This window comes from Hippoglossus hippoglossus, chromosome 12 (genome assembly GCF_009819705.1).
Source record: "Hippoglossus hippoglossus isolate fHipHip1 chromosome 12, fHipHip1.pri, whole genome shotgun sequence".
Taxonomy (NCBI): domain Eukaryota; kingdom Metazoa; phylum Chordata; class Actinopteri; order Pleuronectiformes; family Pleuronectidae; genus Hippoglossus; species Hippoglossus hippoglossus.
In genome coordinates, this window is record NC_047162.1 from 213,527 (window position 1) to 336,472 (window position 122,946).

Here is a 122,946-nt window from a genome sequence, read left to right on the forward strand (position 1 = left end):
TTTACTGGTGTCAGGGTGACTGATGGGTGGAACAGTCAAAGGAACAGATGGTTGCCCCATCGGTACAGTACTGGGGACCCCCAAGGGACCTGGCACAGTGAGGACCAAGTCGAATTGCAGGAGCAGCAACCCAGGAGTGGTCTGGGTCACTGCAGCTGGTCTGGCTGACATCAAAGTAGGCTTCATCTGAGGAGTTCCGGGCCTCAGGAGCATCAGGTCACCATAACGTGACAACTCATCCTCGGAGAGTGGCTTGTGCACAGAATGTGGGTTACTAGCAGAGGCACAACCAGGGGGGTCTACTCCAACCACAGCCTTCAACAGGGTATGATGAGCTGGACATCCAAGGGTGCAATGGTTTATACTGAGCCACCCTCTTTAGGTGCTACCCAACAGGAAGTCAACTGGCTGAACATAAGGAAAACGGGAGACTCACTAGTTGCCTGGTGGGGAGTAGAGTGAGAGCAGTAGAGTACACGCAGCAGACAGGAATTCGAGTCTCCTTTTCTTTCAGGGCAGCAGGCAACAATAGCTGGAAGACTGCCTCAGCACCATCAGGGCAAAACACCTTGTGGTACAGGACTCCACTCCTCTTGAGCAGGCAGTCCCATTGTCAGATAGTAGGGCCAAAGTGGGCTGAGACAAGCCATTCCACTCCTTGGGGTGTTGCTTCCATCTCCAGAAAACCAAGAGTTCCCGGATAAGGGGATCAGCCTGCTGGAGAGAACAAATATCAGACAGTGAGGGATGAGGCAGGAATGTGACAACAGCTTGGGTTGCTACAGCCTTTGATGACTGCAAAGCTCGCTGCAAGGGCTTGGGGAGCAAAGTGCAAGGGACCATGGCTTCCTTCTCCTGAACACCAGGAGGGTGCTAACGTGATAGGGCGTCCGCATTCCTATTACGTGGGCCTCAGACCTCGACATAGGCTATTGGCCTGGTCTTTCCTGAGAGATCACTGCACCTTGTCCACCATGGCTTGCATCCAGCTCCAAGATAAAAGGCAGGGAGAAATCTGCAGCGAGCACCGGTGCAGAGATTAGCTTGGCCTTCAGTGCCTTGAAAATTCTATGGCACTCCTCTGTCCTTTACCTGATGATGCTGTGCTCTGCCCTGTTCTTAGATCTTGTGCCTGCCAGCTCTGCCCCCAGCCTATGAAGGGGGCTTCCAACTTGGTGAACCTTCCACTAAATGGCAATAGTACCCGGTGAACCCCAGGAAAGACCACAGCTTTGATGTCTTGGTTGGAGACTTCCAGTTAGCTACCACCTCTACCTTGCTTGGATCTGTGGAGACACCTTTGTCAGAGATCACATGGCCTCAGTAGTGGACCTCTCGCTGGATAAATGCACACTTGGTGAGCTTTGCTTTCAAGCCTCTTGTTGAAGCCAACCCAGCACCACCTCCAACCTCTCCAGATGTGTTCTATTGAGGAGAGAAAACCACAATGTCATCAAGATAGAGAAGCAATGATTGGCATTGCTGGTCACCAAACTAATCTCTGTAAGGTGCTGGGAGCATTACACAGTCCAAAGGGCATGCGGTTCGACTTAAATGAACAAAATGGAGTGAAGAATGCAATCTTGGGCTGGTCTCCCTCGGTGACAGGAACCTGGTTGTACCCACTGGCCAGGTCCATAGTGGAAAAGCAGCACGCACCTGTCAGTGCATCTAGGGATTCCTTGATGCGTGGCAGAGGAAACACGTCCTTCCTGGTCTTGTTGTTAAGTTGTCTGTAATCGACGCCCATGCGCAGACTACCATCCTTCTTTTTGACCAGAACAATGGTGGTAGCGTAGGGGATGCTACTCTCTTAGATTACCTGTGCTTGAAGCAGTTGATTGATATGTTCTTTTACGCCCTAATACTCTGACTGGGGAATGCGTCTGTAACCCTGCCTAACAGTGACATCATCTAAGAGAGGGATATCGTGGGATATCAGGTTGCTGCAACCCAAATCCCCATTATGTGCAGAAAAGAAAGTGATATATTCCTGGAGAAGGGACCTCACCTGACCCTGTGCTTGTCAAGCAATGTAAACCATGGCCTCTATCTGATCCGACGTTGCACTTGAAACAGATTGAGATGCCATGGTGGATACACTGGAGGGCACCTCAGTGATTCCTGTGGGCAGGCTGACAACACTAACAGTGTCCAAGGTGCCTACAGCAGTGCGGGGGTGGAGCAAAACATCAGTGGAACCCACATTAACAATTGGTATGTGGGCTGTGCCCCCAACCCCCCGAACTACGGCAGGAGAAGCAAGCAGTCTGGCAGGTAAACCAGAGTCCAGGGGTTCGCACAACACAGTGGTACCTGCATGTTGCTGCGACCATCTTCTTTACACCACCTGGGATATGCCGCGCCTTCCTACCCCTAACTTTTACCTTGCCTAAAGCGTCCTGAGGGGCCTGCTCACTAGCGTGATAGCACTCGTCTCTGGAACTGCAGATACTGAGGGCAGATCAAGCAAAGCCAAGCCATGCTGCCCAAAGAGCTCTCTGTAGCACCTGCGGATCACATTCATCCCCAAAACACCAGGGACATGAAAAGATGAATTGCTAGGGGGATCCTTGACCAACACACCACACCGTGGCATTAACTTACCGCAGAGCTAAATGTTTCGTTCGAGGTTACCAATGTAAGGTATGGCCAACCCATTCCACTCTAACGCCGGGTTTACACCAGACGAGGAAGCGCCAAGAAAAGCTGTCCGCCTCCTTTCCGCCCCCATGTTACTCAATTGTGCTGTTCACATCGGCTGCGATGTGCCGCGCAGTGCCGAGGGCGCCTCGCTCTCTGCACCAATGGTTTCAGCGTCTGGTCTACTTTTTTCGCTCACCGCGAGCGTATTGCACCAGAAAACACACTGAAAATCGATTTTGAACAGCCAGGCGGCTGCGCGAGGGAGAATTGGCGCTGCGCGGCGCGGTGCTTCCGCATCCGGTGTGAACCCGGCGTAAGTTCTAACCACAGACAAGATCAGAGAATCTCTTAACCCAATGGCTCGAAATGCTGGAGGAAGCAACTCTCTGTGATTGTACACCATGGTGACATGATGACATCAGTTTACACGTATCCCCAAAAACACTTAAAACAACCCCTGAGTCAGTAGATGCCCCACCCAAACTTTGGCTCTACAATCAGTGAGCGCATGTTTTTCAAAAGGCTGAGCAAGGCAAGACTGCCTACCAGATGGAGGGAAGTATGCAAGGAGGGTTGAGTACAGGGAGGAACACCCTCAAGGAATTGCTCCACAAACTGATCTCAAAGCAGAACCTCTGCATTTTGCATATCACTGGGCACACCCGTTTTACTGCCTCCATCAGGCTCATCAAAGCAAGGGAAAACTTGAGGGGGAGACAAGAGTCTCCCCTCTTTGTTGCTTTCTGGAAAAGAAAGCTTCCTGTAAGGCTACATAAGACTCAGAACATCCATATAGCTCCTGTAACACTGCAATTATCCTGGCTGGATCCCTTCAATCTGCACTAGAGCGATATTTTATTTCATCACGAGCTTCAACCTCCAAGTCGTCAAATAAAAAAAATCCCTGATCAGATGTAGATAAGTGCCTGACCCTCATGCAAACCTGTACCTCCTCAATCCACTCAGACAACCCTATGCCTGACTTTCCTCTAAAAACAGGGCATTTCCTATCGCGGGGAAGTGGTCATAGATGGCGCGGGGAGGTAGGAGGTGCAGAACTAGGACCAGTTATGGCAGAAGCCTACTCTTGACGCAGCCGATCGTTATCTGCTCTTGGTGGCGCAACTAAGTCCTTCAGTTCTTGTAACTCTTCTGCCATAATTACAACCTGATTGATGGAGGGTCACTCTATGACTGGAGTCATGGCACAGGATAAAGAAAACAGAAAAGTCCAAAAAACGGATCTGGGGACCGGACAGGACTGCAGAGCAGGAACAAGAGGTGGAGGCGTCAGCTTCACTGCCGATCGGGGAGCAAGAACAGGAGAAGGGGCTTAAACTTCACCGTCCAGAGCAGGAACAGGAGTGTGATCAAACATAAATTATACGAAACATAAATCGTCCAACACATAACCTTTTCAGGTCTCTTGGACAGAACTGATTCTGTCTCTGTGCTCTCCAGTCCTCCGTGTGTGTCTTTGTGTCTCTTCTCCTGCGTCTCCTTCCTGGCAGCTCTGCTGTTGCCTTTTGATCCAGAGGATCAATCAGCTAACAGCCCTCAGCTGCACTGATTAATCCTCTGGTGCAGGTGGAGGTGCTCTCTGAGCCACCTCCATGCCCACGATGGGCTATACAAATAAAATTTGATTGATTGATTGATTAATTGTCGAATATAACTGGAATAAATCATTTTCCTTATTCCTGTGCTTTCTAAAAACCTTTAAACAGCCCTGTAACCTAAATCCGGAACTTCTCTGATAGGGACTTGAAATGCCAATCCCTGTTGATGGTATCTGGGTCAGTGTAACAACACATGCTCCACTGTTTCTTATTCACTGTAGTTTTCAGTTACCTGTCGCATGATATACAGTGAACTGTTTAGACCAGTGTTCCCAAATATCATTGTAGATATATTATCATCCTTACTTATTCTGTTGCTTTCTCTCACTATGTCAAACACTATGTCCTGTCTTGAGTCTGACTGCATGTGTTTGATGCATGTTAGTGTGCTTCTGGAATCAGATCATATCAACACTTTTTTGACTTCCTCTGCAGCTTCAAGTGAGTAAAGTGGCCCATTAGTTTTGTCCTAAATGATTAATCTTATGCTCTACTGTCCTACCAAAGCTTTTTGTCTATCTTTTTTTCTTTCGTTTGACTTTTGTTTGACGCTGGGTCCTTCTTATATCCATTATTTGACCCATTTGTGTTCTTCTTATATCCAATATTTGACCCATTTTCACCTGTAATGCCACTGATGGAGTAGTTTTTTTGGCCCCACAACCAACATCAGAACTTTATACTGGATTTTGTTCAATTTCTTTAATAATTTCTTTCCCGCTGATTCATAAATAATAAACCCATAAATAAGAACTGACCTGATAAACTCAATATACATTGCTCAAAAAAAATTAAGGCTACCATGTCAGTAAACTTCAGGGATATGAATCTGTCCATTTAGGAAGCACAAGTGATTGTGTATTAATTTCACCTGCTTTGGTGCAAATGAAAATGACAGATGCAATGGTGAGGCAAAAGCAAGAAAGCCCCCAAAAACGGAATGGGCATCAACCCGGCACAAGTATCTGCTCCTTTGTGTGAATATAACAGGAGGAGTACTGCCAGAGCCCTACAAAATGACCTCTAATAAATGACCAAACTTCAGAAACAGACTCCATGAGGGTGGCATGAGGGCCCGACGTCCTCTAGTGGGACCTGTGCTCACAGCCCTGCACCATGCAGCTTGATTGGCATACGCCAGAGAACACCAGAATTGGCAGGTCCGCCACTAGTGCCCTGTTCTCTTCACAGATGAGAGCAGGTTCTCACTGAGCACATGTGACAGGTGTGTAAGAGTCTGGAGACGCCACAGTGAAAGTTATGCAGCCAGTAAAATTATCCAGCATGAGCGGCGTTGTGTCAGTGATGGTCTGGGGAGGCATATCCTAGGAAAATTGCACAGACCTCCATGTCATAGCCAACGGTACCCTGACTGCTGTTAGGTACCGGGATGAAATCCTGAGAGCTATTATCAAACCTTATGCTGATGCAGCAGGCCCTGGGTTTCTCCTGGTGCAGGACAATACCCGGCCTCATGTGTATAGGCAGTTCCTGGATGATGAAGGCCTTGATGCTATTGACTGGCCCTCACGTTCCCCTGACCTAAATCCAATTAAGCACCTATGGGACATTATGTATAAGTGTATCCGATGTCGCCAAGTACCACCACAGACTGTCCAGGAGCTCACTGATGCCCTGATACAGGTCTGGGAAGAGATCCCACAGGACACCATCCACATACTCATAAGGAGCATGCCCAGAGAAAGATTTTAAACTTTGTAATTTGTTCATCAAAATCTGTGTGATTTAAGTGTTCCCTTAATTTTTTTGAGCAGTGTATATCAATTTCATGATAGCAGCTTCAGGTTCCTCTGGGTTCACATCAGTGATGAAGTGACCTGGACTCACCACACAGACACCATCAGGAAGACTGCCAGACAGCTGCTCTTCTTCCTCCGCAGGCTGAGGAGGCTCAACATGGATGCCAGGATTCTCTGCAACTTCTACAGGTGCACCATAGAGAGTATCCTGACTGGCTGCATCACCGCCTGGTATGGTAGCTGCACCGCCCTGAACCGTAAGGCTTCACAGAGGGTGGTGAAGTCTGCTCAGCACATCACCAGGACGGAGCTGCCATCCATGGAGGACCTCTACACCCGGCGGTGTAGAAAAAGGCCAACCGGATCATTAAAGATCCCTATCACCCCAGCCATAAACTGCCTGCTGCCATCTGGCCGACGGTACCGCAGCATCCGGGCCCGCACCACCAGGCTCAGAGACAGTTTCATCCCCCAGGCCATAAGACTTTTAAACTCCTCCAATCTGCCATAAATTCCTCTAAACTCTGCACCTTACCCTATTTGCCTTATGATATTGCACAATTTTTTTTAGGTGTATATTTTTTTAACATATATTTTTACTACATTTTTTTATTTTTGGATATTCTAGTTCTACTTTTAAGACAATTTATCCAGACCTTTTGGTTAAAAAATTAGTTCAGTTCACTGTTAATCCTTTTATAGTTAAACGGTATCACTCTTTTGTATCAAACCGGCCACAACAAATGATATTCAACTCATACATGAGTACCCCAAGGATGTGTCAGTTCACCCTTTTTGTTTACTTTGTATACAAATGATTGTGTCAGCTCCTAACCTCAGGTTTGTGGTGAAATTGTCAGAGTAACTTGAGCAAAGCTGAAGTTTGCAGGTTAGTGGACTGGTGTGGTAAGCATCACCTGCCCATTAATGTAAGGTAAACTAAAGAAATAATGCTAGATCCCAATGAATGGTCACGAATGATAACAAGTGAGTCTCTTCTTACAAATACTCACATTGACAATGAGCTTAGCTGGTGGACACATCTCATGGCAAATTTTTGTGAGAGACTATATCAGCACCGCCATTTTCATCGAAGACGAAGAGTTGTTGGTGTTGGGTTAGGGCAAAAATGTAAATCTTTTACAGAGCAACCATGGAGTCAATCCTTCATCACGGTATCACTTGTCAAGTGTAGACCTCAAATTCTCAGTCTGGTTAAAACAGCAGGTAAAATAATGGGAGCGACCATTCCCCTCTATCCAAGACAATTTTGAGCTGTCCACTATTTAGCAGGCCAATAGGATTTTATCAGACCCCGTCATGTGTTTTATTCTGAGTACCTGGGGTGGTGCTGGTAATGGCGACAGGCAGCAGCAGTTGTGTGGTGCGCTGTAATGTGTTGTGGTTTTAAATTGTTTGTCTTGTTTTAACTAACCTATTTAAGCAACACATTTTTATTTTTTTTATGCTTTCTTGACACTTTTTGCTTGGACTTAATGAGAACCGTGATAATTTTCATTTGCCCTAATAAACCATGGCTTTCCAAATCAGTCACAAACACAATTAACCAGCGAAATATCAGTTTTAATCAGGGGGAATACAAAAACAAGCTAAAAGGGAACTTAAGCTTGCTAAACGTAGCTATAAGGACAAAGTTGAGAATTTGCTTAGTACCAATAACTCACACCTTGCATGGGATGGGGTAAAGTCCATGATGGGAATACAGCCCAGGAAGTATCCAATTTCCCTCAATAATGAGTCCGACTATGATCTTTCTAATGAACTGAACACTTTTTATAATCGCTTTAATGTCCACGATTTTAGTAAGGAGCAGTCCATCTTCATCCATTCATTTCCAGAGGCTGAAGTCCCAGCCCTGATGGCTTTGGTGGTCGCATTCTTACGAACTGTGTTGAACAACTGACTGACTCTAAAGATTGTGAAGGATGCACTCCTGAACATTGTTCAAAGCAAATTTATACCCGCTCCAATTTGCCTGTAGGTCACACAGGGGTGTTGACGAAACCGCCTGCACCTTATTGAACATGATTCTGACACACTTACAGGGCACATAAACTTTTCTGCTGCTTGTTTTTATTTATTTTTCCTATGCTTTTAACTGTATCTAGCTGCACATTTTATCAAAAAGGTTAAAAAGCACCCACAACATTGACTGTCAGGACTCAATGTGTTAAGGTTAATATTGTTTTATCTGATGGTCTTCTGTTGGTTCACTACAAGGGTGCATCCTCTAACCTCTTTTATTTGTTTTATATACCATTTTATGTCAAAGCCAGCATAAGGGGTGGCATATTTTAAAGTTTGCTGATGATTCGGTCATTGTGTCACTTTTAAGCTCTGATGACCATGATCACCCTGTGGTAACAGATTTTATTAAATGGTGTAAGTCGTCCTTTTTAGATTAATGTTGTCAAAACCAAGGGAGTTATCGTAGATTTTAGGAAAAATCTAAACATCATCTCTCCTGTGGGAATCCTTCAGGCTGTAGAAGTTGTACAGCAGTACAAATATATTGGGACATTTATTGATGACAAGCTGACCTCTGAGCACCACGTGGACGCTGTGTGTAGGAAAGCTCATTTGAGCATGTATTTTTATCGAAACCTTCATAGTTTTAATGACAGCACTTTTATGAAAATGTTTTCTTGTTGTTTTATGGAATCTGTTCTTAACTTTTTTTTTATTTGTTGGTATGGGTTAATAAGAACTAATTGTCTGCAGCAAGATAGCAGGCACCACCTTAAGTGACCTCCCTAATTTGGACAAGGGCAGGTCCTTCATGAAGGCCAAGTCGATTCTGGCAGACCCCTGTTTTTTGAGTTCATGATGCTTGGATAATAGGCCGCAGATATATTTTCCCTAGATCCAGGACAAACAGACACGATAACTAATTTGTCCCTGCAGTCATTAACATTTTTAATACCTTCACGTCAGACCTCAACATTAAGTAAATATTGTGTTTTTTGTCTATGTTTTTTTTTATATACACTGCGCAAAACAATTAAGGGAACACAGCAGCAGGGGAAGGAACAGGAGGAGGACTGCCAGAGGCCTACAAAATGAACTCTAGCAGGCTACTGGTGTGCATGTTTCTGACCAAACGGTCTGTGATGGAAATCTGGAAATACAAGAGGCTGGAAACACCAAAGTTATCCACGTGTATTTTAATAGGGGCTTTCTGCAGAAAGGATCAACACAGAGAGTCACAAGGATCTCAGAGTGAAGATGCAGGACACTCAAATGCAAGCATCTTATATAGGAGGACTAAGGCTGTCTCTCAGAACCAGTTCAGACTGGTTCTGTAGGTGCAGGAGAGAGAGGAATCTAAACACAAACAACTGATTTACATTTGTTTCCTAAGGAGATAAGCAGACATACATTCCGTTCTTTGGAGGGTAAATAAGTGGCAAAAGGGTCTGGCAGTTTTCAGGTCATAAACAGTTCAGACCATAAAACAGCTCAGGTCATAAAAGTCTTTAGACAGGGCTGCAAAAGTTACTCTTCAACTATAAAATAGGTTTCAACCACACTTAGTTAATTTTTCCAGTACAGGTCAAAAACAGATGCCATGAGGGTGGCATGAGGGCCTGATGTCCTCTAGTAGGACCTGTGCTCACAGCCCATCACTTTGCAGCTCGATTGTCATTCGCCAGAGAACACCAGAATTGGCAGGTTCACCACTGGCACCCTGTTCTCGACACAGATGAGAGCAGGTTCACACTGAGCACATGTACAGGCGTGAAGAGTGTGGAGATGCGGTGCTGACTGTTACGATGGTCAGTGATGGTTTGGTTAGGCATATCTTTGGAGGGTTGCACAGACCTCCATGTCATACCCAACGGTACCCTGAGTGCTGTTAGGTACCGGGATGAATTCCTCAGAGCTATTGTCAGACATTACACTGGTGCAGTGGCCCCTGGGTTCTTCATGGTGCAGGATAATGCCCGGCTAAATGTGGCCAGAGTGTGTAGGCAGTTCCTCGATGACAAGGGCATCGAGGCCATTGACTGGCACCTCACATTCCCCTGACCTAAATCCAATTGAGCACCTATGGGACATTATGTATCGGTGCATCCGACACCGCCAAGTACCACTACAGACTGCCCAGGCACTCACTGATACCCTGATCCAGGTCTAGGAGGAGATCCCCAGGACATCATCCGCCGACTCATCAGGAGCATGCCCAGACAATTGTGGGGAGTGCAAACAGGCACATAATAATACATAATACTGATGAAATTTACGCAAGTTGGATCAACATGTGATTAAAACAAATTATTTTGATTTTAAGTATGGTTTTGAATTCAATCCTTTTCGTTTCCATTGCCCGTTGTTACAGTATTTTGTTCTCAACAAACTATACAATGTACATCAGTAAATATTTTCAACTAGAAAAATTCTGATGTGATCTGATTTGTGATTCTAGTCTTCCCTTAATTTTTTTGAGCAGTGTTTATGTCTTTCTTGGTTGTGTGATTGTTCTGCTGGCTATACAACAAATTGCCCCTTGGGGACAATAAATATACTTTGACTTTGACTTGACTTATCTAATGAACTCTGGAAAGAGATACAGGATCCCTCTGTATGAACATTACATTAATTTGTACCGCTGTCAGTTAAATTAACGGGCAGGTCAACCAGACATAACAGCAGGGAAAGCAGACTGAGGAATAGCGCAGGAGAGTCTTGCATGGATTTGACGAAGAACAATCTGGCAATGAGTGAGTGTGTTTATATTGTGGCTTCACTGATGAGGTGGGGGGTTACTGACAGGCTGAGTGAGAGGAAGGCAGGGTGGGTGACAGATGAACTGAGAGCTGAATGGTGCTGAATGAAACTGTGACAATGGGATTCAAGACTATCATGAGGGGTAATATTATTGCATGTCCAGCCCGTTAAATTATCAGTTTAAATAATAAAAATATACAACCAGATGGCGCTCTCTACAAAAACAAAACTGAGAATAAGGAAAGAAACAAGAGAGGATTTAACGGTAGGATTCTACCAAAAACTACACGCTCATCAATTTTAAAATGACTGACAGTGGTTTTACATTTGCTCCATTTTACAGGATTGAAGGCAAGAAGCTCTCCTGGTTCAGATGGCTTCAACTTAGTGTTATTTTGTTAAGCAATCAACACAATCTTCAGACCCTTGTTCAAACTTTTCAAAATCTCTGTACGTGTATTTGTGTGTATGTGTATGAATGTTTGAATGAGCATTGATTGGTGTGGCATGCCTGGGCATGGGCCTGTGTAACTTCAGGTTTTACTCAGTCCTGCGAAGCTCGTTCACTTCTTATCAAGGCAAATCAACATGGTAACTTCTGAACGGCTTACCTGCTCTGGAGCAGGTTAAGTTTGAGATAAGAGATTAACCTGTGTAAAAGCTCTGCCCACTGACCAATTGATTACTTTGAAACATGACATCACTATCTTCTTTAAGGATTCCATGGAGCTTGGTGCATTGATTGTTAGAGGGTCTCTGAGGAGGACAAGGTTCTTCAATCAATCCTGTTGAGGACCCCGATGTGTATCTTTATGAAAGATATAGATTCTCATCGGAGGGAATGATTCAGTTGAATTGAATTTTATTTGTAAAGCGCCAAATCATAATATATTCAATTAATTATCTCAAGGCACTTTACATTTTTCTCTCTGTAACAGGCTAATAATACATGTCAAGGGGAAAAAATTCTGTTCTTTTTTTTGTCTGAAAAATCACTTCAAAGTAGATCTTCTCAGCCCGCTGTGGCTGTGGGGTAGATTGGTCGTCCTTCAACCAGAAGGTGGTTCGATCCCAGCCTTCCCCATCTGCATGCCGAAGTGTCCTTGGGCAAGATGCTGAACCCCGAATGGCCCCTCATAGAAAAGGTGCCGCACATAGATGCACTGTATGAATGTGTTTATGAATGTTTCAATAGCAAACTGTACTGTAAAGCTCTTGGAGTAGTCATCAAGACTCGAAAATACAGACCATTTACCACCAGACTTTTTTTGGAGGCATTCCACAATGTTATCCTACATTTGCCTCAAAGGATGTCATCTTCCCTTTCATTGGAATGCTTTGCACGTAAGATATTTATAATGTATTGGATAGTTAATGTCATTTTAAGAGCGACATGTATTTAACTTTAAGTGCCTCATCCCAATGATTCACCTCAGCCGCCAAATCAAACTGTTCTGACCAATCAGACCACTCGCGGCCTACTCCTATAAATGTCTTCGGAATGAAGACTGAGCAGGGAGTCGGACCACCAACTGAATGCATTTGATGGGTTACGAAGTGCCAAACACTAGTAGAAGGGGCGTCCTCATTCTGCACCTGCGGCAACTGATTACCTTCTGCCTCTGACATTTTTTTTTTAAAGGGCAACACTCTACCATGTTTAAAATTTTGAGAGATACAAGATCCCACTGCTGCCACCATTGTAATAAACCTTGTCTCGGATGTGAAACGCTAGAGAGCCTGCACACAGTATAGTTCTACTGCGCACACAATGAAAGGAGGAGGAAACCCAGATTAACAGAAAATGTTAACCTTCATTATTACTATTAGTAAATTCATAAAGCCACAGCTTTGCACACAGGGTTAATTGATCACAGTCTGGGTCCTAAACTCCCCCCCCAGTGCCACACGCATGGGCAGAAAAGTTTAAGGGCACTGCCAATCTAAATCACACCACACGGGAGCTACACACTCTTAGGACACTGCAACTTAATACAACACTGCAACCCAAACAGGAATTACACCCCCTCAGGGCAGAACACACAATATTGCACTACAGTAAAATCATGGAGGGTGTGTGGAGGGCGGACTTGGAGGCAGATCCATGTACGAACGTTTCCAGGTGGACTGTGATTTATAAAGTGAACATTGCGTTCAGGTGTGCGTGCACACGGTTTTATAAATCAGGATTTTCTTTTGCGTATGCCATTTCCGGCTTTTGTACGCAAGTACACTTTTAGTATGAATCCCACGCACTGTTATATAAAATTCTGATTTATAAAACAATGCGCACGCACACCTGAACGCAATGTTCGCTTAATAAATCACAGACCACCTGGAAACGTTCGTACTTGGATCTGCCTCATACTCCGCCCTCTACACGCCCCCTTTCAACCATAAATGGTCAATGCAAAGCACCTCATGAATATTAAATTATGCTGCTGACCAATGGGTTTCCACGGTGAGTCATGACAGAGTCACGGCATCAAGCGATGAGAAGAGGAAATTGACATCGAGGTGTTTGTTAGTGAGGTGGAGGTGAAGAGCGATTTTATGGGACAGCAGTGATGTCACTAATAAAGATAATCACTAACACTGATACTCTGCTGCTGCTGTGGATAATACAGTGAGTGAGAGTGAGTATGATAGAAAGAACGGAGCCTGAAAAAGATCCAATTCAAAGGTGGAGGCAAAAAAAACACTCAGAATTTGAGGGAACTTTTTGTATCTCATGTTCATATTTTAATCATCCAAAACTGCAGGATTATTTAATTCAGAGACAGCTGTGATTTCCTCAGTCTATAGAATTTAACAGAATTATTATTATCGTCTCCAAAATGTTCGTACGCATGGGTCAGAGTTTGCGTGGAAATACGCAAATTTTCCCGTCAAGTTTGTTTTTATAAATCCCAACATTTGCGTCAGAAGTGGCAAAGGTATGTTTCAGGCCCCGTTTTGCGCTTACGCAACGGTTATAAATGAGACCCCAGGACCGGCGCATGCACTTCTGCCGCTCTGGGCGAAAAATGATTGGTTTGGCAGGTCTGAGCAGAGGCGTGGTTTCCGGGGTTAAGTTGGCACAACTGCAGCTGATCACAACAAATCATCCCTCTGCAGTATAAATACTCTGGTCGTCACTCCACTCATCGAATGATCATACAGTCTGACTATGTGGTAGTATCAACGAGTTTTGGCTAAATTTTTAATTCTGTCTTCATGCTTTATTAGCCTACTTATACCTTGTGATTTTGCTTGCCTGTCCTTTTTGCCTGAATCCTGCTGTTTCCATGCTGATTGCTCTGTGGAAGCCATCAGGCTTCTACTACTGCCAACTCTGAGCACTGCCACACCAAACAACACGCCACGCCATGCCAAACACTACATCCACGTTTCAAGTCATAACATATAAAGCTTTACAGTAGCAAAATGAATGTTATGCCTTTACTTTAAAGACAATTTGCTAAAGAGGAAGGGATTCTATGAAAGTTGCTGCCATGATGGAGGTCAGCCCCCACGACATAAAATGGTGACATAAAAATGATGAAATTATCAAAAAGCGCTACAGATATTGTTTGACACGGGCTTCCAGTTGCCAACCACTGCTACAGTTTATCCACAGTCAGTCCAAAGCACGTGAACTGACTGTTAGCATGTTTCTCCTAGACCTAGTTCATCAAATGTTTATAATGTAGGAGTTGACATACTCCCTCAGAGTGCATCAAAATAAATTTACTAGTAAATGGTCAAGGTGGTTTGACTCTATCCGGCCCCTATGATACAATTTGACATTAGAGATAAGTGCATAACTTTGTCCCAGCTGTGTTGTTTTATTTTATTAGTTTAGGTTAGTTTCAGAAAATGGTCCCTATGAAATATTCAACTGTTTTTGTTGTGATTTAGAACTGTAAAATCGACACATGAAAAAAAATGGTGACTTTCTTTTCGAAAATATCTGGCTGCAAGTAAAAGGCAAAATGAAAATAAATGTTACATAGTTTTTCACAATGTAAAATAAACCCACCTGAATTCATTAGATGGGCTAACACCATCCACACTTCGTCATAGGTCCTCTATTGTGTGTGGAGAGAAATTACAATACACTGTAAATTTCTACCTCAACTCTCTAGTGAACAAAGTTCGTTTGCCACAAATTACTAGACAATAAGCTCTTTGTATTTTGTGGCATTTTCCAACAATAGCAAGCCATTACCTCTGCTAGGTCTTCAAATCTGTTTCAAATGCTTTGCTAGACCAAATATCCAATAGCCTTGCATAATGACCTTTAAGATATATGCAACTATTTGCAACTCCAATCGTACAAGTACCTTGTGTGCAACTCGATAAAAAGCAGTGCGTGGTTCCCCAACACCGAGGCCGCTTACAAGAAGGACATGAGGTGGCTCTACTTCCTGAGGAGGCACAGGTCCTTCTATGTCTGCAATAAGATGCTTCAGATGTTTTACGAGTCTGTATTGTTGCAAGCACCATCTTCTATGCTGTGGTGTGCTGGGGGTGCAGACATCATTCAAAAGGACACCAACAGACTCAATAAACGCATCAGAAAGGCAGAGTCTGTTGTTGACTCTAAGCTTGTCACCCTGGAGGAGGTGGCCCAGAACAGAAAGCTGCAAAGCTGCTACCAATCATGGAGAATGCTGCTGACTCCCTTCACAAAACAGTGGACAAACTTAAGAGCAACTTCTGCAACACACTCATTCAACCAAACTGTTCAAAGGAACAATACAGGAAAACATTCCTGCCTGCGGCTATTAGGGTATATAATTCATCTGCCTCTGCTAGATCTGTGGTCACTGAACTGGACTAAACAGAATTGTTCAACCACTTATAACCTGAACTAGACAGTCTGCTCGTCTGCAATTTCTACATCCTCTGCACTAAACACTCAAGAATACTTGAATATATCTAGAACAGCAACACTCTCTGGACTCACAGGCTGCGATTGCGCCGAAGATCAGCTGTGTGTCCGATCAAAACAAGTTTGATTATGTACTAAACTAAATGTCAGGACTCTACGGTATGAAGACACACATCTTCTAGTCCGTCGATAACAATCAAAGCCCCGTTAGAACAAATGAATGGATTCAGAAAGTGAAACTCTGGAGTGCTTTTACTTTGAAACTGGTTCGGGAAGTGTTGTAAATATATTTGTGACATAGACAGATAAACATTGTGGTTCACAGTGGAATAAAAAGAGAAAATTATCTTTCACCTTAGTTTTAATGTTTATCTGTTGAATTTATGTCACAAACATAAATGGTTGCAACACTTTCTGTAGGCGTTTCAAAATAAAAGCACTCCAGCGTTCTGTTGACCGAATCCATTATTTTGTTTAAAAAAAGCTTTTTTATTGTGAAATATTTGCAGGAGCGGAAGATGCATGGCTTCATACTGTGTAATACTGGTATATATTTGAGTACACAGGAATATTTTCATACAAGGAAATTGTCATATTTATGGCCATATTCAAGGTAGAAACATTGTGCTGCAGTAGCAGAACTCTGCAGAACATATTGTTGAACTGATAAGCTAAATATTCTGTATTGAACAGATGCTGTAAATATGAATTGATATCAGTGTGAATATTGTGCATTGAACAGATAAAGTTGCATAACTGCCTTTCTTTGTGTATATTTATGCTTGTACATTGAGCCTTTAACAGAAATTGCCAAAATAATAAATATGACCCTCCTGAGTGGGTTTTTTGGAAGATATCAGGGTGCTAGATCTCGGCTTACATTTGGAATTAAAAAGTGATCCTGGAATCGAAAAGGTTGGTAACAACTAATCTTGAATATCATATGTGATATGTGATCTGATAGTGTACATTTTTCTGGTAGGATACACCATACTGATATAATATATCATATCCATATATTATGTCTGTGTGTATGTATGTATATTAGTCCTAAATACATATTTTATCACTATATTACTGCTACTGTATTACTGCTATTACAATTATTATTAAATTATGCTGTTTTATTATTATTATTACTATGCTATCACTGCACATTATTAGTATGCAGCCTGTAAACTATTATAATTAATATTATTACTATTGGAATTGTTACTATTATTATTATTATAGCACTGTGCATCATTATTATTAGTATACAGCAAATACACTAGTATTATTATGAACTTTATTATTATTACTATAAACAATCATTTCATCAGTATGCTACCACCACCATTCTTTGAACACCATGGTATCATGACTTCCATTGCAACTTATTTCTGTCGTATTGTGTATATTTTTTTCCTTTTTGCGTATTTTTACCTTGTATTTTATTGTATTTTGATATACATGCTGTGACAATTCAATTTACATTTGGGGATCAATTAAGTATCCATCTATCTAACTATTATTTGGAATAGTTCAAACTGAATTACAGATATCTACAATGGTCATTTAAGACTTGTGACTTGTCGAGTTTCGCTTTCAGTGACATCCCTGCTGGAACCCAATTTTGAGTTACATACATGTTTAACGTAGTTTTTACTTTAATAAGGACTTTTCAAAATAACATTAGTCAAACTAGGCAAATACATGTTAAAATTAGGTGCTATTACAAACCTCCTTTCCAGAACCAGACCAGGAAGGTGACAAAGATGACACAGAGCTGCATTGATGAATTTATTTATGAAGTGAGATTAAATAATATCAGGTATTTAAACGAGAGTGTTTAAACCCTTAGGGCCTAGATGACTTGGACAAGACTGAAGTTAGTGTATTTGGACCTAAACACCTCAGAAAAACATTATCTGATCATATAGTTACTTCGAATACCTTGGCCTTAAGTTCTACCCTAAGGAAAAATTGGAGTTGTTTTGTGTCTTTTGATACGCACAAAATATAAGTTCCTTTGACAGCCTTCTTCCACCTGCTATATTAATTTGAAACACTTTAAAGGGGGTGCACAAAACTGGAAATTGCATGTGTTGTGTTATTCTTGCACCGTTTTGCCTTTTTTTATACACTGAACATCTCCTATACCACAATTACATACCATTACAGGCTGTTAGTCTAATGCACAACGATTGTATTGTTTCATTTTTTATCTTTAACTCTGTATTCATATTTGGTTTCAGTACTCAGGCTCAGTTACTTTTGACTGTCTGTCTGTCTCTCTGGTCACAATAGGTGTGTGAAGAGCCTTCAGTTGATCCAAAATGCTGCATCATGAGAACTGACAGGAACTAGAAAAAGAGATCATATTACTCATGTGTTAGATTATCTGCATTTTCTACCTGTAAATTCCATAATATAATTAATATAAGGTACCTCATTATATTAATGGGCCGCTTTGCTCTCAAAATGCAGACTAACTTGTCTGAGTCTCTACGAGTAGAATGGGAGGTAAAGCGTTCTACTAAAAGGTTCTTCATTTGGAATTATTTTATTTTGAAAATGATGACCTGGAAGTAGCTAGCCTGTCGTATTGGATAGAAGCTTCCCACCCATTCACAAGTCGTCTGTCACGGAACAGGAATCCTTTATACGGAGTAGCATTTAGACTTGAAGAGACAACAGTTCTGTCCGTGCTGCAGAGTGGTGCGGCTCTTTAAGCAGCGGTTAACTGCCAGGAGATGTTAAGAACGTCGCGCTTCACCAATAGAGCTCGTCAAGGCTTTTGCACTGATTTGTGAGTAGCATCTCTGTGGTGCTCCTGTTCATCGACGCTAGGTGAGAAGGAATGTGGGTTAAAGCCACTTCAGCCATGTCTTAATTACTTTACTCAGGATAGCTACCATTGGTTATCTTTGTTATCCAGGCATGTGTCTCCAGATGTTACTTTCGTTGTGATGTTGATAAAGGGGTGTCCTGACTTCACTTTGCCCATATTGGGGATCATAGAAAGCTGATATGACGTTTATAAAGAGCCATAGCTATTTTACGGCCCAACTAAGGTCGGTCCGTTGCTAGTCAGCTAGATCAGCCGAATTCATTACGTTACATTATAGGCGAGTCGCTGAGTTAATATTGAATATGAAAATTGTTTCTCAAACAAAACTTCAATTATGACCGAGTCCTCGTGGCTTTATGCGTATTTGCCGTGACATATTTTTCTTCTAACCTCCTGCTGTCATGTCTCCATGTATTTTGTCTTTCTCTGTCGTTAACATAAAATGATTTGTCATGAATCATCACGTCCTAAAATTTAATTAAGAAACAAGTAAAATACTCAATGTCATTAATATGTAAATGTTGAAATAGATTTTAAATAAATATTGTATAACATAAATAGCCAAAACGTTTTTTATTTTCATTTATTTATGTATTTTAAATATTTATATATTTATCTATCTGTCCATTTATTTCAACATACATTTATTTATCTATTCATGTATTTCTACATTTATTTATCAACTTATAATAATCCTTCATTTAGTTGCAAGTCCTTAAGCATCTCATGTCTTGTCATTTTGCATTCTGCAGCTGATGCACCAGTAGATAGTGCCGCATACAGATTATTATCCTACACAAAAAATAACGTTACGACTGATAAAACTGTAAAAGGGCGAAGTATTATTGAGATCATGTTTCAAATTTTTATGAAGGGCATCCACAGTTATTATACAAATTTTTTTAAATAAGAGAAGATATCCACCTTGAGGTATGCCATGTATTTCTTTCTGCATGTGTTGTTTTACTAAAATGTACACCTTGCTTAAAAACATTGATAAAGAGAAGCAACCTAGTAAATTTAAGAAACATCAAGACATCATAAACAAAATATAGATGTAATGCAAACATCATGTCCTATAAAGGCTTGCTCTTGCATTCTAATACAACATTGACGGCTGTTAACTTTGATCAATTAAAACCTCTCATTCAGACACACAAACAGCAGCAGTATTATGTAACGTTAAGTAATAAGTGGTAACATAATTATTGAAATGTAATGTACTGCATCAAAATTCCACATGCCACCATGGACAAAATCACAATTTCCCCAAAAAGTATTGATTGATGTCTGAAGTATTTCCTGAGCAAGTTTGATGTAAAGGTGGTCAGCCTGCTCTGATATATAAAAAAAGTGAGTAAACATGTATTTTCCTTTTGCCAGTAGGTGGCAGTACAACTTTTACTATAAGTATTGCCATTGGGATGTCTTCAGGCTACCCGGGTTGTGACTATGGATACACGATATGGATTTTCCCGTCCTATACAGATAACCGATAATTACATGCTTCACATGGACGACACCTATACTGATAATAGTTTCACGTTTCTTAAAAATACGTTTTAAGCCTATAGTTTATGCACACCTGAGGGTAAAATTGCAAAATATAGTAAGCAAATATTGATGAATTAATATTCAATTGTTATTATCGGACGTTCTATCAGCTATAATTACCTTTTCCGATAAATAAATAATAATATAAAATTCCCATTATCAAGCTGATATTATATTGGACCGATATATATCTTGCATCCCTAGTTGTGACGTTAACCGCATAACCGTAATACTGTGGTCATGTGATGCCTATCGTTGGATTGAGCTCATTACCGTCAAAACCACAATATTTTTTTTATTTGCTGGTGAAAGTTACAGGACTGCATATGGTATGTGATGCAGTGTTCTTCTATAAGCATATGTGAATGCTGCTGCTGAGCTGACTTTTTTTTAAAAATCCACCTTGATAAAAAGACGATGGTCAAGCCAGCCATCGTTTATAGCTCTGCGGTTAAACCAATAGCAGAAGAAAGACTGTATCGGTCATTTTTCTCACTCTGTAAGGTAGTGTTACAATATCAGAGATCTGCCTGAAAAGAGGATTTTGAAATTTGAAAAAACACAAACAATTGGATTTTAATGAATTATTTGTTGGATTAAGCATGAGGATAAGCAACTGCCAATTTCCAGTTTTCAAAATAATATAAAATAAAACAATATATTCATATTGTTAATTATTTCTAGGCTTGAGTATGGTAGTTCAACTTAATATATACACACACATATTTACACACACAATACACGGACAGCATAAGTGCCAACATAAATTGAAGGCTGGCAAGTAGATGTCTTTAGGCCAGGAATCAAGCATGCAACATTTGGGGAAGATTAGACCATATATATGACAGTTACAAACATTCCTTTTTAATGGTGATATATCGAAATTTGACATGCCGCCCAAAATACGCACAATGATAAAAACCCACTCATATTTGCAATGGGTGATCAACAACATCCCTCAAAATCGCTTTCTTCTAGCAGATTGATAATATGATGATGATAATAATAATTGCTCCAAAAACAATTGGCCTCTCGCGCCATTTGCGAAATTACATTTCAAAGATAATTTCTAACACTAAATATAGGCCTATTGTAATCATTTTGGGTATGTGCAAGACAGCCAGAAGGCTATCGAGACCAGATTGTGTGGGATAAGATAACTTGGATATAGTTGATGATGATAATAATAAATATTTAGTTCATTAGCTATATTATTAGCTATATATTAGCGATATATTGCTTGTTGTGTGTCTTTTTACTTCTATAGTATTGGTAATCGTGAAAACTGTGAAACCGTGATATTTCCTCTGACAATAAACGTGGCACCAAAATTTTGTATCATGGCATCCATTTTTACCACTATGCCGATGGAAGGGGTAGGTGAAGTGTTTGAGTCCACAAAACACTTTTGGAGTTTCAGGGTGTTTCAGGGAAACAGAAAAAATATACAAAATATACCCCCATATTGCTCCTTTGATGACACTTTTCCATAAGTACCAACATTCAAATTTGACTCGAAACGAGTACATTTACACCATGTTTTTAGCCGAAATGTAATTTAGGACATTTCGGCTAAAAACATGGTGGTAAATGACACCACACTGTTTACCCCTGAAACTGCAAAAGTGTTTTGTGGACTCAAACACTTCACCCACCCCTACATTGGCATAGTGGTGAGTAGATAATGAGTGATAATGAGTGAAACTAAATATGGCTGTTAGGAATTGACTGTTTTCTTAGTCTGCTGTAATGCTCTGGATCCTACTTCAGAATTATTTCTTGTTATCTCAAACAGGCCTATAATATATTGTAATTGTTTTTATTGTTTGCGTGATGCATGTTGTTTGCAAACTTTTCTAGATGCAGTCTATGGTGCAGAGTGTTATCCTACTTGATTTATCTGCAGTGAAGATTTTAAAGTCAGTGTTTTTCATAAAATGTATTACTGTTCTTGTGTCTGGTATATGTTTGAATTATTTACTGAACTGGTTTCATACTGTACATTACATGTTGGTTATTTCAGAGGTCTGTTAAACAATCAATACAATCTTCAGACCCAAGCTCACAACTTAAAAAAAAAAAGCTTTGTAATTCAGCTCGCTATAGGTGTGCTTTTACTTTGAAGACGAATTGCTAAAGTGGAAGTGATTCTATGAATGTCGCTGCCGACTATGTGTTGTTTGGTTCATTTAAACACCAGTATTTTCAAGGAAAAAAGTTTCAACATTGCCTCTATCTCAATTACTACTAATTTACACAGTTGGGTTAAAGACATTGAGTCAGATAACGCTCCGAGATGAGTTGTGTGGGTTTTTGTTTTGTAATGTTGCCTGTGTACCACAAGGCGTTACTACTGCTGCCCCGGTGTAACATGAAGCACAGCAACTGTGCATCGGTCCAGTCCAATAAATATATTTAGGTTATCTAAACATTAGACCTCTTTTTTTTTTTTTTTACCATTTTGGAATCAAAATGGAGAATCGATGAGAACCGGAATCGATAAGCAGAATCGAAATTGGAATTAGAATCGATAAAATTCAAAAAATACCAAACCCTAGCCTTTGGCCTCAGTTAATGCTCCACCCTGCCATTAGTGCTATTTATTTCTCTCCTGTTTTCTGCGAATTACTTTCTTTTCTCTTTTAACTCCCCACTGACACATGTAAAGCGTCCTTGGATCACTTGAAAGGCTCCTTATTATTTGACACTCAGACATCTTCAACCAGCAACATGATATATATCACTAGTTCTGTAATGTATTTCTCATCATTTAAGAGTAACAAATTAAAAGATCACACAAGTACAAATGGTACCTGGTAAAGTATTTTAAATCAGTATTAATCAATCAGTATCAATATTGTTACTTCTGCACTGTCTTTATATTGTTTTTTTTGTGTAATTAGGTGTGAAAAGTCAGTGTCATGACTGGAACTGAGACTGAGGATGATATTCCATTAGGTGAAAGGAAGACTGTCACAGATTTCTGCTACCTCCTGGACAAGTCCAAACAACTCTTCAATGGGCTACGGTTAGTTTTTACTTTTTCAGTTTTTTCGCAGTAGATGGGCTGTATTTTGTGATCAAGCATTGACTTCCAGGGACTACTTAAGGGGAAATACTATACATGCAGTGCCCACGAATAGGGCTGAAACTATCGATTATTTTTTATCGATTTAATCTAACAATCATTTTTTTATTATTCGATTAATTTAATAATTTATCAATAATAACATTTGAAAAACTTGTCATTTATATTTATTTTATCATCTTTAAATGCAAACAAATCTGACAAAATAACAAAGTATGTCTACATTAATCTGTCCAACAAGAAAATAAACGAAAACCAAAGTTTTGGGGAAAATATCAAAACTGTAAATTCAAGTTTAGCAGTCTAGACTTATAAAAAAAATTTCTTAAAGTAGCCTAGTAGTTGTATCGATGTCTGTATGAAGACAAAAACTGACTGTCAGATAAAATAAAGTCCAATTCAATAGTATTTCAATAATGTTTATTAGTAATTTTCACACTGGACTTCAGGGTACTTTAATAATTGTTTAAAGTAAAATAAAGAGCTTTTGAAAATGGCATCTTAAAATAAAATAAAGTGCCTAATTTCAGAAAAAAAATATCTAAAGATGTAGTTTGAGAATTACCTTGTTCTTAACTACATTACACATACAAACGATCTCAACAAATATTTACAACTAAACAGCTGTAACACTTTTCTCTTTGTTCCCACTTTCTCTTGTTCAGTTAGAGAAGTAAACTCTACCATGTGCTGCCAGAATTTACTACCGTAAAGACGGAAAAAGCAGTGCAGGTTAAAAGTAGTAAGATTTTTTGTTGAACCAAAAGTCTCTACTAGTTGGCTTTTTTCCGCACTAGTGGCCCTCTGGACCGAATTGGCAACGCTGAAAGTCTTACTAGTTAACTAGTGAGCTGCAAAAGCTCTAACATGTTAACTAGTCAAACATGAATTCAGCTCACTAGTTAACTAGTGGCCTTCAATTTTCTGCACTAGTTGAACTAGTGGGAGCCAAAATGCACACTAGTTCAACTAGTGCAGGCCAAAATACCCACTAGTTTACTAGTTAAAGCCTATTTTGACCTTACTAGTTCAACTAGTAAGGCTAAAAATGTTAACTAGTAAACTAGTGGGGTCAAAATAATTAAATAATTTTTTATTTTGAATAGATTTCTAATAGATGTACAGAACAAGTCATACCTCAGCTCTATATGAACATTATTAACAACTTAATCTAAATATCCAATAAATCATGGTACTTTACAGAAAACACTTCAAGTCATAATCTATGTTCAATCTATGAGGTGACAGGGTTTTCAGTCCATGAATCCAATCGTGTGCCCTCCTTTCCCTGGAAAGGAAAACATCCAAGCTACCTCCTCTTGAGGGGAGTGATACCGTCTCAATCCCGATATGAATTACTGGCATTGCAGCAGCACAAACTGCATTGTGTAAACATTGGTTAGCTATCAGAAATGATCATGCATTATTTTATCACTAAACACAGTACAGGTCAACAATATAGCTCCCTCCTCCATTAATGTTTTGATAGTCCCAGGACTCGGGAGCCTCAGGAGTTGCCAGAGGTCAAAACCTGCCTCTTTGACAAGCCCACATCAGTAAAGTTCATTTCAATTCTATTCTGCTGGCATTACAGGCTTCTTTCTCTTTTCTTTAACTGTTGATACAAAAAGATTGATCCGAAGGTGCAGAAATGATCCAAATACATGAATATTCCATTGTAGGCCCACTGAAGGTATTATGCTATTATATTATGAACAACTGATCTGATTTATGTTTGGAGGTCAGTGTATGTGGGCTGCTGCTGCATTTACTATCGCCAGTAGGTGGCAGTACTAAATTACCTTTTGAGTAGCTTTTCTTTACTTTTTTTCATTTGAAAACTTGTCATATACAAACAAATAAGGCAATGACTATTAGTGATAACATACTGTGCTCACTAATTTATTCATTGCCATAGTGCAGAAAATTGAAGGCCACTAGTTAACTAGTGAGCTGAATCCATGTTTGACTAGTTAACATGTTTACTAGTAACACTTTCAGCATTACTTGTTCGGTCCAGAGGGCCACTAGTGCGGCAAAAAGCCAACTAGTGGGACTTTGGTGCTACTAGTGCTTTTCTGTTGTAACTAGTTGAACAAAAGTGCCACTAGTTGCTGAAAAAGAGTGACTAGAGTTCATGATTAACTAGTACAATAAAATGCCGAACTAGTGCGACCAATTGTCCAACTAGTGTTGACAAAGATTGAACCAGTGGAGGGGACTGACATGTAATATCAAGGATATGGGATAAATTCTCAAACGGCTTGCCATAGCGGTCCACCTATTAGGGACCTATGCTAGGTGATCGTGGGCCATTTTCTTTTGCTTCAGCTTTACTCTTCAGGTGAGTCCGTGCTCTGACTGTGCGAAGCCACCTTTCTTATGAAAATACGTCGATTTGCGCAAGATCGACGCATTTTCGTAATCGATGACATCGATTACCTCGACACGTTGCCCCAGCCATACACAGGAATTACATTTATAAAGAATTCAGGCCAGTGTCCATCGAGAGTATGTTGATATTGGGCTGGTCAGGTATTCGAGTTTTAGATGACGTGTAGTCCATTCATTCAGTATGAAATGTGAGGTATGCAGAGGTGCCTTGATATAAAGTAGGGCTGGCCGACTAATTGAATTTCAATTACGATTATGACTTCCAACAATTATGAAAACAAAGTAATCATTTTGCAATGAAACTCTCTGTTGTTCACACAGGTAGTGTTTCTGCTGCATATCTGCAGCACAGCTGCATGTATTTAGGCCCCAAACCATTTAGTGCTTTCTAGGTCATTACTGTTTTTTGAAATCAATTCTTTGTTTCATTGGAAGTAGGGCTGCACGATATTAGGAAGACATGCGATAACGTTTTTGAATGTTGCGATGATGGTATGACTTGCGTTGAATAAACAAATGCGGAAGTATATTGTGTCTCTCTGCTTTCGGTTCACTGTTAACATAGACCCCACACAGTAAGCAGCCTTTGCAGACACTGACAATGAAATGAATTTCATTTCTAGCGCCACCAATTTCTGGGAGGACACCCAGGGAGCCATGCACAGCTCCACTAAGTCTGATTGCAGTGATTATTTGAAGGTCTTTTTATATAGGTTTGGACTGTAAAAAAGTTATGTTTTACAGTTTTTACCGGCTCTGTCGGTAATTTACTGCTCCACTCTGTGTCTGCATCATTCACGCTGCACACTGTGTGAATGCCTGGTACATGGAATACCATTTATCATGGATCAAGCAGTCTAATCAAGTCTGTTAAAAAGGCACGGACAGGTCCAGGGCCTGCTGAGACATGAATCCTCTGAGCCTTGCTATATTCTTTAGGTGGTATGAGGTGGATTTTGTAATTCTGTTGATGTGGGTATTAAATTTTGGATTCCTGATTCCTGACCTTGTTTGAGGTCATAAGCTGTAGGGTTTCAAGATGAGCACTGACAATTTTTGGCACCAAAAACAATTGTTTCCGTTTTGTCCTTATTTAACTAGATAAAATTCTCACTCATTAATGTTTTCACTGCATTTATTTAGTGACTGTATTGGTCCATAATCATCAGTTGTTACTGTTATACAAACTTGTGTGTCATCTGCATAGTTATGGTAGGATATTTCATTGTCTTGAAAGATACAAGCTAGTGGGAGCATGTAAATCAGAGCTGGGCCCCTGGGGAACTCCATGTCCTTGCCGTTTGTTCAGATCTGTAATGGTGTGTTCACACCGAACGCAATGCCGTAAATGCGTCGCAGAATCATTTTAATTTATTCGGGTTCATCACGCCTAACGCACAGCAACATTCAAATATACGCAACCAGGGAGTATTTGCCTGTTCTCCTCCTGAACAGAGGAAGACTACTGGCTGAAGCGATCAAGTTGCTGGGTTGTACAAAGTGTGGGAACACCGGAGGAAGCCAGCGGAAGAGAGGCTGAAGTAACTATAACTGCTGTGGTGTACGTGTTGTGGAAGGGCCGGAGAAGCTTGTTGTGTGTGGGTCCACAAACCCACTCAGAAGAGCACACAGCTTGCGGATTCCAGGAGCTTTATCTGTCGGTTCCAGCACTACCAGAGGCTAAGCAATGATTTAACAGCTGGGTATCATGATAACTTTCTAGTATTGGTATACCATGCAACACTAATATGGATCCATCCCCCATAGTCTGATCAATGACACAATGAACCACCACCACATCTCAAATCATACCTAGTAAATTTTGATTTCTCCAGGTTCATAACAAAGTTTCAGCCTCTCAAGAACGGTATCATCAGATGGTGCATGTGCACCATCTTCCACATCTTGTTTGTCAAGGGAATGAACCTGATCATTGCAGCCAGGACAGAGTCAAGAGGACTGAAGACTGCTGCGGGAAGTCATCTGACGGCAATCAGGGGATTCATGGATGACCTGACTGTAACAACACAAACCCATGTGCAGGCAAGATGGTCCTAGCAGAGCAACACCGGATGGCCCAAGCCATGACTCAAAGGGGGATAACCAATGAAAAGTTCAAGCTATTGTTCCAAAATGAAGTGATCCCAAGCATAAAAGGAAACCCAAGCAAATGCCTTGTGCAACACAGAGCAATGTCAGGCTCTCGTCAAACACACAATTTATAACTTTAAAACACTGTCCGGAGACGGCAGGCTGTCCAGAACTCCCATTTTCGTGGCAGACAGCTGCTCTACCATAGACTGAAGCTGACTTTTAGGGCTCAGTCTTGGGCATTTTCAGGTATCAATCAATCAAATTTAATTTGTATAGCCCATATTCACAAATCACAATTTGTCTCATAGGGCTTTAACAGGGTGTGACATCCTCTGCCTTTAACCCTCAACAAGAGTAAGGAAAAACTACAAAACAATAACCTTTTAACAGGGTAAAAAGAACGTAGAAACCTTAGAGAGAGCCACATGTGAGGGATCCCTCACCCAGGATGGACAGAAGTGCAATAGATGACATGTGTAATGTAATGGAGAACATCAGAAAGATAAGGGTATTTGCAGCATTGATTAGAATAAACAGTTTGTAGCATAATGGAAGGTACATGAATTGATGGATTATTGTCAGTAATGGTCGAGTATCTGAGTAGACATATTGCATATTAAGCAGTCTTGTTGTAATCATAGTCCACGGTCAGCAGCCACCAAGATCAGGATCCAGCATCACGATCGGATGCCCCCATAGTCCAAAATAATGATCCACTGCCGCCATCAGGATCCACCAGAAGCTGCCACCTTGATCGTGGTCCACCACCACTATCAGATGCCAACACGATACAGGATCCGCCATTATTATCACGATCTCTGATTCGCATTATAATCCACGATGTGGCCGCAGCCGTGGCCCTGTATCTGCGGACGATAAGGCAGAGGGACTCTGGGGAAGAAGTCAAGTCAGTAACATGTATTGATGAGATATTATTTTCTTTGATGTGATGAGGATGGAGAAGAGGAAGGAGAAGCTGGGAAGAGAAGCTCCATGTGTCATGTGTCCCCCGACCTTCTAGACCTATAACAGCATAACTAAGAGCAGGTCCAAGACAAGCGTGGACCGGCTCTAACTATAAGCTTTATCGTAAAGGAAGGTTTTAAGCCTACTCTTAAACGTACAGAGGGGGTCTCTGCCTCCCGAAATGAAACTGGGAGATGATCCCCCATCCATGCCATTGGGGTCCCTAGAAGCCTCCTGCCCAAATAAACTTGATCAGAGCAGGTTTTGCATCTGACTTTTTACATTTTTACTTTGTAAACATTTTTAAAATGTCCACGCTAAAGTGGACTCTATTCACCAGCAACTTCACATGCATCATTGTTTGCACCTGTGGATACCCTGCGGAGTAAGTCACCAAGGCCAAGGCTGCCACTTGTTCCCTGGATCTCATACTCTGGGCTCTCTGTGGCTGAGGGCATGTCTAACCTCCCTTTCCTCAGCGAAACTCTAGAAAGAGAAGCGATCACCAAACTCCACCAGCACATTTCCAACCATGAGCTCTATGAACCCCACCAGACCCCAACATAGCAGGGAGACTGCCCTCATTAAAATCTCCAACGACCTCCTCATCATTGCCGACTCAGGCCACATTAGTATCCTCATCTCCCATACCATCCTCCTCAACTGCCTATCTGAACACCTCTGCCTTACTGGTACAGCTCTCTCCTCGTTCCAGTCATACCTCTCTAACAGGAAACAGTTCATCACCATCTACATGCTCCCGCTTTTCCTGGTCAAACATAACTCCAAGGCTCCTCACAATGGAGTTGGGGTCCAAACTAATATCATCCAACATGACTATCTGGTCAGACTGTGTTTCTCAGATGTTTAGGGCCAGTTGAACTAAGTGAAAAGATTCATCAGGCTTCATAGATATGTAAAGCTGGGTACCATCAGTGTAACAATGGAAGTGTACGTGGTGCTTTCTGATGATGTTGCCTAAAGGGACCATATATAAGGTGAGCAGTATCGGTCCAAGGACAGAACCTTGTCGAACTCCATGACTAACTTGTGTGTGCATGGAGGAGTCATTGTTAACATTAACAAATTGAAATCTATTAGATAAATATGACTTTAACCAGCCTAATGCCGTTCCTTTAATCCCTACATGTTATTCTAGTCTCTATAACAGAATCTTATGATCTATGGTGTCAAGTGCGGCACTAATATACAGCAGGACAAGTAGAGAGACGTCCATTATGTGATGCCATGAAAAGGTAAGTTAGTAAGTTAGGTAGTTAGATTATTGCAATCTTGTCCTGTCCGGTGTACCAGACAATGTCCTGAACAAGCTCCAGAATGTGCAGAACTCTGCTGCCAGGGTTCTCACCCGCACAAAGCCCTGGCGGCACATCACCCCGACCCTCATCCACCTCCACTGGCTCCAGATCAAGGCCTGCATTAACTACAAACTCCTCCTTCTCACCTATAAATCCCTCCATGCCCTAGCCAAACCATATCGCGGGAATCTGCAATGCTGCATCTCTGGACAGATTAAAAAAACTACTCAAACACCACCTGTTCACTAAGGCCTTTGGCATCTGTTAATGCTCCACCCTGCCATTAGTGCTCAGTCTATTTCTGTCCTGTTTTGTGCATTTACTTAATTCTTTTGTTTTGCTTTGCTTTGTTCTTACTGACATCCTTGGGTCTCTTGAAGGGCGCTATATAAATTAAAGTTATTATTCAATGAATTGGTGATAAGGAATCATGAGTCTGAATTTCTCAATCAATGAGGGTTTATTTGCTATTGTACAGTTGGACAAATGTAACACTTAAGATTTCTATATAAAGCTTGATCATGAGCTACCATTAGACAGCAGCTAACATTTGCATTCAATCACTTTCTATGTGATGTTTTTATGTTGACATGTCAGTGCACATCTCAGACAATGTAACAAATAATTTTCATTGTTTCTTTTCACCTGACCTGATTATTACTTTAGACAGTAATGTTATGTCACAATATGCTCACTGGAGCATATTTCTGTGTCATGTAAGTACAGTTTATGTGAATACACAAGTTTGTTTTAAGCACTTAAACATTGTATTGAGCATTAAGCATTAGATTGGAAGCTTGATTCCAGTGCATTTATTTGTAAGCTTAAATAATTGTGTGTCAGAGGTACATTGGCATTCTCTGGATTAAAACGCCTTTACCATTGTGACCCTAATGGAACGTTCCAGATTTTAACTATCCATTATCTTTACAGTTGTAAAGTTTGGCAGATTCTTTGTCTCTTGGACTCTTAATCCTGGATCACAGCAGTACATTGTCTTTTGTGCTCTTTTCTGTAGAGACCTTCCTCAGTATGGACACAAGCAGTGGCAATCCTACTTTGGACGGACTTTTGATGTCTACACTAAACTATGGAAATTTCAACAGCAGCACAGGTTTTTTCCAGCTTCCATTTCTCTATATATATTATGCATTACATATGATCCAAATAATCTAAATGTGGTCAAACTGTTTGTTTGTTTTCAGGCAGATTCTGGACAGTCGGTATGGCTTGAAGAGATGGCAAATTGGGGAAGTTGCATCCAAAATTGGACAGCTTTACTACCATTACTAGTAAGTGGAACTGTGTGATAATAGATGATTGATAATAGATGAAAGTGGAAATTAATACCTCATATAGTCCTGGCCTATACCATGAGTCATGCTACAACATTTGGTCAAAATATAATTTTATAGGATTGTGGCAAAGTCCCCTGTGACTATGGGTTTCCAAACATAAGCCAGATGATGTACATAAGGCGGTTTCACTATTTTTATTTGGAAAAATCCCATTATACAATGCTGGAGGGCTGACCAGGTGGGCGCCACCGCATGACAGGTCTCTCTGAAGGCCGATTAGGCGGGTGCCACCGCACGTCGGGCCTCTCCAGAGGCACAGCAAGTGGGCGTTGCCATATGTGGGGTCTCTCCCGAGGCCCAACAGGAGGGCCCCACCATATGCCGGTTCTCTCCCGAAGCCCAGCAGGGGGGCTCCAGACCGGTAGCCAGGGACGGGAAGAGTCAGCAGCTGCACCGCCTACTGGGGACCAGGGAAAGGAAGAGGCACCGGCTGCACCGCTGACTGGGGATCAGGAACAGGCAGAGCTGTTAGCCTCACCGCTGTCTATAGACAAGGTGCAGGCGTCGTCCTCACTGCCGACTTTAGGCAAGGTGCATGCGTCAGCATCACTGCTGACTTCAGAAGAGGCACCCTTTGTGTCACTTAAAACAATTCCACCATTTGAATCAGCACAGTCAATGATTCAAGCTGCTTTGAATCTGTCCAATTACTGGCTGTGTAGGGCCCCACGTTGAGCGCCACTGTGGCAAAGTCCCGTGCCACTATGAGTCTCCCAACATCAGCCAGACAACGGCTGCTCACCAATTTCATCATTTTTAAAGTAACATAAATCGCCCGGCGCATAACCTTTTCCATTGAGAGCTCAGCTCACCTCTCTGGCTCTGTTTGTGTGTCTCACGTGTGTCTCTCCCAGTGTATAACAGCTCTCTGCCACATTTAAACAGGTGAGTGATTTGCCAACCGGACTCAGCTGTGCCAATCACCCCTCTGGTACAGCTGGAGGTGCTCTGATGAGCGACCTCCACAGCAGCTGAGGGTGCTCTTCTTAGCCACCTCCACAAAGATAAAAGAGCTAACCCCTCCTTCTGACTAGCAGAAATTAGATTGATAAAGAATAATTAATTCATAAAGTCAATTATCAAATCATCCTGAACAGCTTGCTATTTAAGATCAGGCAGTTAAAGATGCCAGAAGAGCAAACATCTCGAAATTCATAAATGAAAACCAGAATAACCCTAAAATCTTCTACTTCTCATCTTCCTCTGTCAACTATTGACCCTTTAATTAACCCTATTTTATGTAAATGGAATTTGGATCATTATCTTGTGAAAAATAGTAGTTGTCCGACACTTGCAGGCTACAGCTTTTGTTTGTGTGTCTGTCAGATACATATTTAACTACGAAATTGAGCTTGTATTTGTCAGAGCTTATTTTTGTGTCTGAACAGCTCTGATAAATGTAAATGTAACAAGTCAGCAGCTCCTGCTACATATTGTAAATTGCTCAATAAGGTCACGACGAGTGTCTCAGTAGAAGAGATTCAGCGACTTGGGATGCAGCGCCAAAGAAGGCAGAGACCTCAACCACGTCTGTATTAACAGCCAGAGTGAGGCAGTGGCATAAGTGGTGTGAAAGCGCAGGGAAGCACGGTAAGTGTGGTGGTATTCAGGCTCGTCTAAAAGCTGGCCCACATTGACTGGCCGTACCATGCATATTAATGGAAAATGTTCGCTATTTGGACAACAAAAGATCCTGAGACTACAGAGGACAACCCGGCTTGAGATAAAAGACTGCTGCCTGCTTGTTTACACAGAGACACGTCTGAATGAAAATATCCACGAGTTGGCCATTCAGCTGGATGAACTCTCTTCACAGTGCTGACAGCATAGCATCACTCTCTTGTAGGACACATAGTGGGGGGCTCTGTGTCTATACTGACAAAGAATGGTGCCAGGATACTGTTGTCATTTCCAGAGCACTTGAGTTTTTGATCAAGGCATTTCAACCATGCCAACTACAATGTAGTCCTGCCAAAGTTTTGTCAGCACATAAACTTTGCGACCAGAGGGAATAATACAAAAAAAGCCTGCGCCATTGCATAGAGGGCTTTTTAGTAGGATTGGGAGCAGAAATCTGGTGCCAATCAAACACCAGTTCCTACACAGCGGTACATACTGGACCGAATCATAACGCAAAATATTGGTGCCTCATTTCAGTGCCTGAGCTTTGTACTGAAATAGTTGCCCTGCTTACAGGACAAAAACATCACCGCATGTACCTAGTTGATATTAAATTGACTCAGACTTTAACTCGACCATCTCCATGTAGAGAGTGTGTAGACATACTCTGGCAGCACGTAATGTTAGCCTAGTTGCTACCTCAAACCTAAGTCTATATGACAATAAAATGCCTAAAGCTAAAGGTTCGAAAGTGTGGCTATATTTCTCGTGAAATTTTTCTGATACTGGGACTTTCAGCAAATGGAAGAGCAAAGTATTTTGTTATATTAAGCACTGAAACTGTTATTTAGACTAACCACCGACATCCCTAACTAAATGATATTCTAACTGACTGATTCTAACTGACACCTCTACACCAGCCTTTGGTTCCAATGTTCCTCAAATCAGCCACCATCATACCGCTGTCTTTTGCCCAAATCACTACTGTCCCATGGAACTGACACCAACAGTAATGAAATAGAGCCTGGTCATGCTGCACATCAGAAACATTCTACAGCATCCATTGACCGACATCAGTATGCATACTGGGCCAACAGGTCTATAGAGGATGCAGTGTCTGCCGCCCTTTATCTGGGCATTGACAGCAAAGACACCCAAATCAAAATTTGATTCATAGGGCTTAACAAGGTGCAACATCCTCTGTCACGACCCACGATCCTTTGACATATTTGATTTGTCTTTTGTAAGTAACTTAATTAAGTTGCGTCCTCTCTAAACATGTTTGTGTTTAGAGTTTTGTTCAGTTTTTTCACGCTGGAACTACTCCTTTTGTTCTGCCACTCGACCGTCGCTCAGCAACACCACATTGTTTACTCCAGCAATCAGCGGATGGCTTGATCGGCTTGGCGAATGGGAAAGCGGACATTCCCGCTGAACTTTGGAGAAAAACACACCGGGGTTGCAGAGATAATAGGATCGGTGAGGAGGAGGAAAAGAGCCAGGTCCTCTAAACGACAGGGAATTGTGGAGAAGAGGAGATATAAGCCATATCTCCCCTCTCTCATCATGGGCAACGTGAGATCACAGGGGAACAAGATGGACGAGCTGACAGCGATAGCCCTGAGCCAAAGGGAGTACTGGGAGTGTAGTCTGATGATTTTTGAGTCATGGCTACACAGGGACGTTCCCGACCAAAATGTTATAATCGAGGGATTTCAGACGGTTCGGGCCGACAGGGATTGCACCGAGAGCAGTAAGCGCAAAGGAGGGGGGCTTGCTGTTTTGATGGTGCAGATGGTGCAATCCTGGTCATATTACAATCAAGGAACGTATTTGTCGCCCAGACATTGAACTGTTGGCTGTGGGACTAGGTCCATACTATTTGCTCAGGGAAATCTCGCATGCTATTGTGGTGGCTGTGTACATTCCTCCGTCCGCCAACCCGATGTCGGCATGTGAGGTCATCCACACCGCCATAGCTGGACTGCAAACTGAACACCTGAATGCCCTCATCATAATCTCGGGTGACTTCAATCATGTTTGCATGGATAAAACCCTCACAAAATTCACCCAGTACGTCACCTGCAAAACCATAGGGGAAAGGACCCTGGACCTGCTGTATGCTAACGTTAAGAATGCATACAGCTCTTCCCCCCTCCCTCCTCTGGGGAGATCAGATCACAACTTCGTGCATTTCACCCCCTGCTATGTGCCTCTGGTGAAAAGGCAGCCTGTGATCACAAATACAGTGAGGAGATGGTCAGAGGAGGCCTATGAGGCACTGCAGGCCTGTTTTGAGGTGACTGACTGGGATGCACTATGTGAGCCGCACGAGCAGGACATGGATTGGCTTACAGAGTGCATCACGAATTATATAAACATCTGTGTGGACTGCACTGTCCCAACAAGGATTGTTTGCTGTTACTGTTAGGACATCAAAACCATCCTTCATGAGAAGAAGAGGACTTTCAGAGGTGACAACAGGGAGGAGCTGAGGACTTTTCAGAGGGACCTAAAAATCAAGATCAAGGAGGCAAAGGACAGCTACAGGAGGAAGCTGGAGGAGAAACTCCCGCAGAACATGAGGTAGGTCTGGTGTGGAATGAAGACCATCACTGGCTTCAGACCAGCTAGCGGCAGAGGAGCTGAGGGCAGCTTGGACATGGCCAATGAATTTAAACTATTTTTTAACAGATTTGATACAGCGTCCCCTGCCACCCTAACTCTTCTGCGGTCTGTCTCCAAACACCACTCCTCCCCCCTCCCCCTGACTGTCCCTCAAATTGCTGTGTCTTCTTCTTGACGACTCCAAAAGTGTGGGCCGTGAAGCCACTGCAGGTGGGCCATGAGAGGTCATCAGAAAATAAATTTAAAAAAAAGTTTCCGATTTGTAAGTAAGCGTTGATTACCACCAAAAATGTATGATTGATTTTTAAAAAAAAGGAATCATCACAGGTAATGAAACAAAGACATGAGATTTAAATTCCACGTTCTTATTTTATCTGACCTATATAGCAGGTGTCATTGTTTTCGCTGACCGTCACATTAACACTTGAACGCATCATTAGCGGGGGAATCATAGGTGAGGGAGAACTTTGTTGTGTGCTGGGTCAAGCAAGATGGAGCAGAGGAAAGCTGTTAATGACGAAGGGGAATCAGAAAGTCAAACTGAATCATTCAAAACTAAAAAGAGGACTCGCAGAAAGGACTCAAGTGAGTACCTGTCGCTGGCCCAGAGGACAACCCCCAAGCCTGTGTGTGTGCTGTGCGCTGAGATGCTAGCTAACAAGACCCTGGGACCATGTAAAGTGCGCCGCCATTTAGAAACTAAACATGGACAACTCTGAATCAACCGACTGGACTCATTACAATGCCAGCAATATCTACTCTATACATGTCCATGCTTGCACTAAATACTTAATGTACAGAACCCACATATTGTACATATTTCATGTTTTATTTTATATATTTTTAAAATCTTTATAAACTTATATTTCTAATCTTGCATGGAGCTATTGTAACAAACACAATTTTCCCCCTGGGATCAATAAAGTATTTCTGATTCTGAATGTGTCATGCGTCCCCTGACATTCTAGACCTATTGATGTTTATAACTAAGAGCTGGTCCAAGACAGACCTGAACCAACTCTTACTATAAGCTTTATCAAAAAGCAAGGTTTTAAGCCTACTCTTAGACATAGCAAGGTTGTCTGACTCCCGAATTGAAACTGGGAGATGATTCCACAGGAGAGGAGCTTGATAGCTGAAAGCTCTGGCTCCTACTCTACTTTTAGAGACTTTAGGGACGACAAGTAAGCCTGAATTCTGGGAATGCAGTGCTCTAGTGGGGTGATGTGGTACTATGATCTCTAAGGTTTGGCCGTTTGTGTGGTCTGTCAAAACATGGTAGGGATGAGTTATATCGATGTTGTATCGCCCCATATCTTATGTTTTTATCGTTTCATCACCCAGCCCTACATGGACATTGTAAGCACTTCTTTTTTTCAGGCGAATCAAAATTTGGACGCATATTCCCAAGCACAAACAAATATGTATATTTTCACCAGACCCGATGCCCCTGCAAAATATGGTGAGTTTTTCAGTATGTTGAGTTCCCCAAAAAGACATACATTTATAAGAAGAAGCAAAACAATAATTAGATCATATACAATAGGGTCCTTGCACTGTCAATGCTCAGGCCGTAATAATAATCGGAGCAAAAACAATAGGGTCCTTGCACCGTCAGTGCTCGGGCCCTAATAATGGTAGTATATGTGAATAGGCATATTGTATATCTAAGCATTCTAGTTGTAATTCTGGACCATGTCCTTTCTTTTAGCCCCAATTTCAATAATAACTTGTTTTTTGCCTTTTTTCACTTGCCCAATATTTCCAGACCTCCTTCCTAAGTGAGCACAGCACAAAAGTTCAAATTCATGCCCTGGGGCCTGTACTACGAAGCCGGTTCAACCTATTCTGATTAAACTCAGGGTTAACAAAGAAAGTCAGGGTTGACAAACCCTGGGTCAGTGACTTGGTGTTAAACAGTACGTGTAGGTACAGCTGAGATTAGTTGGCCAATTAACTCTCCCAGGATTCAAAAGGCAGCAGCAGAGCTGCCACACAGAGGGAGAGACACACATGATAGAGACATGAGAAAACACAGAGAAACTTGACAGAGCTAAGCTGCCAATCCTAGATGCCGGCAGAAAATGCTGGCAACTTTATGTTAAGTTTAATTTGTGCCGCACGGGCAGCATGTCTACAATTTATTTGTAATATGATTGACATGTAACTGAATGTTAACTATGTGAAAACACTGAGGATACTTGAATTATAGTCGACGCATGCACTCAGTTTCTGAAATTGACTTGTTACTGATAATGAATTCAGATATTCTCTCTAAAGCATTGAGGTACTTCAATCCCATTTCACTCCTTGGCCCTACCCCTTAGCCTATCCTCTTCGTTTCGCACATTTACTTGTAGGGGTAAGCTGTCCCAATATATGTTGGGACGGAGGGGTAGGGCCAAGGGTTAGTGCTTTATAGCCCTGGAAAATGAGATTCACTTCGAAACTAGGGGTACCCAGAATGCCTTGCGAATCACCAGCAAGCTGGGAGAGAGACCCACAAATGGGGTATTTTCTCCATTAATAAGGATTTAAAAATTACGATAATGATTTTAATAACTTAGTTAAATATAATTTAAATGAAGTGTGGTCGTTTTTTGACAACCTTAAAAAATTTCAACTTTCCATGATAGTCCGGTATTTTTGCACATTATTTCATGTCCCATCCCCCCTCTTTGAAGACACACGATGCACTTGATTGAACCCGCGTATAGCAGCGATGTTACTGAACTGAACTGCTCCTCTAATAATAAAGCATCCTGGCAGATTTGCCAACAGACCACTGCTAGCAGCCTGTGTGCTATTGATTCATATGTGAAATAATGCAGAGCACTCAAGCTTTTCAATTGAAATTGCATTTATTCACCTGCATTCCCATAGATGTTATTTGGATATCATAGGTTTGTCACTTTAGTAACTGCAAACAATAGCATTGGTTTATTAAAGATCCCAACAATGTTATTACAATGACATCCCCGGCAAGACTTTTGTCTTGTCTGTTTTCATCGATGATTACTGATGACGTGTCAGGTTTTCGTGAAGACTACTGATGATGTAACGGCTTCTTGTAGGGCTGTCCCAATTCGTAGGGGAAGATTTAAACCACTACCCCTTGTAACTCCGTTTTAAGGGGCAAGATAACCCTCGAAAACATGGGGTAGGGCCAAGAGGTGAAATGGGATTTTGCCTTAGACTGTCTGTATATGACGCTGTTGTATAAAGTACTTCACAATTATTAATCCACTTGATCTTCATCATCACCTTCATCACACCTTTTTATTGGGTTCTCACTTTTTACATTAACACATTTTTCATAACAATTAACACAGATCTTATACAGAGACCCACAGCTGTGTTGATTTAAATGTGCTTAACAAAAGGAAAATATCTAAGGTACATATTTATATAATGTATAATTCATAAGTATGAATCTCTAATGCACATGTATGAAGCTCCTTTTTCAGTAATCGGTCTTGACCCACCGATAAAAACTGTCACCTCTATTTTGATCTTTGCAAATTTTGAATTAACGATGTCAAAGGTTATATACATAGAACAAAAAGTAGAAAATTCACTAATGCAGTCCAAAACTTACCACAAGTGTCCAGTCTGAATGTTTACTATAGGTCTCAAATGTCAAGAGAGTTCATGGAAATAAACACCTGCACACAAGAATCAAATGAATTAAGCTTTATTAGAAATATCTATTTTTCACTGTTTTTCAACAGAGCATCTAAAACACTGTTAAAAGTGCAGGTGCAGCTGGGTAATATCTCTAATAAAATCATCTAAGCAGTAAAAAATACAGTCCATGCTGTGATATGTTTGTTTGCCCTTTTTGGCACAAACTATTATGATGTAACAAATGTTACAGGCAGAATTGACGGTAGGGCTGCACGATATTTGGAAAACATGCGATAGCCTTGTTTAATATCACGATGAGGATATGATTTGCGATAAATAAACAAACAGTTTTTTTTACAGTTTTTAGCGCTGTTACTTCCCTCAGGTTCTGGGATCATAAAGATGCTTCATAATTCTTTTATACAATCAACCGCTCACATTGATGAATCTGACCCGGGACAAACGTGATCACTGGAAGTTTACACAGTAGAATTTAGTCGAGGAGGCGGATTGAGATTTGATGGACCCGCGTCGCTCTGTCAAAATTCTGTTTTCAAGTTCTCTGTTTTCTCTTCTTTTTCTCTTCTTCCGACAATGATTCATTGACGGAAAACCCTGCCAATGATCTGAATGTCTTTCATTTGTCATCTAGGGCAGCAGGGCTCCATCTGATCGGCTAAATGTATTGACATGCAGAGCGTAAATGTGTGGCGCATGGATCATCATTTGTCGCAGTTTTTGCCGTCTTTTGCGATACGTCTATCGCGCACATTGATATCCTAATTGACAGTAAGTCTGACTGATAGCTGTATTTTGTAGTTTAAAATAATTGTATGTATCATTTTTTGTCATTCAGATGTCTGTACAGTTCAGGGAGAAACTATTAAGTTTTTTCATCAAACCAAACATCTCGTAATAATTAGAAATGAATTATAGAATAGAATAGGACGAAATAAAGTAATTGTGCTAAAATATAATATGATCAAATACCTGAACAATGATGCTGTGAAATGATTGATGATAATGATGATCATATAATCCCCCTCATGTTCTCATGGGGCTTTAATGCATCAATCATATAGAAGAATATGTTCTGTATGTAGACCTGCCATTACACATTAAAATATATCTGCGATCTCATGAAAAGCCTCCATCTATCTTCAGAACACTTAAAATGCTAAGCTAACTTATGCATCAAGTCGTTTAGTTATAGTACACCATATGTAAACTGCATAGATACAGTATTATTTATCATGATGATATTGATCTGATAGTGATCACATGTTCTGCATTGCAGATTAAATACATAAAGTGTCCGGTGAGAAAATAGCAAGAAACACAGTTTGACAGAGAGGAAATTACGAATTTACTATTGTGCGAAGTTGTCAAAGACAGCGGGTTCACTCAGATGAGAATCTATGTGTTTCATATAGAACATAATTAAAATCAATGCTTAATAAAAAACATAATAAAATCTATATTTTTCATAAAAAACATGAGCCGGGAGATCAGTAAATTCTGACAATCTTTAGATATACTCTTACAACGTCTCCAAACCACCCAAAACTCTGCAGCTAGGATCTTCATCTGCACCAAATCCATGGACTACATTAAACCACTCCTCATTCAGCTTCACTGGCTTCCAGTCCAACAAAGGATACACTACAATCCAACTGCTTACCTTTAAATCCCTCCAAAATACCTTCTGCTGCTCTGCACCATGACTGTGGAACTCTCTGCCATCTAACATCCATCAGCTGGACTCTAACACTCTTAAAATCACTACTCAAAGAACATCTATCTATCCCTCACTAATCACATTTTTAACTTTGGTTTCACGTGTAGTCACTTACATGTACAGTATGTGCTCACATATGGTATACTGTTAGGTGTCTATGCCTCTTAACCTGATTTTAACCTTGCTTTTAAATATTCGTTTGTGAAATATGTTTTATTGATTGGTGTTTGTGTCTCCTAATATGATTCTAATATTTTGTTGTACTTTAATTAGTCATGTAATTATTTATGACATATTGTATTGTGTTCTTGGATGTTTATACATCTACTGTGAAATAAATTCTATTTAGGCTCCAGAGCATTTTATGATGTTTTTAAGCCAGGGCGCTCGTGTCAGCCTTGTCTAAAAGCAATATGAATTCGGGTTATTTGTCAAACTTTGTGGCTATCCTGCAATAACCCTTGCCTTCAAATTTGTTCAAGGAAACACTGATTAGATTTTGAATATCTATTACAAATTACATGTCATCTCTTTTTATTAAATTCCTTCAAAGTCTTAACTACATGCTTCACATCCTTCATGAACATAAACTGCAAATTGACTTGTTAAACCTTGAGGTTGTAACTTTAATTACTTTTTTTCTACTAATAAACTGAGAATTTTTTTTTTCCTTTAAACCAAAATTTTGTTTTGTATACAATCACTTTGTAGTATCAAATTTATAGAATTGGTCAAATTTAATTAAATGTTATTTGTAATTTGTTCCACTCCAGATGTTACCCATTTTCTAATCTTATCTTAATTCTGATTGGCAGCCTTCGTACCTCAGAAACAAGTTACCTGAATGAGGCGTTTTCATTCTACTCAGCCATCCGTCAGCGATCCTACTATTTTCAGGTCAATAAAGAGGACAGGTAAGTTACTGTAAGTGTTTTTTTGGAAATGCAGACCCAATGCTTTTTAGTAGGAGATATTCATTATTGGTTTGGGTCTCCACATGGGATTTGGTGACTGTCAGAAAAATATCAAATCAAAGTAACTTTTTAAATTTCTCAAACATGGACAGTAGCAAGAAAAACAAGTAAAAATGTATAGATGTTTCTATCCTGAGATTAAAAAGTGAACCATAAAGTGTCATCAGTGGCCTTCATTGAAATGGCTTGAAATGTGCTCTACCTTTAAGGTGGATTTGTTTGACTTGACAAATCTTTTTTCTCTCTTGTCTTTTATCAGGCCAGAATTAGTAGTGAAGAAGCTTCGATATTATGCTCGCTACATAGTTGTCTGTTTACTGCTGAACAAGATGGACCTTGTCAAAGTTTTGGTTAAGGTATGGAAGCAACATCTTTTTCAGTAGAGCATGCCATGTGACCAAAAATTTTACTTTTACTAATCGTGGAATTTGAGAACCCTTCCCTAAGTACATCTTGTCATTCCTAGCTTCATTTCAGTGTCTCAATATGGGATATTGATACACATTTACAGCAGTTAGGCTACGCTGGACAGGCCATCTCTAACTTAATGTAAAAGGTAGAGTGTAGGATTCCAGTAGGAAGTATCATGCATCAGGATGCCATTAAGCTTACCAGTCTTCAAACACACATAACTTACTCATACAGATAACTAGTGGTGGCTGCTTTCTCTCTGTGACAACCATAGTACTTAAAAGATTTGATAGACCAAGTCAGCAGGATAAACTACTCCATATGATTGAAGAAAGAAAGTCATTGCATGGTGAGAGAGGTCATGAACAGCCACAGTGGAGCTGCTTCCCTCTTGTGAGAGATTCAATTCATGTTGACTTGATTTAGCCGCTTGAACACTTGAACTACTGTTAAAGAGAGCATCTTGTCCACCTGTAATGTTAACAGGCATAAAGAAGGGGCGAGGTGTTTTGCTTCTGTGGAATGCATTGCAATTAAGGAATGCTCGTCAGGTACTATACCACTGGGAAACTTTGCTTGATATGAAGCTTGTTATATGATGCAGGATTTGTGGATATTGAGGTAACTTCAAGTTGAACTCACTCCTACAAAGCTGGTTCATGGGGTAAATCACCATGGTAACCTATGGTAACCTGTGCTAACCATAGTGCTAAACCACTGACCTGCTCCGAAGCAAGTTAAGTTTGTGATGACTTTACATGTTTCCACTTGTTTTTTTTAAACAAAGCTCTTAATAAAAGAGGTAGTTTATCAAACTTACTAAATTCATATGCTTATAAATAGCACTGCTTAATTTTTATTCGACAAAAAATATTTTGTTCCCGAAAGGATTCCTGACAGTGTTGATGATTTTATTGTCTTATTCTATCAGTGCGGATCGGGAATGGGTGAGGCTGTCACAATGAATACAAAATTTTAATAAACCACCTGCTGTCTTTTATTAGAAGAATTATCCATATACTGTTAGATATTTACCCTAATTATGAATGAACAAATCAGATTGGCCTCATAAGACTACTTCTCTCTTCTTTTTGTGGTGAAGCTGCGATTCTTTTGCGCATGATAGTATTTTCATTGTTTTTTTTAAGGTTCACAACTTGTTATGTTAAGTCTAGACGTCGACCCCAAATTTCATAGTCAGGACAAAATATCAGCGTTTCTTAAAAAAAACGCAATTTGGCAACAGTTGATGTTTGCATTTGTAAGCTATGGCCAGAGATTGCGAACAGTTCTCCTGCTGTTACAGCCCCCACCTGCCATCTGTTCCTTCCCCCATGTTTTTACACAACAAATGCTGCGCTAGCTACGCCTACATCTTTGAGGCTTGATCACTTTGGTTGATGCTGGACAGTATCAACCAAATCATCATGGTACAGTGTTTACTCTAGGATTTTTAAAGCAGCCCCCCCAAAAAATAAATGAGTAAAAGATATATTCAATGGTCATGGAATTATTCTTAAATATTATTTTGATGCTCTCGACATCAATAGCCTTTACAGTGTCCGGGTGGCCCTGCTGGCATTGACGCACATTACTTTGTGCCGGTCAACAAGAGACTCTGGTCCTCCGCTCTTTTCTAGTCACCCACACGTAGAACAGATCTTTCTAATAACTTACTGAATTTATATTTATGTTTTCATGGATAAACCGGGCTTTACTGCATCAATGAAGTTGAAACAGTGTTGCTTCATAATCGAGTGGAAGAACGTCTCTCCTGTCCACAGGAGTTTGTGTGTTTTTGTGTGTGCTCGTCTATGTCTCTCTTCACACAAACTGACAATTAGATTTATTTTGTTATAATTGATGATGTCAGGTCATGAATCTAGATTGTTCTGGTCACCTAACTCTGACATCCTGGCTGTGTGCGTCACGTCTCATCTCATTTTGTTTGTGGCAGGTAAACTGCATGTGTGCCAGCACGCCTGTGTGAAGGACACCGTTGCTCCCTGTGGTTGATGCAGGACAGTTTTTACCATGAACTTTACACAATCTCAATGATAATTTAAGTACATGGTAATACTAACCATCTGGAATTTTACCATGGTTAGTTGTGAAACCGGTAACCATTTCATCTCTTATCACCATTATCCTTTTTCACGATACATAACGGCAATTAAAATAGAAGACAATGTTAAGTAAGTATGGTCATATTTGACACAGCTGCACCAAACTCTATTCACAGTCCTTCACTGAAATACATCACTCCAGCCAAGCAGACGAAAAGATATCAAATTTTCTGGTCATCATCTACCTCTGCATATTGAATATTGATTACCCACTTCATATAGCAATTACCCACAGCTACTGAAGAATTAAAAAAAAAAACGGTTAAGGTTATTTCATAAATTTGTTAGATTGTGACCCTTTGTGCGACATTGGAACTAATGCATTGGCTTTAAAAAACTAAAATAAAACTATGATTATTGCTTCCACTTCCAATCAGAATACTGCGACAAGTTGATTTCCTACATGAAATAACTAATGCTAGTTATGGGGAAAAAAAGTCTTCTTATTTGTAAATATACCTAATTGCAGCTAGAGTCTCCTCTGTTTGTTACCTGCAGGAGTTATCTGAGGAAATTGAAGATTACACACAGCGATTCAACACAGAAGATCAGTTGGAGTGGAATCTAGTTCTACAGGAAGTGGCAGCTTTTGTGGAGGTAATCAACTCTCCAAATGTTGATCAACACAGTACTTAATCTTTTGGCTTATTCCTTATCCAGCTTGCGTGATACAAATAGCAATTTTCTGGATAGAATCCGTCTCACTTGTGCTTCTCTCTATGTGTTTGTGCAAAACAGGCAGATCCAGTGGTAGTACTGAATGACAACAATTCTGTCGTCGTCTTCAGCAATCGGATGCTGGAAGGAAGTGCACCTCCATTGGAACAAGGCATGGTGGTTGGCCAGCTCATCCTTGCAGATGCGTTGATCATCGGCAACTGTAACAACCAGGTTTTAACCCACTAATTAAAAGTTTAATCACAGTTCCTAATGCTTAATGTACATCAACACACTTGTGTTGTTGCACATAAGGACGGTGTGAGTTTTTAAGATTGCTTACAAACAAACAATATGAAATTCTATGTCAGGGTTTCATTTTATATTGCCCCTAGTTTTACAACTGCACTACAGTATGAAGTATATCAGTTGTTTCTTTTTATTATTGAAATTGATGTCCTCATAGATTAATGTTGCATACAATGGACTGCTCCTGTTCTAACACACGTTTTCTAACCACAATCAATAGTGGAGATGAAACGGTGTGAACATTTTATTTCACCATTACAGTGACCAAAATGTTAACGGTTATTAGTATTATTTATCATTTGTTTTTGGTAGCCTCATGAAGTGGTGTTATATTTTTCTTGGAACAGGGTATCTTAAGATCAGTTTGAGGAAATGTCTTAAAATTTGGTACAAACGTTCACTTGGAGTCAAAGATGAACTAATTAGATTTTGGTGCCTGAAGGACAAAGGTCAAGGTCACACGAGGATGAGGCCAAGGTGACCTCACACTCCTGTGAATGTAATATATCAGTACAGCCCGTACAGAATTTCAAGACTGTACATTGTTTTGAATGCATTATATCAGGAATTCCCAAAGGGAATTTCATTAAATGTGGCACAAATATTCACTTGGACTCAAGGATTACATAGAATTTGGTGGTGAAAGGTAAAGGTCACTGTGACCTTACAGAGCAATTTTTTTGCCTTGTGAATGCAATATCTCCAGAATACCGTGAGGGAATCCTTTCAAATTTGGCATGAACATTCAACAGGTGGACCCAAGTTGCAGAGACAGAAATGTTTTAACAAAAAGTGTCCTTTAATGGAAAAATCCACAAACAACTACAAAAGGATATCAAAAGCCTAAACTGAAAAACAGATCACACTGAGGAAAAACTAGGAACTCACGAGTAAAGGAGAGAGGGTGATGACGATGAACCGACAAGGACAAAGGGAAGCACAGAGATTTATATACACAGGGAAGGCAGGGGTAATTGAACACAGGTGGAAAACATGAGGACTAGTGCAGACAATCACAAGGGCGGGAAACAGGACAAAGACAGGAAGTCCAGATGGAAAACACACAAGGAGCAGAAACTACAAAATAAAACAGGAAACAGAGTACAGGGAGAAAACATAAATCTAAACACAGAACGAAACACAGAAAGAAACACAAGGAGGTCATAGTCAAACTAAAAACACTCTTCATAAAGAGGCAACAAGTGGAGAGAATAAATAGTCCAGTGTCATAATCGTGACACAATCTACTCACCACTATGCCGATGGAGGGGTGAGTGAAGTGTTTAAATCCACAAAATACTTTTGGAGTCTCAAGGGTAAACAATGTTGCAGCAAAATCCAATACAATTGAAGTAACTGGTGACTTATTTTTCAGACATAATAAACAGAAAAAAAACATAACATGACATACTGCTTGTGTGTATCCGAAGTGTCCCGTAGCCCCGACATTCAAATTCGACTTAACACGTTTTACCCCTGAAAGTCACACCTTACCCATCCTCCATCGACATAGTGGTTAGTAGATAATGAGTGAATTCATTCTACCCTTTAACTACCCCTTAAGCTTCTTAAAGCAAAACAAAACCAGTTTTTATGCAAACCTGGACACATTTCACTGCTAGTTCTATATAAACCTTTTGGGAGGAGAACTGCACACTAGCTTCTCCTTCAACACTTTCAATGGGCCACGCACATTGTGACCAAACACAAGCTCAGCTGGGCTAAACCCTAAGGACTCCTGCTTTGCATCACGAATAGCAAAGAGGATAAATTGCACAACCTCTTCACAGTCCCTCCCTGTCTCATGACAGTAATTTTTCAACATTGATTTTCACGTTTGATGCCAGAGTTCAAGGGCACCCTGTGACTCTGGATGATAAGCGCTGGACACTGAGTGTGAAATGCCTAATGCCTGCAGAGTTTGCTTAAAGACTCTCGAAAGAAAATTTGTACCCTGATCAGTCTGCACGGTCTTTGGCAAGCCGTAAGTGGTGAAAAACTTGACCAGAGCTTTAGTGACGGCTGCAGCTGTTATCGTTCGTAGGGGGATTGCTTCAGGAAAACGGGTGGAAACACACATCATGGTGAGTAAAAATTGATTCCCAGATTTGGTTTTAGGCAATGGTCCTACAGAGTAGACAAGGACATGCTCAAAAGGCTCACCAACAGCAGGTACAGGTTGCAGAGGAGCACAGGGCACAGGCTGATTTGACTTACCAACAATCTGGCAGGTACTGCAGGTCCTACAAAAACGCACTACATCTGATTTCAGTCCTCGTCAGAAGAACTGTTTAAGAATACGGTTGTAGGTTTTGGTAATGTCTAGGTGACCTGACCATGTGTTCATGAGCCAACGATAACACCTGCTGCCAACAGTTAACAGGGATAACTACCTGATAAACCACTCCCCAATCTTCACCCGACTCAGTTGCCACACACTCTGACTGTGAATTCCACCTGCGCATCAACACACCATTCTCCACAAAGAATGGCTGTTTTTGGTAACATTCAGACTTTTTGACAGCTGCAGTCAAACATTTGGTTAAAGATGAATCACTTCTCTGAGCTTTAATGAGGGCCTCACGAGTTAGCGGCAATGGTACAGCAGCATGGGCCTGTTTATGGGCCTGAGCTCTAGTTAACACACTTTTTACAGGGTGATTTGTGGCTAAATCATCAGTATCAGGGATGGGAATATTAACAACCTCAGGGAACTGGGTAAACTCTACCTCCTGCTATATCATTTCCCATGATTAAGTCAATGCCATTAATGGGGAAGCATGAATGGACACCCAGCGTGAAAAACCCAGTCACTATTCCTGACTTCATATGAATCTGATGCAGAGGTGCGGGCACAAAATGCATTTCAATACCCCTTACGACTGCGCTTATATCAGAATGAACACTTAAGGGCAGAACACCGGAGAGGATAAGTGACTGCGAGCAAGCAGTGTCTCGCAGTATCTTAACTGGACGCTGATCCTTAGCCTTCCCTGTAAGAGACACAGAATAAAAATAAATGGTTTAAAACAGTTATCAGGCACTTCAGAAGTCTACAATCCCCTTTGGCTGTCTCGGGGTTGACCCCTGCGGCTTCCACTTCCAAGTTTCAGCAATTAAATGACCGGACTTACGGCAAGAAAAACTGTCTGTCTTCGGGTTTGAGGGAATGCTGTTACGCACCTGAGTTTCCGATCTCTGTGAAGACTCGCGGTTAAAGGAATCCCGTTTATTAAAAACAGGTTTATGTACGAGCGTAAACTCGTCAGCAAGAGTGGCATGCTGCTGTAGGGTGGAAACGTTCTGCTCATTCAGATAAACAGTGGTACGCTCAGGCAAACAGTTTTTAAACTCCTCTAACAACATTAATTCACGCATTGAGGACAGATCGTCAGCCTTGCATGCTGCACACCACTGGTCAAAAAGGATCCCTTTCTCTCTGGCAAAGTCAACATAAGTCTCGCTGGGTACTTTCCTAAGACTGCGAAAACGCTGCCTGTAAGCCTCAGGGACTAACTCGTACGATCGCAAAATAGCGCTTTTGACTTTATCATAATTCAATCCATCCTCCACAGACAGAGAAGAGCAAGCCTCCTGAGATTTACCAGCTAACTTACATTGCAATAAAATAGCCCACACATCTTCAGGCCAGTGCAAAGCTGCAGCAATCCATTAAAGTGCCCTGAAGTATGCCTCAATATCCGACTCAAGGAAAGCAGGAACCCAATAAATGTTTTTGCTCACATCAAATGCCACAACAGAATTCGAAAAACTCCATGCCAACTGTGGTATCATTACGAGCTACTCCCGCCTGCATTTCTAACTGGCGCATCTTTAACGCAGTCTCTGCCTCCAGCCTCTTTATTTCCAACTCTGCCTCCATTTTCTTTAATTCCAACTCCCTGCTCCGCAGGTGAAACTCCCGTTCTCGCTCCCCCTTCTCCACCTGAAGGCGAGCTAAACGTAGCTTCAATCGGACATCTAACTTAGACCCAGGAGACGACTCTGCAGACAACGGGTCATAGTGTGGCAATGTGAAGGGCTTCCATGTCGTTCCCTCCAGTCGGACAACAGGAGTTTCAATAACGGGCTGCCCCGTCCCCTCACTTACCTCTGGATCGGAGGATGCCGATAAACTGATAATCCCCTTACTAATGAGGCTATCGTGAAGAACAGCCTTCAGCTCAGCTTTGGCAAGGGAAATAGACACGGATTTATCATAATACTCAAATTCACATAAATTCGGGTTGGATATGAACACATCTAAATCAAATGCAGCCATCTCAAAGACACACCGCAAAATACCCTTCAGCAATACAAAAAGATTAATGTCTGATACCACACAAACAGTGAACACCAAGCCTTGCCCCACAGAAACAAAACTTCCCCGGAACCTGCCTAGTAAAAAACTTGTCCCTTACTTTTCTTCTGAAGCCGTGCCGGGCTCGAGGCAATTTTAAAGGCACCAAATCAGCGGCCGAAACCTTAAAACGCCTGCCTCCTTTGGAGAGCGCCGTCTCCGCCCAGGATTGACTCCAAAAATATAAAAGGAAAAATAATAAATGAGTGCCCGAAGGATATATAACCCACTAGAGTACAGGGAAAGACTGGAAAAGCATAATATGTCTCCTTTAGATGTTGGAGGGTGTCTGCCCACCTGAACCCCAACTGGCAGCTGGTTCCACAGGACAGGAGCCTGCAGGCTCTGCCTTCTATTTTATAATTCGAGACTCTGGGAACCACAAGTTAGCTATTTGGTTATTTAAGAGCAAAATGATCTATTGGGATAATATTATACTATGAGCTTTTTAATATACAATGGGCCTTAATCATTAAGGGCTTTGTATGTGAGTCGTGGGATATTGAATTCAGTTCTTAATTTTTCAGGGTGCCAATACTGAGAAACTAAAACTGCTTTCAGAAATCCACTGAAATCTGCAGATCCTCCTTATTTTCTGTGTGATAGGCTCTGGATTATCTGCAGATGTTCTCCGCCTTGCCCCAGAGTTTAAAGTCCATAGAAAGTCAGGAGAAGTGAGAACACAGCAGGGGATCCCCCTTTGGATTTACTGCGAGCAGTGGGGGGTATGATGGCACTTCTAACATGCGACAGATCCAAAAATGGAAAAAAAAGAAAACAAATATATCCTGATGAAAAAGCAGAGCCATACAAGTAGAAGACACAGACTAAGATGCCTAGAGAGTTGGTGGCGATAAGAGCCGACACACGTGTCTGTGTGTAAGTCATGTAAATCATGTGATTTCTGCAGTGAAATTAATATGTCACCTACTGCCTTTGCCTGCTGCAGCTCTCGCCTGAATAATGTGAAGTACTTGTTGCTGTTGTGAATGCATCTGTGCAGAGAACCTCCTGCTGCGTTGTACATGGGGGAAAAGTCTGTATCCAATTCTCCAGAGTTCTGCAGGTCATGTCTGAAAACAACTTTACAAAGTAATTTGCTCCTGATAGTACTTATGATGCAGCATTTTGGATCAAACCGAAGGCTTTTCAAGAAACTTCTTGGGACATTCAAATAATAAAGAATTACAGTCGTCCAGTCTAGAGGTAACAAGTGCATGGAGTAATTTTTCAGCATCCTTTTGAGGAACCCCTTTGATCCCATTACTCTAGAGTTCTTTAAAGTAGAGCTGAGGGCCAAGTTAACTTCATTCCAAAAATAACTATCTAGTCAGATAATGTTTCACAGAGGGTTTTAGGGCTAAGTGCAATGAATTCAGTATTTTTTTTTTAAGACAAAAAGGTCATCCAGACCTAGATGGAAGATACTTCACCGAAAAATGATCCACTCACCACTATCCCGATAGAGGGGTGGGTGAAGTGTTTGAGTCCACAAAACACTTTTGGAGTTTCAAGGGTAAACAGTATTGCAGGCAAATCCAATACAATTGAAGTAACTGTAGCCTAAATGTCTGCTACCGGACATAGCACTCGTGCGTACCCTTGGGCGATAGCTTGTGTGCGGTGTGTGTGTGCGAGGAGGATATCAGAGGAACAGAACATGGTGTAAATGACACTGTTTCGAGCTCACACACACTTGAATGACACCACAGGAGCAGTATGAAGCCATTTTATGGTTTTTTTCTGTCGATTTTTTTACTTTTGAAGAATCTGTCCCCAGTTACTTCAATTGCATTTGATTTGGCTGCAACGCTGTTTACCCCTGAAACTCCAGAAGTGTTTTGTGGACCCAAACACTTCATTTAACCCTCCACCCGCATAGTGTTGAGTAGATAATGAGTGAATTTTAGGGTATTTTTCTTCGAACTTCGATTAGTTTCATCATGCTTCATAGTTAAATATAGTTGGGTCTGCGTAAGATTGAAAATTTAGATGGTGCTTTCTGCTAATATTCCCTAAAGGAAGCATATACAAAGGGAAAAGTATTAGTCCTAGCACAGAACCTTGTACAACTACATGGCTAACTTTTGGGTGCATGGAAGAGTCATTGTTAACATGAGCCAATGCTGTTCCTTTTATCACAATAACATGCTCCAATCTCTGTAATAGAATCCTGCTATCAATGGTGTCATAATGCAATACCAAGATCCAGCAGGACGAGTAGAGAGAGGCCTGTCTGAGGCCATGAAAAAGGAAAAAGGAAACCATCCGCCAACTCATCAGGAGCATGCCCAGACATTTTAGGGATTGCATACAGGCACACAGAGGCCAGTCACATTATGAGTTGTCGTGAGGAAATTCATGGAAGTTGGATCAACTTGTAATTTAGATTTTTTACTTAGATTTTAGGTGTGGTTTTCAATCCAGCCCTCAAGGGATTGATGATTTTGGTTTCCATTGATCGCTGTTTCGTAATCTGTTTCGATAACAAATTATCCAATGTATATAAGTTTTTCAACTTGAATAATTCGTTCATCAAGATCTGATGTGTCATTTAAGTGTTCCCTCAAATTTTTTGTGCAATGGACTTCCTTTTTCTTCATTGCATGTTGATCATTTAAAAACGCAATGCCTTAAATGTTGATACTCCACAAATCTTTCAACAGTCAGTTGACGTCAGTTTTGTTTTCCTCCTCTTTTAGGTGAAGTTCAGTGAGTTAACCATTGATATGTTTCGCATGCTACAAGCTTTGGAGAGGGAACCTATTAACCTAGCTACACAGACCTCCAAACAAGGAACACTGGTGAGTGTCATGTTTTTCTAAATCCTCTGGTGACTTAAGGTTTCCACATTATCAATAATAGTTAAAATATATTTGGTATAGCACCTTGCATAGAAATACAATTCAAAAAGGGCTTTACAAAAAAATAATTATACCATAAAAAACATAAGCCAAAAGTTAAAAATTACAACCCTAAAAATATAGACTAAACACATGCAACTGAGGATCCCAAAAGAAACACACCAGAAACTGGCAAATCACAACACATCACAGATTGAAATAAAAGTCAGTATTAAGAGATGGGTATTCAGTTGATATTTAAAAGCATCCATGGAGACCACAGACTGTATACCTCATGGTAAGGTTTTCAGTCGATATCTTCAATCACCATGCTCACCTTTTTTAGTCTAGAGTGAGGGCCAGTATGCTCTGGTCTAAAGACATATTTTGGTTGTAAAGGTCCCACATTTACACTGGTCCCTGACCATGAACGATAATATGTGATTACAACTACCTTAAAATGCCTTTGAATCACCAAATGTTAGGCCAAAGAAAATTTGTGTGATGTGGGTCCTCCTGGAACTGATTAAATGTCCAGTAGCAGTATTCTTGACCAATTATAGATGTTCAGAGATGAGTTGTCAAAACAATTTAATTGCAGTAGTCCATCTGGGATGACACAAAACAATAAATATTCATCCTAGCTCAGTTTCGTAGTTTTTGCCTGATTATAGATAACACGTATTTCTTAAACCTAGTGAGCTATGCTATCTTGAGCAATGATCAGAACTTTTGTCATGTCTCACTTTACCTGGAAGAAGTTGCTAGACATCCACAAATGGAATACCTATGAAAAAGTACCTATGAAATTACCTATAAGTAGATAGTGGGTAAATTTCATTTTATTGAAGTCACCTTATCCAAAACTGATAAATATTGGGAGTTAAAGGATTTAACTATACAATCTATGTGTGCAAAAGAAGGCCGCACTACTTTTGAGTCAAGAGCCAAAAATATTTCAGCAATGAGCTGTCAGGAAAAGTAATCTGCATGAATATTAAATTCCCCACAATAATATATGTCCTACCTTATGATGGAAGTCTAATTATTAGCATTTTAAAAGTTAAAAAAACCTCTCACAGATTGACTCTGAAAACAGTTCCTGGGGGTCAGGGTGAATCCTACATCCTGGTCCAAATAAAAGTACAAGCAGGTGGGCACAGTTCCAATGGTATCCATAGTCATCTTCCAAGTCTTGGTTAGAAGCAGAAATTTCTTTTAAGAAGAAAAATTTCTGATTTATTTACAGCAAGTATTCAACAGCGCCATTCTGAGGGGCATAGACATATTTCAATCAGGAGAGACTTGATTCACGATTTAACAATGTTTATTTTACAAGTGCACAGAAGTAATGTGAATGTTATAGTCTTTGGCATTTTAGACACCTGTGTGATGTCATCAGGATTAGAAGGGGGTGAAGCAGAGCGTAGAACAGGAATCCCCCCCCCTGGGGTCTAGACACTGGTGGTGGTTCAATTTGTCAATCAAATTGTTTGGATGGACCATATTCACGAACATTGTCCATTGGGCATCACAAAGTTTGACATCCCCTGCCCTTAACCCTCAACAAGAGTAAGGAAAAACTATTAAAAAAAAAAAACATATTAACAGGGGAAAACATAGAAACCTCAGGAAGAGTCACATGTGAGGGATGCCACGTGTAATAGGTATATTGTGTCAGGCAGTCTTGTTGAATTTAGTGCTGGATCAGCTGCTGCCATGATCAGATGCCGCCATAATCCACAATCCATCATCATGATCCACTGACACTGTCGGGATTCATCATCGTGATCCATGATCGGCTGCCAACACGATACAGGATTATACATACGATCATGATCAGTTGAGGTCGGGGATCCTTATGAGGTGATGATGATTCGTCTGACCTGGAGGAGATTGGGGTGGAGGAGGGTTATTTGCATCACTGAATGACAGCCGACTGCGGAAGAGAGGAGAGGAGTTTTAAAGTTTGACAGCTGCTGAATGATTAGCTGAAAGAGACCGTGGCAGATCTGATTGGCCATTTAGGAACGCCCACAATCAGCTGATCAATAAGCAGGTTAAGTCTTCCTGACTGAACTTATGCTGTGCTTCATTATTAACAGCAGCAAAGTCCATGGATTGTAGGTCCCATGCACAACTCAGTAATTCAGCAGCTCACAAAAGGAAAGCAGGGCTTGCCCCAGACTGGGCACAGTTGGGGGACTGCTGACCTAGACTGGAGACATCTTCTTTGGATGAGGCAGAGTCTGAAGACTCGGGGGAAGCATCACACATATCTCTGGCAGAGGTTGCTGAGGTTGTTTAGAAGCTCCCCAGTGGCAAGGTGCCTTGTCTGGATGAGATTTGCCCTGAGATGCAGATGGCTCTGGATGTTTTAAGCTGTCATGGCTGACCCACCTCTTCAATGCTGCATGGAGATCAGGAACAGTACCTCTGGAATAGCAGACTCTCTCTCCTCTCTCTCCCCTCTCCCCCACCTATCCCCTCTCTCTTCCCTTTTCCACCCACCTCTCCTCTCTTTCCAAGTTTTCTCCGTTCACCCTAACTGGTTGAGGCAGATAGCCACCCACATTAAGTCTGTTGTGTTTGTTATACCTTAAGCATGACATCATTTAATGGTGTGCCTTTGGGCATTCAATAAATTTGGTTATCAGAAAAAAATGAATATTAATATTAAACATATTAATATGAAATAATAACTTTTTTTGATTCAAGTTACCTTGGGGCACCACCCTTCAAAGGAAGGGAAAAGATAGCCAATTTATTGATTAAGTCGGGTGAAATGGGATTGGGCCTAATTCCGCACAGGCTGTAGTGGTGGTTGATGTATGCTTCTTACTCCTCCAGTATGTAAGAATAGAAAAATTCAGGTTGTTGTTTGAGAAAGTCATGAAAGAAAACATTTGATGATGGATTGCTGCCACAAGTGAGGGAGTTAAAGTGTCTCAGAGTCTTGTTCAAGAGTGAGAGGAAGATGGAGCACCAGATGGACAGGCGGGTCGGTGGTAATGTGTAGCAATGTGTATGTGTGAGTAATGAGTTTGGACATCCAGAGAGAGCTTGGAGTAGAACTTCTGCTTCTTCAAGTCGAAAGAGAACAGTTGGACGGTTAGGGCATCTCGCCAGGATGACCCCTGGGTACCTTCCTCTGGAGGTTTTCAATGCACCATGAACCAGAAGGACACCATGGGGAAGACCCAGAGTAGGTGTGGAGGCTCAGCAATAGTTTGAACTATCTCATGCCATGACTCTGAGAAGGACGTTCCCACTAAAGCAACAGTAAAAATGTGTCTCATAAATGATAGTGTCTCACAGGGACATTAGGTAGCAACTACCTGTATGTCCCCATGTTAGGCCTGCTACAGTAGCCTATAATAGAAAATTGTTTACAGTTTCAGTTTCCCTTAAATATGCATAGACTTGAACTGAAATATGAACAGTAATAATATAACATATTTCTCCACAGGAACCCAATGAGAAGCCAGCTAAACGAGAAAACCCTCACAAGTATTTGCTGTACAAGCCAACATTCAGCCAGCTTTTTACTTTTTTGTCTGCCTCTTTTAAGGTCAGTATTCCTTTTTAACATAGCCTTTTTTTGATAATATCATTTCAATTAAATGGTTTATTGTTAGACATGTAAGGTTGTTAAGAGGTGAAATACTCAATATATGTCAAAGTTGGTTTGTGACATTGTCAGTACTCTGATTCGTATATTTCTACTGCTATTATATTATTTAGATTATATTATGTTATATATTTTCAGATAAAGATAATATGTATGTCTATACATATATACATATATAATATGTATGTATATAGTAGGTATGTCTTACTGAGAGAATATTTATGATAAGATTGTAGTCATTATAACTGTTGTTGGGGCCTGTATATATCAGTATCTTAGGAATCGAGCTGAAAGTAGATCTCGAGAGTTGTGAACATTTCGTGAAAGAGTGCGGTATCACACTTTTATATCACTCCTTCATGCAAAGTAGAAATTATGATAATTTTGTTTAGGTTTTTTTGACAGGTTTAAAAAATCCCTAGATGAGCAACATTTTTTTTATCGATATAGACACATAAGAAAGGACACTGACATATCAAGGTTATTCTAAAAGTTGAATCATAATAAATACCTTAAATCTCATAATAGCCATTTATCAATAAGACACTCGCAATAGGCTGTCTGAAATACGTCTATAGTTTTAAATTAATACATAAGTAAATGCATACATGCAGCTTGTTTTTACTTAAAATGAATGAATCAGAGCATTATTTGAAGAGCTGCAGGAGGGATCAAGCTTTGATTTCACGACTGAGAATCGAAATTGTGATGGACGGTGACAAAATAACAATACACTTTTCCTGTCACTTTGAGGTTGTGAGGACTTCTGCTTTAATTATTTTATTTCAGCATATAAGCAACATTCAGGGATAAAATGGGTTAATTTCTATGACAGTTACCATCAAATAAGACTTGAATTCGGCTTGGGCCTTATTATTTTTGCAAAGCATGTAAACTGAATGAATAGAGACCAGGCTCAAAGTTCTGTAACTCTCTGGAGAGCGTATATTGGCTTTAATGTAAGAAGAAAACGTTCTCCTCAATCTTTGATTTACACAAAGGCATATTGATTGATTCATTCCCAAAAGATATTCCTTTTGAATGGAGAGTACCAGTATAAATACAGTATTTGCCAAGGGCCACCAGTACGCTTAATTCAATCAAGTCATACCAAATTGGATACACCGATAGATACCAGTCCCCTAAACATGGCAGATTTTTCATCAAGATCCATTTATTCCCAGGGAAATGGGTGAAAAAAAAAGGTCTATCTCGCAATGTTAAACCAAGTCACTGCAGACACAGTGAAGGCAACAGCAAGGCACAGGATAACCTGAGTAAAAGGGAGAAAAAACAATGGTGAGGTTCTACAAAAAATCAACACCGAAGAATTCACAAGGAACAAACACGCAGAGCAACTACCGAAGTAGATGGAATTATCTGGCAGAGTAGTGGAGTCAAGACCAGGCTTTTACTGGGGAGGTTGATAAGTTGAGTGATAGCAGGTGTGCCTTGTCTGCTACAGAGAAAGAGAAGCCAGCCACGCCCCCTGCCACATACATGCCTTGCAGGACAAAGAACAGAAAGGGGAGAGGGAGAGAGAACACAAAAAATATACAACAAAACCAAAACAAACACGGAATCACCACAGTAACTCCCCTCAAGGGATGCCTCCTGGCGGCCTACCAGGCTTGGTCGGGTACTGGGCGTAGAAGTCTCTGAGGAGATCAGGGTCCAAGATGAGGGAGCGGGAAATCTATGAACGCTCCTCCGGACCATACCCCTCCCAATCCACCAAGTACTGGAAGCCCCGGTCTCACCTCCATACATCCAACAACTGCCTGACGGTGAATGCAGGTTGATTGTCAATGACCCAGGGGGGTGGAGGGGGTTCGGCCAGAAGGCTTAAAGGGCTGGTGGAGACTGGCTTAAGGAGTGAAACATGACAAGCAGGGTGGACATTCAAAGAGGAGGGCAGCTTTAGCTTAAGCACACAGGGATTAATAATGCGTTCAATATCATATGGGCCAATGTACCTGGGTGTCAGTTTCTGGGATTCAGTTTGAAGTGGGAGTTCAAGGGAGGATAGCCAGACCCTTTGGCCGGGCTGGTAATCTGGGGCTGGAGTGCGGTGGCGGTCTGCCAATCTCTGGTTCCGAGCAGCGGTGCGGGTGAGAGCTGACCGGGCTTCATGCCAGACTCGGCAGGCATGCCGGAGATGCCCCTTTACAGAGGGGACTGCCGTGTCTGTTTTGGGCATATTCCACCCAGGGGAGGTGGGTGGACCAGGAAGCCAGGTGACAAGAGGTAACACTACGAAGGGCTGCCCCCAGGTCCTGATTAGCCTGTTCTGTCTGGCCATTGGTTTGTGGGTGGTAACCTGATGACAGGTTGGCCGAGGCCCCCAAAGCCTGGAAAAAAGCTTTCCATACCTGGGAGGAGAACTGAGGACCCCTGTGTGAAACAACGGTGAGGAATGGGAGGGGACGAAGAAGGCCAGCAGGCGCAGACAGAACAGGCAGAAACATACTGCTTAGTGTCAGCAGACATGGAGTGCCACCAGAAGCGTTGGTGTAGAAGAGCCAGAGTCCGATGGAAACCTGAATGGCATGCAACCTTGGAAGCCTGTCCCTACTGGAGAACCAGAGATCTGGCAGACACAGGCACAAATACCCGGTCCGTCGGACAACCTTGATCATATGGGCCTCCTGGACCACTCTTTCAATCTCCCACATGGCTGCTTCCACCACACAGGAAGATGGAAGGATAGTTTCCTCTGACGAATACTAAACCGGAGGGGCAGACTGACCTGAAAGGGCGTCAGCCTTGATGATCCTGGAGCCTGGCCGGTAGGTTAGTGTGAAGTTGAACCGGCCCAGGAACAGAGCCCACCGAGCCTGGCGTGAGTTGAGCCTGCGAGCAGAACGGAGGTAAGACAGTTTTTTGTGGTCAGTCCATACCACAAATGGGTGAGTGGAGCCCTCAAGCCAGTGCCTCCATTCTTGGAGGGCTAATCCAACCGCCAGCAGCTCTCAGTTCCCAACATCATAATTGCTCTCTGCTGGGGTGAGCCGGCAGGAAAAGAATGCAGAGTGGAGTGATTGAAGAGCCACAATCAAAGAGACCCCTTGATCACCTATTGTGAGGTGGAAGGGAACAAGCACAATCCTTGTTGAAAACCTCTTGGAGGTTATGATAATCAGTGGGGACAGAGGTGAGATCAACAGGTTTGGGTGGAACTGGTGTGATAGTTACATTGGTAAGGATGGCGGCGTGTAAACAGTGAGAATAATAAAACAGGCTCCAATTGTTAATGGAAGAGGTAGACCAGTCTATGTCTGGGTTGTGGAGCTTAAGCCAAGGGAGACCTAGCACTAGCGGTGAAGTAGGTGATGGAATGATGAAAAGTGAAATAGTCTTGTGATGATTACCAAAAAGTAGTAGTGTCACTGGGACAGTACAATAAGTGACACGGGCAAGAAACCTCCCGTTGAGGGGAAACACGTCCTTGGGTTCAGGAAGGGGCTCAGAGGGTACTTGAGACTTCGAAATTAAGTCAGAGTCAATAAAATTGTCATCTGCATCAGAGTCTACTAGGACTTGAAGAGGAAAGGAAACTTGCGACCAGGACACAGTACCTATAAGTTGAATACGATGTGGAGGGGATGAAACTATAGATGAATGGCTCACCAGTGCCCCCCCTGTGACTGATGAGCCTGCTCTTTTGGCAGAACAGGACATTGGGCTAGAATGTGGCTGTCCTGGCCACAGTAGATGCAGAGCCTCTGGAGCAGGGGTCGGCAACCTTTTTGACAATAAGTGCCAATGTGAAATTTTCTTCTTAATTAGTGTGCCATATCAAACATTTTTTATATTAAATTTTATTATTGAACCACATTAATATTTCCAACAGACATGTCCTTTTATTCCATCCATATTGGCTATATATAGAACAACACTTTAAAGAAAGATCTTTATCTCATTATGATTGCAATAATAAGTTTGTCATTAACCCCACCAACCACACTCATATTCAGAGTTGTGAAAGCTTGCTTCAGTCGCATGGTTTTTGGCAGTGGCAAAGACTTTGAGAGAGTTGGCTTGCTTCCCATACCTGGACACTGCACGTTTGATTGATTCTCCCTTGTCTGTCTGATCTTTGAAACTTCTTTCGTGCCTTGTTTCAAAGTGGCGCTTAACACTGAATATTCGGCACAGGGTTGGGAAGCTTCTTCTTCCTCTTATTTAATGGCGATTGGCATCCAGCCTATGGCGCATTACTGGCACCTAGTGGCTGGGAGGTGTTAACATCAATCAAGCTAAATAATACAGGCTGCGTGACGGCAAAACCTTTGAACATTTCTTTAATAAGAAATCGCCTGTGTGCCAATGATTATGGCGCCGTGTGCCTTAGGTTGCTAGGTCCCTGCTCTGGAGGAAACACATTGATGTTCTGCAGGGGTGAGCCTCATCCTCCCCAGCTGCATGGGTACCTCTGTGCTGAGGGGTGAAGAGGCTGTCTGCGGAGAGACGCTGGAGGATGAAGGCCCTGGAGGTGGGAGAGAAGGAGCCGACAGTCCAGGGTGGCGAGGGTACTTGGGCTCAGAGAAGGGAGAAGGGAGACTCTGCCTGCCGGCTCTCTCCCTGCGGCTCTCACGGAGGCGGTAATCAAAACAAACGGCCAAGGAAATTAACTTTCGCGTCCCCGCCCAACTGGGATTTCCGGAGTATGGTGCAACTCTGGTTCCAGACATGTTGGCTGGGATGTAGACGCATGTTCCGGTCTCCACACCTAGTCTGCTCCTGGTCCTTCGTCGCCGGTGAGGTCGACGCCTGCGGCACCTGTTCCTGGTTCTTCGTCGGTGGAGAGGCCAACGCCTGCAGCCCCTGCTCCTGGTCCCTCGTCTGAGGAGAGGCCTACACCTGCAGCCCCTGCTCTGGGTCCCTCATCGGCGGTGAGGCCGACGTCTCCAGCCCCTGCAGCCCCTGCTCCGGGTCCCTCTTCGGCAGAGAGGCCAACGCCTGCAGCCCCTGTTCCTGGTGCCAGTGCGCACATGTGGTGTTGCCCACCTGCCCGGCCTCCGGAGAGACGTTGCGTAGTCATCAAATAACTACCTAAGTTAGAATACAAAAGTATTTACAGAAAAAAATGACAAGTGAGCCATCTCAATCACTTCTCATCTCTGTTGAGAGTTGCACTTCATGAGTGACAATCAGAGCACCCTTAGTAAATACAATAGTGAATGTTTTCAGTGTTTGTGTGTAAAACGAGATTTTTACATCCCGTTTCTGTGAATTCAGCGAGGGGCAATCTGTTGCTTTAGTTAAGGATAATCATAGCTAGTTTTTGCCTAGAAGATACATTTCTGTGTGTATTGTGTTCAGCGTTTATACTGCTCATGTCTTCCAGTATCTCACTCGGATGCTTATACTAATTTATATTTATACAGGATGTCTGTTAATAACAGTAAATACTGAGAATTGAGTTGATAAATGTTGTACATACTGTAACTGCCAGACAATTATATTAGCATTCTAGTGCACGTTGACAGTGAGTATATAACTCCCCGCAACCTTTTCATCAGAAATGTTTTTGCTTTGGATCTAACATGTCACATTCATATAATCTTTTTTTCCATTGCTCTAACTTCTAGGAATTGCCTGCCAACAGTGTTCTGCTTGTTTACCTATCAGCAACTGGAATCTTTCCTGCTGGACATTCAGATTATGAAGGTAAAATGCCATTTGCTAGACCTCACACTTGTAATATTCATAACATTTTTTAGATATGACTTGCCACCAAACAGTTTTGATTGATTCTGTTTGTGTCAAAACAACAAAAGATACCTTGCCTGGGAATTCACTGTAAGGTGTTGTTAAACACCAATGCACATTGTACAAATAGATAATCTGCGTTTTTAAGGCAGAGATGTAAAATGTATATCAATCAATCAATCAAACTTTGTTTATATATCACATTTCATGCAGGTCAGTGCAGCTTAAAGTGGTTCACATATGATTGACAATATGATAACAAAGACAGACATAAGAAAAATGAAGAGCAAAGAAAAGAAGCAATTTAAACAATTAAAAACAATGAGACTAATGCATGCTGTAAAATGAAGATGAATAAATCGAAAAATTAAATGAAAGTGTTGAATAAAAACTTAATTAAGAAAAATATAAATATAAAAGAAAATAGGAAGAGCTGGTACAAAATAATCAAAATGAGTTAAATAAAAGTTGACATAAAATGCCTATGGTAAGAATAAGTAGTTATAATGATAAGAGATATTAAACTGAAAATAATTAAATCTAAAAATGTCTAAAAGACTATTCTATATTAAGTCAAAAGCAAGACTGAAGAGATAGGTTTTAAGATTAGGTTTTAACATTGCAACAATTGCTCTCAGATCCTCTGGCAGACTGTTCCAGCGGCTGGAGCATAAAAGCTAAAAGCTGACTCATGCTGTTGAAAGACTGCTTACGATTAGCACCTGAACTTTTTGTTGTTGAGGTTGTTTCTTTGCACTGACCAAATTTGAAGTTTACATGATCCTGTTCAACGTAGGGTATGCGTCCAAGACACTTTTTGTAAGTCTGGCCATGATACATATACCTACCGATTTTAATAAGTAGGTGAAATTGCTGCCGGGCTGCTTTGTTATGATACATGAACCTATTGATTTTTGTACATGTCTATGAAACGTACCACCGGGACTGCTTTGTTGAAATTTTACAGGGGGCGTTATCGAGCCATTTTTCCACAACCATATGCAAAACCCATATTGGAACAAAATGTTTATTATTTCCAATGTGTTTGCAATGTTTCATGAGTCAAACAGTAATTAACAAAAACTTTCATCACAATCTTAAGTGTCTTTGGACAAAATTTCAGCTGGTTCTGGTCTTGCAAAGTTTTGTGCAGATTGGAAAATATATAGTCAAGTTGGAAGAGGTTCCTGTGTTCAACGCAAAACGTCAAACTTTGATGCCATGCCAAGGACATGCCGTATAAAAAAAACCCATGAAGAACGTAACTTGGTGCAGAAGTTACAGCTTCCTGTTTCACAGCAAAACATTGACATTTCATGCAACACCATGGACACACCCAAAAACTCACTGGAGCACACCTTATCCATCAAAAGATGTTTAGATTGCCCTGAACAAATTTGAACTCTGGTTTATCCTCAAGGAGGAGATCATTAAAGTATGATGTGTGTGAATCACCAAAAATGACCACTTAAAGGTTGAGTGTGCAGCCTCTAGTGGTGAAGCTTACATTGCAACAAATACAATACTCCTTACTTCACCCCCTGCCTTCCTGAGCAGGAAGAGAGCTACGGTGGCTTTCCTGCGTCAAAATGCCGACGACCACATTATGCTTAGTTCCCTACCATGATGAGGTGTCTTTAGATCAATATATTAACAAATTGTATTTGTGTATTTCCTATGTAAACTGTAGTTGATAGTATGTAGAAAATATGTGACCACGCTGTGGCAGTGCTTTATTACTGATGTTAAGTAGCTAAATTAGCTGAATACTAGTGCAAGCTAACATTTACAAACAAATTAGTATAGTGTGATAACAGCGAGACGGCGTTAGCAGGAGACATATGTTTTCTTCGTTTACAGCTGTACTGAGGTGAAGAGAAAAGATGAGGAAGAGGCAGGGGCAGACGATCTGTGAGGGACAGACGAGGGATAGCTCCCGGAGTAGCAGCAACAGCAGTGAGGAGGAGGAGGAGAGATTGAACCCCTGCAAAAGGACAGAACTGAAGGTACGCAGGTTTGTATTTATAAAACTATTTTTACTTTATTCTTCAGTGATCTGCATGATATCAACAAGACCAATGCAATGCACATTGGTGTTTATACTGCAGTTGTTTACATCTTACTGAGTAATGTTACTGTAACGTTAGTTGTGCATTGTACGTCAATCACTGACTGTAATATATAAGAGACACCACTGAACATTAATTAAACCAAGACTATATAGGGATAGTATGTTACAGGAATATCTTAACACACTTGTTGGATGGGATAAAAAAAAGGTTACAGCCTACAACCCCTAATCACTGACATTGTCATATAGTTAACATAGTATAGTGCTAATAATAAAGCTTTATCTCTGGTTCTCCTTTGTTTATGTCTTCAGACACTTATTCAAGAGATGAGTCTGGAGGAGCACAGGGAGCTGACAGCGCAGGCATGGTGACCACCTTTGGCTGGAGTGCCACGATGTACTGTAGGGATACACCTTTCAGACCGTGAGAGGATCTACCACCACTCTTCTCCCATTACTGGGTTGAAATTTTTTTAATTTTCACAGGCAGTGAGGAGGACGTTATGGTATAAGACAATAGTAGAGAGCCTGCGGATGACAACAGGGAGTACCGTTGTGCAGCATATCAGCATTATATTTTCTGGCAACATGGCTCTTTAGACCAGCGAAACCGTATTTGTATTACCTACTGATTTTTGTACATGTCTATGAAACGTACCACCGGGACTGCTTTGTTGAAATTTTACAGGGGGCGTTATCTTATCTTATCTTTATCTTTGTATTTATATAGCGCTTTTCTAGTCTTGATAATGCTCAAAGCGCTTTACAGTACAGTTTGCCATTCACCCATTCACACACGTTCATACAGTGCATCTATTAGCAGGATTTTTTTGTTTCTATGAGGGGCAATTCAGGGTTCAGCATCTTGCCCAAAAAGACTGGGGATCGAACTGCCGACCTTTTTGGTCTACCCGCCCTACCCCTCAGCCACAGCCGCCCTTTATTTATCAACCTATAGGTAGAAGCAGGGAACTTGTTCCTCTGGAACCCTCATACAGTACCACACAGATAATAGTGTGGTTACGTAAGCATGCATAAGTAGAGATAATACATAGTATAGTATGATTATATAATTTTCCATTACAACATCATCAAGGATATAATTACGGTCATTATTTTATTACTGTTGTATCGTTTGACTGTAATTGTACTATTTTTATACATTTGCTTTGCAATTATTTATTTTCTAATGAATATATTCCTATTGCCCATCATAAATGTTTGTTCAGTTGAGTTTACACTGGAATGAAAAGAGCAATAATAAAAAAGGAATTAACCAGATTTTTTGTATTTATTTTGTATATATACATAGACTGAGATATGAGACTGAGAGACCCAAATTTGGTTCCAAATTAGAACCGAATCCATAATGCCAAGTACCGGGTACCCATATAAAAAATAGAATTTCGGATCTGCTTATCGGTTCCTAAACGCGATAACCATTTATTATTGCAAACAAAGGCTACATGTCTCCAAGGACACCGTAGCTATTTTCCAGGACCTGTCTATGTGACTATGTCACGCACCACCCAACAGCCTGTCCGTTTGTTTAGATGCGACCTAGCATGCATGGCAAACGTCACAACACTGTGAAAGATGGAATAAATATTGAATCTCACCAAACATGACACACAAGGCGGCACAGCGTTGATCTGATAGACTGTAAAGCGTTTAATGTCCTGCGGTCTCTGAGCCCAAGTGTGTCATCTTCAGATAGCGCTAGTAGCCCCTCGCTAGCACCTCCAGTAGAGCTAGGGAGATTTAGCCACACAGCAGCAACACACCGTTCTCTCTGGCATTCAAGGGAAAGCTGATCAAAGGGACAGCTGAGAAGTGTCACAGAGCGGTTACAGCATTTGAAGTGAAAGGGCTACATCCCTTCTCGTTGTCGAATCTCCATCATTTATGAAAAAAATAGACTTTGTTTATTTGGTTGCAGACAGCTAGGAGTTGTGCACTTCTATTTTCAAGAACATGAATTGTATGATATTTGTCAAATAAGACGTACAACTAGCAGCTCAAAATGTTATCCACAAATGGTTCAACTGCCACTCATTTCAACTGTGTTGTTATGTAATATATGAGAGATTAATATTCATGACAGTTCTTAAAGTTGACGATTATTGAGGTAACATTAGTTTACAGGGACAATTAGAACATTTTCTTCTACTAATTATCCACAATTACGACTGTGTTGATTGTTTAATTTAAACACCAGTATTTTCAAGGCAAAAAAATTCAACATTGCCTCTATCTCAGTTACTACTAATTTACACAGCTGGGTTAAAGACATTGAGTATGTCTGATAAGTCTCTGAGATGAGTTGTGTGGGTTATTGTTTTGTAATGTTGCCTCTCTACCACAAGGCGTTACTACTGCTGCCCCGGTGTAACATGAAGCACAGCTGCTGTGCATCGGTGCAGTCCAATAAAGATATTTTTGTTATCTAACCATTTGATATCTTTTTTATTACCAATTTGGAATCGAAATGGGGAATCAATAAGAACCGGAAACGATAAGCGAAATCGAAATCGGAATCAATTTTATCGGAATCGATAAAAATAAAATAAAAAACGATACCCAACCCTCCATACGACAAATATTTATCCATGTAGCAGCTTGTGTTTCACTGTCTTACTGGTATCAGATTTGTTGCTTTATACGAAACATTACTCTCACTTTCAGTAGATTCACAAATCCCCAAAACTATAAAACAAGCTATTTCTTTTTATTCAGAATGACTTTCTTAGTATGTCCCAACACAAGGAGAGGGGGCATTACCCATAAAGTGTTGCTTTATGCGGATGACCTTGTACTATAACTATCTAACCCTCTACTAGCTATATTTGAAAGATTTGGAAAATGATCAATTAAAATAAACTGTACCCCCAACTTTTAATATTCTGGCCAAATCTTTCCCCTTCTAGGTCAGTTCCTATTTTATATACTTTACCTTTCTCACACTCTCTTCATCACCTTCTTAAGCTTAACCACTTAAATTGAGAAATACCAACTGAATCTTGAACTGGTCATATTTAACTTGATAAAAATGATGTGAACATTCCCATTCTCATCTCATTGAGTTTATTGACATCACTAAAAAGAGTCTTTCTAACTGAATTTATAATGGTAAAAAAACGTAGTCGTAAAGCATTAGGCTTAAACACCATAGGAGACCTGCCCTACCCAACGTACTTCACTACTATTGGTCCAGTAATATTCAGAGGGTGATAGAGTGGGTTTAGAGTCATTCATACCTGGGTGAGGATGGACTGGCCCCATATCCTCTTTAAGTTAAACCAATAATCACTCAGACTAAAAATAGGTCATAGTTCCAGAATAATTTGGCCTGCATGGTCAATCTCCGATGGCACCCATTCTATCAACCACCTTTTCACTCTAAACTTATCCTGGCCTTTCAAGCATTGCATTCAAATGGAATCTGTTTCATCAAGGATTTATACATAGGAGTGTTTGCCTCATTTAATCAATCATGATCAAATATTATTTTAAGTGCCTGTAACTTTTTTCTTTATGTACTGATCAGGGACTTTTTGAGAAAAGGCTACACTACTTTTCCCCATGACACATTGCTCAGATATGTATTTAATAAACAATTTGAACATTCAACCTTTGGATAATTTTAGAACCCTTTGGCAATTAGACCTCGGCAGTCCTTTTCATGAAGATATGTGGGAGGCAACACTGAAAGAGGTTTTGTAAATCATCCCCATACTATGAACAGTTTCATACAATTGACAATCAATTGTGCCCACTTTTCAAAAGCTAAGCTGGTAAATATATTTCTTAAAATTGAATCCACTTGAGAGAGGTGTAGGGCAGCTCCAACAACTCTGTTTCACATGTTGTAGGCCTGTTGCCACAAGCAGTGTTTAGATCTCTAAGTGAAGCATATAGGGTATCACTATCAATGCACAGCCCATTACTGCCCTGTTTGGTGTCAATTTAAAACAATCATCTTACATGCATAATGTGATTGCGTTCACAGCATTTCTTGCATGCAGACTCATTTTGTTAACCTGGAATGGATCAAGGCTTCCTTTCTACATCAAATGGTTGAAAGATGTACTGTTTCACTTAAGTTGGATAAAACTAAATACACCCTGCAGGAGAGTGCCTCCATGACCCAGTTATTTTACCACAAATCAAAGACAGAAAGAATCTCTCACAATATATCTAATTTCCTAGTATATAACTGTTTATAGCATATTTTGCTCTAGCTCCACCTGCTGTTTACAAAGCTGCTTCAGTATTATTGACCATAGAGCTTAATAAAATAATGTAATAATCGGTCAAATGAGTACTTTTACTTTAAGCTTTAACTATATTTTACTCGTCTAAGTCTGAGGGTGCCAGGTGTAGATAAATATAAAATGTAAGCCCAGATACCATTGTAAAATGGTGCAAAAACTGTTTGAGATTGAATGCGCACATGAAAACATATTACATTATATTACATTTCATTTAGCTGACGCTTTTATCCAAAGCGACTTACAATAAGTGCATTCAACTATGAGGGTAAACCCAGAACAGCAAGAATCAAGAGTACAATTTGCTTCAAAAAAGCCAAACATGTAAGTGCCATATAAGTGCAACTAAACTGATTTTTATTTATTAGATTTTATTTTATTTAAACCCCAGAGTTGACGTTGGTTTATTAGACATCATCTTCTTAACGAATGTGTAGTCGGTTATTTTGGGCTAAAGAAAAAGGGTTTGGGGCTACAGCCCTGGATGCCCCAAGCAAGGCGATACCCATGTACACACCTTTCAGAAATGAGAAGCATTCACTAAATCTGACTTTTCATGTACAATTCACTGTCCAAAAAAATGTGAGGGATATTTAAGGTAAGAAAATTAAAATGTTTTTAAATAAGTAACTATGTGTCACACGGAGAGTTTTGGTGACACCTTGCTTCAAAAAAAACAAGTCTGCCAGAAGGAGTCCAAGCTACAAAATGCAAGTGCTACTAACACCTGAACTCTGTTAGTGTCAGTTAAGTAAAACTGACTGAAATCCATGTGTGTATGTTGACATTGCAGGGTGTAAAATGTTTCAATTGTATTCATTGTGATGCTAATTCTTTACAGATTTAATAGTGTTATTTATTCATACATAAATCATTTTACTGTCATTTTCCTTTTATTCAGTACAAAAAATGCTTAAAATGGGTCACTTGATTTTCAGGTGCAGGCTCAGTTAAAAATAATGTTTTTATTTCAAGTCATGCTTACAGTCATAATTATATTCACGTCTGCCCTACCAGAGTTTAAATTGAGCTACTTTAAATAATTAACTTTGCCCTTTTTTCCAAATACACTCAAGATTAAACAATATGTGAGTAAGCCTTATATAAGACATTTTTTTGCCACACACATTAACATGATCTGAAAATCTTTTGCCATACAGTGGAACACAAAGTTGGCAGGTGTGGAACAAATACAGGGTGACCGACATGTAGAAGCATATCTCTGTGGCACTCTTAGTTTTTTTTTAATTGTTAGATGTCACTCACTTGCTTACAGTTATCTCAACAGGCAGGGCTGGACTGGCCATTTGGCATACCACTTTCCGAGTGGGCAGATGTGCCTTTTGGGCTGATGCAGTTGTCTTATTTTTTTTTGTCTGATCGGCCCTTAACCCTTGTGTTGTTCCTGGGTCGGATTGACCCAGAGTCTGTGTGTGTGTGTGCGTGCGTGCGTGCGTGTGACAACAGCCGGGGGAAGCAGGGAGAACACAAGGGTTAAAACATATAAATCGTCCCATTGTTATTTTTTCTTAATTAAAACTGGGCCTGCCCAATCATCTTTAAACACCTCCCCCTTTGGGCGCTGTGCCGGTGAATCGAAAGGGAGGCATGGAGAAATTGCGATAGAAAAGACACACCCCCATCCTGCCAGTTATCCCCTTCATTATTATTGTAAAGATAACTATACAGTTTTCCAAAGTGAAATAATATGCATTGAAAACACTTGTCTTAATTACAAATGCAACATAAAGTGATTTTAAGTTTTGAAAGATTGACCACCCACTGTCCACTTACTCACTATTCCCTAAAACTACAATATAGTGAGCAGGATTATTGCGCACAACAACAACGTCGGCCGGTGGAAAATCCCACAGTGAATTTAGACTGTTTATTTTACACTGTCAGACATGTTACTTTAATTCTATCACTCAATAGAATAAAACACATTTACATTTAATCAGACTGCATCTTGTTTGCTTTTTTGAATCTTGAATCTAACCCTCTGCACCTTGGTATGTGCTGCTGTGTCTTCTGAAGCACATGTAAGGCATGAGGTCTATCCACAATTAAAATGTTCATAACTAAATGGATTTTCTTGCAGTTTGGTTTGTTACAAATGTCAGATATTTATATATGTTACAGAAGGCTTGGTTATATTAAAAATACAGCTTTTCATAACAAAATTTCTGATCGTTTTGTCACAACCCAGCTCTTAAGGCCCTGACCAAACGGTAGTCACACCACCACTAAAGTATATTTATTAAGCCAACATAGGATAACCAAAGACATAAAAAAAACTTACAAACAAGTGGAGTGAGAGCCGTCTATAGGACCAGGGGTGGAGGGTGTGTGTGGGGGGTGGATGGATGGGGCCGGTCTGGGCCAAAATGCCAGGGCCGATTTGTTGTCCCATTCCAGCCCAGTCAACAGGTATCTTTACTTATTAACCAAGTAGTATAACACAGTCTATCATGTATATTCAAGGTAATAACTAACATTTCCTGTAGGACCATATGATTTTGGAGGAGTTCTCACAAATACAAACCGAGATGTGGTGAATGGAGAGACCATGCAGAAGAGGAATCAGCTCCAGAAAGAAATGCACTGGTGAGATAATACCTGTACAATGTTGATCAATTGTCTGTCAGCCTGATTAATCTTTTATCATGTCATGAAATCTTTGGTTGTTTTTAGGAAAAATTTTAATTGAGATTTTGCAATGTTTCATATAATGCAATGGAAGCTGTCAGAGGTTATTGAAGCTTTGAAAGTGCACCCAACAAATCCTAAAACGCCCACATTGTGCAACCAATGTTTTACTGTTGCATATTTTGACTAATGACAAATATTATCTATCTGACTCTAATTTTATGTTCTGAGTGCTGTCCACTTTTTAAAAGCTTTGCAACTTTAACCATTTGTACACAATAAGCAACGTAGAAAACAACTGATTAAAAACTCATCCATCGAAATTCTGCATTGCAGAAGCTCACCATTAACTTGTTGGGATAAAAATGTATGTTCCTCATAGTAAAATGTTTATAATGTTGCAGCCTTCATCCAGGGGATTTATTCCCTTTTACCCGGAAGCCACTTTTTGTCATTGTGGATTCTTCAAATAGCACAGCCTACAAGGTACGTAAATAGGTTGAGTAATGTGGAAAACACCTACAGTTTAGACTATAAATATTTAGACAGTTGCATATCCCTACATTTGTTTCTCACACTCTGAGCTACAGCACATCCAATTTGAAACTAGATTGGCACACAGTAGAGGCCATAACTAAGGGCCAACAGTTTTCTTACAGATGTCAGTCCAGAATTTTTACATCAATATCCATGCATGGTAAATTTGTAAAAAAGAAAACCAGATCCATGCCAGAATTTAATAGGTTCAATCTTGTCCCATGTTCCATTCCTCTATCAAATTTTGCGGAAATCTGTTCAATAGTTTTTGCATAGTCCTGCTGAAAACCAAAAAAATCAAACGATCAAATGAAAAGCATTGGAGGAGTGATGCATACCATGCAAGTGGATATTCATCCCAGTGCCAACATTTTTATATTGCAATAATGACATTAAATGATAAAATCTGTATAATATAATGTATACCTCATGATGATGAATGATTGGTTAATCTAATTTAACTGTACATCATGTCTCCAATCCTTTTGACTTCATAGTGATTTTTTTGGCAACTTTGGCATGACATCAATGCAACATTTCCAATTAATTGCATAGACTCTGACTGCCTGCCATGGCCTAATTTGTCTTAACAAACTTTCATATTTATACAACATTTACTTACTCAATGATTTCAAGTTGAATGTGCTTAGGCAGAGTCTTAATAACAAAAAGTCTAACTGGCAAAATATTGTGCATGATGTGATCACAACATGAATTTATATTTTGTAATTAAGATGAACTTTTCTGTCCTTTGTCGCAATAGAATTTCACAAATCTGTTTGGCCAGCCTCTGGTGTGTCTGCTATCACCTACGGTATATCCCAAAAGTGTACAAGGTGTGTTACTCTAGACTAACAGTTCATTAAAGAATAAAGCTGATGATATTCTATTTTCTATTTGTCTTAGAAAACAATTCAACGAAAAGACTAACAATGTGTTCATCTGTCTTTCAAGACCAGTTAAATGACTTAGACCTTTATAATGAATTTAATGACTTTTGACTTGATTAAAGCATAACATATTTCCAACCTGTGGAGTATTTGTGTATACATCTGTGATTTGTGATTTAGTTTGGATTTAGCCATTTGATTCCTTTTCCTCAGAAAAAGACTTACAATACATTCGGGGTGTTCTAACAAACCATCAACAATTGTATATAGCCACTGTAATGCTATTACCCATACACCCATTACAGCCCTTGTTCACAGACACACAAAAAAAGGTGGTGTCAATTATTGTGATCTTGAACCAAGGATAAATTTAAACTATAAAAAAAAGTTAATTATCTGCCATTATAGGTAAATTATTACAGCTCACTTTAAAACACAGCAAAACTTAACAGAAATGAAAACTATGAACACTAACATTAACAATAGCCAAACCAATATGACAATCGTTTTAGAATTTGGTGGCATGGGAAGCAGAAGTCCATCTTCTTTCAATTTGCTATATGCACCATACCATGTTTTTTAATGATGATGAATGACGACGACAGTATTTTGATTGGTGAGGAGTCGATTCAACCTGGCTTCACTTTTCTTAGTGATGAAATGACCAGTCAGTGTCAAATCTGGCCTTAATCTGATGGGCTATAATTATAATTTTTCACTAAGGAAAGCCAGGCAGAGGTAGCGTCCTTTGAGGAATGTGAGAATTTCAATGGCCACTAGACAGAGCAGAGGACATCACTTACACATTTTAATGCGCACAGCAGTAGAGGCGTGCTACCCCATCACACAAGCTTTGGAAAATCCCCCAAATTGTCCCAAACAGCTGTGTCGGCAGTGTGTGAACGGTGTAGAAATGAATGTGTCTTTGAATGGGTAAATTTGGCTTGTACTGTTAAGAGCTTTGAGTGGTCGATAAGACGAGAAAAGCTCTGTATAAGTACAGTCCACTCACTTTTTACATTACAACTTGAATGTTGGTTTTGTACAATATCACCAAAAAGAAGTTGTTCTTATTTTAATTTTTCAAAATATTTATTTTTTCTTTTACTAGTACCATGTCTCTGCTTGCCTCTTCAGATCAGTCTCAGCGTGGAAGTCTCTTCACTCTGTTCCTCTACAGTCCACTCCTGGCTTTCTCCTCTATGTGTGGCTTAAACAGTGTGCGACGAGGCCTGTGGGACAGAGCTCAAGAGTTTCTTTGCAAAGTCTACCGTGACATTGGGCAGATGATAAGTAGATCACGGACCATAGGTAGCACATCTGCCATATATTCTTTCATGTCTGCTAGTATGTTATCAAGATTATAGTGGACTGTGAAAATATTTTTTTGCTTTTTCCATTATCAAACAGTTATGCCTTTTGGCAAATAGTAATTTAATTTAGTTATTTAATTCACTGAAATAACAGAGCGTTACTGTGGGGTGCCCTGATAGCCTGCCAAAATATCTGAATTAATCTGTACATTAATAATAGTTTTTTTCTGTTCAATTAATAAGTTAGTATTTTGTCTTTAGTCATGAAGAAGTGCATAAAGCTTATCACAGATTCCTATACCCCATGGTGATGTCTTAAAATTTCTTGTCTTGTCAGACCAACAATGCAAAACCAAAGATATTCCATTTACATTATATAAAAAGAGACACATTTAAGAGGCTGAAAACAGCAAAGTTTGGGCATTTTGGCTTTATATATTAATGACTTTTGATTAATGATTGAATGAATAAATAAAATTGTTTTACAGTAATTTTTGATGATCAGTTTAATCTATGATTTAACTACTTGGCTCACCACTATTGTTTTTTAAATGTTGTCTCCACAGATCAAGCCTTTTTGCAATTCTTTGGTGATGAGTTCCTTCGACTGCTTCTGGTCCGCTTTGTCTTCTGCTCAGCTGCACTGAGACTGCATAAACTGTTTCGGGTAAGTCACTGGTGCTTAAGTTATCTGAAAGAAGTTCTCTGGTTTATTTGAATGCCAAAAGCACATCATATAGTGAAGAGCAGGGTCTGTACCTGTCTTGTTGTGTTGCACACCTAAATCACATTCATGTATGCTAATCAGGAGGTTTGGTGGTTGGATCAGCGCGATAGATAGATAAATACATATGATGAATGTGTGTTTGAATGGCAAACTGAGCTGTAGACCATCTACCATTTACCAACTAGACTTGTTACGGAATTTTTGCTCTAATCGAAAGTTCCATATTAAATCAGATTAATATGTCTTTGTTAACTGGCTACGTCTGGTTCTGCTAGAGTTTTCTCTCAGTCGCCAAAGTGTTTGCTCATTGTGGGAACTGTTGGGTTTCGCTGTAATTTTCAAGGTCTCGACCTAATTTAAAGTTCCTTGAGACAATGTACATTATGATTTGGCGCTATATGGATATAATTTAATTTAATTGAAAAATTACTTCTTAAAACATACAATCTGTATTTTATATAAATACTTATATAATAAGTAAACTTCCTTTTCTTTAAAAACATACTAAAGGTAAACAGGTGCAAATTTTAGCTTTTCTTGATATAAGCAGTGTTCCTTTTGGGGGATTTTTCCCCTTTGACCAGAATCTGTCCAACTAGTTAAAAACTATCATCAAAACCAAAAATTAAGATGATAAAATGAAAGAAACAATACAGGAGCATCAGACATCATTTTCTTAGAGATACTGGCCAAACCACTGATACAGTCTTAATATAGTTAGCTAAACAGTTACATCCATAACAAATGTAATCTTGACATTAGCTTAATTATCAGTTTAAAGGAAGGGCTGAAATATATAGAAAAATGTTTTTATACATGTATCCAAAGGTGTTTTAGTAGACACCTCTGTCTACAGCGAACACACAACAATTTATGGCAACTAGTTATGATAGAAAACTTCCAATCAATTAATGATATTGCTTCAAAGCCTATTTGTTGGGATGTTCGATGGGATCAGAGATGTTTGATTTTGTGTTTACAGGAGTCCCGCAGCTTCCCTGAGTCATATCCTGAGCTGCCCAAACAGGACACAGTGGAGAGCAGCCTCTTACAGAAGCATGTTTTGGAGCTGGCAACCATGCTGGATGTGCAGGGTCTGTTTTGGGATGATTCACTGGAGACATACTAACATTTTCACAAAGGGCAAAATGGCACATATGTACATACAGACTCAACTGCCAGAGGCCTCAAAGTTGTCCTCTTTTTTACAGGTAATGGAATAATTGATTCAACACATACAGGTTAATGTCCTGCATTCAAGGGTTAACAATGAAAGAAATGTAGTGCAGCATTAAAATGCTCAAATGAGAAATCCAACGGGTTTGATAGTGTAAATTCCCCAATTTGAGTCTCATTGGCTTGCCTCATAAATGTAAACAAAATTTAAGACTGAAAGATGAATAAGAGAGTAAACAATGTTTAAGAAATCACCAATCCCCCAAAATGCAAGGTTTAAAACTCACTCCTCATCAGAACATTTTAAAGAAGTTTAAAGGGTTGGTTGTGTTTTTGTTTTTGAAGAAACATTTATCATTGGTTACCTGAATGAATGTTATGTAAGCATAAAGGACATAGAATGGAAAAGCTTTCAGTGTGATTTCATCAGTCTGCATGACACCATAGCAGTCTGTTGAGAAAAGAGAACACATTGATAAATAAATAAAAAGAACAGATACAAAACTTGTGCATCAGATATTTTTCATAACAAGTGTGATGTTGAGATATTATTCACACACTAGTTAAAATATCTCACCAAAAATGTAAAATGGAACTAGTTTGGATTTTTATATTTAACAAACAGTGCTAGCTGTATAACAGCCTTTTTGTGCCAGGGTGCATGTGGTTGTGTTTGGTTGATTGTTGTAGGAAACATTAGTTGTAAAACTAATTTTGTCATTTACCATCAATCCATCATACATAGTCTCAGCTTTTTTCATTTGGAAAACTGTAGTTTTTTAATTTATTTGAGCACTGTGCTTTATTTTCATGCAAAAAGACAAAGATATTGTCTCTAACTTTTAAGGATATAAATCAGCTAACAGGCTGTTTCAAATGGCATGGTAAGTGAAGCCAATGCATGTGTGTTGCATGGGCCTGAACATTTATAGTTGAGTCAAAAAATAAAGACAGTCTACTTAAAGACAACAGGAGGAGACTGAGTCAAAAAAGTAATGTGGTATGCCAACCAACTTTTATTCACTGATAACATGTACCATTTAATTTTTCACAGATATGACTTGCCAAAACACTAGCCTTCATGACGGCAGGATTATTATGTGGCCTGTCAGCTGTTTACCTCCTACGGAATATAGCCTGCTTCCAAATTAACTATAGGCTATACCAGTCATTGATCTGCTGTCATGTTACCGTTCATGTGTTTTACTTCTCCACCATCCATTAAACCACTGCCTCAAGCTCATAAATGCAGCCAACTTTTTTTTGCTGACAAGAAAAAAATGTGTCGAAAAAAGAGAAAGGCTAGGTGAAGCTGAGGAAGGAAGAACCAGCAACCACTGAATTCTGTTCATTTTATAACTGGGGGGAGGGGACTTGGTAAAGACACTTTGTAGGCCTATTGGTTCTTTATTCAGTTGCACACAGCAGCACTGCAGGTAGGTGATGTGTGAATCTCTATGTGGTCATTTGCACTTTTAAAATTGTTTTTTTTATTGTTTTTTTAACGTGTCCCAGATACTTTTCCATTCTAAATAGTACATTTGAAAAATGTTGACATCCCTATTAGCCATAATATAGTTTTAAATACCTTGAAGAATAAAACACTTCCGCAGTACTTCATCACAGGTCCTAGTGGTTCCTGGTTGCAAAAACTGAAGGGATCAGAGGAAAGACATTTTTTTCTAAACCAGGGTTGGGGAACCAATGGCTCTTTGAATTTTTAGAATAGCCTTTGATGGACGTACCAATTTACTAAGCACATATATCACACTCACCTCTTAAGGCAATGGCTGGAACTGCTTCGCTTTTGGCAAGGTGTCTGAAGTCAGATTGTAGTGATGTAAAAATAAATGATCACTATAGTAGGATATCCCAAGATGGGATAACTCTCAAGATGGAGGTTATTGTAACGACAAGCTCAATGTTGCTTTGTAGATTAATGATATTGTGTTGGAGGTTGTCAACTGGTTCCACGTAAAATGGTTTCACAGATATGTACAGCGGGTTAGAGTTAGCCCAAACCCTAACCCCTCACCAAATGCCTGAAAGAGTTTTGTAAACTCACCAGTATATTCAGATTCCAGAGCAGACTTTTGTTAATAAATAAATATATATATATATATATATATATATATATGATCCTATGTAACACAGACACACAGATAGAACAATACACTTAGTGTAAGGAGAACCTAATTATTACACTGTTCTACACGCTGAAACACACAAACTAATTTGCACAACTGCTATCTAAATCCTTACATTTCTTGCCTTCCTTAGGTGCGCTAGATTCCCCTGCTCCCCCTACCTTGGACTTTCAGTGGAGAGACCTGAGGTCAACCTACCCCCTCACCCTTTCCTACTTCTGAATGTGAGATCTGCTCAGCAGGCAAAAGTCTGCCTGGCTCAAAAAACTAGAACTAGGGTATCCAGTTTAACACGGTGACCCATATGGTGACATCATTGATGGGACACATGCAGAACAGAAAAACCTTTACATGAATGAAACCCTTTTTTTGCGCCCCGTGCAGCCCTGGCCAGCTTCCCATGTTGCCCATATCTAAGTGTACCACTGCATCAGAGACCAGAGAGAAATTTCACCTGTTGTCCTACAGTGTTTTTTGAATCCACACTGCAACAGTTCTGCAAAACAAACAAAAAATAATAGTTTTTCATTTCTCTAGAAGAGTGCAACTTTTGCATCTTCTTTTTTGACAGTAACAATGATGCTTGTCATGTAACATGTAATGTCATGTAACAGTGTGTTTCATTCACCCTGACTGTGACATGACAAGCTTACACCCTGAAGGACATGTTAGTCTACTATTTTGTTATTTTCTTTTATTGCTGAAAAAAATAATTGCTGTCATGAGTTGTTAGATACAATTTTCTTGCTGGCCAAATACTGTCTAAACTGATCTTCTTAATATTCTTAAATATTGCCATGCCAAATTAGATACTTTGCTTGTGACTAAAGCATAGTTATGTTGAGGCATGGCATTCACTCAGTGGTGAAAGGTACTTCTCATAATTCCCTGGGTTTTAAAATGACCCAAAATCTACAGCATATCATCATCATTCCTCTGTCCCGTGTTAGTGCTGTTTCAAAAACATTTGAGTGTAACTTTTGAAAATGGCACTATCCCAGCAAGAACTTCCAGAGCACTAGATCTGGAAGTCTCTGTACTTTTTTAATGACCCTGAGGTAGAAAATAGCATCTCGGTAGATTGAATTAGTCTTTTGTCTCACTGGTGCCAAAATTTAATTCCTCATGCAATTTCACAATTTCATAATTTATTTTCAAACTCTTAGCTAAAGCACAAACAAATGGTTATTGAAGAACAAGTGTACTTGTTAAGTAGTCATGGGAACAATGTCTGAATCAGTTGTATGCAACTAACATAAATACATTACTACAATATTACTATTGTATATTAAATTGTATATTACTACAATATTTTAAAGAAAATGTTAAATCACCCAGACTGCTTAGATCTGGCAATTATATGCTTTTGCATTGGTTTAAAGGGCATGCAGGTTTCTGACTAGTTATCATCAATAGGTACATTTTACCCTCCTTTTTTGACTCACAAGCTGAGGGCCTTAAAGACAACAGTGTCAATCAGCAAATCTCCATCAAATATTTTCTATTTTAAAGTTCAGGTTTCAAGCTTTGTTTGTCATATGTTAAAGGAGGGTCAGCAGTACAATGACAATGTTAGATGAGAAAGACAGGTGAGGTCAGCAGTGCTATTAAAGCAGAAGATTTTATTTAAATAAAAAAAACTTTAATATAAATAAAAGTCAACTACAATACTATACTATTAAACTATATACCTTCAAGAATGCAAGTGTAAAACCAACTTTGACCCCTACACAGATATTTCAACAAGTACAGGCCAAAATTGCCAGGAAATTGCTGATTCCTCAAGATTTAGATACCTGCATTCACAATTAGCTCAAGACAAGGAATCTAAAAAAAACTGGTGTGGGATTAAATAAAAAAAAACTACAGTTTAGGATTGAATCAAAAAACTACTGTTTGTTCATGGTGATGAAGGAACATGTCACCCAGTGCGTCAGTGTGGATGGATCAATTGAGCTCAATGGAGTTGGACATACTCAAGACTTGCTAGAAGGACATTGTTGGTTAGGTCCTTTAATGAAATGTATGGATTAAAAAAAAAAATAGTGTCACCTGACTCATCCTTGAAAAAAATTACATTTTCACAATTTAGGCCCACATCTTAGAATAGATGAAATCCAAACTGTCACTACGTTATATAATTTTGCTAAAGCAATTCACCAGAAAAGAAAGTTTCCTATGATTTTATTTATGCTCTATATTTTATTGTGTTGCTAGGGAGTTTATTTGTGGCACCAGTAGGGGTTGTGGTGGTTGAGACTCACCATTTTAGTGATGCTGGTAGTGAAAGCAGCTCACAATGAACTGCCCTTGACCAAGATATTCAAATAATGAGGCAATTGAGGAAAAAACTACATCAGCTTTTAAAGTTGAGTTTGAATTGACATGCATGATGAGAATACCAAATTTCTTTAGTATTTATTATATTTAGTGACATTGTTGAGTAATAAAAAATATTATGTAAAGCATTTTTTGACACTCATTTGTTTGTTCAGTATTTAGTATTTCTATAAAATGTGTAGTGATTCATGATGTTAAAATTAAGGAGGAGCAAAATGTTGATGAGGCCAGACTTTTCTCTGGCAATTTTTCACATTCCAATTTTCAAGAACTAGAAGAAAATTAAAGAAGAATAAATTCTGTTTGTTTTTTGTTTATATTCTACATTTGTCCGGGAAAGTAAGACATTTCTACTTTTTTCTTCAATTCTATTGTAATATGAACTTCCACGTTCTACTATGTTGATAGTTATGACCATTAAGAAATTGTAGGCTTGCACTTTATGAAGTTTAATATTGTTATGATCTTGTTTGTTGTGCTTTATGGAAAAGAGATTTAATTCTTTCCATGTAATTGTTCTTCATGCTAGCCCTTCACACTGGTGAGCTTATACAAAGAACAAAAGCTCTGTCAGTCAGTGATATCAAAGATTTTCTTGTAGAAGCTTTTCATCTTCTTAAACAGCTCTTGCCTGAAATGAAATGAAATGAAATATGTTGTCTGATATCCAAAAAGTATTGAGAAGGCAGCAATACTATGGTCATTTACATGGCCAATGGTGCTCTAAAACAATGGAGGCTTTGTGGACTTCAATGCCAGTCATGGTATTTCATACCAAAGGAATACCTTTTAACATTTTGACATATTTGGGGTTCTATTGGGAGACAAGAATAAGCAAAGAAATAAATTCATTTAAATTGTTGAATATTGCATGTTGTCAAGTTTGTATGTTAAATCTCAAAAGCTCATATTTATATGTTGCTACATATTATTGTATGTTCCATGTTGTTGAATCAATGAAAAGAGCAAATAGTGTGGTACAAATATGCATCATCTAATGGATAATAACTCCAAACACTAAAGTAACAATGTACTTCAGTTATAATAGCAAGTATAAACAGAAAATAAAAAAGATAATGTCTACCCTCTCTTTAAAACATTTGCTGTGTCTTCTGTGCTTCATATTTAAAACATTGCCATATAATTACAATTATATTTCCAATTACATAACACCATATAATAAATTATTTAGCATTAGTTGGATCCTTTGGGCAGAAAAGGTACCATTCGAATTTGCTTGTATTTGCTCACATATGAACATTCCTTAAAACATGATTAGGCATTGTGTGGATATTTGATATTTAAATTTCATACTTCAAGTTTGACATAAAATTATACAGATAATTACCCGTTTCTTATGGCTGATACAGATAATGTCACATTTCTGTGCCTCCGTGCTGTTGACAACCAGGGAGCCATCATGTTTTTGTGTTGTCTGCCCATCTGTACTGATGCAGGGGGTATGTCCAGGGATGCCTGTGCTGCTTTTTGGTCAGAACCCCTATGCCGCCGATTCTGCGGCATAGGGGTTGGAAATTAGGGTGCCATCCCTGTCACCGAAATGGCAGGAGGAGGAGTGGAAGGCTGTGGGATGAATATTGGCCAAGGAATTCCTGGACCAAGGACACTTTCCTTTGCCTCTGCCCAGCATTTACCAAAGCACTGATATTTGGAGAGCAAGCTGTGTCTACTAATTCACTGTTTAAATTTTTGCTGTTGTACCTAAGTCAGTTTGAGTGAGACCTCATAAACATTGTTTTAAAGGAAGACTTTGATAGTGATGGCATAGTATTGCTATTGGATCTGCTGGATTGTCTGGGAGTGAAAACGTTTCCATCACGAGATGACCTCAAAGCAGTCCTCCTTGGAGTAGCACAGAAACCAAAGTATGCTGTTGATAGATAACATGTCAGTGTTTGCAGGACAACTCCTGAGGACCACTATAACCACAACAGAAAAAATATGCAGACAAAAAAACAACTAGTAGGAAAGTCCTGAAGATGAATAATGCAAGTCCAGTGAATCCAGCTGAGAGACAAGCTCTTGGGTTTTTACCGCAGTACATTTGCGGATTGGATGAGGTGGGTCTCAGAAGGCTGCTCAGGTTTGTGACAGGCTCCTGTCACAAGAATAGAATTCATATTTACAGCTTTGGAGGGAGTGAAACGTAGACCAGTTTCAACACCTGTGGATCGGTTTATATGTATATATGTTACGTACCTAAGACGTTTAGGGCATGAGGGACAAACAAATAAAAAATAAACCGGGCCAACACAAAGAAACCAGTAGGATACGTTCAAATAAAACAAGTATTTTATTTAATAAATGTAGGGTGAACACAAAACGCACTTCCCAAAATGGAAGAGGAAATAAGAAAGACAGCGAACCCCTAACTGAAAACAACATCCAACGAAAAGTGCAGAAATGCCTACATTTACGTGTACATTTCTGATATAAAACTCTGTTGTACTCAACGTTTCTGGGTTCATTTTGTTAGCAAGACGAGTAATGGTATTTAACTGCCATGAGGCCACCCAAAGGGAATCTTTTTTGTAGTTAGCCATGCAAGCATTATTTGTTGCTTGAAATGCAACTATTGCTGTAAGCAATGTGCCTGTCACAGAAACAAGATAAAAAAAATAACTTATCGTAATCATACATCAGCAACATCAGTTTGCTGGCTTCTGATAATGTAATAGCAAATCCAGAGGCCAGTTGCCTGTCACGGGTACGTGTTTGAGATTCTCATTCAATGTGACAGAAAAGAATACACTGTGTTGTAGCAATTTTATTTTTTATTATTAGCTTTGATTATGATTTTCTGAGCCGGTAAATCTCCCACAAACGTCTTTGTGTTTTCATAATTGCCTAAAAACATCTGCATCTGCTCTCAACCCAGAGGTTGTCATTCTTGTGATGGTTTCAAAATTATGATTTGTTACAATTAATAAGCAAAAGAAATGTTCTATACAAACTATTGTATACACAAAGTGTTTTTCTGGGTGGGGCCAGTATTATTTTTGTAGGCTGCCCCAATAAACTTTGATGGTAATTTTCACTGTATAAATCTGTCACAGATTGATTAAGTACATTTTAAATAACTATGTTCATAGTAAAAGCAAACCCTGCTTGTGGTTGTTGAAATTTGTTTTTAAATATAATGACTTTGTTCTACCTTAATGTCAGTTGACTGAAGTGTCATTAATTAAATGTGTATTAATGAGCGGACACGTGAGAGGGGGCTCCAGGTAAACTTTTTATATTTTACTAAATCTAATGACCTTACAACACTGGCGTTTGTCCGATTTACACTTTAGCATCCAGACACCACTTTGCAAAGGAGTGTTGCAATATACTTGAGCCAGAACAATCTTGGCTAAGCTAGCTAACATGGCCAAACAAACCAACTCGCCTAGCTCTGAGAACACCAGTCCAATTATCAAATACGACCTTGATGTTCTACTCAGAGACCAGCGGGATAGCTTTAAAGCTGTTGTGGCAGCCCTGATACAACAATCAATAGAATTCCTGAAATCAGCTGTGGATTCACTGGGACAATTACCTCACACAGACTGAAGTTTTAGTTGGAGAAAACTTTGGAAAAATCACAGATGATAAAATTTTACAATCTCAATGCATGGCACTCTAGGATAAGGTAGATGACCTAGAAAGTAGATCCAGACTAGAAGAAACCTCTAGCAGAACCAGACTCAATATGGGTGGCCATCTGCCTCAACCGGTTGGGGTGGGCAGGGAAAAATGGGGAGGAGAGGAGAGGTGGATTGAAAAGTGGGGAGAGATGGGGGGGAGACCAGCATCATCAGGTTTCAGCTCTGACTAGTTGTTATAATGAAAACAAGTCAAGATGTTAAGATGTTATTAATGAAAGCAGCAATAATTCATTATTATTGTTGCTAATAATAATAATAATAATAATAACTAGGGCTGCGAAGCATCACTGAACAGGCCCGAGCACTTGCGAACTCAGGACCTGATGCGGCCACGGGGGAGGGCGGACAGGGTCAGGGCGAAACGGCTCTGTGTTTCGTGCGTTTTGCGTGCCATGGGAAGGATAAAAGCCTCACTTCCTGCGTCCATCACGCAACACCGAACCATGCCCACCAATCACGCATCACGGTGCACCCCATCAAGTGCAGACCACATGGTGAACATTTTATGTAAATCTAATTAAAGTTGTAAAACAAGGCTAATTTCCTGTTGCCAGTAGGAGGCGCTATCACTATCACTACATACAGACTAATAGATCTGTTCAGGTCAGGCTCTGATGAGGCGTGAGCGATTTGAGGCCGATTGGACAATGTACAGTGGAGTTACAACAACTTATTTTTCACGCTGATCAGTAGGTGGCACTATGACCCTGACTCAATATTGAAATATGGAGCTGTTCAGGCCTGGACTCTGATCATGTGACAGAATTTTGGGGCCGATTGGACAATGCAGACTGGAGTTAAAAACAACGTCCTGTTTCACAGTGAATCAGTAGTTGGCATTATGACCCTGAGGTAATATTGACACATGGAGCTGTTCAGGCCTGGACTTTGATGATGTGACAGAATTTCGGTGGTGATTGGACAATGCACAGTGGAGTTATGACAACTTCGTCTCCTTTGGCGAAGGATCAATCTTCGCCGCACCTCAATGTTTTCACGGTTTGTGGAAAGGTCACAATTCTGACCATGGTCATATGACTAGTCTGAGCTCATTTGAGTTGTATATTGTAAAGCAGCCAGGAGCAGAGCATCAAAGTATAAAACATGTCACTTCCTGTTGCCAGCAGGTGGCGCTGTAATGATGAGTCAATATTGACATATGGATCTGTTCAGGGTGGGAATGTGATTGTGTGAAAGAGTTTTGAGGCTAATGGAACAATGCACAGAGGAGTTATAATAAATGCCTCTTTTTTGGCCAATCCTCAAAATTCACCACACCACGGTCACACCATGTGACATACACTCAAAAATCGAGGTAGTTTTAATCTACATGTTGTTGAGATGACACTCACTGAATTTGAAGTTGATCTGATGAAAGCTCTAGGAGAAGTTCGTTCATAACATGTGTAAATGGTCAAAAATGGCCACTTAATTCAAAATGTCCGACTTCCTTAATGTATAGCATATCGTTCAAAGATAGTTGAAATGACACATGTCCATACCATTTTTTGTACATGTCGGTCAATCGTGGTGCTACGGCTGCTCTTTAGGGGTCGCTATTCAGCTATTTGGCCACGCCGATTTCTTAAAACCATATGAATGTCTTCTGGGGGGGACTGTTGTTACACAGATGTAGTTTGAGGGACCCCCTGCCACCCCCACGAAGAGTACATTGGGTGGCGCTGGAGAATGCTTGCTGATCACGTCTCACAATTCATGTACGAGGTCTGGAGTCAGCTGGGAAAAATTCCGGTCATTCACATGATGCTTGAACCAGGGGGACTACTTCCAGTTTTAATTAGGTGGCGCTGTTGAGCCAATTTGCCTCAGCTGCTTGTCCTTGTGTTCGCATAGTGACTCTCATTGTACAAGTCCATTTTGAGGCAGATTGGAGCATGTGCAGTTTGTTGACGTTCCATCAAAATGAATGCCGTTGCGGTTCATTGTAAATTGTCACAACATGGCATCACCAGCGTCTCAAGGCTTCCCTGACCAATTTGAGGTGGATCAAATGAAAATGTAGGCATAACATGGCAAAGTATAAAACACGGTACTTCCTGTCACAGCTAGGGGGCGCTGTGACTATCATAGGATATTGGCATATAGAACTCTTCAGGGAGGGATTCTTATCACAAAATGAAGTTTGACAGTGATTGGAGCCAAAACATGGAAGTTACAGCGAATTGAAGACATCGAGATTTGCTGCCATGCCGAGGACACGCCCCCTGATGAAAACTCACGTTTGATTCTATGGCATCAGCAACTCCTTTACGCTCTTCTAACCAAATTTCACATAAATCGGTGAACAGGCCAGCTGCAGGACACCAACATGTAAAACATGACATTTCCTGTTACAGGTAGGGGGCGCTATGAATATTATCAAATATTATCAAATGGAGCTGTTGTACATATGTGGTTTGAGGCAGATTGAACAATTTCCATGGAAGTTATGAGCACTTATTGTTTTCTGGCGAATCATCGAAATTCGCGCCCACGCCACAGCCACGCCCCCTTACAAAACATTAATAGTTTATATAACTTTTGATCAGAAAGTCTCTAAATTGACATAAACCAAATGTGAAGTCGATCGCATGAAATCTCTAGGAGAAGTACGATTTTGAATTATGTGTGAATATGGGCGACTTCCTGTTGGGTGTGGCGAAGAGTGTCAAGGACAGGATTTTTTGTGCATCTGGGCATGATACATATGTGTGCCGATTTTCATTACTCTAGGCTAGTGGTCACCAACCTTTTCAAGCCCTTTTTAATTCCAAATGTAAGCCGAGATCTACCACCCTGATATCTTCCAAAAAACCCACTTAGGAGGGTCATATTTATTAGTTTTTGCAATTTCTGTTAAAGGCTGAATGTACGAGCATAACTATACACAAAGAAAGGCAGTTGTGCAACTTTATCTATTCAATGCACAATATTCACATTAATATCAATTCATATTTTCAGCATCTGTTCAGTGCGCAATATTTAGCTTCAGTTCAACAATATGTTCGGCAGACGAGCTGCTACTGCAGCACAATGTTTTACATAGGCTTTGAGGTGAATATGGCCATAAATATGACTATTTCTTTGTATGAAAGTAGTCCCTTGTTTTAAATAAATACAAGTACTATACAGTATGAAGCTGTGCGTCTTCCGCTCCTGCAAATATTTCACAGTAAAAAACACTTTTTAAACAAAAGAATGGATTCCGTCAACAGAAACGCTGGAGTGCTTTTATTTTCAAACACACACAGAAAGTGGTTTTAACATTTTAAAAAGCATGTTTTTGACATAATTTCAACAGATAAACATTAAAACTCAGGTGAAAGATAATTTTCTCTGTTTATTCTTCAGTGAAACACAATGTTTATCTGTCTATGACACAAACGTATTTACAACACTTCCCGAACCCGTTTCAAAGTAAAAGCACTCCAACGTTTCACTTTCTGAATCCATTCATTTGTTCTAACGGGGCTTTGATTGTTATCGACAGACCGGAAGATGCACGTCTTCGTACCGTAGTGTCCTGGGGTCTCATTTATAAATCAGTGCGTGGCATTCATACTAAAAGTGTACGTGTAATGAATGCAATGTTCACTTTATAAATCACAGTCCACCTGGAAACGTTCGTACGTGGATCTGCCTCCAAGTCCGCCCTCCACAAACCCACTTTCAACCATAAATGGTCAATGCAAAGCACGTCATGAATATTAAATTGTGCTGCTGACCAATGGGTTTCCACCGTGAGTCATGACATAGTCACGGCATCAAGCGATGAGAAGAGGAAGCGAAACGTTCTGACACTGACATCAAGGTGTTTGTTAGTGAGGTGGAGGTGGAGTGATTTGTATGGGACAGGAGTGATGTCACTAATAAAGAAAATACACTGATACTCTGCTGCTGCTGTGGATAATACAATGTGTGAGAGTGAGTACGATAGAAAGAACGGAGCCTGAAATAAAAAAAAGATCCAATTCAAAGGTGGAGGCAAAAAAAAAAACCCTCTCAGAATGTGAGGGAACTTGTTGTATTGTCTGTTCGTATTTTAATCATCCAAAACTGCAGGATTATTAAATTCAGAGACAGCTGTGATGTCCCCAATCTATATAATTTAACAGAATTATTATTATATGCTTGTGTTTGTACTGGGATGGTTCGGTTCTGTCGGTCGATCTGTGTGATGCTGGACTCAGTTCAGCACAAAGATCACAGATCACAGATCAATAGAATCTATATCAGCTGATCAGACATCGCTGAACCCTCGCTTCCTCCTCATCCTTCCATTCGCGTGCATCCATCACGTAGAATCACGTACCAGTGTCACGGCAGTATTTATTTATTTAGAGAAACCGGACCGATTCCCTCACATCAGTGGATCCTCACCTCCACTCTGGGATATTATTTGGAAAGTTTCTTCATTTCTTATAAGTGATCTCCCGTGTGCTCTGTGTGCCTGATGGCACCGTCACGTTCACTGCAGTGATCTGATGATACACGCAGTGTTAGAAGATATTGTTAAAAACTGTTAATGACTCGGCTCTGTAACTCCGCTGTTTAATGGAATCTGAACGTAATTTGCTGTAAGTTGTTATATATATTTTTCAATTAAAAGGTTCGTGTGGAACAGTTATGTTGCGCGAGCACAACTAAAGCTGTTTTAATGTAAATGATGGCACCGCCACTTTTCCGTCTCCAAAATGTTTGTACGCATGGGTCAGAGTTTGCGTGGAAATACGCAAATTTTCCCGTCAAGTTTGTTTTTATAAATCCCAACGTTTGTGTGAGAAGTGGCATAAACAAATCCTAGCAAAAACAATAGGTGCCTGCACTGTCGGTGCTCTGGCCCTAATAATAATTGTTGTTATCTTGCAGCTCTGGAGTCAGAGATACCTGCAAAGAGAGAGAGAAGGTGAGAGAGAGACTATGGAAGGAAAAAATGAATGGGGGGGGGGGGGGGGGGGCAGAGAGACAGAGAGAAGGGGAGAAGTGCTCAGTGGATGATGGGAATTTCCCCAGCAGTCTAGACCTAGAGCAGCATAACTAAGGGATGGTTCAGGACTCACCTGATCCAGCCCTAACTATAGGCTTTATCAAAAAGGAATGTTTTAAGATTAACCTTAAATGTAGAGATGGTGTCTGCCTCCAGAACCCAGAGTGGGAGCTGGTTCCACAGGAGAGGAGCCTGGTAGCTGAAGGCTCTACCTCCCATCCTACTCTTACAGATTCTAGGAACCACAGGAGAGGAGCCTGTGTTTTGGGAGCGAAGTGATCTATTTGGATAATATGGGGTTATGAGCTATTTGATATATGAAGGGGCTTGATTGTTAAGGGCTTTATATGTGAGGAGCAGGATCTTGAATTCTATTCTGAATTTTACAGGGAGCCAATGCAGAGAAGCTAAGACAGGAGTAATATGATCTCTCCTTCTAGTTCCTGTCAGCACTCTTGCTGCAGCATTTTGTACCAGCTGGAGGCTTTTCACAGATTTACTGTGACATCCTGATAATCAAGAATTACAGTAATCCAGTCTAGAGGTAACAAGACGATTTTCTCAGCATCCTTCTGAGACAGGGTGTTAATTTTCTTAATATTGCGCAGGTGGAAGAAAGCTGTCCTAGAGACTTGTTTATATGTGGGTTAAATGACATGTCCTGGTCAAACATAACTCCAAGGTTCCTCTGAGTGTCTCTGAGATGTTTAGGGCCAAATACAATGACCTCAGTTTTGATGTTGGACTAAGTGATTCGAATTTTCAGGCTTCATAGATATGTACAGCTGGGTGTAGTCTGCATAACAATGGAAGTGTATGTGGTCCTTTCTGATGATGTTGCCTAAAGGGAGCATGTATAAGGAACCTTGTATAACTCCATGTCTAACTTTTGTGTGTGCATTGAGGAGTCATTGTTAACATACAAAAATTGAAATCTATCTGATCAATATGATTTAAACCAGCCTAATGCCGTTCCTTAAATTACTATATGTTGTTCAAGCCTCTGTAACATAATCTTATGATCTATGGTGTCAAATGTTTCACTAAGATCCAACAGGAAGAATATAGAGACAAGTCCATTATCTGATGCCATGAAAAGGTCATTAGTAACTTTTAACAGTGCTGTTTCTGTGCTGTGATGAATTCTAAATCCTGACTGAAAGTCTTGCAACAAACTACTACTATCTTACGAATCACATAGCTGATTAGCAACAGCTTTTTCAAGGATTTTGTAAATGAAGGGCAGGTTTGATATTGGTCTATAATTAGCTAAAACCTCTGGATCAAGAGTGGTCTTGTTAAGCAGAGGATTAATTACCGCAGCCTTAAAAGCTTGTGGTACATAGCCGGTTGACAAAGACATATTAATCTGATTTAAAGGAGGAAAACTTCCTTAAAAAGTCTAGTTGTGACAAGTTGTTGGTTTAGAAGATGAAACAAGTCATGTCAGTTCAGGAAGATCAATCAAGAAAAGTGGTCCAAATATAAATCTGGTGCAAAAGGTGGTTCTATGGTTTCTGTACTAGATGTATGTATATATGTATCGGTGCTATCCATTGGGAGAAGGTGATGGATTTTTTCCCTCATGCTTATAATTTTATTTGTGAAGAAGTTCATGAAATCATTGCTTCTCAGAGCTAGAGGAATAGATGGATCAGTAGAGCTGTGACTTTGACAGCCTGGCTACAGTGCTGAAGAGGAACCTGGGGTTGTTCTTATTTTCTTCTATTAATACGTACGCCCCTCGCACGTATTCACAGAAGCACTTATACCAATCCGCCACCTTAAATACGGCTGACGCGGCGTTGCATGTCATTCAAACACCTCTTCTCGCCTCATGAACAAGCTACTCTGATCCATGTTGATGCTTACAAGCTACTGTTCTTACACTACTGGTAAGAGACGCCAATCCGACTGCCTTCACCATAGGTAGTTTTATTCAAACTAGCTAGAGCCTTAACTTCCTAGCAAGCTAACTTCACCGGGAGCCTGCGGTCATCACACTGCCTGCCACCGGAGCTAGCTAGTTATCACTCGAGATAATTTGCTTCCCTTTAGCACACCAAGCTGCCAAGCTTCCCTCCACCTCGGAGCAAGGCGATGCCCCTCGCCTGTGCACCTGTGTGACTCCCCCTCCTGCTGAAGTTCTACCTATTATTATAAATATTGCACCCACCGTCCGCTCGGGGCGACTCTTGACTTCCCCGTCGGTATTAGGCGGCTTGGGGTTGTACGTTGAGTGCCCATAGCTATGTAGTAGCTGTTCATTGCTTCTAAATAAATACTTTTTTGAACCAGACCGACTCTACCATCTCTACCTAAGGAAAAAAGAACACGACAGTCAGCACGAGGCGCTCAAAGGTCTTCATTACTACAGAGGTCAGGGCGACTGGTTTGTAGTCATTAAGGTCTGTGATCCTCTGCTTTTTGGGAACGGGGATTGTTAAGACTAAAATCTATGTTTTTCTTTGAATATGTGTCTGTGAAGATGGCAATGAAACTGAACTCTAAACAAGTGCAGTATGTTGGACAGGGGTGGGGGCAGGGGCAGTTTGGGCTGAATATGTGGGGAAATGTGCGGCCTTCACATAGTGACTGATAGTAGCCGTTGCTGGCTGGTTTTAATCTTGAAGTTGATTGTTGTGTGTGTGTGCGTCACATCGCAGTTCAGTCTTGCACCTGTCTGATAATGCCTGTTTGAGAAGACTGTACATCTGTGGCAGACAATACACTGTACTTTAACTTGTTCTCATACCTAACTTACTATATTACAGCATAAACTCCATTAGCTTTATTTCAAAAATCACACATAGATGAATGCACTGTTTTCTTAAAAAACTGTGACATACCCTTAGAAAGAATTCAAGCAGCGGCCACTAGGGTCTGAAGGACAGATAGGAAAGACGTTGTTTTGTCTAGAAAATGCACATGCCATACTGAAAGCTCACAAGCTGTCAGCCGATTCAAGGCTTGTTTTAAAACACCAAACCAAACACTGTCAGAATGTGAAGATTTGTCCCAGCTACTGTCAAAGGAGGGACGAAACTGGGAGCAGCTCCTCATCATTGGCGAATTCCAGTGCCTAGAGGCTGGGACCAGCCTGTGCACTAGCCACGTGACTCCCCCTCCTGCTGAAGTTCTACCTATTATTATAAATATTGCACCCACCGTCCGCTCGGGGCGACTCTTGACTTCCCTGGCGGTATTAGGCGGCTTGCGGGTTGTACGTTGAGTGCCCATAGCTATGTAGTAGCTGTTCATTGCTTCTAAATAAATACTTTTTTGAACCAGACCGACTCTACCATCTCTACCTAAGGAAAAAAGAACACGACAACTTTTGGTGACCCCGACGTGATCCTGTAGGGAACTTTTGACCAGAAAGGCCGGAACCCAAAGTCGAGGCCGCTCCGATCGATTCTCTACATACTCACAAGGCGCCAACCTAAAAGGTAAGCAGAAACCTGTTAAAACAAATTCTGCATTAGTTATATAGGCATTGATATAGATTGTGAGTGTGCGGAGAGGAGAAAAGGAGGTAAACTAATACCGTTCTGTGTGATATGGAAGCAATGAGGGGCTATGTAAAATAAGCAGAGGTCTGGGACCCTGTGAAAGGTCAGGGACCTTGTGTGGGGTCCGGGACCCTGTCTTGGCTCAGAAGAAACAAGATCAAAAGCGAGGTCTAGGACCTGCGCGGGACGGGCGCCACACCCTGTGACGCACGAACCCTTAAAACTAATTCAGATTGGAGAAAAGACAGACGATTCATGCAATAGATTGCATCCGTGCAACCTAATCTGAGATTAGGGTGTGAACTGGAGGAAGGGGCTACCGGCACTGACGAGTGAGGAGCTTAACTAGCCAGACACACTGTTGCTTGAATCGGGCACAAATTAAAAGATGCCGGGACCATAACATGTTACGAGGACTGACAGATGAAGTAACTGACTAGAATAAAAAGACTGACAGAGACCAAAAAACTGACAACATAAAAAATATAAGATTTAAGAGGTCTGAATGTGTGGGTATTTATGAAATACTAAACAATAGCGATTTGGAGATTGATTAAAGAACTTAAGGTAACTAATATGTGTGGGTAATGGAACTGATCTGAGTAGTCCTAATATGAACTTCATGTAAAGGAACTATGGTGACACAGTCACACTAAGTTTGATACAAATGTGAATGAAAGTGTGTGTGTGGAAAACGAGAGAGAACCAAATTAGGAGGAGATAACAAGAGGAAGGTCACTCGGCTGACAGAGACAGAATAAATAACGAAATAAGAAAAATAGAGCGAGGTCGCCATCTGGTGAAGGATAAAAGAACGTACAACTAGTGGTGTACGCCTGCCACCTGGGGGAGACCAAGGGACATTACAGCTCGGGTTACAACTGGTTTGACAGCATTGGATTGGCTTGTGTTTTTATTTTTTATTTTTTAATTTTAATTTTTAATTTTTTCCACTAAGAGACAAATGACAACGGGAACTTTTTACAGTTAGAGATACACACCCCTGACATACCAACACGACCAACCCCGACCCACACAGATACACACATTACAGCAACATGTCACAGCACTAGCATGTCACAACACCTCACTCACGTGGGTTGAAGCACTGCCCTTGGCGCTCATGTCAATGAGAAGTTCATCCAATGGTGTCACCCATCTATCCCCACATGAGCTTCTCACAGGACGGCCCATGCCAGGGCCTCCTCGAGACATTGGTTATGGACCCGGGTTGGATGTACGTCAGGAGAAATTGACTGACTACATGAAAGCTTTAACTAATCTTACTGAAGTTTTGTCTGCAAAGGTCCAGGCGGCTGCTGGATGTTCTGACAAGACCCCCACGGAGACTCCTGTTCCAGTAAGACCGGGTGATTGGGTAAGGGTCAAAGTTCACAAGAGAAAGTGGCCCGACCCTAGGTGGACAGGACCTTGGGAGGTAACAGAGTGTACTTCACATGCAATCCGAGTAAAAGGAAAAACAGGAGCAATTTGGCACCACCTCACACATTGTGCACCCACTGACCCACCTTCTCGGTTTTTACGAGAAGTAGCCACTGATTTGGCCGACTCCTCCTCAAAATCTTAAAGTAATACGTTGACCACAAAAGGAGGGTCTATCTGTATGTCTTGTCTTGATTATTTCCAAATATAAGCTTGTATACTCTACTTTAAACTCAGCTACGCACCTCTGAGTTCCATATGAGCAAAGAGAAACACGCAGATAATGTAAATGACGATGGAGATAGCAGGACTTCACCCCTGTGGGTGAGGCCATCAATGTTTTGTTTTTTTCCTACCTGAGACAAATCCCTACTGCTTTCCATGATTTCGGTTACAAGTGTGATTTCTAGTAATCAGGCAGTGAATTCTTATAATTCTAATAATTGTGTTTCTGTTGCTCTAACTCCATAGATAATTAAGACATTCTAAATGATTTACAGGACTGTTGATTTTTGTGACGAATTCTATATAATACTTCGTAATGAATTCAAATGTTTAATTCCCAGTTTAACTTTATGTTTGAGCACATCTTTTGTTTAATCAATTTTAGTGCTCCTAATTGATAAGATTATTAAACTGTTCTTATCCCAAGGTTGTGAAGGTAAAAAGTTCAGTTAGTAATCGTCCCAACAATTTGTAATTGTACAATATGAATGTTTTGTATTTTAACAATTCAATTAGAGAAGCAGTTTACTGAGCTGGTAACATATATCCTGTGTCAAATATTTTTATGTATTCAAGAGCAATTTTCGTTAATGGGACTAGAGAGTCCATCTTATCTGGTATTTTAGTTGTTTTGTTTATTTTGTTTATGTTTTTTATTGTTTTATTAGATGTTTGTTTTATTTGTTTTCTTTATGTTTTTTATTGTTTTATTAGATGTTTGTTTTATTTGTTTTCTTTATGTTTTATTCAAACAAGGATATTTTAATATTTCAAAATTCAAATTCAAATGTCAGACTGAATAATGTTCATTGCTCTTTGAAAAGGTGAACTTGCATGATTATGTTATAATATAATTTTTCCTAAAATGGTTTTAGAGTTATGACAATATATAATCCAACTAAATTTGCTATCGAGACCGCAACCATAATATTTTTTATAGTGCACAAAATTAGAGGGTTCCTTGCACTGTTACACAGATCCAAGCAAAATTGGTACTGTGAAATGATATATCCTTAACTGAATAGAGATCGAATTTGGAATGAAGAAGCAATTTCCACACAGAAATTCTTTATTTATTTAATTTTCTTTGTTTTTAGAATTGGAAGATAAAGACTACTTAAGAATTTTACTTGAGATTTTCACCCTTAGATATAATATGTGCTGACATTTTGCAAGTAAATTTTGTATCTGATGTTGTGATCATTTTATGATCAAAAGGGAGGAATGTAAGGGAAAAATTTTACCATTATACCACACTAAATATTATCTCTGCTTATGCATACTAATTCTGCTTGTGTAAACTGCCAAATTGACATCAGAGCCACAAATCTGAGACTGTGCTCGTCTCCCCCAACAAGACCTCGAAGAGGCCTTCAGCATGTGTCTGTGGCTTATCTCCTGGGATTTTAATATTCACTCAGTCCACACACGTAGTTCTCACAACACATAGTTCACACACACACACACTCACACAGTTCAACTCTTCACACACACACACATCTCTTCATTGCATCTACATAAAAAGCATACACCTGCAACTGTTTCTTTGTCATTACAAATGCAGTGTGCTACCCAAGGGAATGAATGTGATAAAATGGCCAATGAATGTGAACGAACAGATAAATCTGCACAGAAAAAGTTTTCTTTGTATCCTACAGTGCCTCAGTGTGTCAGAGTGGACCACGATCTCGACTGTGCCCCTCTTCAGAGACCTGAAGTGGCTTCAGCCCCAGCCATTCACCTCCGCCCTGTATTCCTCCACGAACAGAACAGCAGACACCTGCTACAGGTGTGGAAAGAGGGGACGTTGGGCGGGGGAGTGTCCAGAGGAACGAGGTGCAGCTGCTCAGGCAGATTTGAGGAGGGGGGGGGGGGGGCCAGGAGAGAGCGGTGCAAAACTCTGATTCATTCGACGCCTGAGATACATGGTATCGCACCCACACCACACACACATGAAAGTGACACACCAAATGTCACTGACACACACACATTGATATTAGAAGCAATCACATGCTTAGAAATGAAAAATTACTTTTCTGCATTATACATCACATGTTCATATGGTTCCTGATATCATATATAAAAAACAATAGTTTAGAGATGAATGCAAAATGATAAACCTTTGATAACACGTTTTGTGGAACACAGGCCCCAAAGGTTACACCCACAGATACAATGCACAAAACCCCTTAGGACAGCTCCAAAGAAACATCACCCTCACCCGGAGGATCACGCCTGCCGGTTCCCCCGACAATAGTCTCTTAATGACTCTTAAACATCTCCACTATAGCAAATTGACTAAAAGAGCCGCACCAACAAGTCCTTATTATTTTGTTTTAGGAGTAGACATGACAGGAGCTGACCCAATGGGCATCGTTAGGATAAACGTCCGTTCCTCCTCCCCTAGAACTCAGCCTTCCCCTTCCCTGTCTGATGACTCCACGAACTCTCCCCCTGAATCCACCTCACCACTACCATCCCCACCCAGCTCCCCTGCGGTACAATATTACGACGCCAGTACCGTTGAAGATGTGGTAGAAATAGAGACTGGATACACTGATGAAAACATATGGCTAAAATGGGTCCACTTTACCGCCCGTTCCCAAAACCTCACTAATTGTATAGTCTGCAGTCAGCCCCGGCCCACCTTAAACCACCACCCCCGGCCCCCCTACTGATAGACTCGGATCGACCCGGTTTTGATTGCATGTATGGCTTACACATGGAAGCCAGTCCCGCCCACTGTTCTACTCTCAGTCATCTCTTTCCCCCGGCGCCAAACAACATGCTGCCCCCTACATTTACTCCAGTAAAGGGAAATTACACGTGTCTGACTAAGAAAGGTAACTCCACTCACAGAGAGATGGGTTCGATACCGTCCTCCTGGTGTTCTAGAAACATCAATGTTACCGACTGGCACAACGCCACACAGCTGGAGTGGGCCCGCAGTGACCTCTTCTGGTACTGTGGAGGAAAACGCTTGAGGAACCGCCTTCCTTCAAACTGGAAGGGTTCCTGCACACTTGTTCAATTGGCCATGCCCCTGACTATCCTCTCTCCCCGCCCAGAAACACCCACTAGCACCCGTCGACGAAGAACAACGCATTTTGACTTAAAGAGGGACTCACCCACATACATAGACACCATAGGGTTTCCTCGGGGTGTTCCAGACCAATATAAATTAGCGGATCAAATTGCAGCGGGATTTGAGTCTATCTGGATATGGGTAACTCCCAACAAAAACGTGGATCGCATTAACTACGTCCATTTCAATTTCCAACGCCTCACCAACCTTACTCGAGACGCCATAACAGGCCTATCCGAACAGCTCGCCCCTACTTCCCTTATGGTCACACAGAACCGAATGGCCCTGGACCTCCTACTGGCAGAAAAGGGTGGTGTGTGCACTATGATTGGGGAGTTCTTGTTGTACATTTATCCCCAGCAATACCGCCCCTGATGGCTCAGTGACCAGGGCCCTCTCCACCTTACGCACCATGGCACAGAACATGGCCGCAGACTCTGGAATTAACAACCCCCTAGATAGTGAGGGGTTTGCATTGGATGAGATGGAGGTTGGGGAGTTCGTGGATAATCCCCAGTAAGATGTTCACACCATGAAATGGTGTGAACGGAGGGATTTGTTAAGACTAAAATCGATGTTTTCCTTTGAATATTGTTCAGACTAAAATCTATGTTTTCCTTTGAATATTGTTAAGACTAAAATCTATGTTTTTCTTTGAATATGTGTCTGTGAAGATGGCAATGAAACTGAACTCTAAACAAGTGCAGTATGTTGTACAGGGGTGGGGGCAGGGGCAGTTTGGGCTGAATATGTGGGAAAATGTGCGGCCTTCAGATAGTGACTGATAGTAGCCGTTGCTGGCTGGTTTTAATCTTGAAGTTGATTGTTGTGTGTGTGTGTGTGTCACATCACAGTTCAGTCTTGCACCTGTCGGATAATGCCTGTTTGAGAAGACTGTACATCTGTGGCAGACAATACACTGTACTTTAACTTGTTCTCATACCTAACTTACTATATTACAGCATAAACTCCATTAGCTTTATTTCAAACATCACACATACATGAATGCACTGTTTTCTTAAAAAACTGTGACATACCCTTAGAAAGAATTCAAGCAGCGGCCACTAGGGTCTGAAGGACAGATAGGAAAATGTGCATGCCATACTGAAAGCTCACAAGCTGTCAGCCGATTCAAGGCTTGTTTTAAAACACCAAACCAAACACTGTCAGAATGTGAAGATTTGTCCCAGCTACTGTCAAAGGAGGGACGAAACTGGGAGCGGCTCCTCATCATTGGCGAATTCCAGTGCCTTGAGGCTGGGACCAGCCTGTGCACTAGCCACGTGACTCCCCCTCCTGCTGAAGTTCTACCTATTATTATAAATATTGCACCCACCATCCGCTCGGGGCGACTCTTGACTTCCCTGGCGGTATTAGGCGGCTTGCGGGTTGTACGTTGAGTGCCCATAGCTATGTAGTAGCTGTTCATTGCTTCTAAATAAATACTTTTTTGAACCAGACCGACTCTACCATCTCTACCTAAGGAAAAAAGAACACGACAGACGTCACAGACTCTGTATATTCGTCCAGGCTGTTGGAAGCAGTTCTAAAAATGTCCCAGTCTGTGTTGTCCAGGCAGTCACGCAGCTCCTCTACAGCTTCTCTGCTGCTCCAGTTCTTAGATCTCAGCACAGCAGGTTTAGAAAGTTTGAGTTTCTGTCTGTAAGCCGGGATCAGATGAATAAGAGCGTGGTTGGAGAGTGTTAAGACTAAAATCTATGTTTTTCTTTGAATATGTGTCTGTGAAGATGGCAATGAAACTGAACTCTAAACAAATGCAGTATGTTAGACAGGGGTGGGGGCAGGGGCAGTTTGGGCTGAATATGTGGGAAAATGTGCGGCCTTCACATAGTGACTGATAGTAGCCGTTGCTGGCTGGTTTTAATCTTGAAGTTGATTGTTGTGTGTGTGTGCGTCACATCGCAGTTCAGTCTTGCACCTGTCTGATAATGCCTGTTTGAGAAGACTGTACATCTGTGGCAGACAATACACTGTACTTTAACTTGTTCTCATACCTAACTTACTATATTACAGCATAAACTCCATTAGCTTTATTTCAAAAATCACACATAGATGAATGCACTGTTTTCTTAAAAAACTGTGACATACCCTTAGAAAGAATTCAAGCAGCGGCCACTAGGGTCTGAAGGACAGATAGGAAAGACGTTGTTTTGTCTAGAAAATGCGCATGCCATACTGAAAGCTCACAAGCTGTCAGCCGATTCAAGGCTTGTTTTAAAACACCAAACCAAACGCTGTCAGAATGTGAAGATTTGTCCCAGCTACTGTCAAAGGAGGGACGAAACTGGGAGCGGCTCCTCATCATTGGCGAATTCCAGTGCCTTGAGGCTGGGACCAGCCTGTGCACTAGCCACGTGACTCCCCCTCCTGCTGAAGTTCTACCTATTATTATAAATATTGCACCTGTCGTCCGCTCGGGGCGACTCTTGACTTCCCCGGCGGTATTAGGCGGCTTGCGGGCTGTACGTTGAGTGCCCATAGCTATGTAGTAGCTGTTCATTGCTTCTAAATAAATACTTTTTTGAACCAGACCGACTCTACCATCTCTACCTAAGGAAAAAAGAACACGACAATAGACCCAGAGCAGCGCGGGAAACTGCATGATAAGCCCTGCTGATGGTACTGTAGCAGTGGTCCAGAGTATTCTCCCCCCTGGTCGGGCATTTGACTAACTGTTTGTATTTGGGGAGTTCGTGAGATAAGTTGCCCTTATTAAAGTCCCCAATGACAATAACAGGGGAATACGTGTTCTCTCTCCTTCTCTCCACTCCTAGTATCTGATCAGCGAGTTGACGTTGAGCCTCGCGCACGTCAGCTTGCGGTGGGATGTAAACTCCGGCCAGGATAAAAGAAGTGAATTCACGGGGAGAGTAAAACGGTCTGCAGGTGATGAAAAAAGATTCCAGGTCAGGAGAACAGGATTGTAAAATCACTTTCACGTCGCTGCACCAGCCATGGTTTATATAGAAACAAATCCTTCCGCCTTTTGCTTTGCGTGAAAGGATCGGGTCGCGGTCCGCACTTAACAGCTGAAAGCCGGTCAGCTGTGCGGCAGAGTCCGGTGTAGATTCGGTCAGCCACGATTCCGTAAACACAAAACAGAAGAAAGGGAAAAGTCTCTATTTGTCCTGATGAGAAGGCGCAGTTCGTCCATCTTGTTGCACAGTGAGCGGACATTGGAGAGGAGTATACTCGGTAGAGGCGAGCGTAATCCTCTCTCCCTGAAGCGCACAAGGGCCCCAGCGTGCTTTCCTCTCCGTCCCGCTGCGTGACCGAGGACCACGGCACCTTTGATTAGTAAATCCACTAAATCCACGGAGTCACTAAATCCAGGCGAGAAAGTTGGGACATAAATCAGATGGTGTTGCGTCCCTGATGTTAAGTAGCTCGTCCATCGTGAAAATAATCCGAGTTGAGTCGCAATGAACTGAATTAAAAACAAACACAGAAGTGCGCACCAACACACCGAGGCGGCCGTTCGAGGCGCCATCATGATGCCTGCCTGCAGAAGGACGAAAGACTTCGGAGGAGAACGGACACAATCGACATCGCTGTTTCCCACCGCTGCCACTGAGGAAATCAGCTCATCGCCGTCGTTCAAGATAACAGCCCCAGCCTGCTTTCAGCCACGGACCGCTCTGATTACGCCGAACGAACCGCGGAGCAGCACCAAGTAAGAGGCTTATGTCTGGGCAGAGACTAGTAAATAGTTAGTTTTGTGTCGGACCGCTGGGTCCTCGTTGTTGCTCTGTATTTATTGTGTTATTGCGCCGCGCTTTATGCAGTGCCGGCCCATTCGCCAGCATCAGAGCAATAGCGGAGTTCTCGAGCTCCCTTTGTTTAAATCACGCTGTTCGGCCACCATTTCGAATTTTGGCTATATGACGTCACCAGCATGACCAGTGAAGGTTTAAGTTCGAGCACTGACTGTCATAATCCAGCTGTATACATATACACATGCATGAATAATCACAAATGCTCGTACAATAATTACAAATAACAAAATGTAAACATACGCATTTCCACCTCTGGCTTTGAGTCCCCTGATATTGCTCAGGGTGCGGGAGAGTCGCTGATTCAGTCACTGATTTTGATCGCCCCTCACTGCCCGTCCATGCTCTGGCTGGCAGAAGTTAAACAGCTCCTCCACGGTCACCCATGGCCTCTCCCGCTGCGCTGGGTCCTTCCTGCAGGACTTGATTGATAAAAGGGGGCATTTTCTACTGTCAAAGTTTACTTGGCAGCTTTTTCCACTTGCCATGTTGGATTTGATGGAAAACCAGCGAGCCAACACCCCCAGGTTTGTCGTTTTATGAAAGGTGGTTGCTGCCCATCTCAAAGCCTATGTCACCATCTTGGGATCTAGCAGTGGTGCTGGGAGCTCTCTTTAGTCATCCCTTTGAACCATTGGATAACGTGGGCATGAAAACATTATCCCTGAAGGTGGCTCTGTTATTGGCTTTGACTACAGCTAAACGTGTGATCGATATTCACACTTTATCTGTTCATTCGGCGTGTATGAGGCCGAATCCTGCATTTGTTCCCAAGGTTGTTAATACATGCTCCCGAGTGGAACTGTCAGCTTTTCAGCCACCACCCAATGGTTCTGCAGACACCAGCCCTGTCCGTACTTTACACACATATGTGGAAAGGACAAAGAGTTTTAGGAAAGGGGATCAGTTGTTTGTTTCCTGGGCTAAGCCCCACTAGGGCAAACCTATCACCAAACAAAGACTTTCTCACTGGATAGTGGACGCCATTACGTTGGCCTACACCAGCTCGGGCCTCCAGGTTCTAACTGGTTTTACGAGCACATTCTACTTGTCAGGGTTTCATATTTTCCTGTGCGTAGTTTCCACCATGCCCAAGGTGTTTTCAGTTATTTGTATCTCCTCCTGTTTCATGTTTTCACACTCCGTGTTCTGTTTCGTGTTTTATTTTGTAGTCTCTGTTGCTTGTGTTTTCTTTCTTCACTTCCTGTCTGTGATTGTCTGCACCAGTCCTCATGTGTTACACCTGTGTCGAATTGCCCCTGCCTTCCCTGTGTCTGTATTTAAGCCTCGGTTCTTCCCTTTGTCCTTGTCGGATCGTCGTCGTATGTCTCTTGTCGTATGTGTTCTCGTGTCTACCCGTATACCCGTCCTAATCTCCTGTCCTGTCCTCCTGTCCGGATCTCCTGCCCTGCTATCCTTACTTCTGTATCCCGTGTCTCCTGAGCCTCTGCACCTCTGCACCCCCCGTGTAAGCTTCCTGTATTTTCTCCCTTTGTGCTCCCAGTTTTGTTTGTTAAAGACTCGTTTCCCTTGTATTAAAATTACACTTTAAGTTTAAACTCTGCGTCTGGGTCCAACTGCCCCCCACACCGTGACAGAACGATCCGACCCAAGATATGGACCCAGCAGAGATTAGTTTTTTTCACGAACAAGTTTATTATTTGGATTGTCTGGTGGACAAGCTGGGTTCACCGGGCACCCAGCACCAAGCAGAGACCCTGGAGGAGATCTCTGTTGTGGAGGCATGGCTGAGAGACCGCCCTTGGGTGAGCCATTTCGTCCCGTACCTCGTGGAGGTGAGGGACAGACTTCAAGAATTCCTCAACCCTCCAGTCCCATCCTCAAACCCGTACGTGGGAAGCCGCCTGGCTCGGGGAGGACCCCGCAGCCTCCAGAAAGCTTCTGCTGTGGGTGGCAGATGTCGGAGCAGGAACCCCCCGCCTCTCTGGCCTGTTCACAGGCACCACCCTACAGCCCCATCCACAAACCCATACGTGGGAAGCCGCCTGGCGTTTGGAGGACCCCGCAGCCTTAGGGAGAAAGTCTCTGCTGGGGGTGGCAGACGTCGGAGAGGGGGCGCCCACAACAGGAACCCCTCACCTCCAGTCCTGGCTGAGCCACAGCTTTCCCCTGTCCTGGCTGAGCCACAGCCTTCCCCCGTCCTGGCTGGGCCGCAGCCGTCCCCCGTCCTGGCTGGGCCGCAGTTCCCTCCTGTTCCGCGCCGGAGGGTCCCGGCTGACGTCACTCCTGTTCCGACGTCGGGGATCCTCGCAGCGTCTCCTTCAGTTCCTGTCCCGCGCCGGAGGGTCCCGGCTGACGTCACTCCTGTTCCGACGTCGGGGGTCCTCGCGGCATATACTCCAGTTCCTGTTACGCGCCGGAGGGTCCCGGCTGACGTCACTGCTGTTCCGACGTCGGGGATCCTCGCAGCGTCTCTTCCAGTTCCTGTCCCGCGCCGGAGGGTCCCGGCTGACGTCACTCCTGTTCCGACGTCGGGGGTCCTCGCGGCATATACTCCAGTTCCTGTTATGCGCCGGAGGGTCCCGGCTGACGTCACTGCTGTTCCGACGTCGGGGATCCTTGCGGCGTCTCTTCCAGTTCCTGTCTCGCGCCGGAGGGTCCCGGCTGACGTCACTCCTGTTCCGACGTCGGGGATCCTCGCAGCGTCTCCTTCAGTTCCTGTCCCGCGCCGGAGGGTCCCGGCTGACGTCACTCCTGTTCCGACGTCGGGGGTCCTCGCGGCATATACTCCAGTTCTTGTCCCGAGCCGGAGGGTCCCGGCTGACGTCACTCCTGTTCCGACGTCGGGGATCCTCGCAGCGTCTCCTTCAGTTCCTGTCCCGCGCCGGAGGGTCCCGGCTGACGTCACTCCTGTTCCGACGTCGGGGGTCCTCGCGGCATATACTCCAGTTCCTGTTACGCGCCGGAGGGTCCCGGCTGACGTCACTGCTGTTCCGACGTCGGGGATCCTCGCAGCGTCTCTTCCAGTTCCTGTCTCGCGCCGGAGGGTCCCGGCTGACGTCACTCCTGTTCCGACGTCGGGGATCCTCGCAGCGTCTCCTTCAGTTCCTGTCCCGCGCCGGAGGGTCCCGACTGACGTCACTCCTGTTCCGACGTCGGGGATCCTCGCAGCGTCTCCTTCAGTTCCTGTCCCGCGCCGGAGGGTCCCGGCTGACGTCACTGCTGTTCCGACGTCAGGGATCCTCGCAGCGTCTCCTCCAGTCCCTGTCCCGCGCCGGAGAATCCCGGCTGACGTCACTCCTGTTCCGACGTCGGGGATCCTCGCAGCGTCTCCTTCAGTTCCTGTCCCGCGCCGGAGGGTCCCGACTGACGTCACTTCTGTTCCGACATCAGGGATCCTCGCAGCGTCTCCTCCAGTCCCTGTCCCGCGCCGGAGAATCCCGGCTGACGTCACTCCTGTTCCGACGTCAGGGATCCTCGCAGCGTCTCTTCCAGTTCCTGTCCCGCGCCGAAGAATCCCGGCTGACGTCACTCCTGTTCCGACGTCGGGGGTCCTCGCAGTGCTTCAAGTTCCTGTTCTGCGTCGGACGGTCCCGGCAGACGCCACTCCTGTTCCGGCGTTGGGGGTCCCGGCAGCAACCACGCCAGTCCCAGTTGCTGTTCTGCGCTGGACGGTCCAGGCAGACGCCACTCCTGTTCCGGCGTCGGGGGTCCCGGCAGCTGCGACTCTGGTTCCTGCCCCACGTCCAGGGCTGAGGTCTGCGCCCCTTCATGTTTCGGGACAGCTGCAGAAGCGGCGGTCATCTCCTGAGCTCCTGTGCTCCGTCCCTGACCGGCCTCCGGGTCGTCCTCCTGAGCCCCTGTACTCTGTTCCTGATCGGCCAAGGTGCCGTCCTCCTGAGCCCCTGTACTCTGTTCCTGATCGGCCACGGTGCCGTCCTCCTGAGCCCCTGTACTCTGTCCCTGAGCGGCCAAGGTGCCGTCCTCCTGAGCCCCTGTACTCTGTTCCTGATCGGCCAAGGTGCCGTCCTCCTGAGCCCCTGTACTCTGTTCCTGATCGGCCACGGTGCCGTCCTCCTGAGCCCCTGTACTCTGTTCCTGATCGGCCACGGTGCCGTCCTCCTGAGCCCCTGTACTCTGTTCCTGATCGGCCACGGTGCCGTCCCCCTGAGCCCTTCTCTGTTCCTGAGAGGCCACGGTGCCGCCCGCCGGAATCTTTGTTCTCGGTCCCTGATCGGCCACCGCGCCGCCCGCCTGAGACTCTGTTCTCTGCCCCTGACCGGCCTCCGCGCCGCCCGCCCGAGCCCCGGTGCTCTGTCCAGGAATCCCTCCTCCGGATCCCCCCTCCTCCCTCCCGTCTAAGTGCTAGTTTTGGGCCGTCTAGAATTCGGCCCTTGAGGGGGGGGGTACTGTCAGGGTTTCATATTTTCCTGTGCGTAGTTTCCACCATGCCCAAGGTGTTTTCAGTTATTTGTATCTCCTCCTGTTTCATGTTTTCACACTCCGTGTTCTGTTTCGTGTTTTATTTTGTAGTCTCTGTTGCTTGTGTTTTCTTTCTTCACTTCCTGTCTGTGATTGTCTGCACCAGTCCTCATGTGTTACACCTGTGTCGAATTGCCCCTGCCTTCCCTGTGTCTGTATTTAAGCCTCGGTTCTTCCCTTTGTCCTTGTCGGATCGTCGTCGTATGTCTCTTGTCGTATGTGTTCTCGTGTCTACCCGTATACCCGTCCTAATCTCCTGTCCTGTCCTCCTGTCCGGATCTCCTGCCCTGCTATCCTTACTTCTGTATCCCGTGTCTCCTGAGCCTCTGCACCTCTGCACCCCCCGTGTAAGCTTCCTGTATTTTCTCCCTTTGTGCTCCCAGTTTTGTTTGTTAAAGACTCGTTTCCCTTGTATTAAAATTACACTTTAAGTTTAAACTCTGCGTCTGGGTCCAACTGCCCCCCACACCGTGACACTACTAGAGGTCTCACGACCCCTTGTGCCCTGTTCAAGGGAGTCTCTATCCAAGACATCTGTGCTGCAGCTAGCTTGTCTTTGCCCCTCACATTTGCAAGGTTCTACAGGTTGGATGTCACATCCCCCGGCCTGACCCACGCTGCCCTGAGCGTGGGCTCCTCTGTGGATCTGCCTCATCCACTCACTTCCACGTGAAGGTGGGCTGGTGGTCAGTCGTCGAGGTAAGCTTGTCTGGCAATACAGGAGTCTCCATATCCCATAGTGAGATCAAAACGAATGCTAAGAAAGAGAACTTTAGGTTACTGGTAACCCTGGATTTATGAGTAGCATGAGTGAGATGTCTCACCAGACTGCCCTTCTTGCTGCTGGGGTGAAGTGAGAAGAGGTATGCTTGTTTTTGAAGGCCATGTGACTCTGCGTCAGCCGTATTTAAGGTGCGGCCCTTTGACACAGACGTCACGACTGCCAGCCACTCAGGGCTGGCGAATTGTGAATACGCGCAAAGAGTGTATCCCATAGTGAGACATCTCACTCATGCTACTCATAAATCCAGGGTTACCAGTAACCTAAGGTTCTGGCATTTCTAAGTGCTTTCTTGTAATTTATCAGGCTATCTTTCCAGGCTAGGTTAAAATCATCTTGGCTGGTGGAACGCTACTTCCTCTCAAGTTTCCGTGATGTCTGTTTTAAAACACGTCTTTGAGAATTAAACCATGGAGCTAATCTCCTATAATTTGCTTTCTTCTTTTTCAGGGGGATGACAGCATCAAGGGTTGTTTTTAATGAGGCTGATGTACTTTAAATAAGTTATCAACTAGTGTGGGAGTGAAGTTTTGATAACTTTCCTGTATTGTACTGACACATGGTTGTGAGGTTAGTGTCAAAGGAAGCAGTTCTTTAAATTTGTTCTCAGTTTTATCAGATAAACACAGACTATAATAGAATTTCTGTCCAGAATCATTGTAGTCAATAATTGTAAATTAAAATGGTCAGAGAAAGTAGGGATGTGGGGAAATATTATTCAATATCTATGCCATATGTCAGAACAAGACTAAGAGTGTGATTTAAACAGTGAGTGGGTTTATTCACATGTTAAGTTTATTAATGAATTAAATGCTGAACTAAGGCTGTCATTGGCAACATCTACATGAATGTTGAAATCACCGACTATAATGATTTTATCTGTCCTAAGAACTAGCTCAGCTAGAAATTCCGGCAATTCAGATACAAATTCAGATTAAGGCGCAGGCGGACGATATATGATAACTAGATGTGATGTGATTTCAGGCTTGGATGTATGAGGCTGATGATGAGATTTTCAAACGAGTTATAACTACCTCACCTGGCAGAAAATAAACATCGTCTTAGAGATTTACTGAAACAGTCAAACGTGGGTCTGGGGGTGCCAACAGCAACAGACCTTCGATAGCATCAGCTGAGGGACTGACAACACCTCAAGCGCTAGCACTGTATGACCCTGTAACAGATAGCTCTGTTGCCATGGGTCTCTTGTCAGGAAAGAGCCAGATAGCAGTTATGACTTTTTATTGCTTGCTTTTATTTATTTTTTGTCTTTGCAGTCAGATAAATACTCGGATGAAACAAGTATCCAGTACGGATAATCTACTTATCGTTGTCACAGCCACTCTGTCCACAGGGATACTAACGTGTAACATCATTATCTATGATCATATATTCTCAATGTCCACTGGCCGAGTCAGAGTGCGCCATGCCCGGCAAGACGCTCACGGAGCAAGTGCTCCTCACTCTCTCACCCACACCGCATAATTAACATTTATGTTTTACTTGAATAGTTCTCTTACTCTTGTGATCAAAAACATTGATCTGAAGCTCAATTCTAAGGCTGTTCTGTAAATAGTTTTCTAATAAACAATAAATATAGCAACTTCTAGCCCCGCCCACCTCCGAGTACGGATACAAATAATTTAGTTGGTTGAACAGATACAGATAATGGTGTACTCGCTCGTCCCTAGTTGTAAGGCCAAACACCGATGAGTGATCCGTGCGTTGGTATCTTTCATGCGGTGGAGCCACTGGAGTGGAGCATGGGCCGTACAGTGGGTGAATGGGCGTCCCAGGGTAATAGCGTAGGGTGTCGACCACCCACAAGATTGCGAGGCACTCAATTTATACCGTGCTGTACTTGGCTTCCCTCTCAGACAATTTCCGGCTGATGTACTTTCTCCGAAGGGGGGGGGGGGGTCTGTTATCTTTAGAGTGGCCAGCTGCCATTTTGAAAGCACACTCACTCACACAGACACACACACACGCATACTCACATACACATATTTTTATAGTAAGTACACCTTTAGTAATTTGTGTTTTTATACTTTATTATCTTCATAGTAAATGTTTTTCTTTCACAAATGTTTTCATTAATGTTGCATAAGTGTGAATTTTGCCAACCTCTACACTGTCAAGAACTCTATATCCTTCAACTTTGCTAACTATCTATATGGTAATTTTGGTTATAGTTATTAATTTAATTGTTAATCAGACAAAAGTAGTTAGTACTTTCATGAGACTTAATCAATAAATTGGCTATCTTTTCCCTTCCTTTGAAGGGTGGTGCCCCGAGGTAACTTTAATCAATTAAAGTTATTATTTAATATTTATATTTTTAATATTAATATTCAATATTTGTTGTGATAACCAAATTTATTGAATGCCCAAAGGCACACCATTTAATGGTGTCACGTTTAATGTATCAATTGCACAACAGGGCATAGTGCTAAATCAACGCCCACGATTAAGGACACACCAGTTCACATTTTAAACAGATTTTCTCCACTCAATGACACCCATTGAGAAGCAAACTCTGGCAACTCAGTCTTAAGAAACGTGAGGTTAGCAACACCAACGACCATAGCCAATTGCATGCCAGGGGCCAGAGCGGGTGTCATTGAGTCCAAACTGAAGCTGCTGGCTAAAGCTAAATGAAAATATAGTAAGATTGTAAGGCACGACTCCCGGCTTCATAAGTCAGAGGTCACTGAAGTTAATGTGGAATCGGTGTGTGCATTTGCAAAAACGACATCGGACTCCGTAGTTTTCTCTGGTCCTCAACCTAATATCACCAGTGATGACATGTTTAGCCACATGTTTTCATTTATTTGCTGGTTGTCAAGGTGGAGTCCTGCAAGTGGTGTTGGCTTTGTAGACGATTGGAAAACTTTTGGGAGGAAACCTGGTATTGGGAGGAGAACGGCATTCGTCCCACTTGGGATGGAGCGGCTCTCTTATCTAGGAATATAACTTAGTTTATAAACCCAACATGACAACCAGAGACAACTCTCAAAGTGCTCCCACTTTAGATCATTCACACAACCTCAACCCCATAGAAACTGTGTCTGCCCCCCACCCCATTAAATAATTTCTATAAAATATTAACAGAAAACAAAAAAAAAACTAATTAAAAGTAACACAAACTCTGCAACAACAATACAGCCAATTTTGTTCTCACCACCTTACGTTAGAAGTTTAAGTTATAATAGATGGCCCCAAAAGGAAAAAACAAAAGAATATCACAACAGCAGAAATTGAAATTGTCGGCGCCGGAGGTGGAAGCCACAAAAGACACACTTTCCCGTTGCGTGCAGCTTGGGCTGCATTAACTGAGGTTGTTTCCTTGATGTAGCACTTGCACTTGTAGCACTTCCAGAAATGTCCTCTCTGATTTATCATTAGACTGAATGGGGAGATCCTCGGTACTACTTCTGTTTTACATCTCATAGAGCCAAAAGTTTAGGTCTGATAGATTTCCGAGTGACATTCCTGCGAAGAACAAAATTTTCCTACGTTTTGAGCTAAAAATGATGTATGACAACCTCCATTTGTGAGTTTGAGAGCAGTTTAAAAACAAAAGTTTTAGAAGACTGTCAGTCCTGCTCTCACTCTAGCAGTGATGTCATCCCCTGTCGCTCTAAAGTGCAAGAGAGCTTGACTCCCATTCAAACTTTTTCGCATTTTTTTGCGATTTTTGAGTAAACCGTTTAGCGATTGTCTTAGAAAAGTCAAAAAACACTGTTCCTGATAAGGCGCACGTTTTAGATAATGTAGATAGTTTGTACACTCTTATTTTAAAACTACTTTCATACCTTTCTTGGCAATAAAAATTACACATTGAAGAAAAAATGTTTAGGCTGAGGAAAAAAAGCACTTTAAGCTATTGTTCCGCACACCACCATGATGAAACAGGATCACTACATCTTTGGTCAAGCAGGAACTTATGTGGGTGTCTATGGAGAAAACAAAAGCACCATTAGGCACCTGGCATAACATTGTCTGTTGAATGTATGAACAATTAAGAATAAATATTAAAAGTCATAACAACCGTTATAGACAGAGGAGAATAGTTGATTGAATAAACACCAACAATTCTGTGTAGTGCAACTACTGAGCATAACCTGCAAAACATCCTAGATCTGTCTTAGTGAATTACAAACAATAATACTGAAGGGCATTATATTCCAAACAATACGTGGATGAACAATAGTAGATGAACATTTGACTAAATGAACACCTACAATGATGTGTAGTGCATCTCTATACTTATGTTAACCGTCTACTTACCTCAATTTCCTCTTTTGGGCTGCAACTTCCTCACTCGAGCTTCTGTCCCTCCTGTCTGCATCTGAATCACTGGAACTGCAGTGTATCTGCATTGCACTGCTGTTGTCCTCAGTGGAGCTGCTTTGCCATCCCTCTGCCTCACTTCTTTATATCACTTTGTTTTATTGTCAGAGTTTAAGAGTGTGGGCCAAACAATAATGTGGGTACAATTAGGCAGAGTTGCTTTGACGAATTTGTTTAAAATGTAATGTAAATACTATGTCCACTGTCCACAATACATACCACTGTGCCACCATAGACCATGTGATGTGCAATGACTCAAAACCCTTGGCAATGTTAGCCAATACAAATAGCCAGCAAAACAGTGAACCGATAAATACTACAATGGAAAAAACAATGCACCCAGAGAAATGTCCCCTTTCAAACGTGATGAGTCTCCAAATCACACACTACAGCCTACCACTACCAGCTTTCTGCCTATGGTGACAGCTTGAGAGGAATTGTGTGATGTTGGATCAGAGGAAGGGTTGAGTGAAACCGACTCCTTGGACTCTCTGGAGGTGGAGGATACAGAGGATAGAACGAGTGCATGGATAATAAGTGGATCAGTGGACACTAGTCAGGAGGTTCTGGAGTGATGAGTGTCAGAGTCGGATGAGTCAAGCCGGTGTGCTCCAGAGTTGGCCCCGGACAAACAGTATGTGGATGACGAGATCCCATGCTCTCCAAGTGACCGGAGACACATAAACAGAGACAGTGATTGGGACAGTTTAGTTACAGACCCAGACTCACCACTCATGATGTCAGATGTACTCTCAGGGCATCCAAACACCCAGTCATATCCAGCTGACACAGATCGTGACGCAGAGGCACAGTTGCAATTATCAGACCCAGTTCATACTCACACGGGTACCCAGGTGCGCCCAAGGACATGACACAGACACACAGTTGCACTCGTCTGCAGACACAGAACATGTGGTCAGGACACTGATAGGCAGGGTCAGTAAAAGGATCAATTGACTGATTGAGTCCATGGTTCACGCTGCTGAGGAGAGGTAAGATCATACTGTTGCTCCTTTCAATAGTGTGTTAAAATGTGGTAAAAACTAACAAAAGTAAAAAGAGGCACATATATTTTAAGATTCAAGTGTTGAATGTCAAATGCACAACAATTACATTAAGCAGTCGCTGGCAATGAAATGCTTGGGTCACAGGTTCTCTTATTGCAATGCTCCGAATATTTACAAGCAAAAACATATTGAATAAAATAATATAAAATAGAATATCAAAAGTTTAAAATAGAAAATAAAATATATATATATAAATATATATATACACCTAAAGAAAAAAAAAAAGAAAAACAATGGTGCAATTATGTGCAATAGTGCAAATATGCTAAGGTGCTGGTTTGGAGGAGTTTAAAAGTCTTATGGCCTGGGGGATGAAACTGTCTCTGAGCATGGTGGTGCGGGCCAGATGCTGCGGTACCGTCGGCCAGACGGCAGCAGGCAAAACAGTTTATGGCTGGGGTGATAGGGGTCTTTGATGATCCGGTTGGTCTTCTTCCTACACCATGGATGGTAGCTCCGTCCTGGTGATGTGTTGGGCAGACTTCACCACCCTCTGTAAAGCCTTACGGTTCAGGGCGGTGCAGCTACCATACCAGGCGGTGATGCAGCCAGTCAGGATACTCTCTATGGTGCACCTGTAGAAATTGCAGAGAATCCTGGCATCCATGTTGAGCCTCCGCAGCCTGCGGAGGAAGAAGAGCCGCTGTCTGGCCGTCTTCCTGATGGAGTCTGTGTGGTGGGTCCAGGTCAGGTCACTGATGTGGACCCCTGGGGACCTGAAGCTGTTGACTCGCTCCACCGTAGTCCCGTTGATGGAGGGGGTGGCGTGTTCTACTCCTTGTCTCTTCCTGTAGTCAACGATCAGCTCCTTCGTTTTGCCGACGTTGAGATGGAGGTTGTTGTCCTGGCACCAAGATGTCAGGGCTCTGACCTCCTCTCTGTAGGCCTTCTCATCGTCGCCGGTGATCAGGCCTATGACAGTCGTGTCATCAGCAAACTTAACGATGGTGTTGGAGCTGTGGGTGGCCACGCAGTCATGCGTGAACAGGGAGTAAAGGAGAGGACTGAGCACGCAGCCCTGGGGGGCACCGGTGTTTAGAGTCAGGGTGGAGGATGTGGTGCTGCCTATCCGCACTGCCTGTGGTCTGCCCGTCAGGAAGTTCAGAATCCAGTCACGGAGGGCGATGTTGAGCCCAAGGTCTCTGAGCTTGGTGACGAGCTTCAGGGGAACAATGGTGTTGAATGCTGAACTGTAGTCAATGAACAGCATTCTCACATATGTGTCCATCTGGTCCAGGTGGGAGAGGGCAGTGTGAAGGGTGAGGGAGATGGCATCTGCAGTCGACCTATTTGGCCTGTAGGCAAACTGAAGAGGGTCCAGTGAGTCAGGGAGGGAGGAGGTGATGAAGGGTTTGACTAGCCGCTCAAAACACTTCATGATGGTGGAGGTGAGTGCTACTGGGCGGTAGTCGTTCAGGCAGAGGGTTTTTGTTTTTTTGGGAACAGGGACAATGATGGTCTCCTTGAAACATGCAGGGACTACAGACTGGAGCAGTGACAGGTTGAAAATGTCTGTGAACACATCTGCCAGCTGATCTGCACACACCTTGAGAGCTCAGCCAGGAATGCCATCAGGTCCAGGTGTGTTGATCTGGTTAAAAGATCTCCACACGTCTGCCCTGGATATTACAGGGGGGCAGCGGTCCTCCTGGGCCTCTTGGATCTCCACAGCCGGGGAGTTGCTCTCAAAGCGTGCATAAAAGGCATTCAGATCCTCTGGGAGAGATGCAGACACTACATCAGCACTGCTGGTCTTTGCTTTGTAGTCAGAGATGGTTTTGAGTCCAGCCCACATGTTCCTTGTGTTGGAGCCCTTGTAGTGAGACTCCACCTTGTCCCTGTAAAGTCTCTTGGCACTGCTAATAGCACTCGGGAGCGCGTACCTGGACTTCCTGTACTCTTCCAGATCACCTGAGATGTAGGCATCAGTCCGTGCTTTGAGTTTTGCATGGACGTCACCATTAATCCAGGGCTTCTGGTTTGGGAATGTTCGTACAGTAATCCTGGGTACGTCATCGATGCATTTGCTGATGTAGCAGATGACCGCGTCCGTGTACGTGTTGATGTTGTCATCCTGGAACACGCACCACTCCGTCGTGCTGAAGCAGTCCCGTAGAGCCGAGTCTGATTGGTCGGTCCACCGCTGAATGGTCCGAGTCACCGGTCTGTCATGTTTGAGTTTCTGCCTATAGGCAGGCAGCAGCAGAACTGAGACGTGATCCGATTTGCCAATGGGGGGCGGGGGAGGGCCTTATACGCATCCCGGAAGGGAGTGTAAACATGGTCGAGCGTGTTCGCTCCACGCGTAGGACAGCTGATGTGTTGATGGTATCTCGGCAGGACTTTCCTCATCTTGGCGTTGTTAAAATCACCGGCCACAATAAACGCAGCCTCGGGCCGTGATGTCACTGTCCTGTCGATAACCGCATGCAGCTCGTCCAATGCCTGATTAGTGTCGGCATGTGGCGGAATGTACACCGCTGTTATAACGACCGATGTAAACTCCCTCGGGATGTAATAAGGTCGGCATCTGATCATGAGGTGCTCCAGGTCCGGAGAACAGTCCGAAGAAATAATCTCAACATCTGAGCACCACAGATTGTTCACCATGCAGCAGACACCTCCTCCCTTGCTCTTCCCCGAGTTTGTTGTCCGGTCCTGGCGGTGAATGGAGACCCCCTCGGGAACAATGGCGGAGTCCGGGATCGAGGGGTCGGGCCAAGTCTCTGTGAAAACCATCACATTACAAAACTCGATGTCCCGTTGAAAAGCCATCCTGCTACGAAGTTCGTCCAGCTTGTTATCCGGAGACTGAACATTAGCCAGAAGAATACTTGGTAGTGGAGGCCAGTTCTCACGTTTCCTCAGCCGGACTAGGACGCCGGCCCGCGACCCTCGTTTCCTTCGTCGCCTCCGTGCTCCAGGTACGACAGGTAAACAGCGCCATGGGTATTCTCCTTTGTTTGCTGGTGGCGGTGAAAAAGTGTTTTTCACCGTCAACCCGATGAGCAGAAGTTGTTCTCTATCATAACTTATGACAGGGCTTGCTTTGTCAGAGTGCACAATGCAAAATAAAGTAGAATAAATAACAAAAAAACTGAAAAAATAGAAAAAAGAGCAGAGCTGTGGGGGAGCTTGAGACACGGCAGCCTTCCTCGGCGCCATCGTAACGATCCCTTTACTTTGAAAAATTACTTTTCGGCATTGTACATCACATGTTCATATGGTTCCTGATATCATATATAAAAAACAATGGTTTAGAGATGAATGCAAAATGATAAACCTTGATAACACGTTTTGTGGAACACAGGCCCCAAAAGTTACACCCACAGATACAATGCACAAAACCCCTTAGGACAGCTCCAAAGAAACATCACCCTCACCCGGAGGATCACGCCTGCCGGTTCCCCCGACAATAGTCTCTTAATGACTCTTAAACATCTCCACTATAGCAAATTGACTAAAAGAGCCGCACCAACAAGTCCTTATTATTTTGTTTTAGGAGTAGACATGACAGGAGCTGACCCAATGGGCATCGTTAGGATAAACGTCCGTTCCTCCTCCCCTAGAACTCAGCCTTCCCCTTCCCTGTCTGATGACTCCACGAACTCTCCCCCTGAATCCACCTCACCACTACCATCCCCACCCAGCTCCCCTGCGGTACAATATTACGACGCCAGTACCGTTGAAGATGTGGTAGAAATAGAGACTGGATACACTGATGAAAACATATGGCTAAAATGGGTCCACTTTACCGCCCGTTCCCAAAACCTCACTAATTGTATAGTCTGCAGTCAGCCCCGGCCCACCTTAAACCACCACCCCCGGCCCCCCTACTGATAGACTTGGATCGACCCGGTTTTGATTGCATGTATGGCTTACACATGGAAGACAGTCCCGCCAACTGTTCTACTCTCAGTCATCTCTTTCCCCCGGCGCCAAACAACATGCTGCCCCCTATATTTACTCCAGTAAAGGGAAATTACATGTGTCTGACAAAAAAAGGTAACTCATCTCACAGAGAGATGGGTTCGATACCGTCCTCCTGGTGTTCTAGAAACATCAATGTTACCGACTGGCACAACGCCACACAGCTGGAGTGGGCCCGCAGTGACCTCTTCTGGTACTGTGGAGGAAAACGCTTGAGGAACCGCCTTCCTTCAAACTGGAAGGGTTCCTGCACACTTGTTCAATTGGCCATGCCCCTGACTATCCTCTCTCCCCGCCCAGGACAACCCACTAGCACCCGCCGACGAAGAACAACACATTTTGACTTAAAGAGGGACTCACCCACATACATAGACGCCATAGGGATTCCTCGGGGTGTTCCAGACCAATATAAATTAGCGGATCAAATTGCAGCGGGATTTGAGTCTATCTGGATATGGGTAACTCCCAACAAAAACGTGGATCGCATTAACTACGTCCATTTCAATTTCCAACGCCTCACCAACCTTAGTCGAGACGCCATAACAGGCCTATCCGAACAGCTCGCCCCTACGTCCCTTATGGTCACACAGAACCGAATGGCCCTAGACCTCCTACTGGCAGAAAAGGGTGGTGTGTGCACTATGATAGGAAGTTCTTGTTGTACATTTATCCCCAACAATACCGCCCCTGATGGCTCGGTGACCAGGGCCCTCTCCACCTTACGCACCATGGCACGGGACATGGCCGCAGACTCTGGAATTAACAACCCCCTTCATAATTGGATGAACACTGCATTCGGCAAATGGAAAGGGCGAATTGCATCCTGCCTCCTCTCCCTAGCTATCTTTTCAGCTATCCTAGTCACCTGTGGCTGCTGCTGCATCCCTTGCTTTAGGACCTTGCTCAACCGACTCATCACCACGGCTCTGACCAAGGAAACCATGCCCCCTCCCCCACCCTATCAGTTGCTTTTGTTGAGTGGTGATGATGATGAAAATGATGAGGGGTTTGCATTGGATGAGATGGAGGTTGGGGAGTTCGTGGATAATCCCCAGTAAGTTGTTCACACCATGAAATGGTGTGAAAGGAGGGATTTGTTAAGACTAAAATCTATGTTTTCCTTTGAATATTTGTTAAGACTAAAATCTAGGTTTTCCTTTGAATATTTGTTAAGACTAAAATCTATGTTTTCCTTTGAATATTTGTTAAGACTAAAATCTATGTTTTTCTTTGAATATGTGTCTGTGAAGATGGCAATGAAACTGAACTCTAAACAAGTGCAGTATGTTAGACAGGGGTGGGGGCAGGGGCAGTTTGGGCTGAATAGGTGGGAAAATGTGCGGCCTTCAGATAGTGACTGATAGTAGCCGTTGCTGGCTGGTTTTAATCTTGAAGTTGATTGTTGTGTGTGTGCGTCACATCGCAGTTCAGTCTTGCACCTGTCTGATAATGCCTGTTTGAGAAGACTGTACATCTGTGGCATACAATACACTGTACTTTAACTTGTTCTCATACCTAACTTACTATATTACAGCATAAACTCCATTAGCTTTATTTCAAACATCACACATACATGAATGCACTGTTTTCTTAAAAAACTGTGACATACCCTTAGAAAGAATTCAAGCAGCGGCCACTGGGGTCTGAAGGACAGATAGGAAAGACGTTGTTTTGTCTAGAAAATGTGCATGCCATACTGAAGACTCACAAGCTGTCAGCCGATTCAAGGCTTGTTTTAAAACACCAAACCAAACACTGTCAGAATGTGAAGATTTTCCCAGCTACTGTCAAAGGAGGGACGAAACTGGGAGCGGCTCCTCATCATTGGCGAATTCCAGTGCCTAGAGGCTGGGACCAGCCTGTGCACTAGCCACGTGACTCCCCCTCCCAATGAAGTTCTACCTATTATTATAAATATTGCACCCACCATCCGCTCGGGGCGACTCTGACTTCCCCGTCGGTATTAGGCGGCTTGCGGGTTGTACGTTGAGTGCCCATAGCTATGTAGTAGCTGTTCATTGCTTCTAAATAAATACTTTTTTGAACCAGACCGACTCTACCATCTCTACCTAAGGAAAAAATAACACGACAAGGGCATAGAACTGTTCATTGTTGACACAATGTTCATTTTGGGTGGGTGTATGTATTTATTTTACACTTTTTGCAACATGCTAATTAACTATCTAAAGCTAAGATACAGAGATGTTTTTTTAAAGTGGTTGATTTTTTCCTTAAAGATGTGCATGGAGACCTGGTTATGTGAGATTGCTGTACTGAAACCCTGTGTTTTACAGAGAAAATAAATCCTCCCACGGCTGGCAAGAGAGCAGTTGTCCTGGTTTTATTCACCACAAGTCAACACAACGCAGAGTTTGTAGCGAGACAGAGTGTCAGCCAGACCGACTACACAATGCATAACTTGATTAGGAAACAGAGCCCTGGGGCACATTGTAAAGACATAGGTGGGGCCATCCCATATTTTTTCACGGAATGAAGATAACGCAGCTTGCATCAGACTGTTGATCACAGGTCGGGGTTGAACTTCCGGCTTTGGAGTTTGGTGGATTACAATCCGTCTCTATTTTCTGCTTATTCTCAGTACATACTGCAACGTGAATTGCAGCATTTGTAGCCAGCTTGTCTCATATGTGCCGAGTACAGCACTGTTTGTGATGCAGTCTGAATGCTGGGTCATTGTGATACCTGGTTTCAATACGTTGTTTTTTGTTTGTGCCTGCAGTCCTGGTCGCATGCATACCTTGATATGATATATGTTTTCTCACTCTCTCTGACATCAAGATCTGTGTTATATCTCTGGGCCATGTATATTTTCTGTCTGCTCTGAAATTCAGGATCTGTCTTGTGTCTTCTGACAGTGTTGTACGATTTCTTTTTACCTTGAACGTGAGGATCCAAGTAATGACTTTGGAACAGCTTTTGTTTACGGTAATGACAGTCTTATTTTTACATACTGGATTATGGTAGTGCTTCTCGGTTTAAAGGATGTAGATTTGTCAGCAGGTGCTACATGCTGCTTTTTTCTTGTACTGCTGCACATTGCTTTTTTTCTACATTTATTTAGTTTTTACACATTATTTGATGCTTTGGTTGTTTCTGTGGTTTGTGTGTCTGTGTAAACTCCAACTTGCTTCGAGCAGACACCCACCCACCCACCCACACACCCACACACACACACACACACACAAGCGTCCACTCTTGCTGGAGTGAATGCTGCTTATGTTCACGTTCATCATTTGTAAACTGATTTGTTCGGTTCAGCATTCACAAAGAATATGAACAAACTGTCAATAACTTTATCTGAACTTGTTGGGGCTCTTCACTTTCTTTCGCTCTCTCCATGCTCTCTAAGTCTCTTCCCTCCTCTTCTGATACAAAAATATGCATGCGCCCAGGAGAGTTTTCTGGATCGGCGTGGGAGTGAACTGTCTGCTGTGAGAGGGGCATGAGAAGGGAGAAGCGAAACTCAAAGATAATTTCATGCTGGCGGCTTAAAACATTCACGTGACAATTTATACTCGATGGACGCCATATATTCATTTTATACATCGCACTTGGTAAAAACCGCGATACATTGAGTATATTCGATATATCGCCCACCCCTACTTTAGGGACTGTCATCTTTTCATTTCAGATGTGAATTGTATTTGTCAAAGGTGGAAAAATACTATTGGATGTCATGGTAATAATGTTTTAAAATAACAGAGTAATTTTATTTCCCTTATTAGTGTCTCACCCTAAGGTCCTGAAAACCAACATTATTAGTGACTTCCTGGCTACGACCACTAGCCTCCTACATGAACATTTTTTGCACCAAAGTTTGAAAAATTGTGAAGTCACAAATTTCCTTTATATGGAAAATGCTTTGTATGCTTTGTTAGCGCTTTTCTAGTCTTGATTACCACTCAAAGCGCTTTACAGTACATTACTTTTTTACAGTACGTTTGCCATTCACCCATTCACACACACATTCATACAGTGCATCTACGGGCAGCACTTTTTCTATGAGGGGCCATTCGGGGTTCAGCATCTTGCCAAAGGACACTTCGGCATGCAGATGGGGAAGACTGAGATCGAACCGCTGACCTTCTGGTGGGAGGACGACCGCTCTACGACTCAGCCACAGCTGCCCGCTGTTGTGAAGTCAGTTACCACACCCACAGAGTACAGTTGAAGACTATTGTATAGGTTTGAGATTTTTTTTCCGGTAACTTGAGTGTGATTTTTTTTTGAGTCATGAATATTTAAATGTGTTTTTTTTTTAAGAAGTTGAATCTCATACATGTTTTATGTGTGTCCTGTGAGAAAAAAAAAGAAACCCTACCTTCATACCTGGAGAACGGGAGCCAGTGGGTGCATCCATAATTTCTTGGCTGTGGAGGGATCTGTATTTTGGGAACCTGATGATACATGAAATTTATCGATTATACAAATAAAATATATTTACATTACATGAGAACAATCATGTCAAATCCAGCTATATATTTATTGTTTAAGTACCTGGCAGTCAAATTTGTGGGATCTGCCAGGCCGACCTTTGACAGCGCAATTTTTACGCCTGTGGTCTCTTGCCTTCCTCGGCACCTTGGAAACAATGTGAGTATCAAAAATCATTGCCTTGTAACAAAATATCAGTTAAGAAATGTTATGATAAAATGAATCACCAATCAAATCAATCAAGACAAATAGCAGGCAGGACACACATGTAGTGCTCTCAGTAAAAAAAGTGTGGGCAATAATGTCCCCACTTAATTACATACCGTCGGTGCCTTCATCGGTTACAGTGCGCACACACACACACACGTTTGTACAGCTCTTAGTGAGGACACTCATTGGCATAATGCATTCCCTAGCCCCTTACCCTAACCATCTAAACTAACTGCCTAACCCTAATTTAACCTAACCTAAACCTAATTCTAACCCTAATCCTAACCCTAATCCTCAAACGAAGTCTTAACATTCCATTAAAGGGGGGGTCACAAAGTGAGGATTGGGCTATATGTAAACATTTTCCAACCAGACACCTTCAGCCTACCAAACAGCACAATAAAACCAATCACTTTGCTATCTTACTTGCTTTGTCAAAGCGTTATAAAACACACTTTATCATTAAACATAAAACTACAACTGCAACCTTTTCCTGGTTCAGCTCCCCGACCGTGGTGAGGAGCCCAGGGGAGACTAATGCTCCGCTACACAGGGCCAGTCAGCTGACTTCGAGACTCACTCACTTCCTCAGCAGGTGGCAAGCAAGACACTGAAGCTCGGCTTGCCTCTGGAGGAGTAACATTTATTCACAGACACAGCTTAACTACATACACGGGACATTGCTACATTCAACTTCTCTGCAGCTTCTCTGCCAGCCCTAACTTCAGACTGATGAAGACCATACGCTCTCTCTCGCTCGCCCACTCACTACGCACACAGCATTAGCCTATGGTTTTTCCTTAAAGGAGCTACACATCTCATGTAACATGTGCACCTAGCATTAGCTCACGTTCCCTGTTAACTCATCCTAAAAAACACAGCACATACACTGTATTCTTCCCACTGTTAAAAAAAAATGCTTAGATTTATTTTTGGTCGAAATAAACCCTTAATTTACAGAGTTAGATGTGAAAATATTCTGGCGCTAAATGCGTTTTTTCCATACTGCCTCACTCTGCCTGGCCTTGGTGAGTTAACGCTAATTAGCGTCATGTTAGCTTGCCGCTCTCACTCATTCATTCATTTAATGAGCAACATAAAATGACAAGAATACGTCAGGAATCGAAAATAAGCAGAAGAAAACACAAGACAAGCCAGCAACAATATTCCCACATTTGTAATGAAAGCAACCAGCACATTATCAACATTTAACAGCAGCTGGTATCAGCAGCTAACTTCATATATTACAGTAGTTTCATTTCAAACTCATCACTTAACACAATCACTTACCTCAGACGAAGGTCAGAGAGGAAGAGCCAAGTTGAAGTACAGTATTTAAAGCAAAGTCAAAAAGACAACAGCCAATCAGAGTTCTTCTGTCGAAGAAGTCTAATCAGATTCGTCCTGTTGTCCATTTTACCCCAACAACAGTGGAGTTATTGGTGGAATGTTGCTGCCAATCAAAATCAGCCTAAATTTCAAATCAAAGCATCTGGTTGCTTTAGGGCCAGCAACCTTTTCAAGCCTAAGATCACTTTTTAATTCCAAATGTAAGCCGAGATCTAGCACCCTGATATCTTCCAAAAAACCCACTTAGGAGGGTCATATTTATTAGTTTTTGCAATTTCTGTTAAAGGCTGAATGTACGAGCATAACTATACACAAAGAAAGGCAGTTGTGCAACTTTATCTATTCAATGCACAATATTCACATTAATATCAATTCATATTTTCAGCATCTGTTCAGTGCGCAATATTTAGCTTCAGTTCAACAATATGTTCGGCAGACGAGCTGCTACTGCAGCACAATGTTTTACATAGGCTTTGACGTGAATATGGCCATAAATATGACTATTTCTTTGTATGAAAGTAGTCCCTTTTACTCAAATAAATACAAGTACTATACAGTATGAAGCCGTGCGTCTTCCACTCCTGCAAATATTTCACAGTAAAAAACACTTTTTAAACAAAAGAATGGATTCCGTCAACAGAAACGCTGGAGTGCTTTTATTTTCAAACACACACACAGAAAGTGGTTTTAACATTTTAAAATCCATGTTTGTGACATAATTTCAACAGATAAACATTAAAACTCAGGTAAAAGATCATTTTCTCTGTTTATTCTTCAGTGAAACACAATGTTTATCTGTCTATGACACAAACGTATTTACAACACTTCCCGAACCCGTTTCAAAGTGAAAGCACTCCAACGTTTCACTTTCTGAATCCATTCATTTGTTCTAACGGGGCTTTGATTGTTATCGACAGACCGGAAGATGCACGTCTTCATACTGTAGTGTCCTGGGGTCTCATTTATCACCGTTGCGTACGCACAAAACGGGGCCTGAAACGTGCGTACGCCACTTCTCACGCAAACGTTGGGATTTATAAAAACAAACTTGACGGGAAAATTTGCGTATTTCCACGCAAACTCTGACCCATGCGTACGAACGTTTTGGAGACGGGAAAGTGGCGACACAGACGTGAGGTGGTGAACTGAAGCAGATTATTGATCCAATTCATCATTTACATTAAAACCAACAGCTTAGTTTTGATCGCGCGACATTTCTGTTCCACACGAACCTTTTCATTAAAACATATATAAATCAATTTACAGCAAATTACGTTCAGATTCCATTAAACAGCGGGGTTACGGAGCCGAGTCATTAATAGGTTTTAATAATATCTTCTAACACTGTGCGTGTATCATCAGATCACTGCAGTGAACGGGACTGTGCCATCAGGCGCACAGAGCGACCTGGAGATCACTTACAAGAAATGAAGCCACTTTCCAAATAATATCCCAGAGGAGGTGAGGATCCACTGATGTGAGGGAATCAGTCCGATGCTCTAAATATATAAATACTGCCGTGACACTGGTGCGTGATGTGTGCATGGGAATGGAAGGATGAGGAGGAAGCAAGGGTTCAGCGGTGTCTGATCAGCTGATATAGATTCTATTGATCTGTGATCTG

The 122,946-nt window shown here is 41.8% G+C and overlaps 1 protein-coding gene across 4 annotated transcripts; it reads left to right on the forward strand.

Moving 5' to 3' along the window:
* Nucleotides 1-18,230: 18,230 nt before the first annotated feature.
* On the forward strand, nucleotides 18,231-79,719 carry scai (suppressor of cancer cell invasion). 4 transcript variants are annotated; one of them, XR_004615666.1, is made up of 18 exons: nucleotides 18,231-18,482; nucleotides 22,941-23,065; nucleotides 30,917-31,012; nucleotides 31,104-31,190; nucleotides 41,685-41,793; nucleotides 42,103-42,199; nucleotides 44,879-44,977; nucleotides 45,119-45,271; nucleotides 52,409-52,510; nucleotides 56,019-56,120; nucleotides 61,775-61,853; nucleotides 70,745-70,844; nucleotides 71,291-71,372; nucleotides 72,187-72,259; nucleotides 73,451-73,624; nucleotides 74,193-74,293; nucleotides 75,336-75,564; nucleotides 77,810-79,719. XR_004615666.1 is itself a non-coding variant. In XM_034602795.1 (17 exons), exons 2-17 carry the CDS (start codon nucleotides 22,959-22,961, stop codon nucleotides 75,480-75,482), a joined length of 1,698 nt encoding a protein of 565 aa, XP_034458686.1. In that variant the 5' UTR covers nucleotides 18,231-18,482; nucleotides 22,941-22,958; the 3' UTR covers nucleotides 75,483-76,028. The 4 variants fall into 4 exon arrangements, 1 of the variants encoding a protein (XP_034458686.1); XR_004615665.1 differs by having other exon boundaries at nucleotides 41,685-41,783; XM_034602795.1 differs by lacking the exon at nucleotides 77,810-79,719 and having other exon boundaries at nucleotides 41,685-41,783; nucleotides 75,336-76,028.
* Nucleotides 79,720-122,946: the final 43,227 nt, after the last annotated feature.

Excerpts from the sequence above, each read along its gene's own strand:
- scai (XM_034602795.1), top strand. The coding sequence starts at position 22,959 with ATGACTGGAACTGAGACTGAGGATGATATTCCATTAGGTGAAAGGAAG. Across the intron at positions 31,013-31,103 it reads AAATTTCAACAGCAGCACAG|GCAGATTCTGGACAGTCGGT; the intron begins GTTTTTTCCAGC and ends GTTTGTTTTCAG. Across the intron at positions 44,978-45,118 it reads AAGTGGCAGCTTTTGTGGAG|GCAGATCCAGTGGTAGTACT; the intron begins GTAATCAACTCT and ends TGTGCAAAACAG.